The 121,896-nt window shown below is 52.3% G+C and overlaps 2 protein-coding genes across 3 annotated transcripts; one reads left to right on the forward strand and one right to left on the reverse strand.

Annotated features, from left to right (window-relative positions):
• Positions 1 to 65,119: 65,119 nt before the first annotated feature.
• Positions 65,120 to 75,171, reverse strand: MRPL14 (mitochondrial ribosomal protein L14). Its single transcript, XM_057415423.1, has 3 exons — positions 75,055 to 75,171; positions 68,198 to 68,291; positions 65,120 to 65,737 (listed from the first exon to the last, which is right to left on the reverse strand). Exons 2-3 carry the CDS (start codon positions 68,269 to 68,271, stop codon positions 65,371 to 65,373), a joined length of 441 nt encoding a protein of 146 aa, XP_057271406.1. The 5' UTR covers positions 68,272 to 68,291; positions 75,055 to 75,171; the 3' UTR covers positions 65,120 to 65,370.
• A 335-nt stretch (positions 75,172 to 75,506) lies between these two features.
• Positions 75,507 to 120,880, forward strand: TMEM63B (transmembrane protein 63B). 2 transcript variants are annotated; one of them, XM_057415421.1, is made up of 24 exons: positions 75,507 to 75,590; positions 102,632 to 102,830; positions 103,462 to 103,541; positions 105,327 to 105,365; positions 108,873 to 108,963; positions 109,702 to 109,739; positions 110,462 to 110,604; positions 110,874 to 110,925; positions 111,189 to 111,297; positions 111,824 to 111,894; positions 112,711 to 112,791; positions 112,924 to 113,047; positions 113,128 to 113,261; positions 113,407 to 113,544; positions 113,823 to 113,976; positions 114,182 to 114,288; positions 115,097 to 115,183; positions 116,722 to 116,787; positions 116,927 to 117,089; positions 117,231 to 117,336; positions 117,491 to 117,658; positions 117,781 to 117,896; positions 118,132 to 118,212; positions 119,254 to 120,880. In XM_057415421.1, exons 2-24 carry the CDS (start codon positions 102,654 to 102,656, stop codon positions 119,416 to 119,418), a joined length of 2,490 nt encoding a protein of 829 aa, XP_057271404.1. In that variant the 5' UTR covers positions 75,507 to 75,590; positions 102,632 to 102,653; the 3' UTR covers positions 119,419 to 120,880. The 2 variants fall into 2 exon arrangements, with proteins under 2 accessions (XP_057271404.1, XP_057271403.1); XM_057415420.1 differs by lacking the exons at positions 75,507 to 75,590; positions 105,327 to 105,365.
• Positions 120,881 to 121,896: the final 1,016 nt, after the last annotated feature.

Below are 121,896 nucleotides of genomic sequence, written 5' to 3' on the forward strand. Positions count from 1 at the left end.
TGGGTGTCCTTTCATACATGGCTCATTCAGTCCATTTAGTCCATGTTGGCTGGTGTCACATCTCCCAAAGGCTTCAGGGCTCTTTCCTGCCCCAGGGTTTCAGAGTTGTTTCAGCTGCAGAGTCCACCTTCACCAGCCCACAATCAGCTGCAGTATCTGCGTCCCAATAAAACACTTCCAAAAGCATGGCCAACCTCCATCAAACAGCTTCCCCTCTGGACTGACACAATGTCAAGTTTCCTATGCCTGTCACTCCCTACACATCCAGGGACCAACCTGCTGCAGCCAGAACAGGGGCTGCCCTATCTGGGACCTGGGACAACCTCCACAGTGGGCATGAATGGGTGGTGGTTCAAGAGAAGGCAGTGAAAATACTGCGGTTCACACCACAGTGAGAGACCCTGCACTGTTACTGTTGAGCTCTGTCCCTCGCTTTACCTGCGTGCCTCCTCCTTTCTCATCTCACCATTTCTTCAACCTTCACCACAGCGCAGGCCTCCCCAGCAGGCCTGTGCCCTCTCAAACAGCTCACATCAACAGCATCCCAGCCACAGGCTGTGTCTTCTATTCTTTTACTTGTTCTATTAAAATACTCACAGTAACACATTCATTAAGAGGACAGAGCAAGTAGGAAACACAAGGTGGGGTGGAGTGAATTGACCAGCTATTAATAACAGGTAGAATAAACAGACAATTGTGAATTATGGGCTCCTGCTTGGTATGGAGGGAGCACTTGCTACTGGGAGACCAGTCTATTTGTTTGCTGTTAAAATAAAAACTGTTTATAACGATGAACTCCGGGCTGACAGATCTGCTGCTTTCTGGGAAAACATTACCACTTAATGGACACTCGCAGGTGTTTTTCCTACCTGCTGTGCAGTACTTGCCCCACTCCACATGCCAGAGGCAAGGTAGAACCTTCTGCACGCGGACTCCCCCTGCCACAAAGCCTTGGGATGTGCTGGCAGCCTGGGCAGCAGATTAGCAGGATGGGTCACAGCACATTAGCTGAGCTTAGGGGAGGTTTAGGGCTTTTCACAGAAATGAAGGATTTGGGAACAGAAGGTGTGGGTAGATGAGGGGAGCACAGGGAGTGCTCTGTCCTCAGGGGAGCACAATCAAGGCACAAGCCCAAAGGCCCATCAAGGGAAGCATGACCAGCACCATGGATGAGCTTTGCAAACATTTCTGAGTTGGGGGAAGAAAGGATGCCAAGACAGAGGCTTGTCCTGAGACGGCCACAGAGCCTTCATGGAAAGGTGTCCCGGGCAGCAGGGATGGTGCCTCTGAGCAGCCCTGCCAGAAGCTGCTGGAAGCTCTTCTAGGGCGCAGAGGCTCCAGTATTTCATTTTCCCAGGAGGGCAGGTTGTCGCAGGAAGGAGGGGTTGCCCGGTACGGCTCTCATAGCGGTTGGCACCAGGTCGATGTGGGTGAACAGCAGACATGTTCCTGCAGACGCAGCAATGACTTCTCCTGGCCACAGGCCACCACTCAAAGACCATTGCCTGTGGCTGCTTTCATACAGACTAAACCCTGCCTTCCCCCAGGCGATAAAATGATGCACGCTTCTTTGGGCCATGCAAACATCAAAGCCCGTTTTGAAGGTGACTGTGCTCACCACTGCCCTGGGACAGTCCCTGTGGGTGAGGTGTTTGGGCGAATGGTGTCTTTTTCTTCCCGAATGAAGAAACAGCAGGACTTCTCAGTCTGACTAATGCTCTGCTATACATCACCAGCAGCTGAATTTCAGCCATCGCTGCAGCTGAGCTCAGTACCTTGCTTTCATCTCCCAGAAAATCAGCCTGTCTGGACACAAAGCTGCTAAAAGATGGGGAGCCCCAGACCCCTCCCGCTCTGTTTCAATGTGTGCCAGCACCCCCCGAGCAATGTGCCTCATTTCTTATTTACATTTGCCTGGCTTTCAATTGCAATCCCTGCTGCTTGTTACACCTCTCTCTGCTAGATTAAAGAGCCCTAAAATGTCACCCTTTCAGTGTTATCATCTGCCCTCTGCTATTATTGCCTCGCAGTAAATAAAAGGGACTTCCCAGTCATTATTTTATACCCCACAATCACAGTGCTTTCTCAGATCAATTAGTTTTCACTCCTCTTATCTGCATTCAAGCCTCACCTCCCTTTCAGTGTTTCCATTGCCTACTCGGGGACCTTTCCTATGTCTCCTCTGACCTCTGGGAGAGGAGCCGAGCTGGCTCAAAAGGGGGGCCTGGTGAGAGGACATCCGATCTGCTTACACACCAGCCAACCTAATGCTGAACACAGCCAATGCTTTTGTGCATGTCTGAGCTCCTCACTGCACATCCTGGGAAGATAACATGATTGCTTGCTTGCCTGTAAAGTTACATCCCCTTTGGCACGATCAGCTTGTATAAGACATGTCAGTTTGCATGACTTGGTACTTATCTGTAAGGACTTTCATCTTCTACCTTGTGCTCGATTACCTTTCAATAGGATACTCTTAACTGAAACCATTTTATTTTGTACACTCTCCCTTTCCTTCCTGGAGTATATAGAAACATCAGGGCAAAACCCCATCTGGAAACAACTGCAAAAACTAACTTGACTAGGGATGCTCATTGGATTTTCTTCCTCTCTGTTCTAAATCAGTATCTTTTTCATTTTGACAAGAACCCATGCAATTCCCCAGTCACTGCTTCATTATACATGGGAACCAGAAATTAATCTTAAAAGGGTCAGACCACGTTCGTTGCCCAGCTTGAGAAAAGTTTAAAATCTAAACTATCAAGAATACACATTAAAAGCCCCTCGGAAGCCATTGAAGGCTCGTTTGGACTACGTGCCAGCAAAATGTCTTTTAAGGGCCGGTAGGAAACTGAGTTTAGCTTTAAATATAGCTTTTCAACCCCCTGGTATGGATTTACAAAGTAGAAGCAGCATCACTATTCCCCAAAATATCCTAACCACATCATGTCAGGAATGGAGCTTTACTACTTCACTTTGTTTCCTAGCTACCGACAATTTTTTTAGCTTAGTAGTAGAGATGAGCCGTGAAATTTGGCATCCAGGCTGTGACTCCATAAAAGCCTTTAAAAGATCTCATACATATATATACACATGTATAGATAGATCTGCAACAATTGCGGTTGCTGGCATACTCACTCTTTTCAGCAATGTTCCAATTACCAACCTGCATCCCGGATGCGCACTCTTTCCTGTCCTGCAGCCCCCTCCACCCCAACCCCCCGGCTCTACCCTACACTGCTTTCCCACCCAGTCCCATATGCTGTTGGAGCACTCTCTCGTCTCTCCTCTCACCCTTCCAACTCTACCAGTCCCTTTGCATTCATCACATTAAAGAAAACATTTCATGGTCATCTCTTTTATCTCCTTCAGTGAACAGTTAATCAGAAAAAATGCTTTCATGTTGCTAAATCAGGGCCAGTGGGCAAAGCCAGGCTGACAAGAGACATTTTCCTCTGCCACTAACCTGGGCTAAATAGTATTAATTACAGAGGCTGGGCTTTGATTGCTGGAGTGTGGTGGGGCTGGCGAGAGCTCCCTCCTCCCCTCCGCTCCCTCCCACCACAGACCCAACTGCGTCTCCCTACCTGCCTGCCCTTTGCCACCATCCCCATTCCATGTCGCAGCAAAACTGCAAGGCTGAGAGGTCCCCTTAAGTGTTCATCTGGGCTGCTCAGGCAGCACCTCTTGGAGGGTTGGGTCCCTGGGATGGAGGTCAGGGACGGACCTCCCACCCTGCTGGGGGTTGGGGTATTTCTGCCCTTGTCTCCCCCCAAGGTGAGGGCCTGTCTGACCAAGGTGATGCTTTTTCCAGGGTAGGGACTGCTTCTTCCTACATGTTTCAGAAAACCTGAGGGCTGGGAGGCAACTCAAGAGCCATCACCCTGTTCAGTGTTTTTCAGCCTGTGGTGTGTGGGCCACAAGTGGTCTGTCAGATGTCTAAAGGACCACAAAATGACTGCAGACAATTTTAGGGGACAACACATCCATCCTCACCCATGCCAGAAAAGGAGCAAAGACAACAGGCAGTGAGAGTAGACGGCAATTTGAGGGCACTGTGCTACAACTCAGCCCTCCATGGGGAGATCTAAAGGTGTTTATTGTTCTTTTCAAAGAAAGAAAGTTCAAAAAACACCACCAGGCCAACCTAGCCCTGCAGAGATGAGCTGTCCCGATCTCTGCACATCTCTGCGGACATTATGAAGGAAGTGATGGGAGCTGGACATGCCTGGAAGGCTTCACTTGAGCCTGATGCTGTGCCCCTCTCTGTGTGGGCATTAGCATGCCCCAGGTCTTCCCGGTGGAGAGGGCAATAACCTCTCATCACAACAGCAGCATCAGCAAACAGCGGGTTAGCAATTCTGCTGAACTGGCTTTCCACAAGTTACCAAAACATGCCAAATCCCGAAACACATGAATCACGGCTGAAACACGGCTGCAGAATGCCACTAACTGCTTTCCCCACTGCTCTCCGAGCTGAGCAGAAGCTTACGAAAGTGACCACAGGAGGGATGCGCGCAGCGGTCACTCTCTGTTTCAGACACCCTCCCTTGGGATGGGTGGCACAGCTGGGGGCCTGAGTCAAGCCGTGGTTTAAGCCAATTAAGGTGCCTGTTCCTGGTGACCCATGGGGATAAGTTTTGCTCTCTGCAGCTGCTGGGCAGCCTGGCAGGAGCACAGTGCCCAGGGCAACTGGTGCCTCCAGACTCACTACAAATCTCAGCTGGAGCAGCCAGGCAGGCCAGCTGTTTAAAATGCTTTTTTCTTTGTTTTGAGTGTTTGCTGCTGTATTTCAAGACCTGTTTCTCCAGCCAGCACACCGGTGTGGTTATAGCTGGTTATAGTTGCCTTTCCACCACATAAATACCCTTGGTGCAATTCCAGCTCCATGCCCTCTGCAAGTCAGGGTCCCGTTTCCATCCTATGATAACTGCAGACCCCAGGTCCTTCCTCCTCCAGTCTGCAGCTGGGTTCTACAAGCTCATCCTGCCTTCCAAGCCAATGTTTTGCTCTACCCTGCAAAAGCACACAGAGAAGCAGAAGGTAGATCTGCTCCATTTTGCCCCAATCCACACTTTGACCTTTTATGTGTTTTTCACCAGGACACATGGATACATTCCTCCCAGACAGCAACAACAGATTGGAGTCTGCACCCAGCTAGATCAGCACAGGGCCTTGGAGGTCTGCTGGCACATTCTAACTGCTCTAGCCCTGTTTGCTCTGAACACCAAAGAACTGAAGAATTGGGACAACACCTAAGGTGCTCAGGGTCCAGAAACCAAAGTCAGCTAAAACTTGACATACCAGTAGCTTGCATAGATCCAGCAGCTCAAGGCAGGTTAACTCCAAGTTCTTTGGGAACAGGCCCCTCTGGACTATCTGGATCTCTAGGGCAAAAGACCACAGACTTGTCAATAGCTTAATTCACAGCTTCACATTGAATTCCAGCACTTAACAGGCTGAAATATGCAAGTAACCCAACCAGGCCATTGTTCCCATGCTATTCTTTTTGATATTCAGATGTATTTTAAGCTGACAGAGCTGTGTTTACAGAATACAGCACAGCAGTTACATGCGACACCCTAAAAGAGTTGTTAAGGAGGCAGAAAGTGGGATTTTATGGCTAGGAGGGCACTAAAGAGTCTAGGGGATAAGCACATTCCCAACCAACGTGCAGTAGTGAAGAAAGCTAAGGCTTGAGTTGCCATTACTGAGCTGAGAGTAATCAGACTTTTGACACAAATGACACTTCAGAGCCCTTGTTGCAGCATACTTCAGACCACAAACAATGCAGTTACATTTTTCTGTATTAGCTTCAAATATTTAGGGTTCTCTTCATTGCCAGAAAGATGCAAAAGATCTCTTCTTTTTTTTCTTTTCTTTTTTTACAGTAAAAATGCAGACGATAAGAATGGGCAGCCTGGATCAAATTAAGCTTCCATCTAGACCAATGTTTTCTGGTGGGCTGGTTTTGGTGGCTTCTGAGAGAAAGGCAAGAAGCTTTGCAGCAGTGGGATACTGTGCTTTGCCAAAAGAGTTTCTCCTTTAGAAGTTGTCTCTCTTGCTTAGAAGTTGTCTTCTGCCCTGAGGCAGGACGGTTTATGTCCAAAGCTACTTGATTTGACTTTGTTCTTTGTTTGTTTTCAGCTCTTCAGGCTGTCACTGTGAATAATGGGTCTTTGGTGCTGGAACACAATTCTCAGACAAATATTGGCTTCCCTGGTAAGTTCCAGGGCTGCTGAATTGCAGAATAAATCCTACCTCCATTGAGTGGGTGGCTGGTGTCTTTGGGGAAGGTACAGGGTGCTGCTATGGCTCCTCCCTGTCAGTCCACAGGAGGACATAATTCCTTGCTGAAGATCTGCCTGTGGAGGGCCAGGCCATCCTCCAGCCTGAGCAATGAGCTGGGCCTGCACGAAGCTCTCCTGAGTTCCACACTTGGGTATCTGCTGCCACATGGTGGCATCCACTCTCTCTTCCTGGCTTTAGGAATCTCTCCTTGGCTTCCAAGAGGTAGCTCGTGTGGGAAGAGCACTTCTGAGCTCTGTATTGCAACTACCCACCAAGTTTCCAGGGACCAGCTCTGGAGCTGCTAGGGGCTTTCCCAAGAGCATTATTTCTTGCTCTGATCTACACAAAAGCATCAAGGATGTTGGCAAAAATCCTGAGAGGATCTTAGATGCTTTGGGGTCAGTGGGTAGAACCTATAAATGAAAGTCCTTTACCAAACCTGATGGCATTAGGGGTATTTTTACAAAGCAGACCAAAGTCTGCATCTGTCTGCTCTCATTTCTGCTCTGCAGCAGTTACAAGGGCAGCACCAGGCAGGAAAGGGAACTGCTGAGATCATTCCTGTTCCTGACAGAGACTGAAAAGCAGAAAGTCAATTGTCACAAGAGCTGGTGGAGAGCATCAGTCTCTGGCTGTGTGCAGTGCTGTGAGTTTTCAAGACTGTAGCTCACTTCTTGAGGCCACAGGTTGCTTTGTCCTGGGTAAGGCGGCCATGAGCTGCTCAGAGAGAAAGCATTTACAAGGCAGCAGCTCAAAACAAGGCTTGCTGCTCCCTTCCAGAAGGGTGGTGGCACCTGTGGGTGGAAAACCCATGGGAAGTGCCCTGGGGACACCTTTGAGACTGCGAGGCAGCATGCTCAGAGCCTGCTGTTCCCACCATGCTGCTGTGCACAGTGACGGAGGTGGCAGCTTTAGCCAGCAGGCTTGCGTGGCTGGGAAAGGCAAGGAGCCATTCAGCTGAACAGGGAGGGTGGCAGAGCAGTGAGTCACCGAGGTAGGGTCACTTGGTTTGCAGAGGAATGTGGGGAACCTGCCCCAAACCAACAATTCCCTGTCTGGAGTCGGGGGACTCCAGAGTGATGTCTGGAGTTGATGTCATTCCTGCTCTCCACAAAGTTAAAGTCCACCCAGGAGCAGCTCCTGGATGCAGGAAAAATGCAAGGGTGGAGACTTACCATGGACCTTCTTCTCATCACATCACAGCCCATGCCCAGGGGTAAAAGCTGCACCTCTTTCCTGTTCCAGCTTCACCTCCGCTGCAGTCCTCTGGCAGTGAGAATAATGTTGGGTCCAGCTAAGGTCCAGCTGTGGGGAGGAACACAGGATAGGCACTGGGAGCACTAAAGCCTGAGAATAAGGATGGGGCGGTGTGATCCCCCGGGAGGGAGAGTGACTGTCCAGGAAGCAGAATGGGGAGGGGGAAAGGAATAAGGGTGCTGTGGGCAACATATTAGGAAACTCTGTGCCATGGTGACATCTCTGTCTTGGTAGGACATTGCTGCCCAAAAGCATTTAGTACTGAGGCTTGCAGAGCAGGGATTGGAGAGAGCATCTCTCCAGTGGGCCAGAGGGACATCTTCATGACATGCCAGAGAGTTGCCCCATCTCCTGCCTCTGCTGAGCCTCAGCTGCCTGAGCTGTAAGGGAGGAAAGCGTGGCCAAAGAGGGCAATTTTGTAAATGTTGGGACAAAATAAGCAACAAAGCTGTTGCAGTCCCAGGCACTGTCATTCCCCATGGTTTGGTGTCCTGTGGCAGTATGTGCAGGCAGGAGGCAGGCTTTGAGATCATCAGTATCCAGCTGCTGAGCGTGCAAGCCTCCAGCCTGTGTGGCTGTGAGCAAGCCCACTCATTCATCTGTGCCTCTCTTCCTCTCCTAATGGAGACTGGCTAGCCCTCTGCCCCAGATCCTCTCTCCCTGCTGCTGCTCTCTGCCCTTGCTTGCTACATCTTGTTTCATGGAAAAAGATTCACGGTGTGGGGCAGAGGCCACATCTGTGCCCTGGAGGGTCCTGCTCTGCCTGGGAGACCTCAGATATCGGGGTACAATTAAGAGCAGTGGAAGGTATGGAGAAGTGCTAGGGTTGATTATACGGGCCGCAGCAGAGGCTCTGGGTGAACACATCAAAGGAGGTCTCCCTTTCATCTCAGTGCTCCAAGCGGACGTCTCTGAAGCATCTCTTCCAAGGACAATATGGGGGAGAACTCTAATAACCTTACAGTGTGGAGCCCTGCCAGCGCTCCCAGCGGCCGCTCTGGCGGCGGCTAAAGGGGCGCCTTCTCCGCTTCCACCCTAATTGCCCTTAATTGGCTCCTGCCTGCTGGCAGCAGAAAGGAGAGGGCTCTCCAAGGATCACTGCTCCGGAGAGACAACCTCTGGAGCAGGATTGCCCTGCCCCACCGCCCTCCCGCTTTCCCCCGCCCAAAAGAGCAATACAATAAAACCTTCTGAAGTACGAGGCTTTGCTGTCTGTGCATGACTTTTTCTTTCCGGACCCTACTCCCCGCTTCCTCGGAGGAGACTTTGCCACGCAGCTGGGGAAAGGGAGTGGTGCAGGGTCTTTGTCCTGAGCCTGGAGGGGTGTGTGTATGGTGGCGCTGGGCAGAGGGGGATATAAGTGTTGTCCCTTCACATAGCGCTGAGGCTGTCTTGCCCAAGAGTGTGTGTCAGTGCTGCTCTGCTGCTTGCCCAGACTGCCTGGGAAGGCGACCAGAGCTTTGAGAACCATGCAGAACCAGCATCCCAGGGGATTCAGCTCGCAAAATCACTTTTTCAAGGGAGAGGTGCTGCTATCCCAGGACAGCCAAGCGGGAATGGAGCTCTATCCCAGTGTGGTGTCCTGGCTATGGCTTGCAGGGAGAGCTTCTCTTTGCCCCAGCTGCTTGTCCCAGCACTAGGTGAGGTCACATGGAGCAGAGGGTCCCCACTGCCCCCCTTCCCTGGGCAGAGCTCTCCAGGACATGCTGGCTCTCGGTGCGTCTGGCTCCGGTTTCCTGGGGCAGACCTCCCTGTGCTTTCCCCTCTCTGCTTGACACCTGCACCAGCCGCTCCCTCGTGTCAATAGGAGGGTGGGAAACGGCAACGCAAAAAGCACCTTGTAGCCCATCCAGGCTGCCTCCCTGTAGCCCCTACCCCACTGCCTCCCTGCTCCAGGCCAGGACAAACCCTTGCTGCTGCAGCAAAACAGAGCCAAGCATCTTCCCAGTCCCTCGTGGTTACCCGCATCCCGGCCAGGGCCAGCCTCCACAGGCCGTGGGCATCCATGTGAGCAACACGCTGAGCGGCGAGCTGGCAGGGGCACGGCAAGGCAAACACAACACAAATCCAATTCTGATGGAGGGAGCTGCGATGTCTTTCCCACTGAGGTTATTTTTAAACTGTTTATCAAAGGCCTGCTGCTCTTGGCAGCGGGGTGGTGGGCTATTTTCGGACGCCTGCTTCACCTCTCCACGGATATGGGCTGGCATAGGCTCATCCCTTCTCTTGCCTGGCACCCTCAGACCTCCAGCGGTCTCTGAGGTTTGCCCCGCTAAGGTCACCGCTGTATGCTCACCCACATGCAGGGGGACTTCCTAAGCAGGAGCTACAGCCTCATAATTAGCACTTAATAGCAAAACTCCTCTCATTCTTTCCTGCTGTGGGTGGTGACACAGCTGCTTGGGTGTGGGTAAAATGCACACTTTTGCCTGCCATTGTACTTCATGATGGTGACATTTGTCCTGGCCTAAGCCTGGCACTCTGGAGCTTTGCATTCAGGTGATGTCTCTGTCACTGCTTTTCCATTTGCTGCTGTCATGTCACTTTGGTTGTCTGGAAGAGCAAGGCCATATTTCCATGCTCCACTGGGTTGCTGGGACAAGTAATTGGAGCAGGCTCACTGAAAACTCAGTGTTGTCCTCAGAGGGCCTCTTCTCTGTGTATGGGTGAAGGACGTGACAAGTTTCACTGAGGTGGGACGTTGGGAAAGGTGGTCTGATAAGGTGGGGCTCAAAGCAAGTGCAGGGAGATGATGGAGGTGCATGGCAGCACTGCAGCTGTGTGTTGGAGTCAGTGAATATGCAGACTAAAATGGCAACATGAAGCAAGCCATCAGGCTTTGAGGTTAATAATAAGCTGCCTCAGTCTTGACCATGTAGAAGAAAATCAGTCCTTAAAAGCTCACTGGCATAATACTTGGCCCTGACTTAGTTGTCCACAGGAGATCAGACAAATTACTGGCCTCATTACCAGCCCTCAGCCAGAAGCATGGTTTGAGATACTCTGGGCTCACATAAAGAAATCAGTATTGTCCACACTGTCCTTCCAGTACCAGGGGAACAGTCTTGGAGAAGTTTCCCGAGAACATCAACAAATCCAGGGATTTCCTTTTGCTGACAAAGCACAGATCTTCTGCTGAAGGAAGATTTCCTTCATTCAAATATGATTTCGGATAGCCAAACGTATGTGCAGGCCAGGAGCATCTCTGCAGGAATGAAGACAGAAGAAAGCCAGTGCTGGCATGTGCAAGAGGATGGACATGTCTTTGCTTACAGAAAGGGGCTGGATGAAAGGTAAAAAACACTTAACCTTCAATGTCAGGGGTGGTTAGGTACCCTACAATTGTACTCTCCAGCCCTGAGAGTTAAGGGGCTCTCCTAAATGAGAGACTGGTAGGAATTCAAAAGCCCCATTGGCACAGACACAGGAGAAAATGAGGGGGAGCCCATTGTCACTTGTGACAACAACCACCCAGTCACCCCTGTGGCCTCGGTGGTCACCATCTCTCTCCATGGACAAGACAGTCAGAGGGGACTGATAATGCTGGGGGCAGCAGATCAACAGCAGAGCTCAGGGGTGAAATCCTTGGGGTAAAGAACCGAGATAAACACCAACGGAGAAACAGGGGTGAGGGATGGGAAATGCACCTCCATGTTGTGGACACGCAGCTATACCCAGCAGCACCCACAAGTGCCGGTGCATGCCAGCACAAGGCAGCGTGCCTGGGGAAAGAGTCAGTCAGATTTCTAAGCAAGTTAGGAATAAAATGGGCAGGGTCACTAACCAGCTCCTGCAGACACACACCAGGGGAGGCGACCGCAGAGTGCTGCTGGCTGCAGGAGCCAGGGCCAGGGCAAACCTGCTGGGGAGGGCACGCTCGTGGTGTGAGTCCTTTGGGCACATGGACGCTGCTGGAACACGGGAGCGCTGCTGGCGTGAGGTCTCGCTGAGGCGAGTTGCCCCGTGACATCTGTGGGCATGTGGATATGAGCAGACATTCCCGTGGTGAGTAAAGTTAGTGCCATGTGGCACAGGCAGGAAGGCACGTTCACCATGAGAGGGTCCAGAGGAAAAACCATGCCCTTGGCCCTTCCTCTTACTAACTAGGGCAGTGACAATGAGAACCTGGAGCCTGCCTGGAATAGGGATGAGTTCAGTGTTCCCAGAGAACTCAAGAGGACAGACTTTTGGGAAGAGAAAAAAAAAAGAAGGGGGGTGGGGGTGGGTGGGGAAGTGAGAAAAAAAAAAAAAATACAGCATCAGAAGTGCTGTTGCTTTGAGCAGGATTCACAGGTTAATGAAAGCAAAATGCATCCTGTCACTCTACAGATCCCCCACATGTGGAGTCAGAGCCCACCTGGTTGCTTTCTGCCCTTGGTCACCTACCAAAGAGAGATGGAGAGAGATGTATTGAAGGGTTTTGCACAGCGCTATGGCCAAGAGTCTGCCAGAGGACCTTGGCCTTTCAGGAGGCTTGACAATACAGGGGTCGGTTTCCCAGGTATCAGTGCAAAGACTTCAGGATGGAAAAGCCCTGGGTTAGAAAGCTGTCAGAGAAAGGACTTGGTGCAAGCTAGAAAAGAGCCAAGGATCTGAAGGAACGGTGGGGACATGGCCATCATCTTGGGCATCACAGGGATGTTAACAAACATGAGAGCAAGCAACCCCTGTACGCTGCTAATGTCCAGAAGGGTCCTGGAGTCTCCCTGCTTACCCTCCACCATCCTTTCAGCTGTCACCAGCATACAACATATAGGCCCTGCAAGCATTGTCAACTGTTTCTGCCACTGTTCTGACAAAGGTCCTTGTCACCAGGCACTGCTGTGTTTTTTACCGCCTCTTTCAGGCTCACCACCTACCCCAAAGCCTGAGCCAGGCCACCCAGCCCTGCGTGTCACAGCAGCACCCTGAGGAGACACAGGTGAGGAGGGGAAGTGATGGTTTAGCCCATGCTGGGAGAGGTCCAGGGTCGCAGCCCCACCTGCCAGCAGTACCCCTCTGCTTTGGGCAGCGGAAGCAGGGACCAAGACACAATCCCAGGCACAGCAGCTGCTCAGAGAGCACTGCTTCCCCATGGAGGACATGCTTCCAGCTTGGCACCAGTACTGTCCGCTCCTCCTTTGTGGCATGAAACAAAGAGCAGAGAGAGGGAAGGAAGTGACTTCTCTGGAAGCAGTTGAGGCAGTGGGATGAGCACCCATCTCTTTCCGGACAGGCAGAGCAGTGATGCCCCCAGCCCTTCTCCATCCCCTCCTGCCTCACTGCTGGCATCCCCTCTCTCTCCCCCCACCTTGCCTTCTGCAACCGGGAGAGAGGAGAAAAAGAAGGGGGAAAAAAGGCAGCGAGAGAGAGAGGGAGGAAGCAGATCCAGGGCCCTGGCTGGCAGGAGGACAAGGAGCTCAGCAGGGGCGGCTGGCAGCCCGGGATGCGCGGCCGCTGCCAGGGCCTTCTGGGCTGCGGGCATGTACGTGCGGTCAGCAACGTGCGAGCCAGTGTGTGCCGGGGCCGGAGGCACGCGGAGCTGCCCAGGCTGGCAGCCGGCCTGCCCGTCAGCTGAGGCTCCCTGCACGCAGCCCCAGCAGCTGGCAGGCACGGGACGGGTGACGGGCGGCTGACGGCTCACCCCCCGAGCAGCACGTGGATGTGCCACCACGCACATCCACAGCGGCCCTGCCGGCTGGGGCCATGCGGCGGATCACAAGCTCCCAAGCAGGCGGGTGTGCTGCTCTGTCACACCGCCCTGCCTGCCGGGTTCGACCTGGGAAAGAGACATCGTGACCCGCTCCGTCCCAAGTCCCACCACCACACGCCTCCTCCGGCTGGCTCGCAGGCGATGCCACGCTGGGGAGCACGCTGCTGCTGCTGCTCCCTTCTGCCGCTGTCAGCAGTTTCTGAGCAGTTCCCAGGCCAGCACCACTCCGTGCCCTTGAGGAGCCTGCAGAGCACTGAGGCTCCCTCCCTCTGCTCAAACCCCTGCAGCCTCACTTGTGCTCCAGCACCGGGCTTTGGGAGCATCCTGCCCTGCTCCCCCTTCTCACCCACCAACTAAGGAGCAAAAACAAGTCACTCAAAAACGTCACCCCAAAAGCACCCAAAATTCATATTCCACACTCAGATACAATGTCCTCTGCATTCATAGCAAACTCACATGAAGGGAAGGGAAGGGAAGGGAAGCGAAAGATCAGACATAGCGCAGTATTCTTCAAGTGCACTTCTGTGCATTATGTCATGGGTCAGCTGGGAGTTAACCAAGTCTTAGTCGCCTTCTCCTCATCTCCTGGAAATGAATGAGGTTTCCAGCTGTTTTGGAGACCGGAGAGCAGTCTCCGGAGCCGGAGGTGTGCTGAACCCATGAGTCAGCAGCTGTCAGTAATGGTTACACACTCGTGGGTGACACGCTGGGATAGGAAAGTCCCTGTAACATCAGGCACCAGACAATTGGCACGTAGTAACTTGGCTACTCAAATCCAGCCTTGATGCAACTAGGAATATACTGGCACCACAACCAAGGTGTTCCTCCATCCCAGAGAGCACGTACTGCTTCAGCCCCGCAGGGATAGAGTCTGCAGCAGCCTCCATGGGTCATGGCTCTCAGTTGCATTCCCTTGAAATCTGCACCTGCGTTTGCTCACTTTTGGGATATCCAAACCATTCCAACTGCTCCTCACAGTAAAGCAGACTCACTGAAACCCTCTGAGAAAGATATACTCGCTCTGCAGCAAACAAACACTGGGGAAGTGGCAGCACATGGGGTTGTGAGGGGTGTCTGCTGCCTTTTCAGGGTACTGAGATGTCCCTGGGCAGCAGGTCACCTCCTTTGCTGGGTGTCACCTGCAGAACAGCCCAGCAGGGCACTGCCGCAGGGCCCCTGCTCTTTGCATGGGAAACATGGAAAAGGCTGTGTACAGGGAGAGGCGGATGTCACAGGGAGGCAGGAGCACCAGCTTCTGAACTCACACCAGTTGTGCTTGCAGATATTTTATTCATTTCTGTTATTCACTGTAGCAGGCCACCACCCAGCCTCTGGCTATGAGAGCAAAAGCGTTACAGAGCATTCAGTGTATAAGCAGGCCTGACATGCAACAACTGCTGCATGAAGGCAACACTTTTCATCTTCATGTCCTTACTGCAGGTTGCTAGCCCGGTCCCAGCCCCCCTGCTCTGCCTCTGCCCCTCACCGCTGCCCCGCAGCATGCCTGAAGGCCATTTAACACATAGCATACACAGCGGATTTGCTATCTATTCTCCCATTCCCAGAAAAATGTGAATTTTCGGGGGGGGTGGGAGTGGGGTGAGCCAAATAATAATGCAGGTTTCTTGAAGCAGATGAGTAATTACCCATCTATAAAATGGACAAAGCTAAGCTGGCAATGGGATGCCATCACATTCCCTTAAACAAAGGAGGCAAATGAGGCAGATCTAATCACATCCTTCATTCACCCCATCCTGCAAACTGCCTTTGCAGTGTTCAGCAAGGAAGGGTGAGCCTTTCATCCAGGTGGCCTGAGCTGAGCAGCTACGATGGGTAGAGACGAAAACAAAGTCCAAGCCTCTGGGTTCAAGCAACTCTAGAGAACTCTCCAAATGTGGGGCTGTTCACTGCTGTGCTTCTAGCGAAAAGGCATCTTTGCCTATTGGCCAAGGTATGGCAAAGTCCAACAAAAACGTGTTGGACTTCATTTCAGACCACTGCGCACAGCACTGGGGTGACGTGACAGTGTCTTTGCCATCATGGGGCTAAATAAAGGTCCTTCTCCCCTGAAGAGCTCTGCCTATGCCAGGTTCTGGCTGGCTGCAGATAGCTTTCCAGCCCCAAGCCCAGCGCATCCCCTCATTTCTTTGCTCAAGCTGCTGAAGATGGGCATCACCAACATTTTCTTCCTCAGATTCTTCATTGTGAAGGGCATGACCAGGTGAGCTCAGAGCCTGTGCCAGCAGCAGCAGAGGAAGCACAAAGTTCCTACTCCCATTTATGAGAGCCTGTGGCACACAGGCAAAGCTGGCCACTGCAGAGACTTGTTTCTGGTGTCTATGGAGCAAATTCAGCAGGGCACTGCTGGGACAAGGAAGTGGGACTGTGGAGAACCTGCCTTCCATGTTCTCCAGGGTCTCTTTGTTTGACAGGTTTGTGTTTTCTGCCATTTGCAGAAGGAAAGGTGTGTGCTTACACCAAGTGGATGTCAGAGGAGGTTCAGTTTTCCCTTTCTGCCTCTGGAAACCAGTCAGACACAGCTCTACTGGGAGCATTAAACCTGAAGGCAGGTGAGGGAACCTGGGTCTTGATGGCACAGAAAAGGAGATGCAAAGATGCCAAGCTTGTCAGTCCAGCCAGGTGACGAGGGCAGATCCCCATCTGCTGTCAGCTATGGTGGCTTCCCCTACACCAGCGGCCCTTTAGCAGGCACAGCCCGGCAGACCCAGTGCTGCTGGGACGCTGCTGTTTGCCATAGGAAATGGGAGCAGCAGCTTCTCTGACTGCATCTATGTGTAGAGCTCAGCCAGGGCATTGTGCTCTGGGCTTATCGCCTGCCCAGCCTTTTTCCTGCTCTCCGCAGGGGCCCGCAGCTCTGCCAAGGCATTCCACACCCCAGCCCCCTGGAACCCTCTGCCTGCACACCAGCAATGATGTCCTCTCAGTGCCTCACTCCAGGCAAAGGTGGGGACTGCTGAATCCCATAGCAGGGCAGCTGTGCTCCCACCCATGCTCCACCTACCCCTTGATTTCCTACTAACACTGATCCAAACAGCTAGGTGAGAGCTGCCTGTGGGAATAACAGAGGGTATTAGGCTGAGGCTACTTACTGGGGCTGTCTGTCCTAAAGTATTGAAAGCTTCTCCTGTGTCAGCCCATGCTTGTCCCTCTGCTGCCAGTGTCAGGATGCTACACCTCTGAATTTACTACTTCACCCCAGAGTCACAAGCACGGTGAGGATACCCACGTGTCTTCCCTGTCTCCTTCAGGGAAACAAGCAGCTCAGTGGTTGAGAGGAAGAAGAGGGGCCAGGAAATAGCAGAGGCAGCAGCTGGGATGAGTAGAAAGCAGGGATGAAAAGTTAAATGAGTGATGGGATCACACAGGGGAAGGGGCAGAAGGAAGGAGCCAAGGTAAGGGATAAACAGAAAGGACTGGAATTACAGGGGTCGTTTAAACCAAGAACTACCTGGGACAGAGACTCTCTCCATGGTTGCTCAGCCTCCAGGCCTGGATCCCAAATGAGCAACAAATTAATAGAAGTGAGAACTAAAACAGAGCTTAGAAGGGAGGTGAATGGGTGGGAATTACCAGCATCCGGAAAACAGAGACCTCCAGACCCAGAAAGGCAAGCATAGAAAGAAGCTGGAAATGCAGAAGCAGCCAGGTCTCTGCACCGAAATCCATAACACAGGGAGGGAGCATGAAGTAAATGATGGAGCCAAGCTGGCACACTGGGAAACAGCCTGGCCCTGCCGTGTATTGCCAGTGCTGCTTCAGGGGAGCTTAGCACCGGAGCACTCCATTTGGGAAATGCTTCTCTGGAAATAGCCCACTTGGTAGTGAGATCATTCATTCTTCTCAGCTGGAAACCTGACCCTGCTGCCAAACTTATTTTCCAGACTAGAAGCTGATGTTCATGGAAAACTTTGGCCCCAAGGTGCAGAGAGATCCTGAGCTTGTCGGTGCCGGGGTTCAACACCTCGGCAGGCTGCACAGTGATCTCGGAAGTCTCTCTGGCCTTGTTGCAGCCTGGCTGGTGCCTAGGTTGGGGAAGAAGAGCACAGCCAGTGTGACGCTCCACGCACCATGACCAGCTCCCAGGCAGCCCATGGGCTGGCTAACCTCGGGTGTGCGTGGAGTGCTCATTGGATGGCCTTCAAACAGGTTTTACAGGGGCTAAAACCGGGCAATAACTGTCAAGGGTATAAAAGGGCTCACATACCTGGTTTGATATTAGGCCTCCTGGCTGCTATTAGAGGGAGTTAATTCCTCCTGGCTCTCTGGCAGCAGGAGGGGACATGTTTCTGGAAGACTTTTCTGGCTCCAAGCATCACATGAATGAGTGGAGATGTCAAAAACTTTCAGTCATGGCTTTTGTCACGGAGTCATGACTCTGCCAAACCACCATCCGAATTCTGAGGTTTTGGGCGACTTCCACCGCGCCATGCCGGGGCTGTGAGCCATTGCGTCGGCAGGGTACACCCCCCCCCAGCTCTGCACTACCTGCCATCCACACTGCTTCGGCTGCTTTTCCATAACCAGCTGGCCCCAACCCAAAGAAAACAGCAGCAGCAAAGCCATGCCATTGCGAGCGTCTGCGGGAAAGCCAGGCCTGCCACGGGCAAGCAGCCTTCATGGAGCTCGAGGGGAGGCTGGGCACTCTCCAGGCCCTGTGCCTAATGTTTGCCGTGACACCCAGATAATATTTGTGTGCGGCTGGCAGGTGCTCACCTCGCCTCGGCCGGGTGGTATTTGGGTGTGTGGTGAAGGCGTGAATTATGCCCTGTTTCAGGCACGCTCCACTCAGGCAGAGTGCTTGAGGGACAGCCAGGGCTGCAGGCATCTCCCCTGCCTCCAGCCTTGGTTGCAGACACTTCTGCAAAGCTCTGCCCTCCCTGCCTTGCCCTCTCTGCAAAAAGTACTGGTCAGGAGGGATTACGGCAACACCGTAAGCCTCCAGCCACTTTGTTGTCAGGCACCCCAGGGGAAGCAAGGGATGATGCTCCTGAGGATCTGAATTTGGAGAGTCAGGAGCACACCACCTGGGAGGCTGGAGGGAACTGAAATCCCAGGTGTCCGGATGGAAGGGTGGCCCACGGGGGCGAGAGTCCGTGCTCTGGCCGGCAGTGAATAACCATTATCCAGGCTGCCTACAAAGGCCGATGCCTGTGGGCAGACGTGATTGCAGGCACAGCCTCAGCTCCCGCGCTTGTGGGAACCGGCGGAAACCCTCCCGGTTTCCCTTGGGTTCAGCTCAGCTACGCGGGGAGATTTGCATTGGCAGCGGGGCGCCCGCCCCTTGCCCATATGCTGCCAGCGTCCTCCAGTGCCGGCAGCCTTTCCCCTCTGTGAACTTTTTGTCTCTCGTGTGAAAGGGGAATGTTTTTCAAAGGGATCATTTAAACATTGGCATCTTAATTAGAAGTGGGCGAACGGCAGGAGGAGCGTACCTTTGGCTTGGAAGCACACCTTTGCCCATTGCTCCTCTCTTGCCTATAGGCACCCTAGCCTATAGGTCCAGTGTGTGCCTGTGCGTTGCCTGTGCAGGTGTCTAGCGAGCTCCTTGCTTTGTCGCAGAGCCGTGTCCTGCACTGAAGTGACTCTTTGTTACTACTGTAGCTCAGCACCAGGTCCCTGGGAACCTCAGCGGGCCAAGCCCCTTGATCCACCCTGGCAGCCTGGAGCATGCCCAGAGCATGCCCAAAGCCCCCCACTGCCCCCAGCCCAGCTGCGTGTTACGCACGGCTGGGTCAGTGCCCCCTTCATCCCCTATCCCAGCCTCCTGTGGCTCTCCCAGCCCTGGGACCCTGCCCCCTTCCTGCCCCCCTCGCCCCTGACCCTGCTGTCACCTATAGCTGTAGCAGCTATTCAGTCTATATCCATTTCTAAACGAAGAATCCTCTGTGAAGCAGCAGAAAAGCCCCGGTTGTACAATGCAAGGGGAGTGAAAAGGGAAGGCTGTTAACACCACTTGGAAAGGGGCCGGCATTTGACAACAAACACGGCCAAGTTTCAAGCTCCTCGCTAATTAGTCTATTAGCTATATGAGCAGAGAAAGCCTCTCACCATCCAGCGCCGCTCGGCTCTCGCTCTCCAGCCCTGTCACCTCAGGAATCCCCTGCCCCATCTCCGTGGCGCGGTGCTACGTAGGCATCACACCAGTGGCTGCCTGGCCATTCGCCTGCGCCTGGATGGGAGAGCCAGCCGGAGATGGTTCCTCGCCGCCGATTTTCTCTGAGGGACAAAAGCTGCTTAAAGAAAAGGGAGCCAAAGCCCCAGGTGCTGCTGGGATGCTGTGCTGCGGGAGGAGAGGGCACCCTGCAGTAACCCACAGACCCATGTGCCAGCGGGATGGATGTTCCCAGCCTGATGGGGATGGCAGAAGCCAAGGGAACAGCCCTATGGAAGAAGATGTTGGCAACAACCTGTCCCCCTGCAAAGCCCCACAGCTCCCAGCCGTGCCTAAATGCCAGCGGAGCTAAGAGGCCACTCTCTGATGCACCTTCTAGCAGGGAGCAAGCAAAACCATTGCTGTTCCCCCCAGTGCACGAACCCACATGCCTCTGTACCCCCAGCCTTGTAGCACCTTTCTGGCAACCTGGCCAGCCAACCCAGCAGAAAGAGGCTGCCAGTGCTTCAGCAGCAGCTGGGGAAGCATCTGTCTGTCAGTCCACCCATCCTTCCATCCGTGTGTCCATCTGTCCAACCTAGGGAACGGGTTAAACAGTCCGTGCCCCACCCCTCGAGGCCAGCCTGGGCTTCCAGGCATGGAAGGGAGAGGCTTACATCTGGGGCTCATTACGGGGCAGCCATAAAGAGGGTGGAGGCACTTCCTCCCACACTGATCAGAAGAGCTGTGCAACTGTGTGCCCTGGAGCCAAGGGATGAGGTCCAGGGCTTGTTTACCACCTTCTGTGAAACAGCGGAGTTCTGTCCACGCCAAGGAGAAAGACAGCTGGTCCCACCAAGAAGTGGTCTGTTGTGTGCTTCCCTGAAGTGAGGGGACCACTTGATGACTACCCAGTTTGGCTTTGGTTGACTTCTCCAAGTCAGGAGTGCCTGATCTGGCTGGCCTGGCTTGGGATATGTATTCATCTAATATTTCCCCCCACCAGGAGACAAGAGGAGATACTGCGTTCCCTAATCTTCTACTGAGGGTCTCCTGCTTACAGAGCTGTTGACAAGCCATGGGAATGACTCTGCTGCCTGAGAACATGGAGCTGCAACAGCAAAAGGTCCAATTCACTCCTGCCCTGTGCAGGACCCTCAGCAATCAAGGGAAAAGAAGACGCAGCCTTTCTCAGTTGGCCACAGTGCCCTGAGGGATTGACACCAAAATCTTCAGACGCTGAGCTCTTGCCACTCAGACTGTCCAAAAATCTTGGAGATCTTGGAGAAATTTAGCAAAATCCTGAGGGATGTACTAATAGCAGAGGAACTAAGCAACTGCCATTTTGTCGTGGGGATGGCATGTTGCCTAGCCAGCAACAGATGAATGGAAACCCATGCGCCAAGGGATGCCAGAAGCGCGGCCTTTTCCCTTGGAATGACAGGGATCTCCACATGAAGAATGGATGATTCGCTCTCCAGAGCACCACAGTCAGACATGGAGGGGAGGAGGTCATGTTACTCCTCCAAATTCAGCCCCTGGAACGAACTTGCCAGATACCAAAATGAGATGTTATGAGATGTTTGGCTGGTGTGGCTGGTCTCCCTGCTTTACACCCTTCAGCAACAAAGCAGTGCTGGCTGGTAGAAATCAATACTGTAGATGTAATCCCCAGCGAAAGCTGGGAATGTGTGTAGGGCCAGTTGTAGCCTGTGAGGGTTGCTGGGATGGTTGTGTACTTCTTCATCCGGCAGAATGGGACAAACTGCTGGGCAGTCTCATCTTGGCTGAGCGGGACAGCCAAAGAGGGTACTTTCCAATATGTGAGCTGTGTTATCCGTTGTGACCCCTTTCTCTTCACTTCCAAGCACAGGGGATTTTATACTCCCTGCAGGATGGCCTTATTAAATGGTCTTGAGCTACAATACAATGTCTTGGAGGAAGCTGTTCCCCTTGGTTTCATCCTGCACTGTTACACAGGGGCAATTCAGCCAAGGAGTTTGGAAGAACTGTTTATTAATGGGTCATGAGATCACTGAGGTCACTCCTCTGTGAAATCACCAAGGACCAGAAAACAGATCATTTGCCTCAGGTCCTTGAAAATCATATAAACCTGTGGGGAATGTCTCTGCTCCAACCCTCATCTGCTCTTGACAGATGTTTATACAACAGTGGCCTCTCTTGTCTCAGTGTTGTAATCCAGGCAACGGACAGCCCTTTCATTGCCAATGCCTCCTTCAGTGTGCGCGGTGGGTTGGCTTCTCAGTGTCAGTGAGGCTTAGGGTCTAATTTTTCCATGCAGCCTCCACCCAGCCTCTGTGAACAAGCTTACCCCCTGGCAGAGGCACTCATTTGCTTGTGCCAGCGTTTGCAGAGCATCTTGAGTTTGAAGGAGCAGTTTGTATGCCTCAGCACGGGGCTGACCCAGCACAGCCATGAGAGGATTTCCCATACAGGCTATGGCACCAGGCCTGCTCTGAACACCCTTCTGCAGAAGTTTGGTACACCTCTGATAGTCTCCTTTAGGTTTGCTTTCCCACTGAGCCCCTGGAGGACTCACCAGCTTCAGTGTGCTCTCCTCCTGAAGGACTGCTGCAAAGTCTAGTGAATAATAGGCCCTCTTTTTTTCTGTCATCAAGAAAGCTCATTCAAGGACTGATATTTACTCCACGCTTGCAGCTTGCCCTGCATTAGTGATTCAATTTCAGCCACAACAAAGGAAAGGCTTCATCCACCACTTATCTAAATCTTTACTTGTTAGCTAGCCAGTACCAGATGAGGGACCCATTCAGGAAGACTTCTCATCTGATTCTTGTAGATAGGAATGATGTAATGAGCCTTTCTGATTGATCCCCGGTTCTATGGAGTTAGGAGCCTCTGTGGTGTGACTAAACCACTGCGTTTACCAGTAAGCGGTGATAGCAGCCTGCTGTCCTCTGTCTGCTGAAGGGTAGGCTGTCTGAACAGTGGATTAAGCTTCATCTACACAACTGTTTTCTGGTGGTGTGCCATGTATCCTGCAAGGCTATCCCCTTTTTGGAACAGGGAATATAGTGTGGTGTCTGGACAACATGGCAATGTGAGGAGAATTGCTGTTTACCGATCTTCAGCAATGCCCCTACTGTCCCCCTGCAAAGACCAACTCACTCCTGTAACTGCACGGCTGCGCCTGACCGTGTAACAACGTAAGACCAAAAGCAGGGCACCTAAGACATTATCTAGATGTACCTCTGCCAAGGAGGGGTACTGCTGTCTAACCACAAGTATTGGTAATACCTTGGGTTTGGAGATTTCTAGAGAAGGAGATTGTGTGGTCTCTGCAAGGCACTCTGAACAGCACAGGAGCCCTTAAGGGCTTAAGGAGCTGTAAAGTTTTTCTGGATGCCTAACCTTACGTTTCCTGAAGATGGAGAATAATCCATGCTGTTCCTTTTACAGACACTTTTTACAAATCTGAAGGTTGTCATGTGTTTCCTTTCCTTCTCTCCTAAGCAGGCTAAACAAATGCAGTTCTTTCAACCTTGACTCATAAGCCATGGTTACTAGGCTGCTGATCATCTTCCATGGACTCCAGTGGGTATAAGCCTTTCCCGATCTGCATTGCCCCAGACTGGATCTATCCAGAAAGTATGAGGCTTTCCTAATGCTGAATGAAGTAGAACAACTGCAGCACACATGGTGCTGGTGGCACTCTTGTTTATATAGCCTAGTAGGGAGGTTTGTTTTTCTTCACATCTGTGTGTTGTCAAGTCACTCACTAACGACACCCATCACCACAATGACACCCACATCCTTTTCTGAAGGTCTTGTTGCCCCCTTGTATATTCATACAGCAAATTATCCTGCTGTGGCTTGCATTTGCCTTTATGAATTGCATCCTGTTTATATCCATTTCACCAATGTCACAATCTGCCTGAACTCCCCTCCTGATCTCCAAAGTGCCTACAACAACCATGTGGCAAATCATCATCAGCAAATGTAATATGCATCTTTGAAAACAACACCCAGGCTGATCATGCAAGTAGCTCACAGCATCAGAGCCAGGACACATCTTCTTCATCTTCTGCAGCCTTGCCCTCCAACCCTGTTGTAGAAGGAAACCAAGCTGTTACCAAAACCATGTTGGCTCTTACTTCTCTTACTTGCTATCCTGGTCAGTCTTACCAATAGGGCATCTGCTCCAGGGTCCTTGAAGGCAGACTGGTAGGGCTGCTGTCATGTGGCTACATTTCCTTTACTTCTTTAAGAACAGGTACCACCCCTCGGTCTTTTTTCCCCGAGCATCTGGAACCTCACCACTTCTCCTTAAGGTAATTGCTACCACATTTAAGACACTTCCAGCCAGGATTTCAGCAGCTAATCTGAAAGAAAGGGAGAGACTCATTTGAGGTCACCGGCAAAAGGATGCAGGAAGTGGTGACTGCCCTGGCCCAGGGGGGCACATGGCTCCAGTCTCTGTGCCTGCCTCAGGGGTACGCTGCAGGTGCGAGTCCAGCATCTCCTGCAACGCAAAGAGAGTACGTGAGCCTGCAGACAGCATCCCACAGCATCTGTCCTGTTTACATAGCAAGGAGCTTTAGTTAACATCAGGAGGTTGGCCAACGAAGGGAAATTTTACAATTGCACCACACAGCTCTGTTGACTCAAAAGGAAGAGTTAGCTTCAAAGCAACAGAGGCTCCACGTAGCCAGGCTCACGTAGTCCAGCCAGCTGCACAATGAGGCATTTCAGCAGAGGGCCGGGAGGCTGCTGGATGGATGCACAACATTCACACGGGGCAGATAGCCGCTCTCGCTAGGCAGCTGGCAAACGGGCAGCTCCTGGGAGCCAGAGAGCGCCCTGGGAAAGGGGCAGGCAGAGAGGGGAAACAAAGGCTGCCGGGAGGCTGCGGGTGCGATGCTGACATCCTCTCCATCAGGCAGGAGCTGGCAGCTGCCTCTGGGTACCCGGGAAGAGACGGGGGATGAACAGGCCGCCGAGTTCCCAGGCCCCTTGGGGGCTGTGACAGCAGCCACACAAAGTACAGTTCTGTGCATCAGTGAAGGGGGCTGCCCCAGCGTTGTCCCCACCACCTCACCCGCACTATTTTCCATTTCTTTTCCCAGATAGGAGTGGCCCAATTCTTCGATGAACGCTTTTGCCTTGTCCTTACCTTTAGCCATGAATGAATTTATTCTTTGCCCTTCTTTTTGGTCCAGCAGTTTTCCCAAACAGGCAGTGAGAAAGGCAGGCGGGGGGAATGCTACACCCAGCTCTCAATCCCTTCTCCCCTGCTCTCTGCAGAGCCAGGCAGCCCTGCACACCATTAATTACAGGGGACGGAAATGCCCCGTGCCCAATATCCGGTGAGGCTGAGTGATGACAGCCCACTAATCATTTCCAGAATTTGTGATTGGAATTAAAGGGCCGTGTTTTCTTTTGGTGAGTGTGGGCAGGGCAGCTGGGGGAAGGGAACGGCCCTTGTTCAGGTAAGGGAAGAGTCGAAGCTGTGCAGACTATTACTGTGCTGCTGGAGCAACTCAAGCACTCGCCAGCTGAGACGCGATGTATGAGCCTATGGGACAGCCATAGATGTCCTGTGGTACATCTCATGACAGCAAAAGATCACAGCTTTGTGGGACAGCAACTTTCCTCCCACCCATCACACCCAGAACCTCCACTTCCAGCATCCATGTGGTCCCTCTCCACCTTCCTTACACTCCTGGAAGAGTCCTGCCTCCACTCTGCCAGCCCTACCAGGCGATCAACACTGTCTGCATGCCTGCTTTCCCAACAGGCGCCTGCATGTTCCCTCCCTTCTCACCCACTTGTGCCTGGGAAAGGCTTCCAACACACCTCCTCCAAACCACTTTCTTCACCATGGTGCTTGAGAGCGTAGGAAGCCCAGCCACTTACTTTATCCCAGCTGTGGACTGGCCACTGGATTCCCTGGTCCCCAGTGGCCAGTGGTTGGGGCAGCTCCTTGGCTACTTGCTCTGGGAGATGTTCATCCTTGGAAAGCAGCCATCTTTCATAGTTTTGTGTCTCAGCAGTACACAGCAGCACCCCAGGGACTCTGCTTGCAGTAGGAGTGCTTGGTCAAAAATGGCCCCCTCAGCTCACCCACTCCAGACACAAGGTGTGAGCCAGGGTGCAGGACACCAAAGGCAACAAACCCCTTTATTATTATTTATGTCACCAAGAGACAAGCACTCCAGAAGAGAAACAAGCCTGTGCTTGCTGACCTGGCTCGTCGGCCTGAAGCCTCTTATCCAAAAAGCAGCCCTGGGAGGGCCTCTGAGATGCTTCCCTTTCTAAGCACAGGCAAGGGCTCTTTTCTCTTGGGAACAAGGCACTGGCCCATTTTCCTTCATGCCCCTTTTAGAGGCTTCTCACATCTTTGCCTGAAGCTAAGGGTCTGCGCTATCAGGCAAGGAAGCCGCACGTGGTCTTCCTGTACATCTCCACCCTGGGCCCCAGCTACAGCACTCTTCTGAAAGGAGACTCGGGGCAAAGTCCTGTAGAGATTGAGTTGGCAAAAGCTGTGGAGAGGGAAGCCAGCGAGAGGGTGGGATGCCTGCAGGGCTGCAAAGAAACTTTTAATTGTGTCAGAGGAAGAAGAGATTGGGCTGTGGAATGGAAATTAATAAGCTGTCTGCAGGGCATGTGCAGGACAGGCTGGGAGCCTCCTGGAGCTGGGCGGCCAGCTCCTGCAAGAGGGACATCATATGTAATACCCTTGCGTCGGTGCTATACAAGGAGCTTTGGCAGCAAGCCCAAAGCCAGCCTCATTTTGGGATGAGCCTCACTGCCTGACTTCCAGATAAGGATTTTACAGAGATTACTTGCTCCCAATTTCAAACCACTGCAGATGTGACGTTTCCAAGCTTCAGGTGGCCACTTTTTTCCAACTGCTGCAGGCAGGGGTGGGACGTCCTTTATCAGGGGTCATCAGTGTGGGAAACTTCCCTGCCTAGCCTGCCAAACGCAGGGCTTGACAGCCTTCTGCAGACCCCATCTGCCAAAGCAGGGCAAGGAAAATGCTTGCAGAGAGCTTGGGATGAAATCTCAGCCTGGGAGGTCCCTTACACCAATTTGCAGCCTCAGAGCTGAGCCCAGTGCCCGGCAAGGATCCACTTTATGAGCCGTTGCTTGATGTGAAATCTCCATCCTGAGCCCAGGGATTGAGATAGATACAATTAACAGATTTGATGAAATAACCGAGATAAAAGAATCTGTCTGATGGATGCCAGGCCAAGCCCTGCCCAGGATCATGCCAACACATATTTTGGAGCTCAAACATGCATCAGGAGTGGGAATTAATTACCCAGGCTTGCTTATCACCACTCTCCCTCCCTGCCTCTCACACCCCACCCCAGTGCCAGGCTGCACGTACGGTAGCAGGGCTCTGACTAAGGTTTGCCTGGGGATCACAGGCATCACGCTCCCATCAACACACCCCAGCTGTCTCAGGTCCTGCTGGGCTGGGTGCTCCCGCCCCAGCCTGGCAGGCAGGGCAGAGCCCTGGGGCAAGCTAGGCAACCATGCACCCATGAGACCTGAACCCAGCTCGTGCCAGCACCTTGCAGGCCACCATCGGGAATGCAGCTCTCTGGCTAATGGGGCTGAGCAAAGCTGGGGGGATGCCGGGGTCCTGGTGAGCTTCCAGGAGCAGGACAGTAGCTGCTGAAGACCTGGGTGACAGTGGGATCTCATGGGATGATGTGGGGGAGGTCAGACTTTCTCATATGGAGAGCAAAGCAAGGAGGGACTTCAAGGACAGAGCAGTGGCATCGGGGCAGGCCTGCAGTGCATACTGAGGGACAGGGATGCTTGGGTGTCAGGGTGGGTTTGCCCTGATCCGACTGCCAGGGCCATGCTGAGGGAAGCTTCCTCTCTCCAAACCTTTAGTCCCACTTCAGCACATCCCTGAACGCACAGCAGAGCTGGCATGTGGGTGCCTGAACAGGATGTGTGCCTGCAGCAGTGGAAGTGGTGAGGGGTGGGGGAAGCCAGACCTCCCAGTGCAGGGTGCCTCCCCCAGGCTAGCCCCATCTCCTGGGCCCTCCCCTGGCTCCTGATGGGCTGCATCTCCCATCACCCCACGGTCGCCTCTTCCACCATTGGCCACCAAGAGCTGGGTCCATCAATGTTGTTCAGATCAGACCATCCCAGGTTGTTCCATCCAGGGATGCTACTGAGGAGCTGGAAACAAAGAAAACACATACCACTGCCCAAAGATCCCACACACACTCTGAGAGCAAAATCCCCCTGGCTTGCAAGTGAGATGCAGCCACTTTTGCAGCTTGTTTGCAGACAGCACCCTGTGATCACCCTCCTAGCACCTCACTAAGGGGTCAGGGTAGTACAGAAACAATGAGAAGGTGGTATATCACTGATGCCTTCTGGCTAAAAAGACCCAGAACTTTCTGAAACACCTCACGCTGTGCATGCTGACATATTTCTGTGAGCACTGGCCATGCTGGGCCTGCAGCTTGCAGAAGAAGAAGGCTCAGATCTTCGAGAGAGCTTGGACATTGTTAAAATCTTGGGAGACAAAAGGCCAGGCTTGGATGTGGGATACTCCAAGGAAGAGAGAAAGCTTTTAACCAGCTCAGAGAGAGCAGCTCATGGGAGGACAGGAAGCATGCTCTGCGGGATGGCACGTCGCAAGGTCTGCACACACAGAGCAATTCCTGTGTGCAATGAGCTCTTGGAGCAGCAGCAGGGAAGGGATTCAAACGTGAGTCAGATGGGTGCTTACTTAGAGGAAGGAAATGGTCCAGCGGACAAACACCGGACAGTCAGGTGGAGAGAAAGGCCAACAGCTCCTCTCCCAAAACACTGCTCTGACCCTCACTTACCGCAAGTTCTGGCAAGAGGAACCAGTAGCAGCACCTGGGGGAAGGGTGAAGATCTCCCCAGCTCAGATCAACAGAAATGGGGAACTCCTTGACATGCTGGTTAATAAAGCATAGCAGCAGCCCAGGCACTCACCTTATGAACATGTCCTAAAACACCCTGCCCACCACGTGCCCCTTGCCCTCCAGCGATGTCTGAATATGTATTCAGCCTGGACAGTGTGTGATACAAGGTGTGGAGACAAGGCACAGGGACTGAGACAAGCTGGTGAACTGCCCGATGCAAAAATTCCCCCCTTCTCCCACTCCATGTAAGAATTTACAGCAAATTTCTTGACTCCACTGGTATCTCGCTCAGACACACAGCAGAGTACTTACTGATGGAGGGGACAGACTCTTGGGCTCATAGGATGCTTGTACCAGAGAGCATATGTGCTGTCCTTGCAAATAGCACAGCAGGCTGTGAAGGACTCTCTACCTGTCCCTAAGGATGTACCCAACCTGTCATTAAATCCAGCCGGCTTGAGTGCCAAGAGCAACGAAGCTCTTGTCCCACAGACTTCAATATGAATCATTTACCCCCTACACGGAACCTGGATCATGTCCTCGTGGTGACTAACTATTGGCACTGCTAGCTCAGAGGTGTCTGTATATGTTCTATACCTACCTAGCTGCTGTCCTTCCCTAAAGCAAAGTCATCCCACACACACAGTCAGCCCCTGGGCTCTACCAGCAGTACCTTGCACAGGTCCCACTCCTTCGCAGTGGCTTCTTCACAGTGCCCTTGCCTTGGCTGAGGGGCATCACAGCTGTGCTGTGTGTGCTCTCCCTTCCCTGGTGCTGCAGCCAGTCTGTGGGGACACTGACTCTGTCCTAAGACAACAATGATGGCAGAAATCCACAGCCCACAAGCACTGATGCTAACCTGGTTGCCACACTCATTCATGACCTATAAAGCCTGTCCTTTCTGAGTCCCTGGCATTCTGTTTTCCTTGTCAGGGCAGACTACACCGAATGTTGGGTATTTAAAGAGACCCCCTCTCACTAGAAGGTTTCCTTGACCGTCCAAGTCCCACCAGCTGATGTGCCTCTCACACACATCAATACACACAAGTGTATTTGTGTTCTGGCCCCAGGTCGTGAGGAGGCTCAGCAAAGGGCTCTTCAGGGTTTGCCTGGTTGGTTACCGGGTCACCCTCCTTGGTTACCAGGAAATATTCCACTGGAAAAGAGAGGGAATAAGTACCCCTGCGCCCCTTCTGGGAGCAAACCAACCCCAAAGACACTGACCAGACCGCAGGGGAGAGACACAGAGGACCCCCACAGCTCTTCCCACTGGGAGAGAAGCAGCGCAAGAGATCTCAACCAAGCCATGGCTCCCAAAAACCTGCTTCTTCCCCTCTGCTTCCCAATACCCCACCAATGTCTCCGCTCCTTCCCTCCCTGCTGCTGCTGGGTCAGTCCGGCTGTGCTCGCTGTGTGATTCGGTCATTTCCTGACATTCAGCACTGCGCAGGATGACCAGGAGCAGATGTACACGAACAGGGAAGAGTGGGAGATCTAACGCTGCATCCAACAGCATGCTGACAGCATGTCGGGCAAGGGAAGGGAAAAAAAAAAAAAAGAAAAGAGAAGGAGAGGAGGGGAAAAAAACCCAAGCCAACCCACACACGGCTCAATACTTTCCATGTGCTGCGCTGAGAAGGAAATCGCCTCCATTCGCTACGTGCAAAGCCGGGTGTCTGCACAGCGGGTCGGGAAGAGAAGGGAGCCTGTTTCCCAGGTGGGGAGGAGGGGCTGCCGCAGCATGCACAGAAGGGAGGAAGGTGGCCCCCACACCCACGAGGGAGCGGGATGGCGGGACGGGGTGAGGTAGCGGGGGGAATGCCGCAGGTCGGAGGCTGTGTCGGAGGAGCACGCTGGGAGCAGCGCCAGGTTGGGTGCTGCCTGGATTTCCCCATCGCCAGCCTGCAGAACAGGGCGGGAAATCACTGCGGGAGACCAGCTCCTTGTCCAGCACCCCACCTGGCTTCTTGAGTGGGGTGCCCCCTCCCATGGGGTACAGCGGTGGCAGAGGATGCAGCACTGGAGGGCAACTGTAGCCCCCACTGGGATTCTGGGGGCTTATCCTGTGGAGACACCCAGCATCCCCCTCTGGAGCCAAGCACCTTATAGGATGGGGGTCCCCTCTTTCCAGCCACTCCTCCCCATGCCTACTATCCCCCCCAGCACAGCAGCTACCCCTGCTTCACCCACACTTGTTCCCAGGCTGATGCCACGAATTTCACACTCCTCACCCTACCCTACAGCACAGCAAGACATGATGCAAGCAGTCAAAACATACCTCTCCTTGCCTGCACCCAGGACTGGGGTGCAGACCACGCCATATACAAGCCCTGCCACAACGCTACCTCCTGGCACCCAAAGTCCATGATCTGCCCCAATCACCCTTGGTCTTTGCAAGCCAGGGAAATTCCATGGACCACAAGATGAGTAAGATTAGGGTGAGGATAGGGGTTTAGCCTGGACATAGGCTTGACATCTCATTGGGAGACTCTCACGTCCAAAGTGTTTCTCCAGCTGTGAGTGAGGACCACCAGAAAGACTGGGAAAATACTTTTCACTGTCTATAGCATGCACCTCTGCTGTAAACTGTGAAAGTCAGCCTGGTTCCTCTCCAGGCTGCTTAAACACCCGCCCAGAGCCCTGAGCACCTTCCCCATGGCATCTGCAGGCTCGCAGCTGATGAGGAAGTTACAGTCCTTCCAGACCCTGACTGGGAAGCCACTGCTCTGTCCCGATCTGACCCACATCCCATGGGCATTGTCTAACCTCATTTGCACAGGTGTCCCACAGGTGGGGAACCCTTGGAGCCCACAGATCTGCATCCATGTCAGTTAAAGCACAGTCAAGCTTTAGGCCACTGCTGTTCCCTGGGAAACAGGATTAACAGGGCCAAGCAACGGAAATTCAAATGGCCCCTTTCAGAAACTGGGCCTGCTACAGGAAAGGCTGGGGAGGGGAGACAGTATTTTGAAGGCTGTGGAGTCTTCATCAAATCCATTGACCATAAAACACAGGGAAGAAAGTGTGCAGCACAACCCATACAATTTTGGCTGGTCCACCCCTTTTCCCAGAAGACCCATTTCAGGTTTTTGTGGGGCACACTGGGGTACAGATCACTTGGCAAAGCCTTCTGTGATATACAAAGGAAAGCTTCAGACCGACACAGCCAAGTCTCCAACACACCAGTGAGCAGAGAATGGCATTCAAGCTCCCAAAAATGTCCCCTAGTTCACCTCCTGACCCAGAAGGCCCTCTGAGGGTTATGGTCTTTGCAGGATGACACAGGAATCAGGATCCTGGGCAGTCCACACTGAGGCCCTCCCCAACCTTTTGCAAAGAGCAGAACTTACCTCCAAACACCTCCTGACACGTGGGACTCTCCCCATTGGGATGTCTTATGGTTCCCTTGTAAGGTGCCATGGCTGGAGACCTCCTGTGCACCTACTGCAATGAAGAAGGCTGTTGGGCGCAGGGTGATGAGGCTGTGTGTCCTAGCTCTGCAGCTGGCAGCCAGCTCCTGCTCGCTGGAGGGGCTATCCAGCTCTGTATCCGCCACCTCTGTGCTCTGTGGCTGCACACTGTGGTCAAGAGCTGATGGTGCCTACTGAGGAAGCTGCAGTCCATCTACCTGTAGGATGGATGGCCCCCTCAAAATATGGAGAGAGTGGAAGCAGCCCCAGAAACGGAACTGGGTGCAAAGGCATAAGTCAGTGGCTTGTTTTTTCTTGGGAACCAGTGTGGTGCCCAGAGGAGCTAGCAGCCCCCAAGAAAAGCAGGAGGACTTCCAGCAGGGACCCCAGTTCATCTTCTAGGAAGGTGTTGGGTGGCAGCATCTTCTGCTTGCTGATGGTGAAGGCACAGTGGGGATGATAGCACACCACGCTGCCCGGGGGGGAAACAACTCTGAAAGTGGACATCCCCTTTTACTAGACATCTCCCCCTCTGTTGGTTTATGGATTTACTTTTCGTTTTCCCTCCCTCCTTCTCTTCCTCCTCCTTCTTTCCCCCTAATCCATGAACAAGACTCTCAGAGCTAGAAGACAGGCACAAAGCAGCACAGCTGCACACTCCATCAGCCGCGCGCTGGCAGGCAGGCACACACAGCTGGAGAGGGGAGCATGCTCTCACACACACAAAGCAGCACCAAATGGAGCGCATGGATGAAGGCCAGCTGAGGACAGTGACTCACATACCCCAGCCTCCATTAGCTCCACACTGAGGAACATCAGCAGATGACCGAGGCTGGCAGGAGGTTCTGCAATGCTGGAGCCATGCTGGGCACCCACTGACCACCCAAGTGAAGGGTGGATAAACTTTCCTGATCTCAGAGGCTGCTCAACACATCTTGGTGACAGACAGATGTATATTCATGTTATATACTATGGATCTGAGTCTAAATATTTATTCCTTCATCCAGGTCTTGACAAGTCCTTCCTCCCTCCTTCCTTTGTCAGGTGTGTCCATATCACCAGTGGCAAGAGGTGCCTAAACTGGAGAGAGTGCCTGGTGCCACAGACCTGGCAGAGGGGCAGAAGAGCACAGAGATGTGGAGAGCCCTTCACATGGCAGAGCTGGGACGCAAGGAGGCTGTTGTAAAACTGCAGCTGCCATACCAGAGCCCCTGCTCTTGGGGTATTCTCTCCTATCCCTACAACACAGCAGGGTATGCAATAGCTGCCAGATTCTCCTTGCTCAGAGGCTATTCAGTGTCCCAGAGAGAAAAAACATGCTTACGGGAGACTGGCAGCAGAGCAAAACTGGCACCTCTGAGGACATGTAACGCCTTTGCAAAGGGCGGTGCTGCTCCCCAGCCCTGCCTGCAACCACTGCAGCACCACTATGGCTGAGCAAGCTTCTCACCTTCTTCACCATTCCAGGTCACAGCAGCAGTGCAGGAGAGAGAAGAGGGAAAAGGGCACTGTGCTGGTGCAGCATCCATACCCACCTCTTTGTGCACAGTGCTGCAGTGAGTGGTGATAGCCAGGGCCTTCAGGCTTCTTCCATTCTTTTTAATGCCTCCACCACTGCAGTGTAGCTCTATGCCATTTGCTGTGGCCCAGCCATACATCCCAATGATGGTCTCCTTGCAGTACAAGTTCCTCTCAGTCCTGGGCAGCATCACTTTTATTTGGGATGCTGACTCCCCACCTTGACAGAACACAGACACACTACAGAGCACCAGAAGGGAGGCTGGTGAACAACCACTTCATCACACTGCAGAAAAACGGGAGGGGATACTGCACAGACCTGAGCAGTGGTACAGCCTCTCCCAGCCCTGCCTGCCCCTGGAGCGCTCATCTTCTGTGATTTCTTCTTGCACAGCCACACTTCCCACACATCAGTCAGTGATGCCTGACTCCCCTTTCTCCTCCCCTCCTCACTCTGCTGCGAGCCGCACAGCCGCTCCCCGATGCAGCATGTGTTGCAGAGTACACCACCAGTCAGATCCATCATGAGGTATAAGTCTGAGATAGCTGGAAAGCACTGGTATAAGCTGACCAACTCTCCTGTGCTTAAGCAACCATACCCTATCCGCCCCAAGCTTCATCTCCAGACCAAGGCTGGAGCCTGGGTATCACTCACAGGTTAAAGACTGCCATTCTAGCCTGGGGGGGGGGGGGGGGGGGAAGAAAGTGAAGGCAGGAAGGAAAAAAGGAAGTTTTAGGGCTTTCTTATACTTCCTTCACCCCAACCAAACATGATATGGCCACTTCAGCAGCTCTGTGAAAACAGAGAAACAAGAAAACAAGCATTGCAGGTAGGTGCACTCCTGCCAAGCGCTATGAACATGATGTCACCCTTCCAAACCAAGCACCAGTTTTCAGCTGGTTTTAACTTGGCCATGCTTAAACTGTTTGAGTTGAACTTTGTCTTGCTGGTTGGTTGCCTAATAGTGAACTATCTATACAAATATAGATATAAAATATATAATTTCAGCCAAAATGTTTTATCTGCTTCCAAGAAAATTGTAAGGGGAAATACTTCGGTTTCTCTTGCTTTTGTTACAGAGAAATCTGATGACCTTTTCTTTGAAGAGCTCTCAAAACTGCATGTTTTTGGCATGCAGGCTTGAAGTTTGGCAAAAGAAGGAGCAGGGAAGGCCTTTGGTTTAGTCCAGGTGCACCCTTTGCTGCTGCCAAACTTAGCCAAGCCTTTGAAATATTCCATTTCACATGTGCTCTCTTAAGACAGCCTTACAGTGCTCACTGGCTAAACTCACTGAAACTTTTCCTCTTTCAGGATGTGCTCCAGCCAGGGGCTGAGGAGGATTTCCAGATAAGCAAAGCTGTGGATCGCTGAAATCCAGACCACAAATCCAGGGCCTCCCTGAAATTAGGCAGCTTCTGCCTCCTCACACTCCCCATCCTGGCAATCCCAGCATGAGCAAGGTATGCATGGGAAGATGGGGAAAGGAGCTGACCTAATTGAGAGACATGACCACAAGAACTGCTGGGAGGAAAGAGGATTTAGGGTAGGGATTTGGCTGAAGGAAAACTGGACTGGATCCAGGAGGAAAATGAAAGGTGAACCTCTATGGGGACTCAGTATGAAGAACTGCATCCAACTGAGAGCACAGCACAAGGATGCAGAGGATCCTGCAAGGATGCAGCCGTGGAGAAAGCCAGGGTATCCCAGGAGCCAGGGGAAATGAGGAGTGATGCAGAAGGAGGGTGGCAGCCAGCTGCTGAGTATCACCAGCACTAAATGAGGCAAAGGCCCTGGCAAAAACAAAGAGGTCTTGAACAACATCGCAGGCAGAGGTGGCAGCCAAAAGGTGCACAGGGAGCGTAACAGCTGATGTTTGTGGGTGTCAGGACAAGATCACATCTGCAAAGAAGTTTCTTCAACATGAGGCATAGAAGGGAAGTTGCACATCATGGAAACATTGTGAGTGCTCCTCCTAGTAGGAGGTGACTCAGTCCTGCACCATGATATCAGGGTCCTGCCCTGCTAGTGGAAATCAGCAGAGCTCTGTAAGTGTGAGCTGAGGGTCTCACAGAGGAGTGCAGGACCCATGTCTGAAGACAGAGGAGGAATTCATCAGAAAGTAATAAACTGTGACTCTGGACATTGCTTCCAAGCAGGGAGAGACACATCCTGCTTGGTATGGTGCAAATGAAACCCTCCAATGTGGCTGAGGCTCAGAATAGCTCCATTTGTTTATTTATTTTCATTGTGATGCTCTGGTTTTGCTTGGAAGCAGCCACACTGAAATCTTCGCAGCTCCGAGGTCTCTGACCTCAGCCTCAGCCCAAAGGAGGGCAGAAGGTTTGGAGCCCATCCAGGCAAACATCTGAAGCTTGTGAGCCTCGCTTTACACTAGCATTAAGAGCCCCCTTCACAGTCATACTTCATTAGCTCCAAGCACCAACGCAAACCATCTCTCTATGGACATTAGCTGGCCTTTCATGGGACCGCTGCTCTCCACGGATGAGCAGTCAACACTACAGTCTCTGGTTTTGCTTTATTTTTCCTTTAAGGAGGAAAATGTTCTTACAACTTCCTTAAAAATAATAATTAAAAAAACAACACAGACAAAAAAAATGTACTTACACTCACAAAACAGTGACACCTTTTCATTTTAACCCCAGAAACCCACAGGAAGCCCAAGACAAACCTTATCACTTTTTCTGAGGAAACACATCTCCTCTTCCTCATCTCATACCTATGCAAGAGCAGAAAGTTTGCATTCAGGCTGTGTCAGCAGCACAGGGGTGACTTGTCCATCTTCCAGCTCGGGTGCCAGCCAGTGACTCATCGGTGATGGAAATCAGGGAGCATGAAGTAGGAGAAGAATGCAGAAAGCAGTGGTCCATGTCATTCCCAGTGCGTCACTCCGCCAGGAAACGTTCTCCTGTGCAGATGGGGTCACAGGCCCTGGCAGACACGGTGGACCTCAAGCTGTGGGGAAAGCTGGAGTGGAGAGTGTTTGAGCATGCAAGCATCTTTGAGAAAGGGAGCATCTCTGGGCAGCTCTCCACTTAAATGCTTCCTCTATGGAGCGGCTGGACATAATCTGTTGGAGCTATTTCTTTGTATTGAATCTTTTATTTTAGTTCAACAGCAGGTTCTTGATCCTGAAGGAAGCTTTTAGTTTTTAACACAAACCTGAACTCCTGGAGGCCAGGCAGTTTGGCCAAGCACTGTTCCTCCCTCAGGCCTTGAACCCCAGGTGCCCGAACCCTGCCTTGCCAAGCTCTGTCTTGCCATGCCATGCTCTACCCTACCCTGTCATGCTCTCCCCTGCTGTGCCAGTCTCCCATCCAGCACCGTGGTCATGCCACTACTTTTTGTTATCAGGGCACACAGTGGGATCAGCAGTCCAACCAGGGTGCTGGGCCTGCAAAAGGGCAAGAGGGGCACAAGCCCCAGGAGACAGCAACATCGAGAAGTTGTGAGTGTGACTTCTTTCTTGGCAGGAGCCGAGCATCTGGTGAAGGAGCAATTCTTGACCAGCTCTGCATTTTAACGTCCCTCTCCAGAGGAGGGTCAGGCAGACATCCGAACAGGGGTAGTTCTCGGAAACTGAACAGCAGGAATGGCTTCACAGGAGCATTTGGAATTGGAAGAAGAGCCAAATGAGATTTGGCTGCTGAAGTCCTTCTGCCCTCCACTTTTCCTCCCCAGGCTGGCTCCTGCCAGCTGTTCCTCTGCCGCAGCACTGCCAGCTTTGGCCAAGCTGAGAGATGAGCCTTTCCAACCTCAAAACTAGGAGCCTGCCGAGGGAAGCTAGACCTTAGCAGAGATCCTTAACCTCACAAACTGATCTGAGAGCTCCTCATCGACACCATGAAAGAACAGTGAGCCCACCATTTCTCTACCCCCTACCTCCACAGGTGTCTGCAGAGCCATCAGTCCTGCAGTGCTCAGTGACTCCAGGCATCTGCTCCACTTTCTCCAGGAGAGACAGCCAGGGTGCTTCCCTGGGCGCGAGCAGCTCCCACGCAGCAGGCCAGCGCTCAGTGCCAGGGGATGTGTGTGCAGAGCCAGCCGGAGGCAAAGTGTGAGCCTGCTTTCTCTGAGAAAGCTAGAGTCAGGGTTTACAACCAGCCATAAATGGCCTCAGTCCCTAAAGTTCCCATGGTGACAGTCCTGGTGGGAACCAAGCTGTCTCCTGTGCCCCCTTCCCACGTTGGGGGTGCAGCTGCCTGGCACAGCCCAGCTGAGTGCCCCCAGCTCCAGTACCCCCTGAGATGGGGAATGAAGTGCAGCCCCAGCTCCAGGGGAGCAGCAGCCAGGGCATCTTGTGAAGCATTCCTCCAGGGCCAGGCTGCAATTCAGCAGCTTTGGGGTTTGTTGCTTCTCATTTGGCCAAGTGCAGGGGTTGTATTTGCCTCCACTCAGGCTCCAAAAGGCAAAACATCAGTGATGATAGCAATGGATGTACCAGTTCTCCCTACGACACAGACACAGAACGCCTCCCACCAAAGCAAAGGCAAGCTTTCTGGAGAGAAAGACTGTTAGCAACCCATGATCTTTGCTATAAGCTTCTCTGGAATTCACTAGCTAGTTTGCTGGTGCCTGGCCAATTTGACTTACAACTCTCCCTAGCACATGCTTGTTTATCAACTTGCCTATTCAATGCACCCACATGGGGGAAGGCCCGTTGCAGAAGCATTGGCATGTGACGCAGATCTAGGTTTGCTCCAAAGAAAGGCTTCCCTTTGACCTCCTGTGAGACCATGGGCAAATTACTTTATCCTTTTGTACCAAAAATACCCATGCATTAAAAAAGACATAGCTTTCAAAAAAAAAAAAAGCCAAAAAGTTTAAAAAAAAAAGTTTAAAAAAAAAAGACAGAACTTTTGCTCATAGATGTATGTACTACCTCCCACTGTGGGAGCTACTCTAGACTTCCTCCAAGTGGGATTGGTCCCACCAGACTATCCCCAGTATGGTTGCTGCTGCCTGAGCTAATTACCCCAGGTTGCCTGTATAGCTGGATAGCTGGTGGGGAAAAAAAAGCATCTTTAGGACTTAATAGGGCTAACCTATTTCAATTGTCTACTTGAGGCTGAAAGAACTGATGCCCCCTGTAAGTACTGCTGGCTGCTCATGAAGCCCAGGACATCTTGGTCGCATTAGATGTCTCTGCTGCAGAGCCTGAGACACAGGCAGACAACTCATGTTGGCCACGGCAGCTGCAGTTTGGATGCACAGGTGGTGTGACCCTGGTGAGTGAAAAAGATGACTTTCCCCAGTCATCTTCCCGAGCGAAATTCCACTTAAGGCAGAAGGCCTTCCCTTGGCTGCTTACAGCATCACTGTGCAACGAACGTGAGTCACTGCTGTAACAGCCTGAATTACGACTCCTTGGTTGCTGGGTTTAGAACAGAGGAAGGCAGCTTAAGCAAACGGAAGGGCCTAAGCATGTGAAAAATGTTCCCTTTTCAAAACTGCCATTAGCCAATTGAAAATCTTTGTATTTGGGCTGCAAGTCTGTGCCAAGACTCTGTCTGAAGCTCAGTTCAAACACTCAGGCTATATAATCCCTTCCAGTCTGGGCTCATAATGGAAACACCAACAGACCGTTAAGCACAGTGGTATTGCCAGGTTCTGCTATAATTAAACACACACAGGAAAAGGTATAAATAACCAGGTTAAATTAAGGCAGGGGCCTGTGGTTGATGGGATCTCCGGGAAAGCCGGCAGCCTGATTGCGTCTGATGGGTTCAGGGGTGGTCGACTGGGGATGGAGGCTTTGTGGCTGGCCCAGGTGAGCCCTCTCCAGCAGATGCTGTGTGTTAGAGCAAAGTCAGCTGGCCGTGATCACCTACAGGGCATCATGTTCCAGCCCCCAGGTCTGTGCTCCTGCCCTTGAGGCAAGCTGCTTTCTTGCTTTCTTACAGAAAGCCAGGTGAGAAGGAACATGGGACCCTTGCTACCTTCTGAGCCAAGCGCAATCTTACTGGGTTATTTGCCTCACTGGGAGCCCATGTTTGTTGTTTGCCACTTTGTCCTCAGTTCCACAACAACCAGATGAAGTGCCCTAGGGAGATGATGAAGCAGAAGCCATAGATAGAAAAAGTTCAAAATACAGCAAAGAAAGAGTGTCGGGGGAGGCAGAGACCTCTTTCAGGGACATTGCTCCCTGGGGACCACTTCATCCACAACCTTGGGATCCTCCAAGGGAAGCACCTCCCAGCAGCACGCAGGGAGGAGCAAAGTGGCCAGCAGAGACGTGACAGGTCTTGCTCTCTCTTCTCTGCAGGTTGTTACGATTTCTATGTCCCAGCTGCCTGACCAAAAACCTTCCTCCATGTAGATGCTGGAGAGAGGTGGGGCACCCGCAAACAGGACACTGGTCTGGCTGTACCAGCAGACAAGTAAAGTGAGGAAAAAAAAGGCAGATTCACAAGAGAAAAAGTCCCACGTCAGCCTCTTTCCTTGTGCTGATGGGTGCAAGAAGTGACTCCAGGGGAATGCTGTAGAGCACTCAGGTAAGGCAGAGCAGGCGGCAAGATGCACCAATGTCACCACAGAGTCCCATGCTCGCTCAGGACAGTGGTACTGGCTCCCGACCTTTTCAGCAGGATTAGCTGTACATGCATGGCCCTCCTGGTTTTCCTCTTGTGACTCCGAGCTCAGTTTGAGTTTTCTGGGCCAACTTTTCTAAATGTGTACAAGTATCCAGGGAGCTTTAGTAAATAGTGCAGTAAATATTTGTTTTCAATATTTGTCTTTCAAAAAGACAATGAGGCAGCAGCCACGGAGCCACGCACGAGGACATGGCCACGCGCACGACCTTGTGCAATCACAAAGCATCAGAAAACCGAGCCGCGCTTTTCTATCTGAAGAAACAGCTCCAGCAGGATTTACATGTAAAAGACCCCCTCTGATGAAACCAGATACACGCATGCTGCAGCACATATGTATATTTGTGTGCACTCATATATATTTTTCTGACCGCAGTCATCAAGCATCAAATCTTGCACTTTCCAAAAAAAGAAAAAGCTCATTTCCAGCCTGCAAGACCAACTGTGACCTCAGCCTGTGCTTCCCCAGCTGAGCTAATAACACTCCCAACCCCCTGAATACGGAGGCAGCTCAGAATGGAAATGTTAAAGAGCTGTAATTCCAGAGGATGTGAATGGCTAATGCTGTACATTCAAATGAAACAGAGGGGAAATATACTGAATGGAGCCCATGTATAAGATCATATGAAATGTAAAAAGACTTGTTGTTCAGTGCACACACTGCCTCTTCAATCTAGTTCTGTTTAAATGCCCATTCTTTTCGTTTGGCATCTCCTTGTCCCTCGATGGCTGAATCAAAAGAGGAACGAAATAATGACACAAAGATTTTAAAAAACTCAGCCCCAGCTGCAGCAGGGAGAAGCCTGAAGCGAAATGTGAGAGCGTACGGCTCTTTGTTAAGGTTTCCGTGGCTATAGAATATGGTATATGAAACGCCTGGCGGATCCCGTTTGGTCCTATGGAGGGAGAGCTCTTAAGGTGGCTCCCTTGGGTTTGGGGAGGGCTGCAGGAAGGCTTCCCTGCATTTACAGGCAGCAAGCATCCCACCTGCGGAGACCCCTAGGCCCAGCAGGTTCCCCCTCCAAACACTGCAGGGCCTGGGTGCTCTCTCCCCAGACAGTGGGTGGTCCAACCTTTTTATTTGTCTTTTTCTTCATTGTAGCTGCCACTTTACATTGGGAAACCAAACTCGGTGCTTCTTGATGGGAGATGGTTCCAATTTACATACATTTCCAGGAAATAAATGGTTTTTTCCGTGCCTCTGAGGTACATTGTGCATTCCCATCCCCAGCCGGCAGAGCCATGCACACAAGCAGCTATGAGGTGCTGGTGCCAGTGGGGCACAGCCCACATTCTCTGGCCACAGCCCTTTCTAAACCCTGCATTTGGAAGCTGGTGGAAAAGCTGATGCCCTGAACACTGCAGGGACCCCAGTGTCTCCATCCCAGCAGAGCTAGGGCAGAGCTGGGGCAAGGCTGCCTGTCACCTCCTGGTCTCCAGTGCCCATGTCCATAGGAAAGACTGGAAGACCCTTGCACCAGATGACCCACCACAACCTCCTTGTAAATGCTGCAGGAGACAATGCTTTTTAGGAGAGGGCATCGCCCAAAGCATCCACTTCTGGGAAGGAAACACACCCTTTGCTCAGCTCTCTGGCTAAAAGGAGCAACTAGGGACAGAAGAGTGATGGGGAGGAGGAGGCTTAACAGGACAGAGCCAACTCTTCCCGCTGCCACCCAGCCACTTGGCCAGTGCCATGAACAGAACACCAAAAGACATCTAGTAAGTGCTATGGTGACCAGCTCCCCACAGCTGAGCAGCTTTGAGCCATATTGCTTAATCTAAACAAATGTTCTGTGAACATCAGCACTAATTCATTTTCTGTGGGCCGTACAGTTTTCCTCTCAGAGGCTCTTCCAGCAGTTGCAGCTGATGTCTGCTTCTGCCCAGCATGTCTTCCCCAGGACTCCCCACCTTCACAGGCACCAAGACGGTCCTCAACATATACACTCACAGACCCCACCCCTTGGGACATGCAGGAAGTGGGATCTTTCCCGGGATTCCCTGTGGGAAAACCCAGTGATGTTGGGATATCCTGAGCTGGCATCAGTACTGCAGGCCCAGTGCCCAACCTGTGCCACCAGAATAGGTACTAAAATTATCCTTGTCATTGAGGGATTCTCTGTATTGTGTGTTACCTGGCACAGACTCAGGCAGCAGAGTCCTTGTATGTTGTGCGCACCCATCTCATAGCTGCTGGGCACCCAGCACCAGCCAAGTGCCGTGCTGGGCCAGGAAGTAGGATCTTCCCCACTGCAAGGAGCACCAGTGTGCTCTGCTCAGCTCTTTGCCTGGCAGAAGGGCCTTTGCAAACCACAGGTGAGACATTTCCAAAGCATCAGGTCACCCCGACACCCGTGGCTATATTGGCTAAACCCCACAGAGGAGGGGTGCCATGACCACCGCTCCTTCCTGCCAGGGCTGCACCCCAGCCACGTGTGCTGCCAGCACATCAGGAGACTTGTCACCTGCCTGTCCCCAGAGCTAGTGAGGAGGAGCACGTTCCTCTGAGGCCACTGGAGCCACCTCATGACGCTCGCATGCATGGCTGCCAGGAGGATGGCACAGTGCAGACAAGGACAGCCAGAGCAGCCATGTGATCCCCTCGCTGCTATTCCTGGTCCTGGGAAGGCTGGAGGACTGTCACAAGGAGCGAGAATCACCCAGCTGCAGCATACAAGCCAGGTGAGTCCAGCTGTGGTGACAGCAAATTCCTAATTAGCTCATTGCATCAGACCGGCCAAACACTCACAGTCATTACCCAAGGACGGCCTACGTGCCGGGCAGGGTGTACTCCCCTGATCCCTGCTTCCCAAAATGGGACTGGGAGAGCCAGACTAGCTTGCCCTGGGAAAGGGACATGCTGTGTTGCTGTGCCCAGCAGGCCGACCAACTCCAGGTCCTGCAAACCACATGGGGAAAAAAACAGTGAGACCAAGTGCCAGGCACACAGCTAATGGCCCGAGTGTGTCTGTCCTACATGATGAGTTCTCATCCTGCCCCATGCATTGATGTGGAATGGGTCTCTCTTACCCATGGGTCTCTCTTACTCATGCCATGGCCACAGGGACCTGGGCACAGGATAGTAGGGTGCACACTGGCTCACCCAAACTGCTCCCCTGTACCTGGATCTGTAGGCAGGCATGGCCCACTCCTTTTGAACTGCTTCATGAGGTTGGGGAGCCGTGTGTGTGTGAGGAAGCCCCGCAACACAGTGGTGGCAGGGCGAGTTCTGTGCATGCTCAATGGCAGCTTTGGAGAGCTCTCCCTCAGACACTGCCCAAATGCTGGCTGGCAGGTCGGAGCCCTGCCATGCACCCGCTCCCGGCAGCATCAACAGGCAGCAGCACCGCTGCCTCGGAGGTAGCGCAGGCAGGTTTGGCAGGGAACTATGTATCTTGGAGCTGTTTTCCCTGTGGTGGTAGCTGGAGTTCATTCTGAATATTTAGCTGGTTTAATATGCAAACAAAAATCCCTGGATTGTCAGCTCCTCCAAGCTAGGGACCATCCAAGTGCTTGGCAAACACGCAGGGTGTGGTGGGAGCTGTGGAAGCCAAGTGGCAGTAGCCAGTGCTGATCACAGGGCAGAGGTAAGAAACTGCAGGCCCTCCGATGGGCTCTGTTTCATGCTTGCTCTGAAGTTCAGCTGCTTGCCCTCACTCAAGCCAGGCTTGCACAGGGTGGCAAAGTGTGACCCAATCCTCCCTGGGCTTGAGATCCATCGAGGCCTGTACTGCTGGTGACTTTGAGGTACATCAGGGCCAGGCAGGGACCTCCTGCCAAACATGAGGAAGCACTCACACCACTGCAGGCTCTCCTGTCCTCCTCCTGTATCACCTCCCAGCCCTGGGGACACTTCACCACATAGGCTGGAGAGTCCCCCACTTGCCTGCACTCTGGATCCTGCAGGATCCAGGATGCTGTTGAAGCATGGGCTCCTTTAGAGTGGCATGCAGTAATCACCTCCCAGCACACAGCAATCCTACCTAACTGGTTCGGACAAGGGGTGACAAAAAACCTAGTCCTGCTGAAACCCTTGTGGGATTTAGGTCAGGCAGGTGGGATCACCCAGGCTGGAGCAGGACCAGTGCGCAGGACACGATGCCCAAACAGTGCCAAAGGCACCACCAGATCTGCAGGATACCATGAGTGAGGCACAGCTGGCCACACTGAGGGTTCAGTGTTGCAGCACCAGCCTTGTCTATCCCACAAGTAATGTGGGCATTGCTGAGAAACGTGGCCCAGATGATGCAAGTGCTGGATTGGTGCTTTCTGCAGGGTCTCTTGCCCACACCCCGTGACAGCTCTGCTCCTCAACTGTGGCGCAGGGCTGGCACAAGGGTAGGCACCCCCAGCAGGGACCAGATCAATATGCTGTTTGGAAAAGCCATGCTAGAATGTGTCTCCTGGAGAAGCACTGCTCTCGGGCGTCTCTTCCACAGGCCCCCTCAGCATCTCTGCACTGCCCCAGAAGCAAACAAGCCTCACCAATTCAGGCAGGCAAAGCTACCGATGGAGGAAATTCTATTCCCCCTGTGGCAGCATGGGCAGGGTGGATGGGAAAGTACCAGTTCCCCCAGCCCACTGCCTCCTGGGAACTGCAAGAGCTGTCTGTGCTGTGCTGTAGGCACGACCCACACCAGCCAGGGTGTTAGAAGGAAGATTTGGGGGCTGTGCACAGTCACTTCGGCTGCTCAGTCATCCATCCCACAGATGTGCCAATGGTGCTAACGTCCAGGTCCCTACAGTGCGAAATCCCAGCTGCATCCAGAAGCCACACATGCAGTCCCAGGTGATGCCTCAGAGGCCCCACGGAAAAAAAAAAAAAAGGGCTTTTCCTCTCCTTATCTCAAGCACTCATCACCCCCAGCTACTCCACCAGCAAATGGCAGGGGGCTACTCAGCTTCTTCTCCAGCTTTCCCCACCAAAGGGGCCCTCTGATGCAAGTGGAAGGTCAAGGGGGGGGGGGGGGGGTGGGGGGGTGGTTGGTGTGAATGAACATCCCCCAGGGCACAAAGAAGCTGCAGGGGACGAGGATGGCCCACACTGCCTTGTGAGACCGGGCATAGGAATGGGCGGTGGGGAAAAGAGAGTTTGTGGCCCTCAAAGCCCAGCCTGCTCCCAGACCCCAGCACCCCCACACTGGGGCTGACAGCTCTCCAAGCGCACGCCAGGGCCCAAGGTCACGGTGGCAGCCCGGTGTAAAACCCATGGGGCCACGCTCACACCGACCCACGCTGCGCTCGGGGGTCGTCCTGGAACGCCGTTGCGGCGGGTGCCGGGTGCCAGGCGGGAAGCGGCAGCGCCGGCATCTCAGCGAGGACACCTTAAAGCCGGTGCCTGCGGGCTGCCTCCCCGCCGCTCCGCTCCGCTCCTCGCCGGGAAGCAGCTGACTCGGGGCGGCTGCCAGCGCTGTTGGCTGCTGGATCCGGCCTCTGCAACGTGCAGCCTGACATGTAAACCCGGGCAGGCCTATGCTAATGGCTGGGGGAGGGCGCCTGGCGCAGGGGCGAGGGGGAACGGAGGTGGAGGCCGGAGCCCAGCCAGCAAATTCCCCCCCCCCTTCTCCATCACCACCTCCCTTGATCCATCTGCCTCCCCTCCTCCTCCTCCTCCTCCTCCATTCATAAATCCGGGCGGCACTGCCACCTACCGTAGCGACCGCGGCCGGCACTGCTCGGCCCAGCGGCACCCCCCGACCTTCCGCCCTGCCAGCATCCCCCACCCGCGACCGTGGGTCCCAGCCCCACCGCGACCCCTCGGCCCAGCAGCGCTCCCAAAGCCCCCACGGGACTTTCCAAGTGGCAGAAAGGCGATCCTGCCCTCGCCCTTAGGGCCAAGTTGGGGTCTCTCGATTCAGCCCCTCACCCCAGCCTCAGGCCTGCCTCAGCTGTATTCAGGGGGTCTCCTCTCGTCACTCTCTGGGGCAGCATAGCCAAGATTGAGCAGTCAGCCCCACTGATGCCGACCAAGCAGCTAGAAATCCAGAGGCAGAGAGGCAGCAGTCCTCTGCTGTCTGGTCTCCCACCCTTAGGAAAACCCTCAGCTCGTGTTTAAAAGCACCCCCTTTCTCAGCACCAGGGGATTGGGGAGATAAAGCCCAGCTTCTCCTGAAAGAGCCATGGGCCCGAGGCTTAAAAAAAAAAAAAAGAAAAAGATGGAAGCAGCATGTGCTGCCAGGAGAAGGGTGAGTTAGCCTGAGCCATAGTCGGGAAGAAACCCTCCCAGGGCCAAGCAGCCCTCTCCAGGAGGCTTTCCTTCTGCAGTGCATTCCCAGTTCCCCACTGGGGATGGGGAGGGGGGTGGGCTCCCACTCTGCTTTGCTTAGAGTTCTATTCTTCCTCCACAGTGTACAATGAGGCAATCCCTGGTTGGAACTTATTCCACACCCCTTACTATCACCCACAGGAGAATGTTTGGCCCCCACCCAGCCACATCAGGGGACCCTCCCAATTCTCCATGCCCTCCCTTTTCTTCCTTCCTTCCCTCTCCTTGCTAGGGAAGGTTATCCCTGTCAGCCAAGATGGCAACCCCACATCCCAGGGAGAAGCAAGCAGCCCTGCAGGGCAGCCCAGGCCAGACCTCTGGGCTCACAAGTAGGAGAGCAGGAGCAGTGGGCTCCCTGGCTGAGTCTCCCCCCGGCAGCATCTCAGCTCACACCAGCCTCCCTCTTTGTTCACCAGAGCTCCCCCTGCCAGGAATAAAGCCCCAGGGAAGCAGGAGGAGGGCAAGGGTGTGAATTTGCACCATCCCAATAGAACAACCTGCAGGCAGGTCAGCGTGTGCAATGCAGGTGGGAGACTTCGTGCTCGAAGCTGAATGGGAAGCACTGTCTGAGCATCAATACAGGGAAGAGAGAGGGAGGGAGGGAGAGAAGGGAGAAAAAAACTCTAGTGAGTGCAGCGTTTGCAAAATGAGCTGGCGGTAAATAGCTGGAGGATAGACAGCGTCTCTGTACGTGAGGCACGGCACGGAGAGCTGCACCTGAGCGAGGCTGGGCCACTGCTCGCTCCGGCATCACATGTCACTCACTGGTGCATCCTCCCCAGCCTGCCCTCTCCCTGCACCAGCTCCCCCGCCTCCGCCATGAAAATGCAGTGGGAAAAATGGGTTCCCACACACACACCCAGAGCAGCCACAAAGCAGAGATCTGGGAGAGGCGCAGCTGAACTTGATTCAAGGTCCAGCTTGTGCCTGCCCTGGTTCCAAGGCACACTGAGCAGCAGGAACCTCCTGATCCCCTCATCCTGCTGGGGATCCCCACCCCGGTGAGCCCTGCCATACGCTTTCTTCCCCAAGCAATGGCAGCTGTGTCTGCCAACACCCCCTGCTTGCAAGCATCACTCCCACTACCTAAGTCCCTTTGTTCCCCTCGCAGGGCTGCTTTCCTCTGCATTCTGCAGCGAGAGGCTGAGTCTCAGCACAGCTCATCTCACGTGGGGTGCTCCAAGCAGGAGACCACCTCCTCTCCTGCCTCTCTGTGAAAGACCAGGCAAAATTCACACAGCACCTGAAAATCTTAGTTCCGTTCCTGCGTGCCGTGAGAAAAGGAGCAGAAGCCGCCTTTCCCCTATAGAAAGGAGCTCTCGGGGTACCGGTTACAGCAAACGCGGGCAGTGATTTCCCGTTTTCCAAGGCTTCTTGTCCAGGCCCACTGGGCTGGCGGGTCCCACGGGTGCGAGCAGGCGGTGCTCGGTGGGAATGCCGGCACCCGCCTGACACCGTGTGGCGGCCGCCCGCCTTGCAGGGACGCGGGCAGGGAGCGGGCCGGACGTCCTCGGGAAGGGAACCGAGCCCCCGGGAAGGCTGCGTGGCGCTGGGCATGCAGGGTATAGCCACGGCTGGCTCTCAGCAGAGCTGAAGGTTTCCCGCTCTTAGCTAGCCGGAGCGGGGAGAAGTCGGCAAGCAAGAGGATGCCTGACTCCTGCCACCCGCCATCCAGGGATAAAATGCTCCGTACTTTAATAAAGAAGCACATTTGTGTCCCTGCAGTTTCCATAAGTGCCCATGGATTCAGCACAGCATGTTCAGGAGGAAAAGAATTTCAATTTACTGCTAGCTGATGCCACAGCCTCATGTGAGGACACAAGACCCCTCAATCTATGGGCAGCACATGACAGCAGGAGGCTGCTTTTAGAATGCCTCAGCAGATGATAGGCCCCTACAAACAGTCATATGGGTTTCAAGCCCATCAGAGAGTCCTTCCCACTGCACAGCAGAGCCTTTCCACACCCAGCCCTTACAGGCCTTTGCTCACCTCCTGCTAGAAGGCTGAATTTCCACTTCCCAAAGCACAAAGGTTGGGGTCTATGCAGGAACTGCACAGGAGCAAAACCCAGTCATCTGCACCGCACCAACCCCACGGGGTGCCCATTTGCTGTGCCCATCTGTGAGGGTCAGAGCAGGCCTGTATGGCACATGTTGCACACAGGTCAGGGTGGGAGACACACTTCTGCAACAGTTGAAACACCCCAGCTGTTCCCATTGCTCAGAGCTGACCCTGCAGCAGGTCTGACAAACCACCAGCAACTACAACACTGCAGGACCGCAGCCCAGGGAAGCTCAAGCTGCAACTTGGGATGGGGATTTCACTCATCTTTCCCAGGGAAGCTGGAGAAATGTCTCCGCCTGGTGCACCAGGGGAATTACTGACCCTCAGCATCCCCTCCTGCAGAGACAGCTGAAGTCTGCTCTCACCTTTGGAAAAGCTGCTAAGACAATGGGGGCAAGGGGAGGTGTTTGCTGAGTGGACTTTGAGACCAAGCCACCCTGAAGCAGGCAGCCCTTGCTCCAAGTGCTTGCCCAGATACCCCAGTGAAGCCCTTGAACCTTCATGAAAAAGCTTGTCTCCATTCAAAAGGGGAGCCTTTGGATACCCTCACTTAGAATCATAGAATCATAGAGTAGTTATGGTTGGAAAGGACCTTAAGATCATCTAGTTCCAACCCCCTGCCATGGGCAGGGACACCTCACACTAAACCATGCCACCCAAGGCTTTGTCCAACCTGGTCTTGAACACTGCCAGGGATGGAGCATTCACAACCTCCATGGGCAACCCATTCCAGTGCCTCACCACCCTAATAGGAAAGAATTTCTTCCTTATATCCAATCTAAACTTCCCCTGTTTAAGTTTTAACCCATTACCCCTTGTCCTGTCACTACAGTCCCTAATGAAGAGTCCCTCCCCAACATCCCTATAGGCCCTCTTCAGATACTGGAAGGCTGCTATGAGGTTTCCACGCAGCTTCTCTTCTCCAGGCTGAACAGCCCCAACTTTCTCAGCCTGTCTTCATATGGGAGATGCTCCAGTCCCCTGATCATCCTCGTGGCCTCCTCTGGGCTTGCTCCAACAGTTCCATGTCCTTTTTATGTTGAGGACACCAGAACTGCACACAATACTCCAGGTGAGGTCTCATGAGAGCAGAGTAGAGGGGCAGGATCACCTCCTTCGACCTGCTGGTCACGCTCCTTTGGATGCAGCCCAGGATACGGTTGGCTTTCTGGGCTGGAAGTGCACACTGAAGCCCGCTCATGTTCATTTTCTCATTGACCAACACCCCCAAGTCCTCCTCCACAGGGCTGCTCTGAATCTCTTCTTTGTCCAACCTGTAGCTGTGCCTGGGATTGCTCTGACACAGGTGTAGGACCTTACCTGCTTCTCCTCTCCATTTTATAAACCCCAATGGATGTCCCACTCTAGCTCATGTGGGGACCTTGGAGAGAGACATCCAAATCCCACCAAGTGCTGAGCATGGCCTCCAGCTTAGTTCTCATGCAGGTATAATCACACAAGAGCACTTCTGCTAATTGAAGACATGCTGAGAGACTTGGGATTGTTCAGCCCGGAGAAGAGAAGGCTCTGGAGGGACCTTATAACAGTCTTCACATACCTAAAGAGCATTTACAAGAAATCTGGAGAGGGACTTTTTACAAGGGCATGTAGTGACAGGACAAGGGGGAATGGTTTTAAACTGGAAGAGGGGAGATTTAGATCAGACATTGGGAAGAAATTCTTCACTGTGAGGGTGGTGAGGCACTGGCACAGGTTGTCCAGAGAATCTGTGAATGCTACATCCCCGGCAGTGTTCAGGGCCGGGTTGAACGGGGCTTGGAGCAACCTGGTCTAGTGGAAGGTGTCCCTGTCCATGGCAGAGGGTTGGAACTGCATGATCATTAAGGTCCTTTCTAACCCAAACCATTCTATGATACATTCATAGCCTCCCCTGGGCATCCCCAGCTCTACACACCTCTGAAGGGAAAGAGACCATTTCTCATTCCTAGGCCTTCTTAGAGCAGAGCTCACCTTGCTGTAGAGACCATTGGCAGGAAGGCACTGTGGCTATGAGCTGCTTTCACTGCTCTGACTTCAGTTTCTCTAAACTGGCTGCAGTCAGAGAGATTTCGATGTGATACTCTGCCCCAGCACCTCCCTCTGGCTGGAGCCCAGCAGGGAGAACTGGAGACATTCAGACAGCACTTCACAGGAGAACCATTTTAATTAAAAGCAATGCTGTAGCCAGCGGGGCATAGGCTTCTTTGCGGATGCAGGGAGGAGGAGTAGGCTGGGTGAGTGACACCACCTGTCTGCTCAGGGTTAGCTCTGGGTTCAACAGCCTTGAAAAGAAAGTGGGAGGCAATAGGATGAGCTGGTGCTCACTTCTCACAGGCCTCACCATGGGGTAGTGCTTACAGTGCTCTGAAAATCCAGTGCAAACTGGGGCACTCCCCCAGAGCCAGAGCATTTGTTCCTTCCTAATACCAATCTATCTCCTGGCGGAGGAGGAGGATGTCTGTGCGCTGATTATGGATGTTTGGGGGTACAGGGACCTCATGTTGGCTCTTCATGTCAGACAGACATGAAAGCTAAAAGCTCAGGAGAGCCCTGCACCATGTGGCTTATTGCAGCTTGCTGGGCAGCCACCTCAGCCACAGCTGCCATCGGGAGGTGGGAACAACCATTAGGTCTGATGTTGCTCTTGTTGAGCTGTAAACCCTACCATGCTGTCAGCTCTGGTGGCCAAGGGGATCTGTCACTGCCAGGGATGTACTAGGAGGAACAGAAACAACTTGCAAGTGGGTGTGGAGTTTGAGAAGGAAGGAATTAGGTAAGGAGATGTGTCCTCACACTGAAGTGCAGGATCCACAGCAACTGGGAGGCTTGACAGAGGGCCAAGTCCTGGTGTCCATCAAAAGGAGTCTCTCTCAGGCTGGCCTCCCAGCTAGAGCCTATTCCAACCTGAGTAGCTGCAATCCTCCCACTTTCACCCAAGGTTTCCTTGATGCTCTGGAAAAAAGCTCCCAGACATCACACCATGTGGTTCCAAATCACCAGGAAAGTGTCTCCTTCCAAAAACCCGCCAGGTCTGTTTTCTGCTCCCAGGGCAGATGTGGAAAGAAACAGCCAGGCGCTACCCACAGCCATACCCCTGGAGGAGCAGCCTCCAGCCTGGCACAGGGGCAGGTGATAGGGAGCAGCACCATGCTCCTGTCACAGCAAGGACGTGTCCCACCTCCTCCCCACCTCAGCCAGAGGCAGCCATGTGAAGCCACAGCTGTATCTGAGGCGAAGTGGGGAGTATTTCTAGCCCACACCACCAGTCGCTCTGAAGAGCTCTACTTGCTGATCAGCACCAGCGAGATGAAGGGAGGATGGGTGGCACGGGATGGAGGTGGGGAACCTGTGCCAATGTCCTCGGCAATGCCTGGCGAGACAGCGAGGAAAGGGTGGAGAGCGACTACGTGATGCTTTGCAGGGAGAGCTGATCTTATTAATAAAAGCTGCTTCTTCCCAAGGCCTTGATAATCGCTCCTGCTGCAGATTATTTACAGCTGTGGAATTTAATACTCCAATGAACAAAGCTCCCTGAAGCAGAGAGGGAGTGAGCAGACTGTTAACCCTTCTGCATGGTACAGGGGCTTTTGGCTCAGGTTTGGTGTCTCAGTGCTGTGGGCATGCTGAGTGGAGATACCTGCAGTGAAGGGAGCCCAGGGAGCAAGGGAAGGATGGATCCTGCCTTGCAGAGTCCAGCAGGTGTTTAGATACCCTCTCCTGCAGGCAGGAGTTCGGCCTGGCTTCCCTCTCCCACTCACTGCACAAAACACATTTGTCTGTGCCAGCTCCGCGTGTGCTCTCAGCATCAGCAGCGTTTTGCTCGCACTCCTCTGAGGAGGCATCCAAGAGCAAGAGCTGGCACAAAGGAAGTGACGATGCCTCCTGTGCCCAACTTCGCAGCCCGCTCAGTCTGCGCAGAGGCCACAGGGGTCTCTGCCCTTGTCCCAGCCCTTGCCCTGCCCCAGGTCTCGAGTCTGCAGAGCAGGGCAAAGGGAAGCACGGGTGGGGCAAGCAGAGCACTGCCTGGGCAGACAGGGACTGCCTGGGCTTTCCGCTCTTGCTCTCAAGCAGCATGGTGTGGCCCTGGGTGGCTGGCGCCAGGGAACCCATTGCTGGGATGGCCCTAAGTGGCTGTGTCCCCATGTCCTGGAGGAGGTGGCTGTTTCGGGGCAGACAGCAGGGGACAGGGCCGTGCCTGTTTTCCTGGAGAGGCAGGCACAGCCCCGAGGGTGAGCAAGGACTGCTCTTGCTACTCACAGCCAAGTGCTCGATGCAGGCCTCCTCTGTGCTGGTGCTGCATGTCCTGCGCAGCCGCTGGTCCTGGAGCTTCCTGCCCAGCTCTGTCAAGGCCTTCTCCAAAGTGTGGGGCTGGGACAGCAGCACATCCTGCATGGCCAGAGCAGCACTGCAGGCCCAGAACACTCTGTCAGCAGGGGTGTCTCATCCACCACATGGTGCCCAGGCCAGTCCTGCAGCAGCCAGGCTCACAGTCATGGCACGTGGCAGCCAGGGAGCAGCCCTGAGGCCTTCTGGCAGCACCCCAGCACTTACCCTGAAGTAGAGAGTAGCATCAAGGCCCTCCATGTCTGCTTTGGCGGGAAGGAAGAAGATGCTCCTAAAGCAGACCTCTAAGAGGCTTTTCTTGTGGCCCTCCAGTGCCATCTCCACCTTGCTGAAAAGGGAGAGAGGGACCTGCCAGACCCTGGTGCTGGGAGCGCTGCCTCCTGCCTTGGGCAGCTGGGCACAGACCTCTGGAGCAGAGGTGCCCAGAAGGGACAGAGCCCTGGTGTGCAGGGAGCCCTGCCAGAAGGTGCCTCCTCCCTCCGTGACACGGCCCAGGCCAGAGGACAGTCCTGGCAGGCAAAGCCTCTCACCTCTTGTTTTCGGGAGCAGCCCAGACGTGGCGGGGGCCTGCAGGACCCCTCTGCTCTCCCCTGCATCTCTCCACAAACTGCAAGCAAGGCAAAGCACAGCCCCCCTGACAGCACCATCAGACTTATCCTGGATGGGGGATGCCCTCAGCCAGGCTCAGGGCCATGGGCTGTGCAGAAGTGCCAGCCAAGCCAGGGGCTGGGCACGTACCTCAATCAGGCGATGGCAAGTATGGCTTGCTGCCGCACCGCCACGTGCAGCTGGTCCGTGGCCTCCTCTTCCACCAGTGCCTGCAGAGCACAACCGGATGGTACCTGGCGGCTGCCAGCACCCACTGCCAACAGACCCCGCACCATTCAACAGGGATGGAGGAGACCCTCTGTCCCCAGCCAAGCATCAGCCCCCAGAGCGGCCCTGCTGCCAGGGCTGCTCAGCAGCACCCGCGGCCCCTCAGGCAGCTCAGTGTCTACACACCCTGGTCCTTGCCCTCCCCATGCATGGGTCCTGCATGTACTCACAGCGTGCTGGTGCCTGGTGACTTGCCCCCTTCACCAAAGCAGCCACGTGTCCCCTCACCTGGATCTTCTCTGCCACCTGGAACTGGTGGTAGAACTCCTTCAGCTCCTGTGAGAAGCCCTCATATCTGGCAGCTTTGCACAGGGTGCAGATGGTCTGCAGGAACTGCATCTTCTGGGCCTCCTCCTGGGCAGCCAGGGGCAGAGACACGAACAGGCAGCGTGAGCGGGGCACACGTGGCCAGCAGGACTGGAGCTCTGGGGCTGCAGTGCTGTGCAGGAGGCCTGGGGGAGCAGCTCTGCCCAGCCAGCAGCCTCCAGCAGCCTGGCAGCAAAGTCAGTGGCCCCGCAGGAGACGCAGGCACTGCTGCCCTGGAAATGGCTGCAGTTACCTTGACTGAGCTCTTCACAAAAGTCTGGATGAACTCCATGGATGCTTCCTCCTTTGTGCAGAGAGGCATCCAGCCAGGTGCAGCAGAGGAGGCACCTAGGAGAGGAGGAGAGCGGGGAGGTCTATAGAGAGGGGCCGAAGGCAAACGCAAGGAGAGGAGGGAGCTCTGCCCTCTGTCCAGCCCCATGCCTGCTCCCCTGTCTCAGTGTCCCTGTGCATGTCCAGGCTACAGGGTGCCCAACAGATGGGCTGTGATGCTGACCATGGCACAGCATTGAAAATCATAAGGGCACCAGCCCTATGACCTCACTTGCAGGCAAGCTGGAAAGGTCTCCATCCCCCACCAACACTGCCCAGCTCCAGGGCACAAGTCTCGTCTGGTCCTTATCTCAGAGCAGGAGCAGGGGCCCCTCTGCTCCCTCCCAACAGCACTGCAGCAGAGCCATGCTCCCTTCCCATGGGACCCCCATACCAGAGCCCTGCTAACAGGATCCTGAGCCCATCAGGCTGTGGTCACTGTCCCCAGCTCAGCAGGGCCCCTCACTTACTTGTCTGCTGTGTCTTGGGCACACGCAGCACATGGGCCTTTGGTGAAGAGCTGCTCTCGTGGGTGGCCCTGTCCTGACAAAGGGATAGGGTGGGGAACGGATTCAGGGAAGTGCCTCGGCACTGCAGGGCTGCTAGGGCAGTGGGGACAACGTGGGCTGTGCTCAGGGCTCTGCCCCAGCCTCGTGCTCCTGCTCTGTCCCGTCGCCATCCTGCCGGGCACGGGGGAGAGGGCTGCAACCATGCTGACTTACACACAGAACCCCGGGGTGTCACCAAAGGGCACGGCACAAAGGGCACCTTGGTAATCTGCCACCCAGGCCGTGAGGCACAGGGTGTCCTTGTGAGGGACACGAGGCCCTCTCCCGCCTGGACACTTGAGTCCCCTTGGGATGCCCTGAGCCACTCGTTTCCCTCATGTTATTTGGGGTCTTGTTACGGCAAGATAACCTGAATGTTTCATGATGTCCAGAGCCAGAGCAGTTGAGGGCTCAAAAAGACCATGAAAAGAACAACATGCTCACTGGAGATGGTATTAGGTGACCAGTGTTTTATTGCCCGAGTCCTGTGTTTAAGATTAGGGGCTTAGGGAGGGTGGGACGCAGGGAGGAAAAGCACCTGGGAGGGCTCAAGTGCAGGGCAGGCCCAGGCTGCTGCCCTGCTGAACCCCGCGAGCTGTAGGAGGTGGCAGAGTGGGACCAGCAGCTCCTGCCTGAACTGCTGCGCTCCAGCTGGGAGCAGAGGTAGGCAGGGGAGCCCCAGGGGCTGCGGGAGCTCAACCAGCGGCAGCAGCAGAAGCAGGACCAGATCTGCTGCCTGCTGTGCTCCAAGGAGGCTGAGCGGTGCGAGCTGCAGGAGAAGCAGCAGCAGCAGCAGCATGCCGCCGCCTGTCAGGCACGGAGCCTGCCGCAGCAGCTGGGCAAGGAGCTGGCGGGAGGAGCCTGGAGCAGCGGTGAGGCCCACGCTGAGCTCCAGGATGCCCTCAGCAAGCTGCGCTGGGAGAGCGGCGAGGAGCAGCCGCCCACAGCCGCCACTCCCCATGGACTGCTGCTGCTGCAGAGCCTCTTCTAACATGGATCTTGGAGCGGTTCGAGGGCAAACAGCCGGGTTCCTGCGGTGAGCCCAGGGCCAGGGCCCATGCCTGCACGCGGTGCTTGACCCATTTCTATTTCAGCAGCTTTGCAGTGACGAGGTGGGCTGAGAGGACTTCAGGGCTTCCTGAGAGGCCTGCAGAGGGGGACAGGCATTTGGGGAGGTTGCGGACAGGGCTTGGGACCCGAAGCCCTGGCCCCCAGCACCTGCAGAAACCTCTGGGGACTCTGGTGTTCAGGCCTCGGTGGCCATGGGCTGCTGCTGTGCCCTGCTGGACCACGTAGGGCAGTGAAACATCCCTGCCGGGTTCTCCGGCCTCCCTGATGCTCAGGCCACACCTGCAGGGTCAGCACGCCCTTCACAGCACCACTGCTCAAGTCTGGGATGTGTACCATGGCCACGCTCTCGGTCTCATCACTCGTGTGCAACACGAGTGGGATCAGCTACTCCACACCCGCATCTGCCGCTTGTGTTTCTAAACACCATGTGCGTTAAGTCTTTGAGGATGCAGATGGAGAACTTTCTCACCTGGCTTGACTCCAGGTAAGGGAGGAAGACAGGAGGACTTCAGCTATGCCACTCCCTGAGCACGGGTGTCAGCGTGGCTGAGGGGAGGGAGCTCAGGTCACCCAGAGCCATCACCCCCCCAGGGAGAAGCCGTGTTGGGCTGCACAGCCAAGAAGGCATCAGCATGAAAGTGCAAGGGCATGAGGAGGGCACAGCCCTGCCCAAGTGCTGTCCTCTGTCACAGAGGGAGGAGGCTCCCTGCACACCAGGGCTCTGTCCCTTCTGGGCACCTCTGCTCCAGAGGTCTGTGCCCAGCTGCCCAAGGCAGGAGGCAGCGCTCCCAGCACCTGGGTCTGGCAGGTCCCTCTCTCCCTTTTCAGCAAGGTGGAGATGGCACTGGAGGGCAACAAGAAAAACCTCTTAGAGGTCTGCTTTAGGAGCATCTTCTTCCTTCCCGCCAAAGCAGACATGGAGGGCCTTGATGCTACTCTCTACTTCAGGGTAAGTGCTGGGGTGCTGCCAGGAGGCCTCAGGGCTGCTCCCTGGCTGTCACATGCCAGGACTGTGAGCAGCACCATGCTCCTCTCACAGCAAGGATGTGTCCCACCACCTCCCCACGTCAGCCAGAGGCAGCCCGGCCATGTGAAGCCACAGCTGTATTTGAGGCGAAGTGGGGAGTATTTCTAGCCCACACCACCAGTCGCTCTGAAGAGCTCTACTTGCTGATCAGCACCAGCGAGATGAAGGGAGGATGGGTGGCACGGGATGGAGGTGGGGAACCTGTGCCAATGTCCTCGGCAATGCCTGGCGAGACAGCGAGGAAAGGGTGGAGAGCGACTACGTGATGCTTTGCAGGGAGAGCTGATCTTATTAATAAAAGCTGCTTCTTCCCAAGGCCTTGATAATCGCTCCTGCTGCAGATTATTTACAGCTGTGGAATTTAATACTCCAATGAACAAAGCTCCCTGAAGCAGAGAGGGAGTGAGCAGACTGTTAACCCTTCTGCATGGTACAGGGGCTTTTGGCTCAGGTTTGGTGTCTCAGTGCTGTGGGCATGCTGAGTGGAGATACCTGCAGTGAAGGGAGCCCAGGGAGCAAGGGAAGGATGGATCCTGCCTTGCAGAGTCCAGCAGGTGTTTAGATACCCTCTCCTGCAGGCAGGAGTTCGGCCTGGCTTCCCTCTCCCCCCTGCCCCAGTGCCTGGGCTGCCAAGCCTTCAGGAGAGAACTGCCTCTGCGGCTCTGTGTTTGATCCCCTGGATGCCCCTGTGTCCTCAGCTCACCCTGCTGCAGGTGTGGCCTCCCTGGGACCTGTCCCTCCTCAGCAAAACAGTGCCAAGTCTTATCAAGGGAAACCCCACAGACTTGTGAAGCCGGTTAAACCAACTATTTACTGCTGTTAGCGTCATGAAATGCAGATTCAAGGCTTTGTACAGCTTTCTAGGGCCTGATGGAGAACTGCCTAGAGCTGAGCATGAACCTCAGGAAACAAGGCCAAAGATAACATCGACCATCCTATCACCTCCTCTCCTCACTTCATCCACCCCTCTGAGGAATGAGTTTTGTGCCATCAGTGAACTTTAGCCTTTCACACCATTCTTCAGATGCACATAGGGGATCCTGGGCCTTCCTTTGAATTGGAACATAGACATGCTTAGGAGAAAAGCTCAAGTGGCTGGGCAGCATGCAACCATTTTCTCTGGTCCAGGCATGCATGAATGCAAAAGCCCAAAAGCTCATCATGCAGAAGTAACAGCCCCTCCTGTGCTGGAGACAAATACCACCTTCCCAAGCCTCCTGTGCATCCCACACAGCTCGGACCAGACCACGGGGCAAAGTGTGAAAGTCAGTACAAAACAGCCCGTGGGGGGTGGCAGGCTGTGCTCCCCTAGGGATGACCTCAAGCGCAGTAGTAAGAAGCACACTCTGGCCTGTTCAGCTTTTGACATCCCTGGTGAACCAGGAATGGTCTGCTGTCATCAGGGTGCTGCTGCTAGGTCAGCAGTATGGGTTAAGCATCACTGACCAGGTTTGGCAGGACAAGGATGTCAGGGAACACCCTGGGCTCTTCCTACCTCCTGGATGCAGGAGGTAGAACATGCTCTCCAGCAGTACATTCTGTCCTTAATGCTCAGCTGCTGCTCTCTAAACCTACAAAACGTTGCTCATTTCAGAGCTGAGAAGGGACTGCCATGATTTCCAATCCCTGTATTGTATAGACCCAGAAATGGGAGGAAGGTTTATTTTTACCTCCTCTGGGGTCAGACTCCAGTGTCACAAGCTACAGCAACAAATCCTGTAAGCCCAAGAGATGTATCTAATACAGAAACCACACTGGGATGCCATGGTCACAACTGGAGTCCATCGGAGGAGGAGGTCTGGTGCAGAGACTGGGACACATGGCCACAGTTATGAGCTCCATGATGACACTTTTGGAGCAGGGATGGATGTCGGTGATGTTACCCTACCTGGGAGGTTTCAGCTCTCAGGGGCTGAAGGTCAGCCACCATCCGCATTCATACTGGGGAGTTAGAGCAACAGTCAGGAAGCCCACCAAAGCATTGCCCTTGGTTTTGGTATGAGTGTAGCCCCAGCCAGGGGCTCTGCTAAACAAGGGGTGGAAGATGAGAATTGCCTTGGTGTGCCCCGACCATTCCTTTTCCTGCCCTGGGAGATTCTGGCAGAAAGAGCAACTAATGGGCTGTGAATGCAGCTTTACCTCCTCTCCCCACACACCATGAGCACACACCTCTCCCCACACACCTGCCTGGGGTGCAGGTACTGTGGATCACCACTGGAAGCACCTCAGTGCCCACAACAGGATGTCCACAGAGCTGCAGTCCTTCAGCAGACTGAGGTGTCAGCAGAGCTCACCCCACCATGTCATCAGGCAAGCAGAGGGATAGCCTCACTGCACAGGAGCCATGGGACCACCACATCCTGGCCTTGGCCTTAGGGAATACTCACGAGTGCCACCCCTTACTCCACACCCAAGTGCTATGAGGCCATAACTATGAAAAGCAGCCCATTTGAGCTAGAGTGAGAAAGGTACACTCTTGACCAAATGACCTTGGATTTGCTTCCCAAGCTCTGCCTTGGTCCGTGTTGTATCCTGGGGCTTGAGTGTTTATTTTAGAAGAACCACATTAGGTTCAGGGAGTTTATAGCCTTCAGATATTTTCAAAGCAACCTTGTATTTCAGGTGCCCAAGTGACAGCCTGTCATTGGTGTTTGCACCACAACTGAGCACATCACTTCCCAACCTTTTGGGGAGGGTGTGTGTGCTATTCACATTGAGCACGCTCACCCTTCCTGGCACGGAGGTGAGCGCCCAGGTTCATTTTGAGCTGTGTTAAGCAGTGAAGCTTGCTGGTGCCCTGGAGTAATGAATTCCATGGGGCAATTTATGCTTTGGGTGAAAGGAGAAATGAAAGAAGCCAATTTTATTTCCTCGCCAGACTGTTTGATCGAACTTCGCCTCTACTGCACATTCAGAGAGGGTGAATGGATGTGCCTCATGTGCTTTCTCCACATCCTTCTTTCTATCCTTCTGTCAGGAGCCCTCATTAATCTTCCTTCTCTCCAGGCTAGACACTCCTGAGCTTTCCAATTCTGTTTTCTTGTTACAGGTGTACCTGCTACCAGCCTAGGAAAAGTCCCGTCCACTACCCCTGACAGTTGCTGAGATAAGCTGACCAGCCCGGCACGCACTAGCTCACGTGAGGCGCTATCACTGATTTACACAACAGCATTAAGACTAGATTCAGTATCATTCACCACCCCATTCCTTATGCTGGAAGAGAAACTACTCAGAGAACAAGCTGACAAGGCTACCGTCAGTGCTAGCTCACTCACGGAAGACCCCTTTGGGCAGTGACCACACAAGCTTCTATCTGTGGGCTCTGCCCTGGCAGAGGTGCCAGCCCCAGAGTCCTCCCCTCACCTCCAGCTCTTAACCCCTCCAGCTTCTGAGAATCTGGGCTTTCCAGTACAAGTGTCCAGCCCATACAGTCTCCCTGATGGACACTCTTACCCTACCTTTGTCTATCTTGAACAGTAGTTGCAGTATATAAACAAGTGAGGCCCCAGATCCAGCTGTTTCCCAGTCCTCTTTGCTCTCCCTGGGTCATGCAGATCTTAAGCATCACAGCCACATGCAGAAGAGAAGCAGACAGCTAAAAAATGACAGCCCTCATTGTCTCACCAGAAGGGCTTTGCAGGGTCCTCCCACTGCCTCTCTGTGAGTGGCCGAGTGGAAAATGCTGCTCAGCCTGTGAACCCCGCTCACCACCTGAGGCTTGGCAAGCTTCAGGGAAGGGGGTTTGGCATCTGCCTCTAGGTAAATGGCCCCAGCAGGGGTCTCAATGCATTTTGAGGGGTTATTTTGCATCAAGAGATTGGGCCAGCTCCAGGCTTCCCAAGAGACCCAAGCTGTGCCTCCCCACTGCCCACCTCTGCCTCCTGCTTTGCAGCCCACTGCCATCCAAGAGCCAGCACCCAACTGCTGGGTAGGGCACTGTGTACCTCTTCTTCCTGCCACGAGCAGCTACAGCCCTGTGGGAATCACAGTGCTGCTACAGAGCCCTCTTTCCATTGATTTCCCCAGCCCAGCTTGCCCTCACCAAAACAGGACAGGGTTAGATGTGACCCTGCTGTGCCCGGCCACTCAACACTTCATGGAGACAGAGCTCAGCCCCAGTCAGACCTGCCTGGCTCTCACCAGCTCTTTCCTCAATGGACCTGGTCAGGTTGGGTCACTCCAAAGTCTTCATCTTCCTCCTCCTCACTGGCTATGGCTCCGCTGCCCTACTGTGGGCCAGCAGCTGGGGAGCATGCTGACGGAGCGAGATCTGGGCTCCGATACTTCAGTCAGTCAGGCTGAGGGGCCCACCAAGTGAGTGGCATGGGGGCTATGGGGGCAGGCTGCCAGACACACCACCATGCCCACATTGCCATCTAGCCTCCAGCTCTGGGATGTGCAGCTTGCCACCCTCACCCCTTGCTAACCGATCCAGACCGAAGTCCAGCCTCCAGCTGCATCGGCTCTGTTTCGGCAGGCATGTCAGCTGCCTTCCCCTCTCCCAGCCCCCAAAGTCACTAGCTGCCTCCCTCAGCTCTGTGGTCCATCCACCCTCTGGCATAGGGCCACAAGACAGGGCTGCCTGTCTCTCAGCCTCGGTCTCCAAGCAGATGGAAGACATCAGCTCCTCGCTGCCTCCCTCTGCGGTAATCTGTCTCGCCTGCTTCCTTTTGGGGACACCCCTTCTCACGGCCAGCTAATCCCCAGTGCTCTCCTGTCTCTTTCCAGACCCCAGCCCTCACTAGAAAGCCCCATCACATATCTTTTCTGGACAAGCATCTCCCCGAAGGCCATCTCTTCCTACCCATGCAGGATGACCTAGAAAAAGACCCCTTTCCCCCATCTCCCATGGAAGAATGTCTGAGCACAAAATCCCCACTGTCACTAGGGGAATAGGCACCCTCTTGGGAACTTCATTTGATGCAAACCCTGGATCCAAACACATGGGAACGGACACAGACCCAGGGACCCACTCAGAGCTGACCAGAGAGGTACATTTGTAATGGGGCAAGAAGACCCTGGGAGGACTCTGCCTTTGGCTTCTCCTTCCCTCTGCAGCGGGTGGCAGCTCCCCCAGAGGCTGCCCAGAATTCCTCTTAAGCACCGCCTCATGCTGGGAAATTTTCCCATTTACCATATAAAATCCTGTTAATCACAGAATAATAAACATAACAAGGAAGCAGGGGAAAGAATGACCCAGCAGCAACTGAGGTAGGTGGCATTTTGTTTTGATTCCCTCCTCTAAATAATCTCACCAGCCTGCAGCCATCCTTCAAGAAAAGGACCTGCAAGAACTGCTACCCATGGAGTAAATCTCATCTGGTTTCCTAGCAGGATGGAAATCACAAGGAAAAGCCTTCCATTTGAGGAGAGCTCAGTCTCAGGTGGATGCCAAAAGAGGATACTACATGCTGGAACCCAGGAAATCCAGCAGCTGCTCCTGGGACACCACTGCCTTGCTGCTCAGAAGGCTCTGGCATGTCTGGAGCAGAGCTGGGCCAGCTGGAAGTCGAGAACAAGCAGGTATTTACCCCTGTGCTGAAACAAAAGAAAAGACCTGGCAGTGTTCAAGGCCAGGCTGGACGGTGCTTGGAACAACCTGCTCTAGTGGAAGGTGTCCCTGGCCATGGCAGGGGGTTGGAAATGGATGAGCTTTTAAGGCCCCTTTCTGACCCAAACCACTGAGATTCTATGAATACAGGGTGTGCTCAAAGAAAAAGAGAGCCCTGAGAACCTACATCAGCCTAGGCCACTGGCAAGGCACTGTCCATCTGCTCCTGCCTGTGCAGCGCAGATGGATGGTGCCAGAGCAGTCAGGGGCTGACCATCCTGCAACCATGGTGGGGCCAAATTCAATGGGATGGCTGGGAGCAGGCTAAGGGCTCATCCACAAGCTTTTTCCTGGGCCTTTTCCCCTCAGAGAGATGCTGCTGCAGGCAGCACCTGGAATTTGCAGTGGGACAGGGATTGCTGCAGAGGCTGGGTTCCTCGTTAGGGAAAGACAGGTAAAAACTGCAGGACATGCTCTATGGAATATGCTTAGCTCAGCTGTCTGCATGTCTGCTTATTAAGCTCTAAGTTTAGGGATTTAGTTCCACATATCAGTTTACTTAGAAATAAAGCATCGCTTCACATTTTAATCTCAAGCATGCCACATTGTCTTGCCCGCTTCCTCTTGTGCCCTCTCCCCAGGACCTCTTCCCCAGAGAAATGCTGGAAAGTTATTAGCAAATATTCTGTGAAATATTTAATATCCAAACAGCAGGGGCTGTGCATCCCAGGAGACTCATAGCCCTTATGCTCAGGACAAGAAAAACAAGGATTGTTTGCAGGCCCTTAGGTCCTACTGGGAGACGCTTCAAGGCTGGAGTTGTCGCCAAGCAAAAACCTCACAGTAAAGCAGCCTTTTAGACGAGTTATAAGGTATTCCAGCTTGGGATGGACTCCTCTTTCACTGTGCCCACAGCCTTTACACAGAAACAAAGGATATTTTGAAAATGTATTTTCCAGCCCTATATTAGTGGAAGCCAGCTTCTTTTTCTGTTCTCCAAAGGATTTAATTGAGGATATCTGAGCTCCTTCTGTCTGCAGGAAGGCCATGGCAAACATGTCAACTGGCTTACGATTATTGAAAAACAAACAAACATATAAAAGTATTTGTTTATGTGTTTATTGGGGTTTGGGACTTTCAAAGGTTGTGGAAAGTTTTGTAAAGCAAGACCACGAAGCTGTTAAGTGGCAAAAACACCTTCCCTAAAATGCATAAAAGCATACACCCCTTTTCCACTCAAAATACTTAAGCCTGCTGGAGGGATGAGCTGTGAAAAAGCTAGAACATACCACAAGAGAGCTGTGTAGATTCATCTGCACGACGGCAGGGCACAGAGCTGACTTTCCCACCCCTTCCCCTAACTCACGTAGATCCAGCACTCTGCAGCCCTGCACAAAACTTCCCCGGTGCCAGGATGGGACCCGCGCTCCCAGCGCTCCCTAAGGCCCCTCGGACTTGAGCAAGGCCTGGCTTATTCCCATCCCTCCGTCCGGACTCCGCACCGCCGCCGCTAGAGGGCCCGGGCGGCTCGTTGCGGGCAGCTCGTTGCGGGCGGCTCGTTGCAGGCGGCCGGTGCCGGGCAGCCCCGCAGGACGGAAACCGAGCATCGCCAGAAGACTGAGGAAGCCGCTCATCCCCCCCGAAGCTGCCCCGCCATCAGCCCAGCATGATGCGGGAGCACATTGAAGCAGGGAGAAAAAAGCAGCAAGCGGTGCCCGAGCAGCTGGAGTGTGCCATGGAGGGAAGGAGGCCAGTCAACACCCACTGCACACACGGTTTGCTCACCATCCTGCTTAGCTAAATGGCATCAGCATCACCTTTGACCACAAGTTCCTCCTGGAAGGCGACTGCACTCAGATTCACTGGAAAGACTGACAGCAGACAGACGAGCGCATGCTCCACTGTTATGCCAGTGGGCAGACACCTACGAAGCAAGCACGCCAAAAGCTTAAAAGGCAATGCCTGCACGGTTCAGAGCAGCAGACCCAACATCCACTGGCCCATGGACAACAGCAATCAAGGAGGATACTGCCAGCAACAGCTGGTTCTGCTTTCCCACAGAACTGGGCAGCACAGTAGTTTTGATCCCCTCTAGTTCACAGGGTGGGACAGCGTCATTACTTAAAGGTCAAAACTGAATTTAAATTCAAAGTATCTCATCTGCATTACCTGGAATCATGGAGAACAAGGATTCAAGACTCAGTTTTTCCATGGGCAATATGGATTCCACAGCAGGGAGTGTGGGGCAGATATATCTGCCAGAAGTAACTATTTAAAATGTGGAATAGCTCAGCACTGAAGTCTTCAGATCTTCATATCGGGGCGATGCAGGGCCAAGGTAAGGAGCTTTCCCAGCTCAACAGGGAGGGTATGGGGAAGGACAAGACACTGCCAGCTGCCACTAGACATGTGAGGAATGGGCTGAGGGGCCCAAAGCTGGCCAAAGTCCTGTGGGCTGCAGCCCTCTTCCCCAGCACTGCTATTTCTAGGAGTGCTCTGCCCCCTGTATTCCTTTACCTGCCATGAGCACCGAGTTTCTGAATCCAGCCCTTGCATTACTCAGAGAACACAATTTCCTCAGGTTGGTCAGGTGGAGAGCACAGGCTGCATCTCAAACCTCCCCTATTCACCTCCCCTTCCTAACTTTGCTTCCCCATCTCTGGCATATCCTGTTCAATCACACACCACCGAAGTCTGTAGACCATCATGCCCTCCCAGTTCTGATTACTCCTGAAGACTTCTTTTAGGCAAAGACATAGAAACTTATCCTTTTATTGAATGCGGCCAAGGCACCAACAGTTCATTATGTAACTCTTCTACTCTTATATGTGAATCCATTTTGTAGACCCCATTGGAGCAGGGACTTTGTGCTGTGTTTCTGGGGAACTGGGAAAGGCAGAAATACAGAAAAGAGAGCATAAGCAGTACAAAACAGGACGGATTTTCATGATCTCATTTTAATGATTATAGACACACTGCAGATGTTCTGTGAAATAAATCAACCTTCTTTTCGAGCAAAACAAGGTATTCCAACATTTAAATTAGTTGCCTGCAATTCTTATACATGAAGAGACTCTTGATGACCCTCAACCTTTTCACTTTTTACCGTTTTCTTTCTTAGAAAAGGACCGAGGAAGAGCTACTGTATGAAAGCATATAAACACAATTGCCAGACACCCTTCTTATCTTTCATACAAAGTTGTGGGCAATGGCCAATATTTTGGAGAACTCTCCTTCTCTCTGTCGCAGGCTATAGGGTATTGGTGTTTTTATTCTAGTCCCTAATGGATTTCCATTGTCATCTATGAGTACCACATTGTTGGAATCAAATCTAGGCGTCATGGTGGGACCAGGCATCTTGTGCCCTACAATTAAAGCCTTCTTCTTTTCCCCTTTAATAGCCAGAAGGATCTTGTCTCCTACTTTGCCAACCCCAGTCTTGTTATACACATGGATACATTTTGGTGGCCGGTGGTACGGTGTGTTCCCCAAGGTGCTGTTGTCCACCACTCGCACACGGGTGAGCTTCTGTATTGCTTGGCATGCTCCAGTGATACTAGCAAAAGACAGGAAAGAATAAGACAGATCTCCTCAGTAATCCTTTGGGAGCAAGGGCAAACTCAGCACAGGATCTTGTCATTACACAAACCGCTCACAAGGCGCCAGCAACAAATTCATACCATATGGGTGACACACTGACTGCATTCAATGTACTCTTTGAAAGCCAGATGCTACTTCAGGCTTTGCACTCTCTTCACTAAATGTCAAACATAACAACCGCTCTACTTTGAAACACGACTAAAAGATGGCACGAAGAGTGGCTTGCATTTACTGGGCTTTTTAGTGACTGCACATGATTTCATTCAACTTCAATTACAAGCAAAAAAATGTGCTTGCTTCTGCTACAAACAGCCTACAGGAAGATCAGGCTCAAGTCAGACTCTTTCAATCTTGTACACAACCCCCAGAGATAAGGGTTTTTTTGACCAATCTTCTTTACAGTGAAGTCTGTAAGGGTCTCCCATCTTACTCTGCTCTCAGTAAGACACCTGAGGTCCTGCTGTTGCTGCTAAACTGCCACTAGCTAGAACCTAACAGATCGCCACTTTCCCCACATGGGAGGAACCCAGAGGCACATTCTCTTCTGTATCTGTTTGCTCTGTGAGGTTATCAGGAGTAAGAAACAACAGAAATAAACTGCACTAAGTTGTTAGATTTGACTCTGACTGTGCTTAGGAACAGCAGGAATAAACTGAGAAACAATTCAACCTCCTTTACAGGAACAGCTATTTGTTTATCCAGTAAGCTAAAATTCAAGTGATACGCTGTCTTCAAAGGAGGCCCAAACATCGACCATCAAAAAAGCAGGAAGATCCTTTCTACTGGTGAGCAACTGATTTGCAGGAAGGTACCAGAAACATGCTGGCCAGGCAGCTGCAGGAATGCCAAGCTGCTGTCAGCTGAACTAGTCAAATAAACAGCATATGGAATCAACGTAACCATTCACCTTGTTTTGAGGAGCAGAAGTACATACAGTATATAAAAATCAATGGAGATTATCATCCCTTCTAGAAGATAAAGGACATGGAATTGCAATGCTACCTAAAAGAAGACCAAGCCACCCCCTGTGTATCAAACACGGTGTTGATGTTCATCAGCTGAAGCAGGCACTTTTACATCCAGTAAAGGAGGGCCAGCTGGGTCAGTCTGTATTAGTCTAACTGCTGCAGAGGTCAAGTGCTGCCCTCAAGATTTGCATCCTACAGCAGAGGCCTACCCCAGCTTTCCCCTACAAGAGGACACCTCTCTTCTCTCTCAGAAGTCACTCGCCTCTGCAAGCAGCCACCCTCTTCCATCCCCTGGCAAGGATGTGGTATACCACACTCTAGCCCCTGCCTGTCAGCTGTGGCTGCACAGCAGGGAAAGCAAAAAAGAAGAGTCTGGAAAGGGACAAGAGTGTTGTCAGAGGAAGGAGATGAAGAAACCTAGATGGGCCAAATGCACAATGAAGCAGTAGGAAACAACTAGAAGTGTGATTGCCCAGGTACAACTGGACAAGATTAACTGCACAAGGAGGACTTTTTTCTTTCCTGTTTCTTCATTTCTATCACAGTCTTGAAGCAAAATCCCACCACAAAGGAAAGGTTTCCCCATTAAGACTGCTGACATTTTGCTCACCTTTGTGGACTGTCCCCCTCTGGCTGTCAGCATACATAGCTCCTTGAAACACCTACTGGCCAATGCTCTCATGCAACCCATTTACAGAGAAAGCCAGTATGACCCAGGTACCTCCTCAAGATAGCTCCTGGGACTATCACACAACCTAGCTCTGAGCATTGTCTTAATACCCTCTCCAGAGCATAGTCACAAGAATGACTAGTCTCATCCTTCAAACTAAAGCCCTGACCCTTTAAAGAGTTATACGCTAGAGACTCCCCACACCTCCACTGAACGCACTGTGCAATTAGGCTCTAAGCTTTGTGCAAGGCATTGTAAAATATGACGTCCATAAATTTAAGAAGTTTTAAATGCCTTGAGCTTGGAACAAGGACCTAAAGAAAAATAACAAAATGGGCACTGTTAAGGGACAAGGAAATAATTTTTTGCATTACTTTTGTTCTAAATACCTGAAATTATAAACTCTGGAATAATTTTAAACATGTAATTGGTGCTGCATTCAGCAGGGTCTGGCTATTGCTTATTTGCACTTGGCTGAAAACCACAGGCACTTCCAACTTCTGCTTGCAGGCCACTGCATTGCCCTCAGGGCCTTTAAGCCTCCGCACACCCATATGAAAATGCAGAGTACAGGCCACATTCAGGCTGCCAGGAACCTGTCTATGTTGTGTTTGGGCTCACTTTTCAACCTGGGAAAAGAAAAGTGTGAGATTTTTAATTATTATTACATTATCCTTTTTGAATCACAAATACTTTATCTTATGCTTGACCTACTTAACAGCACCTCCTTCAATCAGAAAACTCTCCCAAGAAAACAAAAGCAAGATTTGAAAATTACCTCAAGTGCCGCTGGATCACCGTACTGCTTAGATGGGTTAAGGATAAACCCAACCGCCTGTTCAAGAGAGCCATTTGGATTCTGGTAAGCCACCCTGCATAAGAAACAAGAGAACTATGAACTCTGGAAAATGGACAGAATTTGTTTTGTTTCCTTTCCCTTATGTGAATCACACACTAGAGCCTCAGCACCTCTTTAGACACTGCAATCCACAGCACAAGGAGTGGTAACAAAGCAGCATGCCACAAAGCAGATCAAAAATTCCTGCTTGAATTTAAGAGACAATATAATTCAGATGTGTATACTACAAAGCTGGATCCAGTATGACTGCATTGCAGTTGCTTGCACACGTAAGTAAGGACTCTTCTGTGTAAATTGTGAACCATGTAGCAAGCAGCAGGTTTGAGAATTTCAGATGTTTAGTTTAGAGGCTGCAGCGACCTACCATAGTTACTTGTAAGTTACCAGTGTTACCTATACAACAAGCTAAAAGCCAGAAATACCCTGCAGATTGGCACTAGAGCTTCAAGAAAGAATTTGCCAGACAAGAAACAAAACAAAGTTCCATAGGCGAGGGCATGCTCTCCCTTAGCATACACAAGGTGCTCAGCAGCCTATGGTTAGAGGCCAGGATCGTACCTTTGCCAATCCTGCCCTGTTAAGGCTGCACAGATCAACCAGCTCCCTCTAACTTCACAGTGCTCAATTAAGCCAAACCAAAACAGTTCCCAGACTGCAGCAGAGCTGGGCTACAGGGGCGACCCCTAATTGAGTGTTCCACACCCTCTTCCCTGACTACATCTATAGCTGTTCCCTAACCTCATTCTGTCAGGCTGTTGGCAACCAGCTTGCACACGCAACTGCAAAGTCTTATCTGGACACAGGTCACCTTGACAATGGGTAGCGAGTGATGACCCAGGCAGATCCAAGAGAAGGGAGAAAACAACACAGGCCAAGAGCCAGTCCTCTTTCAGGCCAGCTCAGGTACAGCTAAGACTGACTGCAACCACTGCTGTGTGACACTGCTTGCTTAGGCCTTGGCAGTGCAATCAACACATGCTCTGCTTCTCTCCTTTCTAAAGTAAACATTAAAAAGTCATTGACCTCTTGTCTCTCTTTGCCAGTTCTGATGAGCCAAACTGTAGCAGTACATTGTAAAGCCATTTTCTTAACTTTTAACTCTTAATTTTCTTAACTCTAAAGAGTTAATATTTTTAACTTTTAAACCTTTTTCTTACCATTTGCTTAACAAAGCTAACCTAATATCTCTATAGATAAAAAATACATCCACAGAGCCTTCTGACAAATGACACCACAGCTGGTTTTATTAAACTAAGTAAACCCCAGTCTAAATCTTCACTCTCCCTCTGCTGTTTTTATTTTTCCCCAGTGTGTTGTGTTTGCTTGCTTGGGGATGTATGTAACTTTCAGGGTTTGCAGCAGTCCTACAGAGCAAGCTAACGCTGACAACAAGATGAAAAGCACTGGAGATGTGCACCACAGCAGTCCTGTAGCAGTGCTCCCTGAACAAAGCACATGATTTGCAGCAAACTATCTCACCTGTCATATAGGCAGGTCTGGAACAGAACAGCAACAGCCAAAGATGTCCTAAACTCTTTGTTCTATCCCTCTTTTCAGTGGGATAGAAGACCTTCAAATGAGTCCAGAGCCTCCTCCCTTCAGAGCTTGCCTGCACTGTACCCTCTCTCAAATGAGACTCCAAGAAGGCTGTGCTTTTGCCACAGCTCCTTACCTCGCTGTGTAATCCTAATGAAAACAAGGCCCTGTGGTATTTACAGTGCTGCCGGCAAACAAGGTGCGATTACCTGGGCATTCCTGCTCCCAGGATTTCTATGCAAGTTCAACTACATTACCTTGCTATAAACCCACACTCTGTGTTAGCAGCCTGTGTCCTGCTCTGCACTTGGGTGTGCCATTTCCCTGCGTGAAACTCAAACTCGGTAATACTGCTCCTACTACCTCCAGAATCACACTGAGGCTTTGAATCCCCCTAGAAAACCCAAAGAGCAGCAGCAGGTTGGCCTGTCTGTTATCTTTGACAGACACTTCCTGGAGAATCCAGCCATCCCGGTCACCCCTGCCTCTATTTCCCTGGCAGGCATGGTGGCCTTGTTGGCAGGAAAGGATGGACCTCTTCATCCTCACCATTACGTAGGCTGATGGGAGAGGTCTGCTGGCTCATGGCAGGGCAGGCACTGGCACACACTATGCCTTTGTCACAGTGACAGCAAAGTCAGGCCCAGCATAGCAAGATGTGCTTAAGGCAGCATGTCAGAGTCCTAAAGCGCTGCCTAAGCTCTGAACTCATCCCCGCTCTGGGGAGGAGTCACCATCTGTTTCTACCCTGTGGCAACAGTGAAGGTTTGAAGTTTAAAAACTACCAGCAGGAGCATCAACAGCATTAAATGCCCAAGGACTGTTTATTTTACCAGATGACTCAGTACCCCCTTCTTTGCTAAGAATTATTCCTCAGCGCATTAAGATGCGTCACAGGCTAAGAACCTTCCTATGACTGATTATTTGGTATGAAGCATCCTGTTAGGAACTGAGTAAACAGGGGGGATGCTTCCAATTAGCATGAAGGGTGGAGGGAAGAGAATAATGCACCTGTGGCATGGAGTACAGCATTCAAGGGTGCAAGCAGTTTCACAGAGTGAATCACATCTTCAGCTATTGTAACATGCCAGCTTCACTTCTAGAAAGTTTGGGTCTGTCTCCAGGTGCTCCTCAACCAGACCCAGTCGTGACTTACTCCCTCAGCAGCTGCGAGCTTTATCTCTTTTGCCTTCAGTTTTCCCCTCTATGGAGCAGCTAATTACCAAACTAAACTCCAAAGGGCACAGAAGCCACTCAGTCACGCTGGGTGCTGCGACATGAATGATCCAACTTAGTGCCAAAGTTGAAGAGCTGCTATAAAGCGATGACAGCCATCGGCCCCAGCACACCTAGCGCCTCTCTCCTTCCCTGTGCTGCCTCACAACATTAGGCCTTAAATCGTTAGGTACTTTATCACTAATACACTCCTGCCAAGGAATTATCTTGAAAAGAACTCCTGGAGGTCATCTAGTCCAATCTCCTTCTCAAGCAGGATTAATTTCAGAGTTCTTAGTGCTAGGCAAGAACAGTGTTTAAACAGATGCTATCCTAAAATGAAAGGCCCAATACAAGGACAATTGATAGAAACATCAGCCACATGTAGCTGCATCAAAGCAGTGATAAAGAATTGTGCACAGAGACCTCTCCTGGTCCTACCCTGCTGCCCCTAAGTTCTAGCAGTGGCTCTGTCTCATGGTCAGAGAGACTAACTCTTTAAACCAGAATCCAAGATACTTTGCTTCTCTCCACTGCACATACCTGTTAAAAGTTAGCACAGACCCAAGACACAATTTGGAGTAAGATTCAGAAGAAGGGAGGAGTTTATTAATCAAATATCACTGAAATGACCCAATTTCTACTTTACTGAATAAATCTGAGCACGCAATAACATGCTGGAGCAAACACTCCCTTCTTGAGGGCCCTTCAGCGTCACCCCATTCAATCCAGCAGACCAACATCAACTTCCAGCACCGCACAAGAAGAAATTCTTCACCAGTTATAAACCCCTGGAAGTTAATTAACCACTGTGCCGTTTTCAAGTGCCATAATAAAGCTACCATCTTCACCCTTTTTCCTTGAGATGAAAGAAATAACTTACATTTACCACAATCCTGAGTGGCTTTTGAATGGAGGAATGCTGGAGAATTCCATTCCAGCTCACAGAAGCAGGCCACATACCATATTTTCGTCAAACATGCACAAATGCACAAGCTGACCACCTCAGGGAGCTGATACAAAGCAAGGACATCTTCCAGATAAGGGGAACAGGATTACATACTCACTTGGAAACTACATCAGGGCTCAAAGTACCAGGAAAGGAAGGTCTATGGCCCCCCAACACACATTTTCATCACCTCTCTTATGCTGGCTCTAGCATACATGTAAATCACAGTCTTCAGCTAAATCAGTTCCTTGATCCAACTCATCCCACAGCTGTGTGAATGCTGGTGCAAGGGAACACAGCAAAACATAAGACCAGAATTCCTTTCACTGCCAACCCAGATTTATATTATGACATTATCTCTGGAGAAACACCAGGAGATGTGGACAAGAAATGGATCTCTTTCATTCCAGAAAAATATTGATGCGCCTCACAAGAATAGTCTGTATGAATGTACACTATTAACACAACTATGGGAACTCATAAAAGGCCTCTGAACACTCAAGAGGCCAGTGCAATGGCTCTGACCAAGTCTTTATCAGTGGTATGTATTTTGAAAACCAGTCGAGGTACCATTTTTAGCCTGCCTGCATCATAGAGTAAGCATACTTTAAATAGTTATCTAACAATCCAGTATTAGTTCCCTTTTAAATCACAAATTTTGGAAATGACCCCTGCTCCCTCTATTCCCAAGATCTGTCATTTCACAACCATTCAACTATTTCTTTTCCTTCTTTCTTCTAGTAACTCATCCAAACAGGCTCCAGAGAAAACCAATAGATGCTACAAAGCAAATGCTGAAGAGTACTACTCAAAGCCTGCTGTCAAACATACAAAATAAAATAGGGAAAAATATTCTTCACTTTAATAGCAGTAACCTGATCTGCACAGTCAAACAGTGGGGGCCAACATCCCCTTTATTCTTCTAAGAGAGCAAAACAGACATGTTCCAGGCGCCACAAAGATTTTAACTGCATCTGTCATCCATCATTAGAATGCAGGAAATAAATCCAAGATAATATGTGCCATGCAAATACCTAAACCCCTACTCTGGCACTGTGGGTTTATTTATAGACCATCTGCCAGGGTGAGCTACCAGAGCCAAGTGTGAACTACAGGAACCAATCCATTCACAACTCTCCTCATAAAGGAAACGATGTGATTAAGGGCGCACGCGCACGTGTGTGTGTGTGTGTTAAAAATACACAAGATATTCATTAACAAGACATAACTGGTTTTACATTAATGACAGCCAGAAAGGCCAGGATTCACGACGAGGAATTAAGTCTTTTTGAATTCCATTTATAAATAAGATTAGCTGTTAAGTAGGATATTTATTAATCCAATTTACCAACAGAAACTCACTACAGGTACATCTGTGAACAATTTTAAAGCAAAGCACACTAACCTAATTTTCCAAATCACAATCAGGAAAGGCAGACGAAAAAGAAGAGCTGAATACCTTTACTAGAAAACTTACTTAAAATGTCAAAAGTATCCAGGCAACCCAACTCTAAGGTTCTTATGGCTCTTACATTCTATTATCCAAGCACCTTAAATCATTCTATATACTCATATTCACAGCACTGTACTAAAATAGGGAGGGATTACTCCCAGTGCACTGGCAGGAAATTAAGCTACAGAGAGGACAGCCTGTGTGAGGTAAAACGAAAGGAGCAGTAGAGCAGGTGCTTTACCCCAGAAGCTCTGCTCTGGTCTGCGGGGCTGCAGGTGAACCTTAGTGAGGATACTCCCTGTCTCTCTCTGCCTTCTGGAATTACATGTGAATTCAGAGAACTGCCCACACTCCTGTAACTCAATGCTGCTATCATCTCTCAAAGGTATCTTCACTACTTCTGAAAGCATTGAGGTCTCAAGAACAGGATAGGTGGCAAGCCACAAGGCTAGATTCTTCTCCCAGCCCTGACCTGGGCGACCACATCCCAGCCAGCAAGGTGCGATCGCAAACCAGATAGTGGCAAGCGCACTGGGGGGACCTGTGGCAGGGAGAAGGGCACAAACAAGAAGGGAAAAAAGGTGGAGAGCTGTGGCTCAACTATTAAAATAAAGCCAAGAACCACTAACCTGAGTTACTTGTTCACAGAACAAAAAATGATAATGGCTCCAGGCCTTCCTGATAGAGCCATACCAGAAAACGACGCCTAACAGACAGAATTCAGGGTTAAGAAAAACCTGCCCTGGAGACAAAGGCAAGCTCATGGTACAAGGCAACACAGAGCTATCTGCAGCTTTGCTAGAATAAGCCTTGCTTCTCACGCAAAAACTTCCCTTAACTCAGTCTCCTTCCTTCCAAACATGACCCTCCCAGGTAAGCTGGGAGAACTCTCAAACCAGAGAAGTGAACACAGCTCAGATGAGCATTTGTAACCTGCATTTACAAAGACTGTATGTCTGCTTTTACTACAAGGAGTAAGCTTTACACACAAGAAATCCGTCATGATGCCTTCTTCAACGAAATTGCCTCCCCTTACTCACTGGACCTCCAAAAGCATTTTTTGGAGAACCACCAGCAAAGCACAGACTAGCACCCACGCTTCCCGAGTCCCCATGACACACACAAGTAAATGCCACTCTTGTCAGGACACAGGAATTTTGGTTTAACTTTGCTGCATGACTACTCATACCTATCCACAAGCATAATCCCGGCAGCTCAGCTCCCCCTGGATTCTGAAACACTCTGAAGGACACACATTCAGTAATCACATAGGCCAAACTGCTAGGGCAGGGCAAGAGCACAGGGTGCCACCTCTCGGAGAGGCAGGATGCTAGCCGTGACCCCTTCTGCAAGCGACACAAAGGCTCCGGGCTCCACAGAGCTCAGGCTCCCAGCAGCCTCTGCAACATGCCACCGCTTAGCTGCCCAGCTGCCTGCCACTCAAACTCACCCCCGAGGAACCTTCGGGGCCAGCGTTCCTAGAGCAGCAAACAACCTACACTCAGGGCTTAGACGCCTGAGGCCTTCTGGACACAGCACCACCGAGGCCCGCAAACGGCTCCCTGTGAAGGGCAGCAGGGCCGGCATAGGAGCTAAGGGAGGACCTGGGCAACCAAGGCTCACCCGCCCTACCGCCAGTTCTCGCTCAGCCCCAGCGCCGAGGGGGCCGCCCAGGCCCCGTCCAGCTCGGCCACGAGGCTGAGTGCGGGCCCAGCTCCAGGTGAAAGCCGCACCCCAGGAGCGACATGACCCGGCAACAGGACACAGGCCGCGGTCAGCCCCATGTGGGAGTCCTAAAGGCCCGCTCCCCTCCCCGCCACCCCGACCCGCAGCCGCCGCTCCCCACTCCGGGCCCGCGCACCTCCGAACACCCAGGCCCCGCCGTCCTCCTCCCGCGCGCATGAGCAGTTTCGTCACCGCCCACGAGCCCGCCCATCGCTGTGCAGAGCCGGTGCCGCTGGGTGCCGCTGCGCCCCGCCGCGCCCCGCCCACCCGGGGCCCCGCCCCGCCCCGCGCCCAGCCGAACCGAGCCGAACCGAGCCGAACCCAGTCGGGCGGTTGCCGCTTGCTCGCGTGCGCGGCGCGGTACCGCAGCGCCCGGCCCGGCGGTGAGAACCGGGGTGGCGGCCCTGGGGAAGCCAGTACGTGCCTGACACCGGGTAAGTGAGTCGTCGGCGCGGCGGGCTGCGACACGGCGGCCGCGGCTACCTCCAGGCCAGGCGGGCCCGGGGCCGCAGCGAGCCACCGCCTCGGTGCTTGCCGAGGTGGGGGGGCTGAGGGAAGGGCAGCGGCCGCATCTCCGGGCGGTGCGGGCAGGGCCGGGCGGCGCTGCCGTTGCGTGGAGCCCCTCAGCGGGGGTGGCCGGGCGGGGGGCGCCGCTGCCATCTTTGGGGCGGAGTGGAGCGGGCGGGGGGCGCGCCCGGGTGCGGCGCCCGCGGAGAGGCCTGTGCTGCCAGCCGGGGCCTGCCGGCGCTGCGCGGAAGCGCGGCGGGGGGGGATGTTCGGGGATTCTCGCCCGTCCTGTGCCGTGGTCCTCGGTTCGGCCGCGGCTGGGTACCGTGGTTTCTGCGCCCCGGGGGTGGCACCGGCTACCATCTCACCCGCGATCGCGTCGGAGGTGCTGAGCCTGCTTTTGTGCGTGCTGGAGAGCTGCCTGTCCTCCCTGCCTGTCCTCCAAGCACCGCTGTGGCGGAGAGCAGCAGGGAGACAGGAGTGATGTTTCAAGGGTGGGAGCTGGAGGCTGGTACCGCCCTGCCTCTCATACCCTGGAGAACTTAGGAAGGAGCTATCAGATGGGGCTTTTGTCCATTGCTGTGTAGTCAGGCAGTCCCTTTCTGCTCTTGTCTCGGTCGCCATTCCCTCCAAATCAGCAAACCATGGTTTCTCCTCCTGTCCTAGAATGCGCGTGTGTGGAGCTACCTGCTGCAGGCATCATGCCAGAAATCTATGATGAGGTTGCAGTCAGCCCAGTGCTCGGAGCAGGTTTGATAGCTCTCAGCTGGATGGAGACCAAGTGTTTGGGGAGTTTGGGATTTTGGGCACCTCCCTTCTCTACTCTTCCCTTGATAGTAGGTAGGAGATGGAAGCAAAAGGCCAATCGGTGCATGCTCAAGGTGGCTAATTTAGTTGTTCATAGTCCCTGAGGAGCCCCCCCCCGGATTTGTCTGTTACAGTGGAAGTGTCCTCCTCTGGAGTAAGCACATGTGGAAAAACAGCGGCTGCAGGACAGGAGCATTCAATTAGCAGTGGTCACAAAGCCACCAGAGGGTTGTAGGGCACAGGCAGCTGCCTCTTGGATGGTCCTGCAGATGCCCCACCTGAGCGTGGGGCAATGCCTTCACAAGTGCAGGGACTGGTACCCTTCCCCTCCAAACACTCATGCCATATAGTCCCTAATAGCCTTTATTCTCTTAATGCTCTGAGAGTGGAAAACTGTCCACTCAGCTCAAAACCAAGTTCAGGAGAACTCTTCAAACCAAAAATAGCAAAGCATTAAGGACGTTGCTTCTAATGATGGCAATTAGCTGGTATCTACCTAGGAAAGGCCTTTTCATCTCAAGCCTTTTAGTGATAGGAACACACATTGCCTTTACAGGGAGAGAAGCCTTTTTGGCAGTCTTCACCTGGGTACCATAGGAGCAAGACAAACATGAAAGAAGATGCCTTTGAGGGGGTTGGGAAGACACTCTGCTTTGGCTCATAAGTATGTTTTGTTGCACTCTTAGCTCTATTTTTGTCTGTTCCTGTCTTCGGTAACCTTGGAAGGAACTGAAGCTACTGTATTTTCTGAGGGTGTCGGCCTTCTTATCAAGAAGGCATTGACGTGGGGCTTTGCAATGCTCCACGTTCTTCCCTTTGACCAGAGTGTGGTGCGACTATCCTGAAATGTCCTGAAGCTGCAAGTTGAGTCAGGAAAAGAAAAATACCGAGGGCTTTGCTTCTTGTTTGTTTATGTTGTGGGGTTTATTTTTTCCTTCAGGGCTTTTGAAATATCCTTGGTGATATTTTTTTGCTTTCTTCAGCAATGAAATGGGCTAGGAGCTTGCTTGGGGTTTTGGGTTTTGGGTGTTTTTGTTTTTGATAGATATCCCCATGAAGCTGCTTTGTTGTGGGAAGTAGGACTTTGGAAATCCCAGGTAGTGTGAGATTTGCAATGAAAGCCTGAGAGCTGGCAGTGCTGAGGGCCTGCTTTTTGTCTGCTGCTAATTATGCTTTCCATGAGCCCTGGAGTGACATAGGTCACGGGGTCCCCGCAGTGTCCTGCCAGCGGCTCCTCTAACACCCTCCCCGTGCGCACCGAGGTGAACGCAGCCCGTGTCTCTTTCTGTAAGAGCCCCATCTCTGTCCTAAAGGCCAGGGTGAGGCTGTGTGCCGGGGACCCCGGGGCTGCGCAGGCGGCACCTCCCACTCCCAGGAAGGACAGCGGGACTTGCGCTGTCTGACGTGAAGCCTGCGCAGCCGTGGGGCGCCTGCTTTGTGCCGGAGGAGGCCGTGGTGTAGGATATACCCCGCACGCTGTGAATTGCAGACGGTGCTGGTTATAGATCCTGTGCCTGATTTACATATCAAAGCATCTCGGAGCTACGCGATGGGTAAGGATGGGCAAGAATGATAAGGCTTGCTGGAGGCTGGGGATGGATCTTTGCTGGGGCTTTTTGTGGTGCATAGGTGAGACAAAATGATGGGGATGTTTGGCAAATGGAGATTGTTTCCGTGTCCTTGAATGACAGTACTGTAAAGGCTTTTTTAATCTAGCAGCTGCTTTCCAATGGGTGGGAACCAAGGAGAGGGGGAGCAATCCTTGGTGGCAGCCCCTCCAGATGCTTCTGCCCTACCTTCTTCCTGTTAGTGAGAACTTGCTTGGCATCGTCCTGTGTTGAGCCCAGCAGCCATCCTGACCTCCCACCCCCACCCGCCTGTGGCAAGCAGCTGGTGTGCCAGCCTGCTGCCTCTTCTCGTATCTGCCTCTTGAACAAGGAGTTGGAGGCCCTGCTTGGAGCCTGAAGCAAAAGGGTAGGTTTGCTGTTGCCTCAGCTGGCTCTGCAGGGTCCCAGGTGTTGCCTGATGTCTCGGGAGGGAGGCATTGTGAGGGGAACAGAAGAGCCTGGAATGGGCTGTGGCCCCTGGGATGCTGCCTGAGTCAGAGGAAGGTTCTCCTGTGTTTGGTCTAAGCACAGCTATCTGCTGTGCCTCCTGGCTCTGCAAATGAGCCTGGGGAGCTCAGAGCTTGCTTGCAGGGAGGGAGTCCCTGTATCCCTCCATCGCTTTGATTTTCACAAGTGTGTGGCTGGTCCTGATGCTCTAGCTTTGAGGGGTCATGGCTTGGGGCATGCTCATCTCTGTACTCATTGTGGAAGTGCCTGCTGCCTGGAAATGCAGCGTTCAGCCTCTCTCCTTTGCCCTGTGTAGCTCAGGCTCTTGTTGGAAGGACTTCTTGTCTCACCAGCCATATGGGGAGCTGTGTGCAGGAGCTGCCCTGAGCGTGGACTTCTCAGGAGGCATCTCTCTGCCTGCAGCCCTCAGCCTGTTGGCAGCTCTTTAGCTCAGGGGAGGTGGGGGGGAGGGCAGGCCCGGTGCATTGGCTAGAAAGCTGGTTAAAAGGAGAAAAACAAAAATCAGGAAATGAAGAAGAAATATGCATGTGTGTATGCACTCTGCAAGAGAAGGGGCAAGATTGGTGAAACCAGTGCCAGGCTTGTAGAGCAAAGGCTTGCAGTATGAAATGGCTTTTCTCTGAGCCTGCAGGCCTGCGGTTGGCACTGCCTTCTCCCTTCATGTCTGTCCAGCATGGAGCTGAGTGTCTGCCCTCTGCTCCAAATAGACATCAGCTGCAGGAAGCCCGAGACTCTTGCTAAGTGCGAGACGCAGAACATTTTCCTTTGTGTTTCTCTGTGCAGTGCTCGCTGCCCTTCCCAGGGCTGTCTCTGCATGCTCATTATGTGTTCCCTGCACATGATTGCTAAGCAGTGTTAGAAATACCCCTGTTCCCCCCATGGCCCTTGCATGTTGATATTGCATGACTGCTGTTCTTCCTCTTGTGCTTTCAAGTCCCTTCCTTCCTATCCCTCCTAAAAACAGATGGGAGAGTGGGAATGCTTTCCCAGTGTCTCTGCTCTGCTTAAGCCAAGCTCATATAGTGGCTACACAGCTTGTATAGGCAAGATAGGCATCCTGCCGGCATAGCCTACTGCATCTTTTGAGCAAGATCTCCTGTTCTTGATGTGCTTTGGTCTAATTGATGATGCCAGCAGCTTCTGCCCATGTGGTTATTGTGCTGGGAAGAGAGAGAGGTCTTGTTTTATGTGTGCTTCTTTTCCCCAGAGAAATTGGCAATTGGTAGTGCAGGTCTGGCTTAAAGCAAGGTTTTGAAGATTTCTATTTGTGTTGCCCAATCTGGGAAGATCTTTGTGCTATTGCATTAAAGAAAGGGGCTGGATCTCTTAAGGGACTGTGTATCTGAAAGGCAGTGTATTGCATCAGCACCAGGAGAAAGCAGTTGCAGACAGGATTCATGTATGCCTGTTTTCAGTATGTTCTGCAATTGCTTTCCTGAACCATCACTGCCTCTGAGCAGCAAGCTGAAAAAAAAACCCTGCTTTTCTCTGGCTGGAGGAGTGGCTGCTGTGGGCCTTTCCTGTCTGCACATTGTTTCCTAGAAGGAATGTATGTGCCCAGAGCTACTCCTGTGAGTCCCTGCATCCAGTGTGCTCATCCCCTCTGTAACCCTGTAATTCTGTGTGTGGAGCAGTTGCTTGCTTTGACACCCTGTTCCCTTTGACATCCCTTTCCGCTAGGGAGTTCCTGCTAGTTTCTGTGCTGGTGTCTGCTCCTGGCTCAGTGCAAAGCATTGCCCTGCAGAGAGACAGCTGCCCTGTTATACCAACAAGGAGGCCGTGTGATGTGGCTTGAGGGCAGATGCTGTGATCTCTCCTGTTGACCTGCAGCTCTGACAGGTTCCCTCAAAGCATCCAGCTGTCTCTTGGTGTGTTGCTGGCAGGGGTATTACCAGAGTGCATTTAGCAGGAGAGTTGTGTGTTGGCCTGGGCCCTGCTTTTGCTAGTTAAAAACGGTGTCCTGTAGTAGGCTCTGTCCCAGGTCCCTTCATCAAGCCAGGGGATGAGACAATCTTAGCATGGGGAAGACAGTCTTAGAGGAAGCTCAGCTGGAATCAAGCCTTGTCTTCTGCTTGAAATTATTATCAACATCTGATGTCATCTGCTTGGAGGTCAAAGATCGTGGCAGTGACTGACAAGGGTGTCTGCGCTGATCTGGGGATACTTGGGCTCTTGAGTCAAAGATTTAGGGGTTTTTGTTTCAAATGGCAATCTTAAAAGGGATTAATCCCTCAACTCCCTGTGCATATGGTATAGACTCCCTCTGTGTGAAACCATTGGACTCTGGAGGCTCTCGGGTGATGCTGGTAAAGCTGACATCTTCTCCAGGATGACTGCATATGCAAGTTGGTGATTTGGTTTTGCTGGGTTCTTGAGATCTCTATGCTTGAGACGTAGACCTGGAAGTGATCTATTGTGTGTCTGCTGAACTGCGGTAGCTGCCCAGGGTCTCACTATTAACCCACAACACAGAAAAGGCAGCTTGATTTGGCATGAGTTACAAAGTTAGAAATTTGAGAGAGAGAAACCAGATTTGTGCTGGATGTGAAACTCTCTGTGATCTCCCAGCTAGGGCAGAAGGAGCTGATGCAGCTATTGGATAGAAGAAAGAATTGGCTTCTGTCTACATGGAAAAGAGGAACAATAAAATGTGACAGTAAGAAATTTGTCCTCACCTTGCAAAGAAGGTCAGGGTACAAAGTTCTTAAAGGAATTAATGTTAAAAAGCAAATCCAAGCATAAATTGGAAGAAGTAGCAAGACTTTAGGTAAAGTAGATGTGGTCATGTGGGCAAAGTTTTGTAAAATTACTTAAAAGTACTCAAAAGGATAGACTTGAGGCAACTTTTGCATGGTGAGCAGCCACCTTGGAGAACATCTGGTATTTCAAGGCTTGATCCCTTGAAAGAATGGCAGTACAACGGCCTGTTTAAGCAATCTGGAATCAACAGTTAAGCAGTTAGTGTGTATCTTGTCAAGGAGGTGGGAGAATGTGCTGATTAAAAATCCACCAGTGTGCATTTATCTGGCACATACAGTGTCAAGCTGATCAACACCCTTACCTGAAAGGATGCCTCGCCCAGTGGCTGAGCAGGGATGATAGATGTAATACATCTTGACTTATGTCAATCTGTGCTACTGACCCAAGGGTCAGCCTCATAAACAAATGAGGAAGGGGCAGGAGATAAGAAGAGTCCCTCAGGTGGACCCACAACCAGTTAAAAAGCTGTACTTGGAAAGGTTGCTGTCTGGTAAGGAGACTGACTAGACAGGACAGGAGAAAATGTTGGTATTACCAGAGTTTGGGAGTAGGATGAGTGCTCAGAGAATCTCACCAGATGCTTTGGTTCAAGCCTGGCAGTTAGTGTGAAGTATTTGATGCTTGCAAGGGCACCAGTGAGTAGCCCTTGAATGAGACTTTACTGCTGTAGAAGGTTCTGGGAAGACTGGTACTAAAATACATTGTCTAAATCCAGTGTCAGTGCTCAGAAAAGGATGCTGAAAATTTGAAGAGAATGCAGAAAAGAGTTACAAGATAGTCTGAGGGCTGGAGAGAAAGCTTTATGGTAAGAAACATAAGGAGATCAATCTGTTTATCTAATCAAGAAAAGATTACAGTGAGACTTGCTTATCCTGCGTAAGCATAACATATCTTCTGACTGTGTATCATTATCTTGGTAGGATAGAAGTGCCAGGCCATGAAGAGTAGCAAGAAAAACCCATGGTGAGATGCTGGGGCTGTGGTCACCTTCTGGGCCATGCACCCTGTTCTGCCTTCTCTTGCACAGGTGGAGAGCTCTGTCTTTGCCTGTTGCTGCTTTCTTAGTTCTCTGGGGTTTCAAAGCTCTCCTTGTTTGTTGCTCCTGCCTTGGTATTCAGGCCCTTCCCTTGAGACTCCTCTAGTTTAAGAGGAGGCATCTCCAGTAAAAGAAAGCACTAGTCTGGACCCAGCTAATGTAGGGTGATGCCCTGGCAAACCCATGCCTGCTCTCTGAATGTGCCTCCAAAATTACTCTTTGCCTTTCCTTGCCCCAGCCCATCATCTGCCTCTGAGTGATTTCTGGCATCCCTTCCTCTTAGCACTTGGCTGCTTTGCCGAAGAAAGAAGATACCTGGGAGCAGCCAGCACCTACCACTGCTCCAGACTAAGTGCCGTGGCTGGTGAAAATATGAATGGAACCAAATGTCACCCTTGCCTCTGGTTCCTGCCAGCCTGCAGTTCAGTGCTCTGTCACTTAGAGCTGTCAGTTTATTTAGGGTCATTACACCCATTTTTCAGTCCATGAGGTGATGTTTCTGCCTTAGCCTGATGAGCAAACCTCGACTGGGTGAGATGCTGCAGCAGATGGCTTGTTAAAATCTTACTACATCCATGACTTCCCTTTCACCCACTAATACTGTGATGCTGTTAAAAATAAAGATGATCCAGTGTGCCTGACAGGATGTATCCCTTGTAAATCCCTGCTGCCCAGTGCTCCTGGAATCTCACACTCTCTTATCTCTTCATGTTTTAATATTGCCTGGGGTAGGAGGGGAATTTCAAAGCTAGTAGATAGCTCCTGACTATGGTTGTGAGTCAGGGGGGAAGCAAATGCTTTGATAAGCTATGAGAAAAGGGGGAGAAATCCCCATGTTTCACTCCTTTGGTTTGTTTTCTCTCAAGCTTTGTACTATTTGATGTGAGCAGAGCTTTGATTGTAGGGAATAACCCCAGTAAGCATTTGTCTCCTCCTCTGGGACAGCTGCTACAGGGTGGAACAGCCTGAGTAGCTTCAGAAGAGTGTTATGGAGCAGCAGCCATAGCTCAGCCCTCCTCTGGTGGGTATGAGGTGAGGGATGTGCCTTCACAAATCAAAGGCATAAAAACATGGTTTGGGCTGTGTCTGTAGGGTGCATTAGGTGCTTCCTTCAAAACACCTGCAGTTTCTGGCCTGCATGATGTGTAGGACTGCCTGTTTTGATTACTCTGCTCATACATTATTTTGGCAAAAATGCTCCTGCTTCCCAGCCTGGCTTTCTTCCACCACCTCAAAGCAGAAGCAGTTTTGCCTGTATAACTGCACTTCCATCGGTGCAGCAGACTTACACCTGTGCAGACATGTTGATGGCTTGGGTCTTTGCCTTGATGTCTGACCCAGCTGTGCTCACAGATGTCTCTGGAGTTGGCTTGGTGTGAAAGATCAAACAGGACCTCTAGCTGGAGCTCAGAAATCGGGTGAAGAAAAGAGATAGGGCAATCAAAGTAGAGGAAGTGTGCAGTTTTAATAAACCTGTATTCAGAATACATGGGAGTGACTGATGTCTGGGTAGGAAAGCAGTGCTGGAAGTGTGTGGCTGATAAATAGAAAACAAAGGAGTCAGTTTTGGAAGAGGGGGCTTTGCTATTTGGACTGCAGCGCATGTGCTGTCTCTTGTTTGCACTGCATTTCTTCAAGCAGTGAAAGCAATTTTTAAACCTAGAGTTGAGTGAAGATAGACTCTAAGGCATCCAAGCAGTAGTGGAAGTAAAGCTGGTGGTGCTGTGGCTGAATGGGTCTATGGACTGGAAGCTCCCAGCCTAGTCCTGAAAAGCTACTGCAGGGTAGTAAGCCTGTCTGGCCCCTGCCTGCTCTTCCCTTCCCCCTGGCTGTTTCCAGCCTGTCAGTCATTCTGATCAATGTTTAATTGCCTCCCAGCATTTCAGAGCACCCCTTGACTTGCAAGCTGTTAGTGATTGTGAAGCTCACCCTTCCCACCAACCTGTCCTTGCAGAGCTGGCTCTGGAGGCTCAAAGCAGAGACCGGGGGCAACACCCTCTCCTCCTACCCCAGCACGGGAGCGCAGCTGCCTTGTGATTCCTGTTCTGCCTCCCCACTTAGACCTATGTGCATTTTCATGCCCCATTTTGCCTGCAGGAACCTCATGCCAGGTGAATTTCAGGATCAGTGAGAGATTGAGATTCAAACATGGCTGGAGGGGAGTAGTTTGAGATTGGTTGGTTGTTTTACCTGCCCATACTTCTTAAGGCATGTGTGTTGGGGATGATGGGACAAGAACCAGGTTATCTCTTGTTAACCCAGCAGGTGAAGAGATCCAGAAGGAGACCCTCCTGCCTTCCATGCCAGGGGAGGAACCTTCTGCTCCTTCCCCAGCTCTGTGTTACTACTATCAGTACTACAGATCCCAAAGGGAATAGCAGAGGTGGTTTATACGTTCCTAATCCAGTGACTGGATGCTGGGTAAGAAGAGCAAACCACGCAAAGTGATCAGCATATATGCTGTTCCTGCTGGAATCCCCATGTAAGGCTGGGGATTGGCCTGGTCCTGATGTAAACCTGAAGTCCTCCCCAGGTAGAGAAGAAAGGGAAGGACTAAAGGAGAAAAGGTGACAGTGGAGACAAGCGGGTAGCAGGAGGTGACATGTAGGAGCCATGTGAGGCACAGAGTGAAATAAATGCTGTGGATGGGGAATGGCAGAGCATCCTGCAGCACCACTGGTCTCACAGGTACCCGAAGGCAGGCACAGCCCGTGGACAGGAGAGGTCATGCTGGGCCTGGCAGGGGTCCTGTGACTCGGGCCACGGGTGGATGGGGAACGTTTCATTCCTTCTTTCTTGCTTTTTGAGACAAAAGTGGAAGTGCCACTTCCCTCTCCCTCCAGGGCAGGGGGCAGACCTCATTCTGGAGAGCCTAAGTGCTGACCTTGGATGGAAGATTAAACCAGCAGTAGCAAAACTTCCTAAGGTGCACTGGAGTTGACCTGAGCTGGGAGAGGCAGTGTGAAGCTTGTGTACTTGCAGTTATCCCTCAAACAATGGGGAAAGCATTCAGAAACATCTTTGGTTTTATCCTGTAGTTGATGCTCTTGAGCAGGGACAGGACTGGTGTTCCTCACCCAGAAGAGGGGTAAATCCAAAAGGAATGGGCAACAGTGCCCTGCTGCTTCCCCAGAGCAGAGGACTGTAGCTTCAGGACATACCCTTCATTCCTAGTAACTCAATAGGGATTTTGGCTGACTGTAAGTGAGGGTGCAAGCAGCAAGAAATACTTGTGTGCTGCTGGTTATGTCTAATCTGGAAAGTGGACTGTCTTCCCAATGCTCATGAATTAATTCTGTGATCTCCCTGGGAGGGGTTTATATGATTCCAAAGGACAGAAGCAGAGACACTGGGCATATCAGCAGCATGCTGTCGGACATGCAGCCGGTCTGGGTGGGATGAAGAGCAGAGCCAGGATGTCCTGCATCATGGTTCCATGCTGCTTCACTGCTGTTCTCTGAAGCAGTGCTGACAGCTTGCCCTGTGACTGGAGATGCCGGAGGCAAGCTGGATGTGTGAGCAGCAGGGATTGAGTCAGTGCTGGGGGCGAGTGAGTTGGTGCTGGGAGGAGGGGGGTTGAGTTGGGACACGGGTGGGAATGGCCTGGAGCTGCCACATGGACTTGTGGGAAGCTGGCAAAGAGTGGGGGCCCAGCAGCAAACACCATGGTGAGTCAGGAGGTAAGGATCATCCTGGGCACAGACAGCACCACTGGCTGGTGCCTCAGCCTCTGGCAGTGCATTGAGTGCAGAAGTGTACCCTCACTGAGCCCATAGCTTGTGGGTGGGGAGAAACCATGTTGAAAGATGTCACGTGAGGTGAGCTGTGTGCATGGTTTATAGCTGTAACTCATGCAGTTAACCTGTCATGATGTCTCGTATTCCCTCAGCTAAAGCAGTGTGGTTTAGGCACAAAACTGGACTTCAAGCCTTGACTGAATACACACCCAGCTCCAGCTGAGGCTTTCTTGTAAAGCCCCTGAGCCTCCTTGAGCCCACTAGGAAATGTTAAAAACTCAGATATCAATCCAGCCTCTTAATGTACATCCTTGCTGGCCTGTTTGGGACTGGTAAGTGCAACAGCAAGGGAGACTGATCTGGGAAATGGGAGAAGAATGGAGCCAGGAGGTCCATTACCAGTTTGGTAGGTGGAAGAGGTGTTGGCTGTTTGAGGGCGGGAAAGCAATAACTTTCTTGAAGACAGAGAGGAAAATATGAGGCTGTAAAAATGAGCCTGGCATTGAGAGATGGCGGGATGCAGCCTGGAGGGAGGAACGGAAAATGTGGTGGTGTCTCTTGGAGGAGCCCCAGGGGCTGGCACTGTTTTTTTTGCCTGGATGGACTTCAAGACTCTGACTTGCCACCATATGGGTGTGCACCTCAATAACAGTACACAGGGTCTGTTTCCAGCCACCCGGGAGGGGGAATAGCTTGGGCATCAGGGAAAGTGCAAAATTGAAGGTGCCCTAGGAGGTACTCATTTCATGCCTTCTGTTGTTCAGGAGCATATTCATAGACAGTATGCCAAATATGAGACACTGCTATGGGGGCCTCGGGTTCTAATCCCTTTCCTCCCCCTACCCCACTTTAAGACCTGTAGCAAAATTTGTTGTGGTCACCTCTGCCCACTGCTGAAGGCAGGTATCGTTAGTGCCTCAGATGTCCTTGCTTTGTACAGCCCTCCACACTGAATTCTATCAAGAGATGCTGAACACGTGCAATGATGGAGCAACTATCACCAGAGCGGAGCCTGGGTGAGCAGCACAGAGCAGGCTGCAAGGGGATGCTGGTGCACTCCTGTGTGCTCAGTCTGATTTCACCCTTTCTCAGGAAGATCTTCCCAGACCTTAAGGGTCTGGTGTAAAAAGAATGCCGAGTGTGCATTTGAATCTGCTTGTGTTGGTGAGGGAGCTGCAGGTGGTCAGCCGTGCTGCAGCACCCAGCCCTAAGTAACTCTCCCCCAGTCCCCTCATCTTCCCATGACAGGAGAAAGGTCCCTTGTTCATGCTTCTTTGACTCATCCTCCGCTTCTAACAAGAGTGCTTGGTGTTGGTAAACAGCATGTTATAAATAGGCAACTGATGCTATATTGGGAGGAGTTTTGCCTGCTGGTAAGCACAGGCATAGTGGGACCTGGGCCTGGAAGCTGTGAGCTTGGCTGGCAAGCATGTGTAGACACTGGTGACCCCTTGTCAAGTGACTGTTATGGATGTGGGTGGGGGAAGCTTCCTGAGCACCAGGTCTGTCCCCCTGGCCCTGGGAAGCCCACCCGTACCAACATGTGAATGGGATCATTGGAGAGGAGGGTTGAAAGCAGCTGGGATTCAGGGGGAAGAAGTGAGATGCAGATGGCTGTGTTGGGCTACAGTTATCCCTGAAGGGCTGCAGGTGTTTCATGCAGGGACCGAGGTACTGAGCCAGTAGCAGTGAGGTAAAACTTGGGCTTGGTAGCTGTCAGCTTCCTCCTGTTGAGATGATCCCAGACTCAGGAGAAGGTATCTCAGATACCCAGGTATACTCATATACCCAGAAGCCAGCATCTGAGTGAGACTCTGAAGATGAGCAGATGACTGCCCCAGGCTGCTTTGCAGGGCCCACTGGGGTCCCAGGTAGAAGGCACCAAGTGAGGGATCTCATTTTTGTTGCTACCCGGTGTGTGACTGTGCCCCTTGGGGAGCAAGTGTTGGCCTCAAAGCACTGCTGGGCCTGTGGATTCCTGATGAGCTGCAGTAAAGCAGGCAGCCCTCAGTGTGGAGCCCAGCAGAGCTGTGTGTGGCAGGGTAGATCTCAGAAGTCCCAGCATTGACCCTGACAGGATGTGTCCTTCTGCCTCCAGACCCAGCAGTCAGTTCTCGGAAGCCATGACTGGTGGTTGGCACTGCCACCTCAGCAGAGGCCTGATTTCCTTACGCTAGGATTCCTTGCAGGCTCTGATCAGGATGCCGGTCGGGTGGCGTAAGAGGAGGGCAGGGTGACGGGTGAAATTCCAGCCTCCCTGCTGGATTATGGAGCTGTGGAAGGATTGCCATGGCAAGTGTTGGGCATAAACAGGCAGGTAGGATGGCAGCAGTGGGGCTGGCTGCCTAGGAAGAGAGGCTGGTGGAGATGCTGCCCTCCTGCATCCCTGTACTTTCCCATTCCGGGTGCTGGAGGAGCAGACCGTGGCTGCCAGGTTTGCTCTGAGGGCAGCCAGGCACCTTCCCCTCTGGAGGCTGGCCCTAGAGGTGTGCTCCCAGCCCTAGAGGCACAGGGTGGAGAGGGGATGTCCCACCACAGGTGGCTGTGATTCAGGAAGGAGCTGTGAGTTGGCATGCCTGTGATGTGCTCCTGCTAGGGTGGTGGGGGGCTGCTGGATTTGTGGCCTTCTCCCCTTTCAGATGGGAGGGTGACTGGGAGAAGGAGCAGCCGGGCTTGCCTGGGAGCTCTTGGGAGGGCGGTGGTGGCTTGCAAAGTGCAAACTGAACCTGGAAGCTCTCCAGTTTGAGGAGTGGAGACCTTGCTTGGTCCACTGCTCAAATAGGCAGCATTGTCCATCCTTACTTTGCATTGTCCAGGTTGTGTTTTAAGTCACGTAAACCTAATGCTGCCTAGTGCTTTGCTGTGAAGTATCAGGCTGGCTCCCCTGAGCTGACTGAGGTGCTGGAGGTGCCAGGCAAAAGGCACCCCAGGAACAGCCTGATTGGTGTATGAGATGAGGTGGTGTAGCTGCGCTTTCTCCATTGATAAAAAGCAAAATGCCCTGAAAGAGGTTCCTGCCTTATCTCCAAGGTATAGCACATGTCTTTCCACATCATGATCTGAAAAGCAAATGCTAGGAAGCTGCTCCTTCATCATGCATTAATGGAGTTCATCTCTGCCCTTGGTGTCTGTAGGTTGCCTGCCCTGGCAGGAGTGCAGGGGTCTCTGGATCATGCAACTGCCTGGACAGCTCTGAGGTACTCGAGTGCTTTAGCGCAAGAGGCATTATCCGAATCCCTCATAACGGTGATGGTGACACAAAGGCTGTGCCGATTGTGTGGTGGTGTTTGCCAAGAGCCAGGCAAGCCCTGATGCTGATTATTAAAAAGTCTGGCAACAAGGTTCACGTTTGTGTCCCAGAGTAAAAATGGGACAGCTAGGATGTTTGGATGCTTGTGGATATAAATGGGAAAACTGAAGATCACCATATAGCAGTTAACACTTGTCAAACTCCTGTGTTTATTTGGAAATGAATAAAAGCTTGGTTTGCCCTCCCGCTTTGAACAGTTTGGGCACCATGGGCAGCAGCTGTGCCGGAAAGAGGTGGAAAGTGAGAGGACAAGCTAGGATGACAGGATATAGGGGTTTAGATTTTTGGCTACAGTACGACTGAAAGAGAACTCTTTGGCCTCTTAGGCTGTGAAAGCAAAGGAGTCACGCTGCAGAGCAAGGAGACCACAGTACAGTTATCTCTCTGGCTCTGGCCATATCTGTGCTTGGGACTTTTGGGCACAACACAGCTAGAAAGATGCTGACCACACAGAGAGACATCAGCTGTAGAAACAGTCAGAGGCTAGAAAGGTGTGCTTGGAAAAATGCTTAATTTGAGGATAGCAGGGGCAGGTGAGATGTCTCCTCACAGCAAGGGATCTCTGGTCTCTTTGCTGAGAAGGGGCAGCAGTGTTTTTGGAGGAGCAGCAGTAATGAAGTTTGGAAATGGGTTCAGGAGGAGTGGCATACTTTTCATGCTTGCCAGAACCATTTCTCTGTGAAGAGAAGAAAGCTTTCTGATCTAGGACCATTTATTTAACCAGCTGCTATGAAGTGTACTGCAGGAACCTACTTCTCATCATCAAAGAAAAATTGTGGTTAAGCTACTTGGTCTTTGCTGCCTCTACCCTGAGACACTCAACTGGGGCTGGGTTGATAATCAGTGCACATGGAAAACATCTGGTTCTTGAAGCAGAGCACAGTGCTCAAGTCTGACCCTTTTTAGGTAAACACTTGAATTTAGCCATGTACTTAAGTTATGATGACTTCAGTGAGAGCGTTTGAAGTGTGTATTTAGGAGCTTTCCTGAGGAGGGGCGATTTCTTTCACATGAAGATACTTCAGGAAACATCTTAACAAGCTGAAACCCATACAGCTGCCAAAGCTAGATTTATGTTGGGAGAAATACTAAGCAGTAACCTCATCTGGGTTATTAATTAGTAATTATCTCAGGATGCCATAATCTACTAATTGTTTTAATAGTCCTGCTCTAGTGGTGTGTTTGGGAAGGCCAGGCAGACTTAATGCTTATAAGGAAAATTCTGGAGGAAACTGCTTGCTGTTGTGTCATTTTATATTAGAGGCCTCAGCCGCTGCTTTAGTGAGTCTTTTTGTGCTGTACATGCGGTGTGTTGTCCTCATCCAAAACAAAGTATGGAACGGCATCCACACCTTCTCCAGTATGTGAACCAGTTTTGTTGTCTGAAGGTACCGTGCTTGTCAAAGTATGGAACAAAGTATGGAACAGCATCCACACCTTCTCCAGTACGTGAACCAGTTTTGTTGTCTGAAGGTACCGTGCTTGTCTTTGGAGTCCACTGGCTTGTATATATTTATCCTGCTCACCTCTGTGATGCTGTACTTCACATTGGTCCATACAGTTGGATGCCCCTTCCATGGAAGGGGAACAGCCAGGACTGTGATTTCTTGGTGGAAACCTACGGCATGCTTTGGTGCATCCTGCCAGTGTTGTGCTGTGTGCTGGTACCCATGTCCAGGGGAAGGTTAGGGCTGTGGCTAGTCAAAATTGAAGACTTCATGCAAGGGTGGAGACACAAGATCAGAGATGAGATTCACCCCAGGCTTGGGGCACTTGGACCCCAGCCATCAGTGCTGTCATGCTGTTTTCTTTTGTCGTTAGAAGTCATCTGTGGAAGCACAGGATACATGGGAGTGCTTTGGGAAGGAGATGTGGTGTTGGGAAACATGGCCAGAATAAATGATGGGTCTTTGCTCCTGCTGTCACATAAGGATCAAGTCTGAAGGACTTAGCCTGGCAGCAAAGGTGGTCTGATGAGAGCAGTACCATTCTGAGCATGGTCACTCCTGGGGCTGCTGCTGCAGTTCCAATCAGACAGTTCCCCACTGATTCACACTGTTTAGGTGGTGCTTTCCATGGAAAGCAGCCTCCAGATGCACAGGTTGCCTTACAGCAGCTCCAGGCTATGATGCTTAGCTGCTCCTGGGAGTTCTCCAGGCTCAAGCCCATGGAAAGCACCCACTGCTGGTTTCCTTTCAACACCACAGCCTGAAGGAGCAGAGCCTGGGAGATGCTGTGGCTGCCTGACGGGCGTACCTGAGACGGCTGCCAGGAATTCAGTCTTAGTTCTGTGTGATGCTTGTCCATAGGAGGGCCCTTCCTGACTTCTCCTCCAGCAGCCCTTGGTGCACAGTATTTGGTGTGCTCCACATTTCTTCTGGGGGGAACCTCCAAGCTATCTCCTTCATGTCAGGTCAGGATTTCAGTGGTCTTAGTAAGTGTGAGCAGCCTGGCTTCAGCGGGAGCTGGGAGCAGGAGGAGTGCAGGTGACCAACTGCAAGTCATCAGTGGACTTTCCTAGGCTTGGTATTTGCTTTTGTGGAGCTGAGCTCCATGGATAAACAGTGAGTCAGAGCAGCTTTGCCCAGTTAAAGTACTGTTTCTTTGTTTGTCCTAACATTGAGATGGAGTCTGGATGACACAAGATTTGCATTGCCACGTCTTGCTGAAAATGCAGTGCCCTCCTCTAAGTCCAAGCAGCCACTTCATCTCACACACCTTTATCTGTGGTCTGGGAGCCAGGCTGCTTGCCTTGAAGTACCACTTTGGTGTTCCTGGTCTCAGCTAGGCGCCGTCGTCTCTGTGCCCAGCGCCTGTCTGGTGCTTTGTTCCATGTTTTCCCAAGCCAGGCCCAACTCCTTTTGCCAAGCCCGACGGGGTGAAGGGAGACCACTGAAAAGAAGAGCCCAGTCAGCATCTCTCAAGTGCTGGTGGCTGGCTGAGAGCCCAGCATCCCCAGCCTGGTGTGTGCAAGTGAGTCCTGCCTGCAGACCCCAGCCCCAGCTGAGCTGCTCTGCAACTCAGAAAGAAGTGTTCCACCCTCATTCTTCCCAGCAGATAAAGGTTCCTGGGTAGCTGCCTCTAGATTAGATCCCCCTGGCAGTATCAGAGCAAACATGCTGCAGAAGAGGAATTGGCACTGATACGCCATGTGAGGTCCAGCAGTTCTCTCTGTAGCATAGATGAGGGCTTGGGGGCAAGGACAGTCTCAAGGCTGTGTTTAATGTCCATCTCGCTCTATGACCTTTGTTACTTATTTTATGCCCAGCACAAGTCAGAATTGGTGTCTCACAGCCTCTGTCTCCCTTGTTGGAGTTCAGCAGCCACTGGGACAGAGTGTGTAAGGTGCCATAAAGCCCCAATTTTTTTCCAGCGTCAGTGTCCTAGTTTGGACATCATTGTGGCCAAGGTTTCCCAGCTGCTCTTGGTTGTACTGGGTGCTGTGCCTGTACTGGGTGTACTGTGCTGATGCTGTTCCCTGGGTTGGGCAGTACTGCTGTTGCTGGAGCTCTGACTCCTGTCATGATTTCCCCAGCAGATGAAGAGTGCTAGTTCCTAGATGTTCTCCTGTCCTATCCTGGCTTGCTGACTGCATCCAGATCTCTTGCTTTGAGAGCCCTTTGCTGATGTCTGCTGTTGTTGAAGAACAGTTGACTTCTTTCCTCTTCCCGCTGTGGCTGCTGAATCTCTTCTCAGCATGGAGTCATAAAGGGAGCTCAGTTCTGCCTGCTGCAGGGTTGTGATTACATTGACCTTTGTTGCTTGCCTGTGCTGTGGGTCCTTTGTAGGCCAACCCTGCAAGGCAGCTTCTATCCTAGGAGAGCTATAGGGAAGGTGAGGAAAAAGTGAGAAAATCCCCGGCCTGCAAACTGCAAACACTTGAAGCTGCAGTCTTCCTTACAGACCTTTGTGAAGAATCAACCTTTATTATAGGAAAGGTGCAGGTGTCAGGATTTGGAGTAGATGCTCCTGTTGTAGGAGCAACACTAAGAGGCTGCTTGTGCTGGAGGTCATGCAGCATCCTGGGTGCTTGTGCCTCAGTGCCCATAAGGGAAGAGGTTTCCCTAAGCATCCTAGTTTTACATCCTGCGTGTTTTCTGCTGGATGAGAGAGACAGGCTAGTGAGCCCTTCAGTGCTAGTTCCAGTCTTCCTCACCTCCTGATGTGAAGGGGGGTTTTCTGTGTGCTGCTAAGCACCATCTCCAGGAAGGCTGCTCTAAGCAGCCCATGCACCCACTTTGCATCAATTCAGGGATGGTGGCAGGGTTTCAATTTTCCTGGGTCTCAATGGAGTACTTGCTAAGAGAAGGACATGAAGCTCTTCTGAAGTACCATCCAAAAGAGAATGCCCCATCACTGTGCATGCTGAGTGTGGTGTGTTAAGTGCTCAGGGCAGGAGGACTGGGCATGAGAGCAATTTACCCCAAATAACATCTGAGTGAAAAGTTTGCATGCTGCAGAGTAAGGAGTAGGGATATTTCCAGGTCAGATGCAGTAGGTGTTCTACCAGACCCTGGTGAGGAATTGGCTGTGGAGCCCTTAGAGGCAGCTTGGACAACTGAGAGATGTTTCTTACTGCTGCTTGGTGATTTCCACGACCAGTGGTTTCTGTGGTGGGAAATGCTGATCATACTGTATAGGTAAGTGATTGCAGTCATGACCAGTGAACAAAATTCCTGTGTCTTTGAGCACTGTGCTGCAAAGAGGTAAAAGACTCCTGTCATGCAGAAGTGAGGAGGAGGAAACAGTCAATGTGACCTTGAGAAACTAGCTCAAAAACCTGGTTTTATTACACACATACATTTTGCTCAAGAGGAAAAGCTGGATGTGGGTGAAAATACCCAGTCTGTGACAAACAGATATGGGGTATGAGGGAAGGCAAATATGTTATGTTCCCCTGTGCACATAGAGAAACAAGAAGCTTTGAGATGAGCTTAAGATGAACAAACGAAAAAGGGAGAGGTGCAAAGCTGCTAAAAATGTGTACTTGTGCAAAATGGACACGATGGCATTTGGTCACTTCAGAAACTGAAGGGAGCATGGAAAATTTCAGAGTAAATAAAGGATTGGCAAGGACTCCTTGGTCCATGTTTCAGCCAAGCTAGATGTCATGCACCTAAACACTGTGAACACTAAGTAAGGGCTTAACTTGCACTGTTATGTTCTCCTTAACAGTGCTCGGAAGCCAAAGTGGTACTTGTACAGTAAAGATCCTATATGAATAGACACTCTCACCTAAAAAATGAAGTATGGAAGAGCCAACCAGGGTGGGGTGGTCCCACAGGTGTATTGTGAGGAAGGTGCAGACCATGTACAGGCAGCTTAAGCGCTGGTAATAGGCATGCAGGAGATAGCCAAGAAGGCAGTCCCTGAGGATCAGCCCATGTGCTCCTAGGTCCACAGACCAGAAAGTGGAAAACCACTGGTGTTAAGAAGTGGTGGAGTCTCCATCCTTGGGTTTAGTAAATGTCCATTGGGAATTGGTGGAGTTGCTGCTTCTGGGGTGTTGGGTAATAGGTGAGGAAGCCCTGTTTTCTGGGACTTACTCCCAGCCAGGGCTTGGTTGCCATATGGCCACTGCTCTGCAGAATATATAGCGTGAAGTCCAGCACCTCGTCAGTCTCACCACTCAATCTATTTATGTTGTGTTTGCCGTATCACTACCAGCATATGCCTACAGGAAACATGGGGAGCCAAACAGAAAGTGATATTTCTTTATAAAGTACAAGCTGGCAGGCAAACTTGATTTCTTTCCAGTAGATTTACAGCCCAGGATCTTGAAGGGAAAATGACAGATATATTTGGAACCAAGGTGTTTCATTCAGTGAGTCATGAAATCTAACACTCAAAATTTTAATGTGAATAGGGTTGGCTGTGATGCTGCCATGCAGACTGAGAGCTGATTGATATGGAGAGCTGTTGGATAGGTTTGGGCTGCTTCTTGATGGCAGAGGAGGAGATGGGCTCTTCTTGTGGGCTAGGGTGAGACACATGGATGGGACCCTGGGGATGTCCATGTGGCTTTGAGACTCCATAGTGTTTGTCAGGAGGCAAAGCAAATGGGGTTGGTGCTGGGTACTGTGGCTGTGTTTGTTCCTTATAGCCAGATGGAGGTGGTTGGACTGTCTTCTTGGCAGCAGAGCTGCAGCATAGCATGGTGCTGCACTGTTCCACCAAACCTCCCTGGAGGGGAAGGGGATGGAGACACCATCAGTCCTTCCCTGACAGCCAGAACAGGGATGGACACCACTTGCCCAGGAGCACCTAGTACAATGGGATGTGAAAATTGAGGCAGGAGGGCAACAAGGTGCGATGTGGGAGAAAAACACAGAGCCAGAGCAACCAAAAAGTCTTTGAGGCTGAAGGCAGATTAGCCAGGAGAGATGAACCAGGATGAACTGTAGCATACTAGGGTTTCAAGCTGTGGTACAGCCCTCTTGGCATGGAACATTATGTTCAGGGCACCATATGACTTGAAAGGACTACCCCCAGATTGGAGGGAATTGCTGTAGAAGAGGCATAATAAAGACTGAGCTGCCTGGAGCTAAATCCGTATCGCTTGGTAAGGCTGGCAGTTTCCAGTGGGTAAAGGCAGCATATGAAGGGTTTTGCTGATGTTCAAAGGGAAGGTTTTGTGATTGATTATCCTGGGGGATCTTGAAAGGGTCAGAGGCATGAAATGGACAGGTTCCCTGACCTTCATGGAAGATAGCCCCCAAAACCTTTTCCCCTTATTGAAAATCATGAATTGGAAAATAACCTTCAAGAAAGAAGTGAGATGTCAAGGGAAGATGGTCAAGGAAAAAATGCTGCAGTAAAATGGCTTGGTTTCCCCTCAAACTTGAAGACTTCCCTGATGCTGGGATTAGCCAGTTTGTGGAGTGGTTTTTCCCAGGGAAGGGCATCTTTCAAACAACCCCATTTCAAGTCTTTGAAACAAAGGAGCAGCCTGGTACTGAGCTCCAGGAAGTAACTAGGAGTCTCTAACTCTTCAGTGTCCCTTCAGGATCACCCTCTAGCAGGTTCAGGACAGAGTTCCTGGAGGAGTTCCACTCCTCCTTTCAGGTGGGGGAAAGCAAGCCATGCTTCCTTCCTGCTTGCTCATTCGGTTTTCTCTGTAGGCCTCAGTTGCCTTTAGGAGAAAATCTAATCCTGGTTTCTCATAGATCTGAAGGCTCCCTGCTGTTACAGTCTATCCCTGTAGTTACAGTTAGATTACAGTTCCATCTCTGCCAGGCACTTGTGTGGTTGGCTGTGCTTCCAGCTGCGCTGGGAGCAGGACCAGCAGAGGATGGACACAGCCAGCAGTACACAAGCTGCTGCAAAGCAGTGCTCTGAGCAGCGTGGGGCCAGGGGCTGGCTCTGACAGCGACAGTACCTGCCAACCCACGGGCTGGCAAAAAGGTGTGCTGCCCTTTGCTGGCACATATTTGAGGCTTGGTGCAAAGCCAGCTGGACCTAGGACCCAGGACAAGGGTGTACTTCATCTTTGCTTTGAAGAAGCCGAGCCTGCCAGATCAAAGCTTTGGAGGCCTGGTGTCTGCCTGGCTAGCTCATACAATGATGAAGCATGCAGGGAGCTTTGTAGAAGGAGATGGAGAGGAGGCAGAGGGATGCAGGGCTTTGGCAGGTCCTCCTCCTTTCTGGTGATACAGGACTGATCCCTGTTGTATGCTTGTCAGTGCTTTGCCCAGGCTTATTTGAAATGCATTGGTAGCACATTTACTTCTTGATGCTTTTCCCCTTGGCCTGCAGATCATGTTCCTCCTTGATGCACCCAGCATGTCAGCATTTCTCCAGCCCTCAGCTGCCTGAAGGCCCCATACCAGGTCTGAAGCATGGTGCAGGGCAGCTTTCCCACCACTCTGTCTGCAGCAAGAGTGGTTTTTACCTCTTTGTTTCGCTGCTGTACTCTGGGAAAGGCTTTCAACTAATTTGCTGACCCCTTCTTCCTGTCCCCCCTGAGGCTTTTCCCTGCTTTGTTCTCCAAGGGTCAGCCTGTTCTTCTTGTGATCTGTTCATGGCTGCAGGCGGTTGGCACAGAGCTCTCTCTGCTGGGCTTCACTGGCAAGGTGTAGGTAACGTAACGGGGTTATGTTTGGAGGGTGAACAGGTTTCCTCGGTTTTGAGCACTGGCTGCTGTATGAGGGTCCCCAGTGCCCAGTGCAGGCAGGTCTCTGCTGCACTGGCAGAGGGTGATACACCCTTCAGGCTCAAGTCCCTGGCATCATGGCACAGACCACCTATGGTGCTTGGGTGACCAAGAGCACCCCAGAGGAGCAGGTCTGCAAGGTACAGGCCATGTCCCCAGCACACTCTGGGGCCAGGAACCAAAATGCACCTCACCTCCCTGAACACTGAATCCTAGAGATTTAGCACATTTGGAGTTGGTTTTGTTTTGTTGGTTTCATTTAATCTGGAAATCTTTTGTGTTGTAATCCCAAGCCTGCTGGTATCCAGGCAGGTATCCTGCCTGTCTCTGTGCCTCCAGTCTGTTGTGAGGCTTTCACCTTTCCATAAAGGAATGTATGTGTACCAGAGCACAGTCTCGCTGTACTAATTACAGATGGGTTATTAACATTTACTGGTGAGAAAACAAACGAACATAGCTTGTGTGCTGACGTCACGCTTCCTGCAAGTGCAGGCCCATGCTTTATTGATTTACATTTTTCTGCAGGCATTTCTCAGGTCACCTCCTCATGACATCAGTGGCATGGCTGGAAGAATGCAGCTAGACACTTGCCAGTGTTAGCGCATCTGTCTGCCTGTAAGCCGGCTGTACAGCTTCTGCATCATTCCTGCATGAGTCCCAGCAGAATGCTTTCTCTTTCTTCTTTCCCTGGTGTCAGGGGTTTGGCAGAGGATGCAAACACTGGGCATGAGGGGCAAAGACTCCAGGATGAGCTGTTGAGAACAGGAAATGCTGCGTTTGGAGGGGCCTGCAGTGCTGTTTTTATTGTGTGCCTAAGCTATGCTGTGCCATGGCAGAGTTCAGAGTGGGGAAGGCAGCCTCCTCAATGGGTGCCTCCTGTTACCCTGCTCTGCAAGAGCCCCTCAGGCCTCTGCTAGACTGGAGGATGACTCTGTGAGCATCCTGATGCACACCCTGCAGGCTGACACACAGCCATGGAAGAGCCAAGGCATGTCCTCCTAGCCTTCTTAGCCTCATGCCGCTGCCTTCCCTCTTCCCCTTTGCAGCAGATGGATGAGAACTTGCAGGCTTACTTGGCTTCCACATGGGTGCTCATCCAAGAGGAAAAACCCAGCAAGATGTGGAGACCTGCAGACCAAGGACAAAGGCGAGGAGGAGGAGAGCCCCTGCCTTAGCAAGCCCTCTAGAGAAGCAGTTCCCAGCACTGCATTTACACAGGGCTTAGCGGGTGGGAGCTGGTGCCCTGCAGCACTCAGTGGGATGTGCTTTAGGGACTTCAACTAGGAAGCAGGATGCTTCTGCTCCTGACATGGAAACATGGGACACCATGGACATGCCATCCTACTGGGTGTGTGGGGTAGGGAGCAGGTTTCTCTGGGGGTGGGGAAGCAGGGGGACTGCCATTCCTCCCTCCCCCCTTCCCACTGCTCACAGAGAAGTGGATGGAGTCCGGAACTGCTGAATAAGAGCTGAAAATGCTTTTTGGCAGGTTCTTCTATGCTGTCTTTGCAGTTTTGAGGAAGTCAGCATTAAATGCACGTAGTGCAGGAGGGGAAGACTTTGGGGCTTGCATGGGACCTGGTTTGATGTCCTGCTCTTAGTGCCTCTGGCCCCACTGTGTGCTCTGGTGGAAAGCTGTGTTAATGGTCAGGAAAGGGCTTGGACACCACGGGCTGGTTCCCATAGCCCCATCCATTGCAACAGCCTCCAACCAATTGCCTGAGCCTTGGCTCTTGGTGCTTGTACTGATGTTAGCATCCCAGCCCAGGCAGAGCCATGCTCCCTCTGTCCTACAGCACACCAGGGGAAGGAGGGACCAGGAAAGGCACCTTTTAACCATATCCCTGCAAGCTTTCCCAGCCCTCCCACACCCCTGAAGCACTTCTGTCTCCATGGGGAGCCCCTTCTTGTGCTTACCAGCCTGGTGGGAGCTTGCATACCAGAGGATGGTGCTGACTGCCACTGTGCCACCTGGCTGGGCTGATGAAAAGGCAGTGTAAGCCTTGGGCATATGCCCCAGCTTTTCCATTACTGGGTGTTCTGGTTGGGTTGCTGGAGAAACTAAGAAAACTTATCTCAAGTCCCTTCTAGGCCATCATCTAGGCTTCAGGGAAAAAAACTACATCTCTGGAACCTGTCTCTGTGAAATGTGGCTTAAATTACCCATAGGCTTGCAAAGTTCATCTTGAACATATAATGGTTTATATGAATAATGATTATGGTAGGCTCATGGGCAATGTGAGCATGTGAGCCTCATTTTTGTAGAAAGACTGCCAGAAGATGGGTCTATAAAACATGCAGGAATGAGGTAAAATAGTTTGCTCTCTGCAGAGGAAAATCATACCTCCCTGATCTGTTGCAAGTCTTTCAGTACTTCTGTAAGATAGTAGGTAATATTCAGGCAGCTTGTATAACTGGCTTGGGTATTCAGAAAACCTCTGAAATCCTTCACAAAAGACTGTTAAGAAAACTGCCAACTGGAAGAGATGCATATTCATGGATCAAAAATTAGCTGAGGGTCCACCAACAAAGCCTAGGAATGAACAACTTCAGTGTGACAAGAGTGGAGGGATGAGGTTTGTGGTTAATGATCCAGAAAAGATAATGTGCAGCAAGGTGCCTAAAGTCTGCCAACACCCTGGAGTTGTTGAGGTCTGTTAGGATGAAGTGACACCTTGTGAAGTGGTGTGAGGCAGGGAGAAAGTGGGTCCTTAGAAGTGTGCAGCCAGGTGTATTGGAAGGAATGATTTGTTCTGGGACAATGCTGGCTTCTAAATTACTGTGGCTACTCAGGGCAGCAGCATTGCAGGCTGATTGGAGATACTCGTCCTCAATGTGCAGAGGTGCCATTGGAGAAGTAAATCATGCTCGACTGCACAAGGAGTAGTGTAAGGAGAGATGCTGAGAGCATCAGGATGCTGTTCTGGCAGCCAAGGTCATTTTCCTACTCAGGATATTGTATGCAGTTCTGGTCACCTTTCCATGGGGTCAAAAGAGAGGATATATTTGGGGTGTGTGGTGAGAGTGGTTAGAGCTGGAAGAGACTTTGTGTCATGGGAAAGAGAAGGCATTTAATAGTAGTGAGCTTAAGTCTAGGAAAAGCAAAGGCTTTTATTCTTTAGCTTCTCTCACTATGCAAGGAGAGCTGAAGGCTAGGCAGTTGCAGTAGGGTCATATTCTTTTATTCAATATCTGGAACTCGTTGCTGCAAGATACCATATATAACCTAAAAGTTTGCAAGATTCCCCAAAAGAGGAATGAGAGGTAATTTCTCTTTGCAGTGAGTCCATCTAGGCTGGCACTTGGGAATAAAACCAGAGGGATATAAGCATCCACACTCCAAAGCATGTGACTTCCCTTTGCTGAGTTTCATCCCATCATTTCTTCTCGTCTCTCCCCTGGAGCTTCCAAGTTTCTTGTTAATTCAGCCAGGGTGAATTATCCTGCCTGGCTTCCCAGTTGTTTCCCAACTGTGATCTCATGGCTTGGCTTTCTTTTATACTCCCATTTTCTGCTCCCAGGAGCCCCACTCCAGCTCTATACCTGTGACTATCTTTACAAGCTGATTGGTGGCTTTTCCAATTTGGCTGACCCCCCTCAGTGCCTGTACCCAGCTGGGCCTTTGCTTGTTGTGTTGCCCTTTATCACTGGTGCTTCAGCTGGTTTCCAGCTGTGCATCCATACCAGCTGAGCTGGGAGGCCTCACTTGGAAGCAGAGCTCTTCAAGACAGTGCAGTGAACGATTTGGTGCCCATTATTCAGCCAGCGCTGTGTTGCGATGCTGATAAATCTCTGCAGCCAGGCAGGAACTTGCCAGGATGTAGCCGTGAGCTGGAGGGAAGAGCCCTGTGCCCTCCCTGCCAATGTAACCATCCAACACAGAGCTGCAAGGGCTGGTGGCAGGGGGCATCTCTGGGACATGTGTGAAGTCAGCACAGGGCAGTGGGGGTGGTGGCTTTCTCATGCTTTGAGCAAGTGATGGCTCTTTTGCCCGTCCCACAAGGATGACATTTCTGGGCTTGGGTAAGCAGCACCTGAGCATTGCCCAGAAGTGATGTTATGCCATCTAGCCTTCCTATGTGTTACACATAGTAGTGAAGGATTTGGGATGGTTCGTCGATGCTGGATAAGAGGAGAGACTCAGAGATCAGCAGCCTGGGTAGGTGGTCTTATCTGTTATCAGTGCTTCCTTTTGCAGCTGATGAGAATTTTCTCTCCCTGTTACACAAAGTGGTTGTGTTTTTGCTGTCCGTTTATTATTTCTGTATCATCCCAGTGATGCTCAATTTTCATTTATCCATTGCTAGCATAGTCTTCTCTGTGTTTTCCATGGAGCTGCTCTGCACAGGAGAAAGCTCTCTCCATGTCCAAGCAGTGACATTGCAGTGGTGCTGACCCAGACCCACCTGCAGGTCTTGTAGCAATCTGAGGTGCACCAAAATAAGTATTTGACAGGCTAAGCCTCCTCTCCACCCTCTGTGTGGTGGCATCTCAATGCATCCAAGTCAGAGGAAAGAAAGAAAACAATCAGGAGGTGTAACTAGCCCCTGCTGGGTGCCCTGGGACCTGGGGGCTGAGGCCTGCAATGAGCAGAAGGTGGTGAGTCAGCCTAATAAAGTTAATGGCACGCAGACAGGCAAAGGAAATTGTGCGATCATGATGCAGCAACTGTCCCATAGCAGTTTGTTTCCATCATCCAGATGTGACTTCATCCCCCCACCACCCCACCCCTTTGTTCTTTCCTGTACGTGAACATTCTCTCTGCTGAGGTGGAGGGGATGACACACCATCTCCCAGGAAGGGTAGCAGTCTGTGAGAAGGAGATGCACCTAAAGGGCATGAAAGTGGGGGAGCAAGAAAGGGAGCTTAGGAACTGTGTGTGGTGGGACCACAGCTGCTGAAGAACCTGGGCTTTTCCAGCACCCTCACATTCGGTAGGTTTCTCCAGATGAACTGTCCCTGGACACTGGTGCCCATGGAAATCCTGTAGGGCAGAAGAGGCCTCAGGTAGCAGGCAAGGCAGGCCCCAAACTCCAGCAGTTGTTGTTCAGCTGCTATGCTTCTAACCATGCCTTTCTCTTCTTTCCCCAGGGAAGACGATGAAGCTGTAGAGATGCTTCCCTACGTGATTGCCACCCTTGGCTCAGCGGGGGCCACCTGCAAAACCTCCACATGCAACAACAGCACCAAGGACTACTGCTACAGTGCCCGGATCCGCAGCACTGTGCTGCAGGGGCTGCCCTTCGGAGGGGTGCCCACTGTCCTCGCCCTTGATTTTATGTGCTTTCTCGTAAGTACCTACTGTTGCTTCAGCACCTTCTTCCATGATTAGCCATGAAGGGAGGTCTTTAATGTTGAGGGCCCCAAATGCCATCCATTACTTTGCTGCTGGCTTACTTGGCTACTGGCTGACTTTGCGGCCCTGATCATGGCCCTGATTATGTCCCTTACCTACTGTGGGCTTAGCCACTATTGACTTAACTCAAATACTACCACACTGAGCCCATGGAAGGTGTTGCAAATTTTCCTAAGGACGTGGGTCAGATTAGGTGAGTCTTGCATCCCAAACCTCCTGCTTATGGTCCCAGGTCCCTGCAGCTTTACCCACCCAGAGGCTTTGCTTGTTCCTCCTTAGAAACTGCAGGACCACAGATACTGTAGGAATAATCTCGCTTTTCTGGGACCTGAGGGGCCTTTTGATCCTGTGGCTAACTTAGCTACTGTGTTGCACCCTGGACCTCTGCCTCCCACAGCCATCCAGATAGTTTGATTTTAACAGCCCTGGGGAAATGGTGCTGTCCCATGATCCCAGTGTGCTGTTAGCTGAGCAGTTCTGTCGCCTCCTACCCTGCCTGTTCCTGTGGTTCTGCACGGAGTTGGACAGTGCCTCATCTCACAGCTCTTCCTTTGCTCTCTTCTAGGCACTGTTGTTTGTCTTTTCAATTTTGCGTAAAGTTGCTTGGGACTATGGACGCCTGGCCCTGGTGACTGATGCTGACAGGTAAGCATGGGAGAAGGGCATGCATGGTACCCTTCTTTCTGTGGGGCAGAAAGGATAAATACCCCTGCATGTGCTGGGGGCAGCTGGGGAGGAGAGGCAAGCATCCCCTGAGCTCCAGGAACAGGAAGAATCCTCACTTACTGGCTTTTTTGCTACAGCATCCTTCTCCCAACACAGGGAGTGGCTACTGGCTCCATGTAACTTATGGTCCCTACAGTGACAGGTGCAAGAGCCCTTACAGAGGAACAGCAGGTGGAAGGCAGAGAGAGAGGAAAAAGGTCAAAGGAAGGGTGAGGGCTGCCACAGTAAAGGCTTTGTTAAGCCTCTGAAGGTATCTTTGGTTCTGCTGGGTGCCATTCTCGTTAAAAGCACTTTCAGGTGGTAGGCTGCATTTCCAGGTGCAGTACTGCTGTGCTAATGTGAGTTTAGCTTGCATCTTAAGTGCTGATGAATCGGTCTGGGTATGGATCCTTCCTACCCAATGCATTTTTGAGCTATAGTGTCTGTTGGCAAAAGCTAGGGACCATTAGGGATGGCAGCTCCACAGCAGAATGAAATGCTATGGTTGTTTTTGCTGGCAGCAGTAGGAAGGACAGTGATTATTTTCTTTCACTGCAGAACAAGGAACTCTCCTGGATTAAGCCAGAAGGGATGTGCAGGTAGTCTGCCCCTCTCCAAGGGTAGTTTGCTGTGCCTGTGGTGCTTTGTCACGTGCTAGAGGCAAAATGCAGCTTCTGAAGGCTGGCTGTGGTAGATGGTTCTTCCCTTTGAATCAGCTCCATGATCTCATTGCACCCGAAGGCTCAGATGGGGCTGAGCTCCAGCTTCTTTGGTTCCTTGGTAATACAGATTCAAGCAAGCTGCTCTTTAGGCACTCTGTGCACAACAGTGCAAAGAGTTGTTTTCTTCCAGCAGCAAACCAGGAGCTCTTCTAGTTTAAATAAGTGGTCCTGGATGGCATTAGATAAGCAGCTGTGTCCCTGTGGCTCCTCAGCCCCTCCTTTTCTGGCCTGGCTGGGGGAATCGGCAATGTAGGGACATCGGGGGAAAAAGAGGAGAAAGTAATAGCTGTATGAGGGCAGCAGCTCCTCAGGGTAAAGCTTTCTGGGCCTACATGAAAGCTTAGGTCATGTAAGTGCTTACTGTTGGTCACATGATGCACAGGTCTGGACTTAGGTGGTCTTTTTCTGATGCTTGAGGTGATGCTTGAGTACCTTTGGTACAAGGGAGTGGGAGCAGTGGCTGTAGACAGAAAGGCTGAGGGATGCCAACTCTCTGGTGAGAGACAGCTGGTAAGTGTATGGTGTGGTAAGAGTTGTGGATCACCAGGACCAAGATCCCAGGGAGGACCTCCTGCTGCTTGACCCATGTGTAGGGTGGGATGAGCATTTTGGGAGGGTAGCATGCAAGTGTGTTGGCTGCCTGGCTGGGGAGTAAAGGCATGGAAAGGGAGCTTAGACGACAGCTGAGCAGCCCTGGCAGGGTGTCCTGCCTGGCCTTGTCCCTCAGGGGCTCCCTGGGGCACCTATGGTGTGGAGCCAGGCTAGCTTCCCTTTAGCTGGCAGCAAAGCACTCTGCCCGCAAGCTGTTGGGGGCTCTGGGTTGTTGTGATTTGGGGTGATACTGGGCTCTGGAAGCAAGGTCTTCTCCAGTCTGACCATCAGCAGGTGTCTCTTCCCCAGGACAGTGTGGAGCCGTGCCGGGTGCATAGTTCCTTGTGACAGAGGAGACCCAGCACCTGCTCCCAGGGTTGTAACCTCTCCCTTTCTGTTTCTGTGCCCCCAGGCGCCGACGCTGGCAGACGGAGCGAGAGGAGCGGGAATAGTATGTTGTTTTCTCAGGGTCTCGTTTCTTCTCTCTTGCTTTCTCTCTTTCTCTCTCTTTCTCTCTCCTGTTCTCTTGCAGTTTTCTGTCTTGCTTCTGAACTAATCTAAGTGGCTGGGAGTTTGGGCTTGGATTTGTGCCTTTCAGTGGATTCACACTCTTTCCCTTCCCTTTGCGTCAGCCACTACCACAGCTGGATGCGCCCTGTTTTTTCCCTGTAGTCTTTAAACACTCCACAAGGGCAGCAGTGCCAAGGAGCTCCCTGTCCTGACCGAAGTGGAGGTTGCCACATCGTATGTCCTGCTCTACCACCTCCAGCTGTCCTGCCTTATGATGGAGAAAATAAACCCAATTGAGCCCACAGCACGCTTGGTCACATCCTTTGCCTGATCCTTCTTGTGCCAGGGTGCCACGAGGACTGCTCCCACACTGGCTGCAAGGGCAGATGGATGCACAGAGAGGATCTGGCAGGCAGTTGCAAGACTTACAGCTTTTTTTTCTTTACCTCATGAGGTTGCTGGGACCAGGGCAAGTGCTGGCCCTCGTCTCTTGCCACATGACCCCAACTGGCAGCACACCCAGCAGGGCAGCAGCACTTTTGTCCTTTCTCGCTCCCCCTGCAGGAGCAAACTTTTTGTCTCAGCACTGCTGAGAGCATCCTCCAGCACCGTGGCCTGGCATTGCCCATTAAACCTTGCCATGGACCCTCTCTCCCTGCTCTTCCCTCTTGCTGCTTTTATGACTAAGAAAAGAGCATCCCTTATGCCTCACCAATTGGCTGGGTGGTACACACCACAGAGGAGACAGTCAGCTGGTGTTGCAGAGCCTGCGAGGTCACTCCAGCCAGGCTGACGCAAGTCTAAGGCCAAGGCAGCAAGCTATAGCCTCACTTCTCATACTCCAACCACTTCCAAAGCAGGGGCCTGCCACTGCTACTGCCTTGAGAGGGTACAGGGGTGCTCCTATTTTTGTAGCTGCTCCTTGCCCCCAAAGGAGCAGAGCAGTTGGAGTTACAAAAATAGAGATGGTGGTACCTGTGGTACATGGCATAGAGGGGACCCCTTGTTCATGCTTGAGTGCTTCACTAGTGTTTTGCTCTGCTTCAGGTGTGTCTGGCAACTTTTCCTTGCTAACACCTTGTAAGGGAAGTAAGGCAGAGTTAGCAGAACCATCATGCTATGAGGCTTTTGCAGGGGGGGCACCTCAGTTATCCTTGTGAGTGCTTGTCTCTCTCCAGGAGGCCACTTCTTCCTGCTCCTGTTCTTCATCTGAACTTGCTCTTGCTTCTCCCCTTCCCCCCAAAAGACCTACTGCTTGAGCTGGGACAGTGTTGGTAGCCAGAAACTTCCAAAAGCCTGTGGAGCTCAGAGAGGAAACCTTGTCCTGGCTGTGCTCCTCCAAGGCTGGTGGCACTTTCCCATCCCAGCCGTGCTCTTTGCTGGGGCTCAGGGACACATGTATGCCACCTTGTGCTCCCAGCCCTTGAATGTGCAACATCGCTCTTGGTGCAAAAGGGTATGTTTGTCTGGTGTGTCCACTTGCCAGTTCTCAAGCAAGGGCCCTTGTCCTGTCCGTTGCCAGGGCTTGTGGTAGCCATCAGCACTCAAATGGTGACTCGGTGTACCAGGAATTCGTGGCAACCTACCCACACCTCTGTGTAAAGGCAATGTTCACAGAGCCCTGTGGGGCTTGCCACCTGCACAGCCACCTCCTGCCTCATGCTGTAGCAAGCCCTTTCTATGGCATGCCTGGCCTCCCATCCTGGAGCCTGTGATTCCCTTGGCCTGAAGCTAGCCATGCCTGGACCCTGTCCTTCTCCTTCACTGGTGGGGCGGGCAGCAGGTAGGGTCCCACCTTAATCTTCTCATGGTTTAGGGCAGCCTTGCTGCCATCCACTTGCTTTGTTAAGTGCTTTGCTTTAAAAAGCCTGCAGCTACCATTGGAGCTCCCTCTTCAGCTTCTCATCTTTGGCAAGGCTTGGCATCTTCTGTCTTCTTAGCACTGCAGGTCATCCTCATTATTGTCTCTGCATCCCTGCAAATGGAGCTGAGTTAGCCTGGTCATCTCATAACATGGCACTCAGTTCTTCCCTCCAGTGCTGCTTCTGCTCTGCGCTTTGCTTTTCCAGTACTGAGGAGCCAAAAGCACACCATGTCATCATGCTGGGCTCTCCTCGGGGCTTCAGACAGCAGAAATTTGCCCTTCCTCCCTGCACCCAGCTGCAGGCCCTCTGGAGCTGAAGGTCCAAGAGCTTGGTTGAAACTTAGGCTGTCCCTCCAGCAGAGCAGGGCATTGGGCTGCACAGTTGCAAGGCTGCACACCACTGTTGAATCTGCACTGCTGTAGTCCCATGACCTTCAGCTGATTTCTTCTCCATTACTTCCAGCTAGGGACTCAGCAGGTGCTGCTGTGCTCTGATGGAGGCTGTGCGTCCCATGCTCTTTCCTTCAGCAAGGTTGTGAGGGTATTTTGCTCGTTCTCATTCCCATAGTGTCATCCACCTTGTCTCTAGCACTTGTCCTTCAGCTGCTTCTCTGGGTTCTTGTCCATCTGATCCTCCTTGAACCTTTACAGGGAGACCATGTTTTCGTCTGGTTTTATCCTTTGCTTCTAACCTTCAGATCAGCCATATCTCTTCTTGCACCTCCATGGTCCTAGCCTGCTGTTGTTATCTTGCAAGTGCTATTTAAATTAGGTCTGATCATTTTCCTGTCTCATTTGCCAGCTGCCTTCTGTTTCCATTCATAGCAGGGGCTGTTGTCTGCCTTGGTTGATTCTGCTGCAGGTTCTTCTTGTAGGACCCTGCCTGTGCGTGGAATAGAGCGGTCTGGGATATTCAGCTCTCTTGCTTTCCTGTCCTTTCACTTCTAGCTGTCTGCCCTGCTCATGCTGGAGGGATTTCCAGGCAGGAGGCTCAGCTGAGGCTGTAGAGCAGGTTGGGCTCCAGCCACCCACTGGGGCTCAGCTGCGTTCCTCTTCCTTCTGGGTTTCCCTGTGCTGAAGGTGTGGAGAGCTGGTCTAGCAGGATCGAGCTCACCAGACTCCCGACCTTTCTCTTCCCCAAGGCAAGTGTGGAGCTGCTGCCAGCACCTCTCCGGAGCTCTGGGGCTGCCGCCTTGTGGCCGCACTAGAGCTGGAGGAACTGCGGCTCCCTCTGGTTCCCCTTCCTCTCCTCGACAAACTCTGTGCTTAACAGACCTCGTCTGTCCTTCATGGCAGGCGCTGCCAGCCCCTCCTCACAAGTGCTGCTGCATAACGCAAGTGCCTCGCAGAAGGTGCTGATCGAGTAGCATCCGTGGCCAAGCCTGTGGGTCTGCAAGGCTCAGGGTGCTGTCTGAGGAGGGGTCTCTGTTTACTGCTATCTCTGATCTTGCATCTCTCATCTCAACCGGAGCAAACTGACCTGAATTAACCTCTGGGTCAGTCTTCTGGGTGCTCTTGGTTCCTGGCCAGGCTGCCTCCTCACGTCTCCTAACTTTCTCCCTCACCTCCCGCTTCTCATTTTAGCGTAGCCTCCGCCCTGCATTCTGACAACCATGACCGCTATGAGCGCCTCACCTCCGTCTCCAGCTCTGTGGACTTCGACCAGAGGGACAACGTGAGTAGCAGCAAGAGTCAAACACCTTGCCTTGATATGGCCAGGAGCCCAGAGCTTGTCTGAACCAAGGACTCTTCAGAAGAAACACAGTTTGCCTATCCCCAGGCATTAAGTCCTACACCTTGTAGTGTGTGAGTGTGGTGTAGACCTCAGGGTGACATAACTGTGGCTTCTAGACATGTGCTTAAATAAGTAGGCTGTACATAACTGTGGCTTTAACGGACATCTGTCCAACATGTTGTCTCAGCATGGCAAACAATACTTGCCAGCTTCTCTTCACACTGCTGGCTACTACTGTTTTCCTCTCTAAAGGGGAGGCAGAGTTCAGTAGAATAACAGGGTGTGATGGATGGGTGGTGAAGCACCCAGGAAATATTCCTCCCCCAGGTGTCCTTTGAGGAGCACTGGCTTGGCCCAGCTTTCCCAGTCCCCACAGAGCTCTTCTTGTTCAGAAAGATGGCTAAAGTAGTGCATTTTCTAGGTGCCCCCAGAGCCCGTGGGTTGCCTGGGAGGTTGGACAGCCACATGGCAGAGTCCAGCCTGTGTTGTGCCCCATGGAGTAGCACAGTCATCTTCATCTTGGCCTATCCATGGCTCTGCATGTCTGGGTGTTCATGGTCTGCCCTCCAAGTCCCTGGAGGTGCATGGACACCAGTGTGGTCCCAAGCCTTTGGAGGAGGGAGTGGGGATAAGGGAACACAGAATGATGTGAGCTCCTCCTGTATTCTTTCTGCACAGGGTTTCTGCTCCTGGCTGACAGCCATCTTCAGGATAAAGTAAGTGGCCCGGGACCTGCAAAGGGGACCCACATGGGGAAGAAGGAAAGGCATGGCAGGCCCTTGGAGCACCCAGCGCAGTACAGCTGTGTGAAGTGGCTGCCCTTGCTGCAGCCTCCTCTAGTGAAGAACACAAGCAAAGTGTGTCCTCTGGAGAGGACAAGCAAAGATGGGACTAGATAAAGAGTCCTGAAGCCGAAACTAAGGTCACATAGTGGGTCTGTGACAGAGAAGGGCACCAAGCCCAGGTCTCCCCTGCTCCTCTCCCTGGGACTCTTAGGGGCACTGCTATCCAAGGAATTGCTACGAAGGGGGAGCTGGGTGATGCAAGGAGACACCCCCAGCCTGATGATGCTCAGGCATAGTCTCCCAAGTACTTCTTAGCTTCAGAGCACTGTGGGACAGTATCTCAGCAGGGGAGGCAAGGTCCACCAGAAGGGTGTGTGCTGGGGTTTGCACGCGTCCAGCTGCCTGTCCTGGGGGGGCTGAAGGCCTGGCACATGGGGAGTGGGGCTGCAGTAATAGTTGAATGGACAGGTTTCTGCCCAGGCTGGTTCATGGGTGGGTGCTAGGCTCCCTACCACAGGGCCTGGTCACAGATGCGTATGGAAGGACCAGGGGTGCTGTGTGGGCTCACCAGGAGGGCAGCCATGCCCTTGTGCTTTTAACCATCCAGCACTTGAGGGAATGTGAAAGATTGAGGGTGTTTCTCTCCCTGGCAGGGATGACGAGATCCGGGACAAGTGTGGGGGTGATGCGGTCCACTACCTGTCCTTCCAGAGGCACATCATCGGGCTGCTGGTGGCTGTGGGTGTGCTCTCCGTGGGCATCGTGTTACCTGTCAACTTCTCAGGGGATCTGCTAGGTGAGAGCAGGGAGGCTTTGCTGGGCTTGGGGACCTGCTTTCAGCACCATGTCCCAGACCACTGGAGAGCAGTGGAGGGCAGGACAGGACTAACACAGACAATCCCTCACTGCTGTTTTGCTTTGAGTGTGGTGCATCCAGAGGGTCATCCTGGGCAGCCTGGGTTTTAGGGTGTTCTGCAAGTGACATTCCTGCAGTAGCCCACCCTAGTGGTGCTCTGTGCCACTCGGTGTAACTGAATGTGCTTGTGTCTGCCTCTTTCTCCCTAGAAAACAACGCCTACAGCTTTGGGAGGACAACTATTGCTAACCTGAATTCTGGGTATGTGTGGGCAGGGGTGGGATAGATAATTGAGGCCCTTGGGGGGCATTTTGTAAATGCTTATTTGTTGCAGAGCCTCACCTCTTTGAGGGTTGTATTTCTGCCCTCACTCTGAGGCTAGTGATTGTAGGGCATGTGGTTGTAGGGCATGTGGCCATGCTGGTTACACTGCTCATGGCCCCAGCACCTTCAGGGCCTGACCAGCCATACGTAGACCTGTAGTGGTAACCTTCCATTGACCTTTGTGGTCTCCCTTGTGACAGGAATAACCTGCTGTGGCTGCACACATCTTTTGCCTTCCTGTACCTGCTGCTGACAGTGTACAGCATGCGCCGGCACACCTCCAAGATGCGCTACAAAGAGGATGACTTGGTGAGCAGGATCTGGTCACTCTCCCAGCCATATTTTCCCATGCCCTTCTGTCAAGGTAGCCTTGACGAGAGTGCCGAGCACCCCGTTTCCCACAGCAATTTGGGACATTCTTGTTTTGACTGCTCTTTTATTCTGCCTGGCCAAAGGCAGATCTCCAGAGCAGCAGCCCTGACTGCCTGTGGGGAAACAGGAGACATCTGTGCTGGGTGAATGTGGGGGGGAACTCGTGTCTTCCTTGGGATTTTCTCTAGCTGCTTTTGCTGCCTTCTTAAGGGTACCCCTTGTTTCTGTTCAGGCAGCTGCAGTGTAAGACCTTAGCCTGTTGGTCTGCAGCACATCAGGATGCAGGATGCCAGCGGCTTGTGGAAGCATAGGGGAAGGGAGATCCCTGGGTGCTAAAAGTGATGGGGCTGCATTTTCCTGTCACTGACTCAGGCCTTGGAGGGTTTTGCTGCCATGTGGTCTTTCATGCCATCCACACCTGCATGCCCTCTCTTTTTTTTTTCGCTTCCTTTCTTCATTCCAGGTTAAGAGAACTCTTTTCATTAATGGGATCTCAAAATATGCTGAGCCAGAGAAGATCAAGAAGCATTTTGAGTGAGTCTCCCTGTATCCCTAATTAAAGGCTATTCTGTAACAGTGATGTTATTTGGGGTAATGCTACTGTGACCTAGAATGGCAGTAATACACTGAGAGCAGAAAGAGGTGAATACTTTTATTTTGGACATCTTGCTGTTATTTTTCTGCACATTTTATCTGAATGTGCAGTTTCCTTAGTATTATGCCTTGGGACATGCCCACCTATCTCTGGCAGAACCATACTGAGCAGTGTGCTAAGTAGTGGACAGGGCATATCCTGAGATACAGTCAAGTTCAGAGGTGAGATGCAGGCAGGAGATGCTCAAGCAGTGACTGTGGGATGTTGTGCTGCTGCTTCTGCCCTGATCACAGTCCTTGCAGAAAAGTATATTTTTAACAATAAAATTAAATTCCTCTCCGGTCAGGACCTCGGTGAACACAGTCAGGGCCATGTTTAGAAGGGACACATTTAGAAGTGCCATGGGGAGAGGAGAAATGTTTTGTACCTTTTGGGAACCCTTCTGCCTCTTCCCAATCCCAAACCCTGTGGTCCATGAAGGCAGAGAGGGTGTGGGGTTAGAGGGGTTCTTTGCTGCCAGAGGGTGAAAGTCCAAAGAGATATCTTGTGCTAGAGCCCAGAGGATGTAGTGTTTGTCCTAGGTGTTGCCTCCTCTGTAAGGGATAGAGCCTGCAGGCTCCCCTGCTGTCCCAGCAAACTCTTGCTATGCATCGTGATGCTCAGCCCCAGGGCAGGAGGGAAGCCGTGGGTGCATGGGGTTTGCTTGAGGATACAGCCTTTGGTGCCAGGTGATGAGCTGGTGCTTCCATCTGCAGGGAGGCCTACGCCAACTGCACTGTCCTGGAGGCCCGTCCCTGCTACGACGTGGCCCGGCTGATGTTCCTGGATGCAGAGAGGTAATGCCTGGTTTGGGAGAGGAGGCAGGGTGGGCCGGTGCCATGGGCTCCCTCTAGTCTGGTGCCACAGGAGCTTTTCTGAGCCACCCTGTTTCTTTCTCTCCTTCCTTCTCTTCCGCTTTCTGGTTTCAGGAAGAAAGCAGAGCGTGGCCGAATCTACTTCACCAACCTGCAGAGCAAGGAGAACACCCCATCCATGATCAACCCCAAGCCCTGTGGCCACCTGTGTTGCTGTGTCATCAGAGGCTGTGAGGAGGTGGGGGAAGAGCTGAGGTGTTGGGTGGGAGGGCACACGGGGGCTTGGGTCTCTGATCTGACCTTTGTTCCCCTGCCCAGGTGGAGGCCATCGAGTACTATACCAAGCTGGAGGAGAAACTCAAAGATGACTACAAGCGGGAGAAGGAGAAGGTGAATGAAAAGCCTCTGGGGATGGCCTTTGTCACCTTCCACAATGAGACCATCACAGCCATGTGAGTGCAGAGTCCTGTTCTCCACAGGAAGATGACCTGTCCCATCTCTCGCCTTAAATCAGGGGAATGCCAGCACTAAGGCATTCTCCTCGGTTTGTCCCTGCCAGCCCTTTGTTGTCAGCATCTCCCTCTTTCTCTTCTCCAGAATCCTCAAAGATTTCAATGCTTGTAAGTGCCAGGGCTGTGCATGCCGTGGGGAGCCCAGGGCCTCCTCCTGCAGCGAGTCCCTCCACGTCTCCAACTGGACCGTCAGCTATGCCCCTGACCCACAGAACATCTATTGGTGAGCAGTTCTGTGGGGCTCAGTGGGCCCTGCTAAGGGGGAAGGGGTGCACACTCTCTGTCTCCCTCCCCACCTGCTCCTCTGGTAACTGAATGAGTTGGTCTTGCTGAAGCCCAGCCTGGCTGAGCTAGCAATCTGATCTGACTTGGAAGGGGAAAGCCTTGGGCTGGTGCCTGAAGTGCTGTTCCTGCAGGCTGGGCTGTGGTGTGTATGTGGGGCTCTCGACCTGCCCTTCTCCCCCATGCAGCCATCCTGATGCCCTCCTTCCCCTTTCCCAGGGAACACCTCTCCATCCGGGGCTTCATCTGGTGGATCCGCTGCCTCGTGATCAATGTGGTCCTCTTCATCCTTCTCTTTTTCCTCACCACCCCTGCTATCATCATCACCACTATGGACAAGTTCAATGTCACCAAGCCTGTGGAGTACCTCAATGTAAGGCCTTCAGAGACATGTGCAGTATGGGTAGCATGAGAACCACCCCTATGACCTGCAAGGCTGGGGATAGGGAGAGAAATTGGCCAGGCTGCCGTGGCAGCTGCTGTGCTGGGCCATCAGTGTCAGCAAAGGCAGCAGTACCTACGGCTGGTGCAGAAGCTGACACACCATGTAACACATGGTCTCTTCTCTGCCATTGCAGAATCCTATCATCACCCAGTTCTTCCCCACCCTGTTGCTGTGGTGCTTCTCTGCTCTGCTGCCCACCATTGTGTATTACTCTGCATTCTTTGAAGCACACTGGACCAGGTAAGGACAGCCAGCGCCTGCTCTGACTCACACCAGCATGCTGCCCGGCCACTAGACATTATCACTGACGTAAAGCTCCTGCTGGATCCTTCTGCTTGACCTTCTGTTTTCCACTCCAGCCATGGTGTTACGTTGCACTTCTTCGACACCTGGGGTCTACCATAGACAGCTGTTCTGACAGTCTTTAGCTGCTGTTGTGCAGCATGGTTGTCTGAGCAGAGCTTAACATAGGTCTACAAGAAGACGAAAGCTGGCAGGAGTTGAGGCTAGTTACTGGTGGCAAATGCTAGTAGCAAGGGAAGTCTTGGCTCTGGTGGGCGGGCAGGAGTGGTGTGCCTGTGCCCATGTGTAAGTCATAGCTTTTCCAAGGGAAAGATCACCTTATTTGCTATGGCTTCTGGACATAGGGAAGGTATTTGAAGCAAAGAGTATTAAGAATGTGCTGGTTGTGATGCATGTTCCCCACAGGACATGCGATGTAAGCTTTGCTCTCTGCTCTGTGTTGCAAAAGCTGGTGGGGAGGATGTGACCACATCAAGAGAGATGACTCTGAAGAGTCATTATCAAGAGAGTCCTCTAAAGATAAGAGGGGTGGGAGGGCCTGTGAAACAAGGAAGGGAGGAACTGGGACTCAAGAACAGACTTTACACTCAGTGGAAGGACAGGGAGCAAGTCCACATACCGGCAGTGGACAGGGTAGGATTCAGATCAGACACTGGGAGGTGCCCTCTGATGGGAAAACCATGGGGATACTTCTGGTCGTGGCGGGGTAATGGTGAAAGATTAACGGCCTCCTCTCTGCCCTCAGATCTGGAGAGAACAGGACAACCATGCACAAGTGTTACACCTTCCTCATCTTCATGGTCTTGCTGCTGCCATCACTGGGCCTGAGCAGGTACAGGTGGTGGGGAGGGAAAGCAAGTGCAGAGACCAGGAGCATGGGGAGGGTTGAGATGCACCCCTGGTAGTTCTCCTACACGACATTCTTTTCCCACCGCACAAGTGCCCTGGTCACCACTCTCTCAGGAAGGTGACAGTTTAGTTCTGGCTGGGTCTAGGTTGGACCATACCTGTTTGTGTCTCTGAGAAGCTCACTGAATCAATGTGCAGATGCATTGACACGTGTCGTGGTGTTAGAAATAAGACAAAATTGGCATGGTTCGTGGATGCATGTGAAAAGCCTGCTCGAGATCTGCTGGTGAAGGAGGCACTCCCCACACCGGTGCCTTGCATGCTCCAAATTTTGCACAAAACTGGTGAACTTGCCGTTCGAGCCAGCTCAGTGTAGGTTACACCTCTTGACTGCATGGGCAAGTTATGTGTAGGCTGCAACAATGCTTGTCTGTTTGGATGTGAGCCTCAGATCTTCCTGCAGTTACAGAAATGCTCTGTGGCAAACACCAGCCTTAGGCACAGGCTCCCAGCATTGAACGGTGGCTGAGTAGGGAAACTAGGAGGTAGGAGTGGGACTGGGGGTCCTCACTGATGGGAATTGATTACATGTGATAGTGTGGGGGATCTTTACCTTCCTAAATTCAGGATTCAGGGTGCAGCCCCTCACTGGTGAAGTCAGGCAGCTCTTGAGAATAGACAAACTCTGAAAGAGGGAGAAGAATAGTCCTCCTTCCCAGGGCATGTAGTGATATAGGACAAGGGTAACAGTTTTAAACTGAAGGAGGGTACATTTAGATTGGATATAAGAAAGAAATTCTTTATTATGAGGGTTGTGAGGCACTGGCACAAGTTGCCCAGAGAAGCTGTGGCTGCCCCATCCCTGACAGTGTTCAAGGCCAGGCTGGACAGGGCTTGGAATAACCTCATCTAGTGGAAGGTGACCCTGCTCATGGATAACTAGATGAGCTTTAAAGTCCCTTCCAACCCAAACCACTCTGATTCTGTGATACAAGCTTACAAATGAGGCAGCTAAATGCATTTTGACTAGAATACTGTTAACAGACCACACTTCCTTCTTGAGCACTCAGTCCCCCTGCAGTGCCCAAGGTGCCAGAGGATTGGATAGTTTTATATCAGAAAATCAGAATTGAGGAAAATGGGATTTCTTGTTTGTTTGTTTTTAATCTCTGTTTTGGAGAGGACCTTGTACCTAATCAGTTTCTTCTATAGTCAGTCACCTGTTCCTTGCATGAGGGAAGAACAACAGAGGGAAGAAGAAAATACTTTACTGACAGGATCAGGTCAAAAGGAGAAGACTACACGAGAGCAGGAAGCTTTACACCCCTTTTTGGGTGCTGCACTGTTTTCTCCAGTGTTTGATTTACATAATTGCTAGTGACATATCCCAAGAGGGAACAAAGAAGTCTATGGTCAGAGCTTTGGGTCCTTCTAGCACAGCTTCCACGTCCTTGCACGTGCATGTCTGTGTGATCACTGTGTCTGACTGTTCCTCTTTTCTTCCTGCCTCCTCCCCCACAGCTTGGATGTGTTTTTCCGCTGGTTGTTTGACAAAAAGTTCCTTGCCGAAGCTGCTGTACGATTTGAGTAAGTAGAGCTGAGCAGAAGGCCCTTGTTTGCGATGTGGGGAGGTTCTTGTTGGTGTCCAAAGGTCCTGGGGGTTCCTGGCTACTGCCCTGCAAGGCAGGAGCACCTCCTGCAGCCTGCTCTTGCTGCATCTCCCTAGGTGTGTGTTCCTGCCAGACAATGGGGCCTTCTTTGTCAACTATGTCATCGCCTCTGCCTTCATCGGGAATGCCATGGACCTGCTGCGCATCCCCGGGTTGCTCATGTACATGATACGGCTCTGCCTGGCCCGCTCAGCTGCGGAGCGGAGGAATGTCAAACGAGTGCGTAGCGGGGCTGATGGGCATGGGTTGTGGCCTCCCCATGGGGATGGGAGTGCTGGAGTGGGGCCCTGGTGGGGTTGTGTGTGCTACCCCTGCTCAGCTCCCAGGGACATGCTGACATGTCTCTGTTCCCTCTTGCAGCACCAGGCCTACGAGTTCCAGTTTGGGGCTGCTTACGCGTGGATGATGTGCGTCTTCACTGTGGTCATGACATACAGCATCACCTGCCCCATCATCGTCCCTTTTGGTAAGTGATACCCCTCTGCCTCCTTGTGTCAAAGGCTGGGAAGAGCCTTTGAAGGTGGCAAGAAGGGTGGCTTGGGGGAGATAGAGGTCAGTTGTCAGTCAGAGGTGTTGGAAAAGGGGATGATTCTCTGTTGGCATACCTCCCTTTCTCCCAGGGCTCATGTACATGCTGCTTAAGCACCTGGTGGACCGATACAACTTGTATTATGCTTACCTGCCTGCCAAGCTGGACAAGAAGATCCATTCAGGGGCTGTGAACCAGGTGGTGGCAGCCCCCATCCTCTGCCTCTTCTGGCTTCTATTCTTCTCCACCATGCGCACAGGTGAGTGCTGAGCTGGGATGCCAGCCCCTGGCCTCCTACAGAGCCACTTCCTTTGCCAGGCTGTGGTCCTGGCAGCCTGTCAGTCCCTCTGACACCACCACTTCGGTTTTCCTTTGCCCCAGGGTTCCTGGCCCCCACTTCCATGTTCACCTTTGTGGTCCTTGTGATCACCATTGTGATCTGCCTGTGTCACGTCTGCTTCGGGCACTTCAAATACCTCAGCGCTCACAACTACAAGGTGAGGCAGAGTACTGGGTAGGGGTGTGGGACCTTCTGCTAGTGAGCACAGCTCAGCCACGGAACAGCCGGGGCTCCTGGGGAATCACAGCCTGCTCCCCAGAAGAGCCTCTCAACCCTGGGGTCTCTTCCCAGAGGGGACAGTCCCAAGGCTGTCCCTGCTGTCTGTATGCTGCTCTTGTGGTAGGACAGCAAACACATTGACCAGCAGTCTTAACTTCTCACTTCCTTTGCAGATTGACCACACGGAGGTGGACGCTGTAGAAAACAGGCAGAATGGGAGACCTGCCACCAGTCTGCCGGCTCCCAAATCAGCTGTGAGTCCCTGTCCCCACCTCCGTGTCCTACTGTGCTCCTTACCCAGGTTTGGGAAGGGGGTAACTCCCTGTCAGAGTAACTTACTCTTCACTGCTCTGAGGCAGCACCCAGAGTCTCCCAGTGAGGGTGGGAGGCAAGTGTTAGGTGCTGTGCCCCTCGCGGGGTGGTGAACTGTAACACCACACATACACATGCATGCACACTCAACCCTTTCCCACTGCTCCTCAGATGCTGTGTGTTTACTCTCTGCCTCTCTCAGCTGGGACAGTGAATCCAGCTGGGTCAGTCTCACTTCTCATTCTGCATCTTTGCATGTTGCCTGTCAGCAAAGGCTGTCGCATACCACAAAAGCAACACAAAGGGGTCTCTGTGGGCATTGCCTTGAAGGCCATGAAAGTGCTTTGGGGATTCTCCCCTCCCCTGCCCAACTCTTATGATCCCAGAGTCAGTTTTCTGTATTTCTCCTTGGTTCACTGTATCATTCAGCTGCTTCCTTTCACCATGACACTTTTCTATTTGGGTTATGTGCAGAGCAGTTCAGGGGGTACATGCAGAGATGGGGTACAGCAGTGCCTCCTGCTTTCTCAGGGGAGCTGCACTGGGGTGTGTGTTATGTAATGCAGGCTCCTTACTAGTCTCCATGTACCTAAGGGCAGTGGCATCTTGCCAAAAGGAGATTCACATAGGAAGCAGGCACAGCCCCAGAGGGACACATATACTGGCAAAAAGGGAGCACAACCTTCCAGTCCACATGGGCTCCACAGAGCTGAGAAGCTCCATGCTTTCCCAGCCCTGGCTCCTAGGGATGCTGTGCTTTGGCAGATCCACTGTTGCAGGGCCAAGCCATCCCCACTTTTAGCCCCTCTCCCAGAGTACATCGTGTGAATTCTGGACCTTTCCTCACCTTTCAAATGTATCCCCACTCTCAGCCTCTTGCATGGCTCTTTGTGTATTGTGCTGTGCTGCCAGGAGAAGCCCCTGGGCTCACGTGTGTTTCTGCTCTCTCCCATCCCTCACCTGCCCTGTGCCTGGCCTGGCAGAAGTACATCGCCCAAGTGCTGCAGGACTCCTCACCGGAGGGCGAAGCAACAGAGTCAGAGGAGCAGGGCTCACAGGATGAAGAGCTCATCAATGCAGATGGCATGAACGACACGGATTTCCAGTCCTGTGAGGACAGCCTCATAGAGAACGAGATCCACCAGTAGGGACCTCGGAGGGTGGGAGGGGAAGGAGGCCCAGGAGCAGGGCAGGCTGTGCACATGGAGACCTAGGGAGAGGCACCCAAGGGTGCTGGCTGCTGCCCTTGCCCACCTGCCCCCCGGGGGCTGCTGCCTTCAGTGGGGGCAGGAGCCCTGTCACAAGCTCTCCATTTCCCTGCCCTTCCACCCTGCGCTGGCCCGGCAGCTTGGCGGGCATGCTCTTTTACTAGCTACCTTCTTCAATGTGTCCCCAGACCCCAAAACCCCAGGGGCTGGGGAGAAGGGGGACTCTGACCTCCATGGTGCTGCTCTGGACCTGCAGGGAGGAGGAAGAAGGCTGGGTGAGCTGTGGGGAGGGGCACAAGGGGAACCTTTGGGGTCTTCTCAGCAGGCCCCTCTGTCCCCCTTCCTCCTGGCAGGAAACACTAATAATTTATTAGACTTGCAGGAAAATGATGAACTAAAAGCTTTAGTCAGTGTATGGGAAGCCCCACCTGGGGGGGGTGCCTTCTGTTGCACCTTCTCCCCTTGCTTGCACGTGCCCTTTCTGACCCCCTTGCAGCACCCACCCGTGGTGTGACATGCCAGGAGCTGGGCCAGGCACTGGGGTGGTGACAGACATCCCCCCCATGGGGAAGGGGCCAGCCTGGCCTCATGGTCAAGGGTGGCACTGCTGTGGGGAAGGAACGTGAGCCAGGCAGCCCCTTGCAGGGTGAGGGGTGCTGAGGGCAGGAGGAGGCGCAGGCAGCCTCTCCCCCAGGTCCTGTCCCCTCCTCCCCAGGGGTGCAGGCAGGTCATTTTAAGTGGCATTTTACTCCCCTTTCAAACAAATCAACCAGACCCCTGTTTGGTACTATGGCCCCCTTTGCTGCTCTGTGTCTCACAGCAGGGTCAGGTCTCAGGGGCAGGGGTACTGTGCTGGGGGGTCTCCTGGGTGCTAGGGAGAAGGGGTCCTGGACCACAGGCCCTCAGCACCCTGCGGGGCCACCTCTGCCTGGTTTCAATGGGGCCCCATGGGCTGCTTTCCCTGAGCTGTTGCAGGGTCTTGGCCCAGCTGAGGAGTTCAGAGAGGGAGGGAGCCCTGGGAGAGCAGCCCCTGGGAGCCCTCTCTGAGCAAGACCACAGCTTCAGGAGCACAGAAGCTTCCTGGGGCTGTGCTGGCTTCCTTCAGCTGCCCTGACTGGGTGTAGGCTCCCCTGCCCTCACCCAGCCTGAGAGGGGGGCTGTTCCTGCCCTACCTCTGCCCTTGACCCTTTCCTGGTTGTAGCTGTGTCCCAGAGGCAGGAAGGGGACAGGTTGGATGGGAGAGGTGGATTGGAGCCCCTCGCACCTGCAGGAAGGTCTGACCCTGTTTAAAGGCTCTTCGAGAGAAGGTTTCTGGACAGGATCAGTTACCCTCAATTGCTTACCCCTTCCCCTTGTGTAAAATGTAAAGGAAAATAATAAATCTCCCTGCTATTGAGCTATATTTATTTCCCTCAACCCCTGCCACCATCCTGTTTGGTGCTCATTGCAGACGCTACCACCCTCCCTTTGCCTGTCCCCTGTGGGTTGCTGCACTGGCCCAACTGGGGCCATACCCTCCAGGGTCTGACAGGCTGGGTGGAAGGGGACAGTCATTTACCTTTTCAGTCACCTGTGCTGGCCCTGGAGCTCCAGGCACTTTAATAGACCTGAACAAGTGACACATCAGCCCTGCCATTGCTCTGCTATGGGGCAGGGTGGTCCCATCCATGGCTTCTCTCCCCATCATCCCCCAGAGGAGAGGAACCAGGCACACAGAGCCAGGGGCCTGCTCTGGGAGGATGTAGCTGACTTTCCTGCACGCCTCTCTGTAGGAATCCTAGGCCTGGAGGAAAGGGGGATGAAGGGGAAAAGATGTGGGTCTTCAGTGCATGGGGAGGGCAGGCCACCCGCCTCCTGGGGCTTGGCTGGGGCTGGAGCATGTGTGAGTGCAGGGGCATGGTGAGTGTCACGCGTTCCCCCGGGGATGAGACAGAAATGACATGAGAGCTCCCAGGCTGAGGCAGGGAGGATGTTGATCCTGTTCCTGCACCCACTTACCTGCCCCACCCTGGTCCAGTGGCTGGGATGCTCCAGTCTCTAGGCACAGCCACAGGCTGGGGCTGCCCCTGTGGCTGTGGGGGCTCTGCCCACAGAGAGCTGTGTGTTCCGAGTGGCACTGTCTGTAGAGATGTGTATAATACCCTGTATATATTTGTGTACAAAAGAAAAGGAAAAAAGGAGCTGTTGTTCTTGCAGTCTTTTCTTTGTGGAGTGGGCTGGGGGCTGGGGCCTGGGAGGAGAGCACCCCAGCTGCAACAGGGATGCAGGAGCATGTGTGGTGCAAAGGAGGAGTGGAGGGTTGTGTGCTCTCCGTGTCAGTGCAAGCCCTTGCCCTCTTGCCAGGACCCCTGCCGTGGCTCACAGGCTCCCCAGCACAAGCAGGCTTTCCCTCTGGCTTGCAGAAGCATCAGAGGCTTT

This window comes from Pezoporus wallicus, unplaced genomic scaffold, assembly GCF_028554395.1.
Source record: "Pezoporus wallicus isolate ANWC-B61680 ecotype Strahan unplaced genomic scaffold, APGP_CSIRO_Pwel_v1 contig_5352, whole genome shotgun sequence".
In the NCBI taxonomy this organism is placed as follows: Eukaryota; Metazoa; Chordata; class Aves; order Psittaciformes; family Psittacidae; genus Pezoporus; species Pezoporus wallicus.

Excerpts from the sequence above, each read along its gene's own strand:
- MRPL14 (XM_057415423.1), bottom strand. The coding sequence starts at position 68,271 with ATGGCTCTCTTGAACAGGCGGTTGGGTTTATCCTTAACCCATCTAAGC. Across the intron at positions 65,738-68,197 it reads GTGATCCAGCGGCACTTGAG|TATCACTGGAGCATGCCAAG; the intron begins GTAATTTTCAAA and ends GTCTTTTGCTAG.
- TMEM63B (XM_057415421.1), top strand. The coding sequence starts at position 102,654 with ATGCTTCCCTACGTGATTGCCACCCTTGGCTCAGCGGGGGCCACCTGC. Across the intron at positions 102,831-103,461 it reads TTGATTTTATGTGCTTTCTC|GCACTGTTGTTTGTCTTTTC; the intron begins GTAAGTACCTAC and ends GCTCTCTTCTAG. Across the intron at positions 108,964-109,701 it reads ACTTCGACCAGAGGGACAAC|GGTTTCTGCTCCTGGCTGAC; the intron begins GTGAGTAGCAGC and ends CTTTCTGCACAG.